The sequence below is a fragment of the Elgaria multicarinata genome, chromosome 1 (genome assembly GCF_023053635.1).
Source record: "Elgaria multicarinata webbii isolate HBS135686 ecotype San Diego chromosome 1, rElgMul1.1.pri, whole genome shotgun sequence".
In the NCBI taxonomy this organism is placed as follows: domain Eukaryota; kingdom Metazoa; phylum Chordata; class Lepidosauria; order Squamata; family Anguidae; genus Elgaria; species Elgaria multicarinata.
This window is the reverse complement of record NC_086171.1, coordinates 23,099,206-23,229,121: the sequence shown is the minus strand read 5'-3', so window position 1 is coordinate 23,229,121 and position 129,916 is coordinate 23,099,206. Positions and strand designations below refer to the sequence as shown.

The window sequence follows — 129,916 nt, the reverse complement described above, 5'->3', positions numbered from 1 at the left end:
ATGTTATGCATGCAAAATAAGTACAGTAACCATTCACAACGGCAATAATTGAGTATAATACAATCATCCTAACATTGCTAAATTAATACCTCTAGTGCGATAGAATAGATATTGACCATATAATAGCTTTCTGTCACTACAGATGTTAATTAACTTCCCAGTGCTGGCATTACTGCTGTTCTGAATGGTCACTGTGCTTATTTTGCATATATTTAAGCTTTAGCACAATTGTCATAGACCATATTTTTATGCATTTAATTTCCATCTGATCTCACCATTTGCTGTACTGAACAGAAGCTTGACTCAGGTCATCCCACTTGCAATCTTACATCTGTGGTGGAAACAGACCCTCAGTGCCATCAAGCTGAATTCTTCTGTATGGCAATAGGTACATGAATCCTCGCAGCCTAACCTAAAGCCATAGATCTGCCTTCTATGATGAGATAGCCACCTACTTCTCCCAAACAAAACATTTCAACTGCAGCATAACTTGGCAAACATTGGTTTTGAAGGTGCCCGCCAGATGTGTTGGACTACAATGCAGATCATGCGCAGCAGTATGGGCACAGTGACAGAGGGTGATGGAAATTTGTAGTCCAATGCAGCTAGGCCCTTTCCAGATCTTTAAAATAGGAGATGCTTCAGTAGTCATATCCAGCGATAGTACTGCCTCTGTGTAATGAAGGTGGGGCTAGTCTTGCTGCCAAAGGATAGTTTTACTCTGACTAGGATAGCTGCTTTAAAAAAAAATGTAGGGAGGATGTATTTTTGACCATTGGAGTGAATACATGTACTGCTTTTGAAGGGCAAAAAATGTAGTTGGCAAGAGAGGAACTTTTGATATTCCGTTAGTGACATTGGTGGCACTATCCAATATTTGCTCATAATAGTAACCCAGCTGCCATTCCATTAAAATACCTTCAATTGCCATCCTTGCTATAGTATGCGCTCCATTTCAGGTTGAGTTCTGATATGCATTTCCTCCACAGGGGAGGTACTTGCTGGGTGACATTATCTGGCTGGTTCAGTAATGGCTCTGCTGTCCTGATGGGTAAACTCCAGTTTTGTGGTGAGGAGGGGAGAGTATTCCCAGTACCAGTTCCCCAACTTTGGAACTCTCTACTTCAGCCAAAAAGCTGAACCCTAAAATCTACTTCACAGATTAAGATTTTCCTACAGGAGAATGATTTCTATGTAGAAACACATGCACTATCACATTTCACAAACACACATCATGTATCTATTTCAACCTACGTACATGCAATGGGATTCCATGGCCCATCACAGCTTCCTATTGGAGCCTGAAACAAGTACTGTGTTTGTTGTGCGATAGCGTATCAAATGTTTCCTATACAAAAGTGATAATGTGTATGAAGTTGTTCTTAGTACCTTCTGAAATAATCATTTTAATTTGGGCAGTATGGGGTTGAGCTGGTATTCTGTAGGAGCTAGTTTTGGCTTAAAAATATTTTAAAAGTATCTACGATTGAGCAGTGAGCTCATTATGAAAGTGCACCCACTGCATTTTGTTTAGAAGTACAATTTTCTCTCCCTGATCAAGCTCAGAGCTTCTCTACATTTATAGCAAACACCAGCTATGCACTGTGCTCATTAGCTGGAAACTGCTCAATTAATTAAATACATTTACTTAATAATTGAATACATTTAATTGATAATGCTGTTGCTTTTATTTAAACTGAGAACCCTGACTGAGAATGCTGGCACAAGTGGACCCTGAGATATTTTTCAGGACTATATTTTTTGTGAATCTCTAGCATTTATTATTTGCAGTATATAGGTTAGGTCTACATGCATGTTGCGTTTCTGAGAACATCATAAAAATGAGAAATGTATCTGACACTGCAAGAGGCAACTTTAAAAATAAATGAATAACTAATGTGGGGTGGAGGAGGAAGTATTGTGTAGTGGGGAATATAAAATGCATAGCTGCCTGAAGTAAACACATATAAATATACTCAGGAAGAACACATGATAATGATGATAAGAGAATCGCTATAGGAAAGAGCTGTGCAGAGATGCTGTTTCTAGACTCTCCAGTATCCTTATAGACTATTATTTTTTCCTGAAAATATATAGTTAGTGACAGACCTGCCAAATTTCATTCATTTTGCTGGAGGCACAGTTCATTTCCTTCCCTCCTATGCATTTATCGATGCTACATTTGTAAAGTTCTTTTTAATTGTTTTGCTCTTTTGCAATGGAAGATTTTGCTGGTGCTGTGGATACCACTGATTCCTCTTAGCTATTTATATATCCTGTCACAGTGTTGTTCAGATGGTCACTGTTTGCCATGAATGCATCAGCTTTCCACACACAATCTACTCCCACCAGAATGTGAAAGAGGAACTGCTTTGTCATTGTGCAGATTTAGGAACCAACTCACTCTCACAGGTTTAGTAAAAAAAGCAATCCCCATTGCACAATTTTGTTAGATCCAAAGGGGTGAAAAATACTCAAGTGTCTTATGTGTGATATAACCACTAGGGAAAAGCAAAGGCAGAGGAAGGCAGCCAGATTTAGAGAAAAGGCAGCTAGATACGCACACAATTTAATCCTTTGCCACAATGCTCCATCACACCAATTTGACTGGTATGTGGTTTTGCAGCCTGGTACTCACATGAAGTTGCCACATCCAGCACTCATTTTGCCTCTTCCCCTCCATGTTTCATTTCTTTTTGGAGTGGGGAAAGTCTGGATTATTTTCCCTCCATGCAAAATAAATGCGCTCCTCCCTCCCTTGTATTGCTGTCCTTGCGTTCTATCCAACCATGCCGTTCTTTGTTGGGCGTGTGTGTCTAAGGGTAGTCTCACTAAAAAAGAGGAGGGTGGATCAGTTCTCTGCTCAACTGTGAAGCAGGAGGGAGAGAGGTCCCATTTAAGTCCATGTTCTTAGGCATGACCAGGGGTAAATTTCCCCCTTAAAAGAAATGTGGAAAATGCACCCTCCTTGCCCACAGCTCCCTCATTTTTAAAGATAAAGAGATGAAACTTGGGACCACATGCATGCTTACCTTTGAGTAAACCCCATTGAACCAAGAGACTTACTTTGAAGTAAACACATAAAGAACTGACTTTTAATAGTGTAGATCACTCAGAAGCTTTTTTAAAAGTCTAAAACAGCAAACTGGAAAGAAGTGTTCTGTAACCCTATGCTTACTTCTGAGGTCTTACTTCTGTTTACTCAGAAGTAAGTCTCTCTCTGTTCAATGAGTTTTACTCAAAGGTAAGCATGCATGGTATTTTAGTATAACTTGGATGTAAATGAAGTTGAAATCAATGGAATTTACTCTTGAGTAAGGGAACCAGCAGATCTCTATGTTATGAACTTGGAGATGCACAGCTTTGCATGATCAAAATAAAGGAAAATTGATCCTTCACAAATATAAATACAATTTCACACTGGTGGACTTTCGCACTGGTGAACTATCAAGAAAAGGGTTTAAGGAGGGATTTAAAAATTCCTAAAAAATCAAGGAATGAACTGATCTGATTCAAACTTGGCATGACTAAAGCCCTCCTTAAGAGCTATCACTGGGAAAAGTTTGATCTCTTTAGCTTTAAAACGTACGCAGATGTAAGCATTTTGGTTACCTTGGAGCAAAGGAGGGGACCTGACCACCTATAGAAAAGAAATTAGTTAAAATGATTGTTCATCTGCCCACCCTTTGAAACTAGCAAAAAAAACCCTTTGCTCCTCCCCCCTATAAACCTTTCCCAAGACAAGGTGCAGCAACAGTATCAACCTAAGCACTCCCTCCTGCTTCCTACAAATGGCCTCCCTTTCTTGGAGTTTGTTTAATATGATCTTAGGGGAAAGTATAGTGTGTTGTTTTATTTGGCAGAAATAAATAAATGGTGTTTTTTGTTTTTGTTTTTTTTAAAAAAACAAATTAACTGCAGGGGAAAGGAGAATGTAGCGGGTAGGGCAGGAGATTTCACCAGCATAGAAGTGCTCCAGGTGAAACGATACATGAGCTGAAAGAGCACAACAACGCACAGACGTGAAAGTGTCTAGTGCACTATTCATTAAGGAAATGGAGGGCAAAATCACAGATGAAAACGGGATAAAAAAGTCAGTGTGATGGAGCTCACACTCAGCATATCTACTCCACAGACTTAAAAATGGGTTAGGATGGAATCTATGAGCACTTTCCTAGAAGTAACCCGACTGAACACATTAAGGCTTACTTTCAGTAAACATGCATAGGATTGGCTGGTTAATAGTAATTCCCTCTCCTATGGAAATTGTGGGAAATGTAGTTCTGTAGAAGGGGGTACTGCTAAGGATCTCAAAAATATTATTCCCACAACTCCATCTGCAGTTACAACAGATGCTCCAACCATCCCTACCTGCAATCTGTATGGTTGGCTTCTCACTTGGACACAGAGGTGTGTGCCTGTGTGTTTTCCAGAGAGGCTTCCGATGCTTCAAGGTGTACACTTCAATGCCCACCCTTAAGCGGAATTGCTGCCATTTAGATGTGGTCCTACACATGCACTGGACATTCTCCCAATGGAAATGCAACTCTTAATAGCACCATTGAATATGAAACTGATCAAAAAATAAAAATGTAGAAGGGGGTACTGCTAAGGATCTCAAAAATATTATTCCCACAACTCCATCTGCAGTTACAACAGATGCTCCAACCATCCCTACCTGCAATCTGTATGGTTGGCTTCTCACTTGGACACAGAGGTGTGTGCCTGTGTGTTTTCCAGAGAGGCTTCCGATGCTTCAAGGTGTACACTTCAATGCCCACCCTTAAGCGGAATTGCTGCCATTTAGATGTGGTCCTACACATGCACTGGACATTCTCCCAATGGAAATGCAACTCTTAATAGCACCATTGAATATGAAACTGATCAAAAAATAAAAATGTAGAACTATCAGTTTTCTTTTAGTTCAGGATTAACAATTACCATTGCCCTGGTTTATTTTCATGTCTCTCAGTCACAGTCCTTCGAGAGAATATGTTGGTGCTTCAGAGATGTCAGAGACAGAAACATCTTAGTGAACTGATGTTTCTTGGATCTTTTGATTTTTCTCCCCTCCACTTTAATTATAGAATCAAAGGGAAAGGTTTTTTTTTTACTTCATGCTATTCAAAGGCTCCTATAGATAGTGAAGTAAAAGCACAACCAAAGTTACATTATTTTACCTAAGGTGAATTGTAAATGTGTGTGGCTGAAAGCCTTATGTAGGACAAATCTATTACGTATGCCACAACCATTTTTACTAACACTGCAATATTTCCCAATACCTTCTAGAGTGGGTGACCCTCCTGATATTTGGTGGGCTACAACTCACATCAGCCCTAGCCATCTGAGCGCTCATTTACACCAAGCAGGATATTCCACTATGAAAGTGGTATGAAAGCGGTATATAAAAGGCAGGAGCCACACTACTGCTTTATAGTGGTACTGAAGTGCACTGGCAACTGGTGGGGCCCATGACACAACCACACCAAGCTGGATATAGCACTGTGAAAGTGGTATGTGTCATGGGCCCCAACAGTTGTCAGTGCACTTCAATACCACTATAAAGCAGTAGTGTGGCTCCTGCGTTTTATATACCGCTTTCATATCACTTTCATAGTGGAATATCTGCTTGGTGTAGATGATAAAGCAGGCATCCCTGCTTTATAACATCTAATCCACACCTATGGGGTGGGTGGGATATAAGCCTTCCTCTGGAGGAAGGAGGTTGGTGGTAAAGAAAAAGAAAGCCCTATAAACCCATGTATTGTGGTGAAAACGGGGAGTGCAGAAGCTATTGCGATGAATTCAGGAGAAGGTCATATACTACAGCTTACAACCCAATTATGTGGAGAGCTCACATGCTTGAGCAGTAAACTATGATAAAACACCAGAAGTTATAACATGATGCAGATTGGGGTGGGAGTTTTGTTGCTGGTCATCATTCACTGAGTAAGTCTTTTTTTTGGTTGCCACTCACCTAACCTCAGGAAGTGAGAATGCTTGGAGAAGTTAATGAGTTATAAGATATCAAAAGATGTACATGTATGTGTGAATCAACCCTTGTAATTCAGCAACTTATTTGCATAGATTAAGAGGTAAATTGATGACCAGATACTTAGAAATAATATAAACACGGGGGGAGGAGCCAGCGTGCCAATGGAGCAATAAGGAAAAAAAAGAACTGCCGATGGACCGGTAGGTTTTTAAGCCTTATCATCTAATTATCTGGGCTGGAAATAGTGAAGAACGGTGAAGATTGAATGGGAAACTTTGAGCTACAGAATGGGATTTAAAAGATTAAAGTATTTTGCTGCTTAACGAGTGTATTTGAAGTGGAAGGAAGGTGGCTAGTGGAGAAGTAGCCCCTCCTTGAACTGTTAAGAGCGGCTGTATAAGGAATCTCCCAGACGGAGAGCTTATCTTGAAAGGAATTTTAATTGCAGAGCCATCGTCAGGAGAGATTGATTGATAGCCACCTTTTCGGTAGCAAGTAATAAATCTCGTTAAGCACGGCAGTAAAACCCTTCTGAGCTCGCTGTTTGTTGGATTTGAAAGCGAAACTAATTAGCAACAGCAGTATTTACAAGCCTATGCCACCCAAAAAAACTGCCCCGGTGGTGAAGCCACGCTGGGTTCAATACGCGTCCAACAATATCATTAAAAGACCTCAAAGAGTTGTTGATCCAGAGCTGGAGACGGAAGAAAAACAAGAAGAATCTGTAATAACGACAAAGGAGTTGAAGATGGCTGCCGGAGCTGGCGTAGAGCCAGCAGGGCAAGAGGAAATGGTGGATCAAATTTCAGCTATGTTGAGAAGTCTTAAAGCTGAACTATTTATGAAAATTGAAATGGAAATTGACAAAAATAATAAGAGGGTGGATAAGCTGGCTGCAGAAATGGCTATAAGAGACAATCAACTAGGCTTTTTGAAGACAGAGGTTGATCAAGTGAAAAATCAAGTTAAAGAAATTAAGAAGACTCAAAATGATCAAGAGGTGAAATTTAAAGATCTAGATAAGAGACTGATTGTTATGGAAGATAACGCACGAAGAGTAAACGTTCGCGTTCGTTATATGGTGGAGAAGAAAGGGGAGGACCTCAGGAAGAATATTCTAAGCTGGTTTAAAGAACTAGTCCCAACCCTGCAATTAGCTGAAGAAGATGTGGAGCGTGCTCACAGGGTAGGGGGTTTCAGAAGTGGTGCACCCCCCAGAGATGTTTTGGTGAAATTTTTAAGCTATCACAAGAAAGAGCAATTGATGAAAGAATTAAGAGCATTGGGTGAGCTGAAGTTCCAAGGAGCATCAGTGCAGGTCTTTAATGATCTGTGCCAACAGACTTTGGAATGGAGACGCAGTGTCAAGATCATAACGGAGGAATTGAAAAAGAAGAAAATACTTTATGCATGGGGATATCCGATTTTCCTGCGTTTCTCATACAACGGGGAAAATCATAGGGTTTTCTCCGCCCAGCAAGGCATGGAGCTTCTTGAGAGCTTAGGTTTGGGTCCTCAAAGAGATGCTGGTGGCGGTGCAAAAAGCGGTGATGAAGAAGAAAGAGGAGCAGTTGGGGGGGTGGTGTAGATGGTTAATATAGCGATGATAAGAAATATATTAATTAGTTCCTGCTGGCTCTGGGTTCCTGGCTTCTTTCCCCCCCCCCCAAAGGGTAAAAAAAAAAATGGCGGAAGTATTAGACTTCCGGGTATATATTGGGGGGAAAAGTGATGGGAGGGAAGGGGGAAGTGGGGTGGGAGGGAAGGGTATGTTAGAGGTGTTGTATGTATATGTGTGTATGTTATGTTTTCAACACGATCGGGATCGAATAGAAGATCAGAGAGATGAATATGGATAAGAAGTTAAGGATCTCAACGCTCAATGTCAAAGGTCTGGGGGCAGTCGTAAAAAGGAGAAGGATTGAACAATTGTTAAACAAGGATGGTTCTGATATGATATTTCTGCAAGAGACTCATCAAATTAAGGAGAAAAAGAACGTTATTCGATTGAGATGGCCAGTCTATTATGAAGTATCGTTGGGGACATCAAAAAAAAAGGGAGTGGCCATTTTGATTTCAAAAAGAACTGGGTTTATGATGGAGGATATTAAAAAAGATGAGAATGGGAGATATCTCATGATTAAAGGTAAACTGGAGGGGGAAAAATATACTTTGATTAACATGTATGCACCAAATAATAAACAAAAAGAATTTTATGAGGAGGTATTAAGAGAGATGGAAGAATTCAAGGAGGGGTATGTAATTATGGCGGGAGATTTTAACATGGTTATGGACAATAGAGTAGATAGGTCAAATCCCTCTGAAGCAGAAAAGAGAAACAATGTTACTATTTTAAGCAAATTAATTAAAGAGAAGGATTTTGTTGATTCTTGGAGAGTTCTCAGAGGGGCAGACCCAGGATTCACGTTTTATTCTTCAGTCCATCATACATACTCCAGAATTGATCATATTTTTGTATCTAGAGATTTTGTAACTAAGACATGTAGAATGGAATTAGGGACAATCAAGGTATCGGATCATGCACTGGTAAGCTTAGTTTTTGCAGTTAGTAAGGAATATAAAGAAGCATTAAGGTGGAGATTGAATACTAAGATATTTAAGAATGATAAAGTAATTGAGAAAATGCAGAAGGAATTGTCAGAAACATGGGAAATAAATGAGAAAGGGGGAACAAGAATAGCAGTGGTTTGGGATACCATGAAGGCTGTGTTTAGGGGGAACTGTATTAGGGAAACGTGTAAATTAAAAAGACAACAAGAGGCAAGGCAGGCTACTTTAGAAAAAGAGATAATAAAGCTGGAAAAAGAATATTGGCAAACTAAGAACAAACATAAATTAATAGAATTAATGGCACAAAAAAAGGAATTAGAAAATATTAATTTAGAAGAGGTACAGAGGAATTTAATTTATATGAAAAGGGAATATTTTCAAAATAGTAACAGGAACTCTAAGATGCTTGCCAAACTCACACAGAAAGAAAAAGCCAAAAATGGGATAGGGTTAGTAAAAAATAAGCAGGGTAATGATTGTCATTTGATGAAGGATAAAATAAAAATTTTTCAGGATTTTTTTGAAGAGTTATACAAGAAAAGAGATATCCAAATGAAGAGGACGGAGGAATATGTGGATAAATTTTTGAAGAAAGGATTAGAAAAAGAACATAAGGAAATAATGGATAATAAAATATCGCAAAGTGAAATAGAGGAGGTTATAGACCAGCTTAAAGCAGGGAAATCACCAGGGGCAGATGGTTTAGGACCAGAGTTTTACAAAAAATTTAAAACCTTAATAGTGCCAAAGTTGTTGAAATTATATAATGCAATAATGGAGGGGGAGAGGATCCCAGAGTCATGGGAGCATTCTATAATAATTTTAATTCCGAAACCAGATAAGGATCTAACTCTCCCCGATTCATATAGACCAATTTCACTAATAAACCAAGATGCAAAAATTTTTTCAGGCATTTTGGCTAAAAGGTTAAATAAATGTATAGCTAAATATGTAGGGGAAGATCAATGTGGTTTTATAGCAGGTAGACAGATGCACACATTAATAGGTAGAGTTTTGAGTGTAATACAGGGGATAAAAAAATCAAGGATTAAGGCGGGTATTTTAGCGTTAGATATATTTAAGGCTTTTGATTGTGTGAGCTGGCAAACTTTAAAGTTGGTTATAAATAAAATGGGATTTGGTACTAAATTTAGAACAATAATAGAACAGTTATACTCTAAAAGCACAGCTGTAGTGGTAGTAAATGATGGAATAACGGACAAGATACGACTAGCTAGAGGGACAAGACAAGGATGCCCACTCTCGCCAGTCCTGTTTGTATTGGTGATGGAATTGTTGGCAAATGCAATAAGAGAGGATGAAGAGATAGAGGGGATAGGTAATAGTAATAAAATTAAACTGAACATGTTTGCAGATGATACATTGATGACTATCAGAGATCCTTTAGGTAAAATGGAAAGAATTAAACAGCAGTTGAATGATTTTGAGGAAGTTACGGGGTTAAGGATAAATTGGGCAAAATCGGATTTGATGTTATTCAACTATACTAAAAAGGAAGAAAGGGAGTGGGAAGGGAAGGCTTCAGTTTTGAAAAGCAAAGAGAAAATTAAATATTTGGGTGTTAAGATTACAAAAAATTTAGAAGATTTGGGAAGTGAGAATTTAAATGGATTGAAAAAAGAATTGGAGGAAGAGTTAAAGAGGTATAAGAAACTGAATCTTTCCTGGTTTGGAAGAATAGCTTTAATAAAGATGAAAATTTTACCTAAGATTAATTTTTTCTTTAGAATGTTACCGATAAGAATTTCAGTGATAGAATTAAAAAGATGGCAGAATCTTATAAATAATTACTGCAATGAAGGGAAGAGATCAAGGATTAATAAAAGTAAATGGTATTTAAGCCAAAAGAGAGGCGGACTGGGTCTCCCAAACCTTGAGTACTACTATCTAGCTAATAGGTTAAGACATGTTGTTGAAGCAATTATAGGGGTAGGGGATTTGAAATGGATGGAGGAAAATACGCTAGGGAATATTGAGTTGAAATTGCAAAATGTGTTTTTTAAGCAAAAAGGGAAGGGTAAATGGCTTAATGATTTAGATAACCAATTTCTGAAGTTCCATTGGGAACTTTGGGATAATTATAAAAAGGAATTGTTTTCAAGTAATTCCCCCTTAACACCGGTGATAATGTTAAAGAAATTTCCTGAAAATTTAAAGATGAGGTTAAGCAAAGTTTTAAAAGAAAGAAATAAAATGAAATTAGGAGAGTGGTTAAGGGGGATGAATACAAGAGAGAGGTTGGAAGAAGTTTTGAGAGATTTGGAATTAACGTGGTTAAATTATTTTCAATTAGAACAATGGACTAAAAATTGGATAAGAGAAAATGGAGAATGTAAAGAGAGGACGAAATTTGAGGAATTAATTGAACAAAAAGAAATAGATAAGGGACAAAACATAGGGATAAAGGGGTTAGTGAGTCAAATATATAATATATTAATTGAGAAAGGAGGGCTGGATAGTGCTGGGAAAATGGTTTGGGAGACTGATCTGAAGATACAAATAGGACAACAGAGGTGGGATGGACTATGGAGACAGAGAGTGTTGAGAAATATGTCAGTAAGAATAAAGGAGAATTATTATAAACTTGTATGGAGGTGGTACTTAACTCCGGTTAGATTAAATAAGATTAATAAACAGCTTTCAGCAGATTGTTGGAGGGGTTGTGGAGAAAAGGGAACGTATTTACATATGTGGTGGGATTGTATACATGTGCAAAAGTTATGGAAGATGGTGTTTTATGAGATTGAACAGATTGTGGGATTTAAAGTAGAAGTTACACCAAGGATTGCATTACTCTCACTGCATGATGATCCTAAATGTAATAAAGAAATGAAAGAATTGATAACGAACCTACTGACAGCTGCGAGGTTGATAGTAACTAGGAATTGGAAAATTACAGGAGATTATTGTATTGAAGAATGGTATAAAGAAGTGTGGGACATTGCTATAAATGATAAATTGACATGTAATATAAAAATGCAAAGAGGCATAGTAAAAACGAATGATTTTGAGAGTATATGGAAAAAGTTCCTGGAGTTTGTATTTTCTAAAGGAAGGGGGGTTCCACCAACAGATGAAACTATGAGTTTTTGGAAACAAGAATGAGATCCCGAGGTGGGGGGAGCACTGTTATGTTTATTATATTATGTTTAATAGGTTAATATTGAATATATGATAGTAAGGTATGATAATATCTTGTATTAAGTGATTTTGATTTGTGTTTGTTGTTTTAATAATAAAAATATTCAAAAAAAAAAAAAAAAAAAAAAAAGAAATAATATAAACACTTGATCTGTAGGTATGAGTATGAATATGAAAATGAGGGATGCCACTCCGAGTTAGAACACATACTGTGACCAGACTGAACAACTGGTAGCTTGACAAGTAGCTCTTTATAATTTTATATGGGTGTGTATCAGCACAATGAGTACTATGTGTACATGTAGCCCTTTGTGATGTCCTGGCTTTTCACAAGTAGGCACATTCAGACATCTTTTAGTCCATAACCTCTCTTACTCAAAGCAAGTTACTAACAAAGCCAGTAACAAAAGAAAGCAACAGTTAAGTCACTGTTAGAAAATCAAGCATATTCTCAGAATGTTGTTGATGTGTATACATACATGCACATATACATACTATATACCAGGGCCAGCCCTACCATAAGGCAGAATGGAACAGTGGTGGAGGCTGGGAGATAGAGAGTAGCAGTGAGGACAGCAGAGCTGTGTATACCACATAGCCTTTCCTGTGCCTGCTAGGTTGGCCTGCTGTCCTTAGGTGCAGTAGAGGATGTTGTCTCATTACCAGTGTTGAAATAAGATTTAAATGCCAGTCTGCTCAGGTTCTGTATGTAGAGGGATGCTGTTAGCATTTTATTCCTCACCTTGGACAGCAAAATGTTTGGGGCAGATCCTGCTATATAGGGATGAGTCATGAGCAACAGGTTTTCTGGCTGAATCAATGGTAGGGCAGCCCAAAAAAATTAAAAAAGGAAGTATGTGTATGTGTCAAGGGGGTGAGCTAATAAATTGTGAGCTGTGTTTGAAGGAAGAAGTAACTGAGAAATCTATGCCACAAAAAAGAAGCAAAAGAAGCTGTGGATATTAGTTTTTCCTCATTGCATTTTTCTCCTCTAGTTAGCCTTATGGCACTTGAAGCTGAACACGGTCAATTGTAATAAATTGCACACCAATGTAATGAAATATCATACACCTCCAACTAGGCACCAGCTGTAGATTTTGCACAAAATGAAGCCAGTGTTTTCCTGCTTCAGGCAGACTTTTTCTTTCATGACATCATCCCTCGAAATTAGTTTTCCTTACTCCACCCTAGAAAAAATAAAAACCTTTCATTCTATAGATATGTTTCTGCTTGTTAATATTCATTCTCTGGAAGTGCAGGACTGTTTGGGGATTCCAATAGCTAAATGTTGTGTTTGGGCCATTTTAAAAAAAATGCTGTCCTGCTGAGCAGCATTTGTACATTACACACACAAACGTGAGAGAAGTCTCAAATGTGCATCTAACCAGGTGCTTGGTCTTTTCTATTGTTCGGGGACTCTTGGTCCAAGAATTAATCTAAATGGAAAGGCATGCAGAAGCATTTTCAGCTTTTATCCAGATTGTCATGAAATCGGCTTTGGTCTGTCAGTGACAAAAGAAGCAAGAAAAGGAGAGTTCACACACCTCAAAATCCACTTTCACAAGTCACAGAGCACTTTAAATCACCATACTTTAGGTTTGGGTGGGTAAGTTCTGTCACCTACTCTCCTTCCCATGTGTATTCTTTATTGTGCACTACATATAAGCTAGCTACACTGTTGTGAATGAAACAGTGCTATTGTGAATGGGAAAAGGTGGCTACTTATTGTGAAAGCAACACTACTGTGAATGGGAAAAAGAAGGAATTGGGGGGGAGGGCAACCCCACCGCTTGACCCAGGTCTCAGCCAGGGTGCTGTCTACATGCAGGGAAAGCCCTGCGGTGGCTGTGGATTTGTGCCTCGTCGGTTAGACAATGCAGGCGCAGCTTCACGGCCACCACAGCGCTTTCCTGTGATGCTCTGATCTAAAAAAAAACCCAGGGATTAAACCCAGCTTTTTCAGAAGGAGTGATGTCAACATGGTGCTTCCACCATATAACGTCGCTCCATGGCCAGTCAAGGGTCAACCCTGGGGTGAAGCCTGGTGGAAGATGAATGGCAATAGGTTGCCTTCCACCAGGAAGAGGGCAGGGATGGCTCTGGGACCCAGATGGCTGCCCAGAAACCCCATGCTCCCTGTTCAGCATCGTGATTACCTAACACCACCCCAGGAGAGGGAAAGCACAGGGAGGAGGCGCCAACCCAGCACTGTGAAGACAGCCCCCAAGTCACAGAAATAGGCATGCCCAGAATTTAATGTGGGGGGATGTGGGATACTGCAGAGGAATTGCTCAGGATGCGCTTTTCCAGTGGGAAGTTGTGGGATTTCTGCAGATCGGCCACAGATTGGCCATCTGTCATGAGCAACCCCAATGTGCTCTCCCACCATATTAAATTGCCCATGTAGATTCGACCCTAGTGTTCTGTCAGGAGCTGCTGGGGCTCAAACCAGGAATCCAGATGCTGCTGCCTACTGGGATAAAATACAATATTTTGTATTGAGCTACTGGGACTATAAAGGTGAGTATTCCATTGGCAGTGTTCCTATGCTCTGTCAAGCTTCTGAGTAGCCATCGGCTCTCACTGACCTAGGAGGTCTATAACAAACTCCAGGTCAGGGCTGGGGTGGATCCTGTGACTGGATCCTGGCTTGTATCCTTGGGCTCCAGCTCCTAGCTGTTACTTCATCCATAGCTGCCCACAACCCAGCACTGTCACATTCAATGTGTAACAGCAGAAATATGCCTTCACATGCAATGCTGGGCTCCTGTTTCTCAAGTAATTTCTGTACATAAAGGGGAAACATTCTTCCACAGACAAAATTCAGGACTGCACACAGGAACATATTGGGACTAGAAAGAACACTTAGTACAGAAAGAGGCAACCTTTGGGGACTGAGGGCACATTTGGCAATTGGAGAAGCTATCCTGGGCACCACCACAAAATGGCTGCCATAGGAGATGTGGTAAAGGACAAGTAACCTGCCCAAAAGACTGAGTACAAGACAGAGGTGGGGCCTGAGTCCCAACATACTGAACAACTCCTTTGAACCCACAGTTTTCAGCACCAACAGAAACCTATTTCACAACAATCCCAGCTGCTTTCGGACAGATAGGGCACCTTAGTGGATGCCAAGAAAGGTGTCCAGGGACAGCATGTTGCCTACTCCTGCCCTAGTGTATCTTTTTATATTTCTGTTCGTATAATGAGATTACCACACACTCTTTTCACTTTACTTACCAATGAAACTTGGCATATCCAGTAGAATTTTAGGATACTTTTAGTATGCTTTTAGTATGCTTTTAGGATGTTTTTTTTAACAATGTATACTATGTTTTTAATTAGTATTTTATGTATTTTATGCTTGCTGTTGTTCCCCACCTCGATCCAATCAGAGAGGCGGGTAAGAAATATCATCATCATCATCATTAAAAAAAAAAATTACCCAAACTAGTCAAACTGTACTCACAGGCAAGTAATCACAAGTGGTAGGCTTAGCTGCAGATGCATCAAAAGACATATTATTCAGGCAGTTTTAGGGTGAACAGATGACCCGGAAAACCCTGGAGACCTTTGATGAGCATCACAATGCAGATGGGATGGGATGTGTATCCAAGAGAGCATTTGGAATGGGAACACACACAGGAAAAGGCTAATGATGCACATAGTTGTCTCTTGTTAGGTTTCTACTTCCCAGTGGATGGGAAGCTTTCAATGGTGTTTGCTTCTGCAGCATCTTTCTGGGAGTCATGAAAAAGATGTGGGAGGAATTTCTTGGTAAAAATTAAACAAAAACAATTAAAGCTTTAAAAATGTAGAGCAGGTTTATTTTAAAGTGTGTCAGTAGAATCAGTCTCTAGTTATTTTTAACAACCTCTGAAAGCTTATCAGGCAGATACAGTTAATCCGTTAAAGGATTTTCAGGTATCCAAGTGACCATAGGGGAATAGAAGCTTGCAGTTACTGGAAGGAAGTCTTTCTTCATGCAGTTTAAAATAAAAAAAATCTACATATAATTATAAATCCTTTAATAGCTTCTGACAATCAGACTCTGGGCATTAGGATAGGCTGAGATGTCATGGGTAAAAACTGAATACTAAGTCTTATTAAATAGATTTAGGGCACAATCCTTTGCATGTTTCGAAGAAAAAAGTTCTACAACTCCCGCATTCCCTAGTGAACAATGCTGTAGGGAGGCTGCAGGGAATTTTGGGATGCTTTTCTCCCTAAACATGCATAGGATTGTGCCCTTACTATTGTTAAACAGTATCTTTAACTGATAATATTGTCTGCTGTTCCGATACATCTTTTGAGAGTAAACTAAGGCCTTAGCTAGACCTAAGGTTTATCCCAGGGTCGTCCCTGCCTGCTCCCAGGACCCCCTGTGTGTCATTTACATGAACAGGGATGACCCCGGGATGATCCCAGAATAAACCTTAGGTCTAGCTAAGGCCTAAGATGCTGAATGAGTTCTTCCTAATGGGAGTGGGCATCTAGGAGCGGTGTGTCAACTTCCTGGGTCTGAACTTCTCTGAAGGACTCTACATCCAAAAGATGCCTTTGGAGGGCTGGGGCTGGAATACTCTTAAGAACAGATAGAATTTAGATGTGTCTTTTATTACTGCGAGATAAACATTAACACAATTATATCTGTTCTTAAGAGTATTCCAGCCCCAGCCCTCCAAAGGCATGTGACGTTAAATGTAAAACAAGTTTTACCAAATTAAAACATACAGAGACATAAATATTTCTGCAGGTAGGTGGTGGGGGAGTAACTCTGACCATATTGATAATGTTAATGAGATGCCAACCAAGTTGAGGAAACGTATGGAATATGGCCATAAAAAGTGCTATGTGTAGCTGAGTGAGTAGGTGGATATTTATCCTTATTTTCCTCCACTGCTTTGCTAGATTTGCCTCCTCTTTTCTTTTCTTTTCAGTATGTTCTCCTCCCCCAGTGGTCCTCTTTTAAGGACTCTGCTTCCTGTATCCCTTTCACTGGCCCCTTTCTATTGCCTAAGCCAAGAGTGGGGAACCTATGTCCTCATTTTTTTGGACTTCAAGTCCCATCAGCCCCAGTTAGGGTTGGTGGGAGTTGCAATTCAACAATATCTGGAGGGCCACAGAATTGCCACTCTTGGTAGTGCTGGTACTAACACTCAAAGCCCTAAATGGCTTGGGGCCGGGTTGTTTGAAGGAACACCTCCTCCCATATGTATCTGCCCGGACCTTAAGATCATCCTCAGGGGTCCCTCTCCATGAGCCCCTGCCAAAGGAAGGGGCTCATTTCTCGGCTGTGGCACCCCGGCTGTGGCACGAACTCCCCAGAGAGGTTCACCTGGCCCCTACACTGTATTCCTTCCGTTGCCAGCTGAAGACCTTTTGATTTTCTCTGTATTTTAACACCTAATTTAAATTTAATTTAATCTTGCTGTTTTAATTCCATACTTTAATCTATATCAACTTCTGCTGTGTGGTTTTATCCTGGTTGTGCTTTTTATATTGTATTTTGTATTTGTGCTTTTAGACTGTTGGTTGTTTTATTATACTTTTCATGGTTTTAATTTTTGTGAACTGCCCAGAGAGCTTCGGCAATTGGGCGGTAAAAAAATGTAATAAATAATTGGTCGCCTTCCACCAGGAAGAGGGCGGGAGTGGCTCCGGGACCTGGACGGCCTCCCAGAAACTCTGTGCTCCCTCCTCAGTGTCAGAATTACCCAACCCAGGAGATGGAAAGTAAGGGGTTGAAGAGGGAGGCAGTGCCAACCCAGCACCATGAAGATAGCCCCCATGCTGCATGCACTCTACCACTGAGCTAGGGCCCTTTAATAGCCTTGAACCCTTGGTAGACCAGGTTCTCTTGGGCCCTGTTGGATTGTACTAATAAAGGATAAATAGATTTGAAAAACAAAGATGGCTTTGTTGACCCACCCTGCTGTCTCATGACAGAAAATCAAGCCACTGCAGAACTGAGTGAGTCCTGGGGCAATTCTTGTTCTCCTCACATCTCTGTTAAACGAAAGCCTTGAGAAATAGCACCCGAAGTATTTGAGTAAGAATTTACATATCATCACATTATTCTTCAGCAAAATGGGATGTGCTGTCCTGGTACAGCCATGCTCGGATGTCAAAGCTGAAGTCCAGGGCAGACAAATGATTACCCAGAGAGTGGAAAAACAGGGCCAACCAGGGCTGATGCTGGTCATTACGGAATCCTGTCTCCTTATTTTAAAAACTTTTTTGGTGTCAGAGGGTGCCTGGCCAGGCATGTACATGGTCACAGATGCTCATGTTATTTATTTACTTTTAAAATATGCTAGCATTTTCTACAATAAAATGGGGCTTATTTCCAAGTAAATGAGTCGTATTGTATTTTTACTACCTTTAAAAACTTGTTTTATGATTGTATTTTATGTTTTTTTATTGTATATTATGGTTGTATGATCTTTTTTGGTTATATTTATTGTTCACCATCCTGATATCTGTTCAATGAAGAGTGGTTTATAAATGTTGTTGTTGATGATGATGATAATAATAATAATAATACATAGTGGGACTTACTTTGAACAAACCTGCATAGGATTACTCTGTAAGGAAATGAGAAGAGCATAAACTCTGGGAAACCAAAGTCATATCTACAATATCACCTGAAGAAAAATAATTTGAAGAGCAAATTGCTAAAGATTGGCCCCAACCAAAGGACCAAGTTAATCATAACTAACTCAGGTTTTATCTGTATATCCCCACTTACCTCATCTGCTCAGTACCACTGGAATTCAAATTTCTTGGTTAAGCCAGAACGTGAAAAAGAGATGGAACTGGCATTTTTCTGTATCAAAAATGGTGTATGATATTTGAGATCCTTGTAGCTGGAGATTTAAGAGTTCAAACACATGGGAGCTTCAGCATGTTAAAAGCATGTACTCTCCTTTAGAGCTATGGCTCCAGTCATAATGGTGTAACCAAAGCAGTGGACAAGTATGGTCTCATGATCCTGGTGCACACTTGTAATTTATAGAAGTTACTAGAAGGGGTGTGAGAGAGACCACACTTCTGCACCACTTTCCCCCGGTAACTTTGTAGACAGTGGTGCAGCTAGAGCTGGAACCTGGGGCCAAAGTCCAGGGCCCCATGGTCCAGAGGACCACCAAATTACCACCCTGAGAACAGCAGATGATGGAGGCATCAGGACAGTAGAAGCAAAAGCGATGTTGGTGCTATGATTTAAGTAAGCTTAAAATGCAAACATGCACATGCTCAGAGTATTATTTTTTTTAAATCAGGATTGCCAAACATTCGAACGTATCAAGAACGTAGAATCAATTTTAAAACATGGAATGGGAGAGGGAACAGAAATGTTAGTTATCTGCTTCACAATCAAAACAGCTGTCTAAAGGGTTTCCCCATCCATAAGACCATTAAGTCCAGGGTCTAAAAGAATCCAGCTCCACTGCTGTTTGCAGGGGATCTGGGTGCATTCTCAGTTGGGGGTCAGGGAGAACTCATTTCAGAATAACACTGAGTGAGTGCAGATGACACAATAGTTGATGGTTGCTTAAATAGTCAACAGTTGCTTAAATAGTCAACCGTTGACTATTGTGACATTTGTTGGGGAAAAACACACCACGGTTGGTTATTTCTTGGAAATAACCAATGCAAATAATCAACGCTGTGCAGAATTTACTATCTGTACAACTGTTGATTATTGTTTGTCTGTTGGGCTCCATTGACTATTTCACATGCCTACAGAGTCACGAGGCAAGAGCAGCGGAAACTCCTGTCGCTCTTGCCCAGTGGGGCTCTATAGGCATGTGTCATTCGTCCCAGGAAGCATGTGGGGAGCCTCCAATCAAGCTGTCCCTTGGTGGGGTGCCACGATTGGCGGCTTCCTACATGATGGCACATGCCATCCCTTCTGACAGCATCCCCCTCTCTGTCCCATAGCCCCAAATGGCAAACGGAGGCATGGCAAAACGCCCAGAGAGCTTCGGCTGTGGGGTGGTATATAAAAGTAATAAATAAATATCATCCCCTGACCAGGGCCGTCGCTACCATTAGGCCAACTAGGCTGCCGCTTGAGTGCAGACCTCAGAGGGGCGCAGTACTGCCCTTTAAGGGTCACAGTTTTATACAAATTAGCTGTTTTAAGGAAAAACATAATAAAAGGAAAATATAATAGTTCAGAAACTCTTCTTGAACAGCTGAATTGAAGTTGGTAATTTTTGGGGGGTGCAAGTAGCTCGCCTTGCCTAGGGTGCAAAATAGTCTGGCGCCGGCCCTGCCCCTGACAGCCAGAGGATGGTATCACTGTGTCACGGCTCCTTCGCCATTTGGGGCTAGGGAGAGGGTGGAGAAAGATGCCACTATCTCTGGGATGCCCAATTCCCTCCACTTCTAAAGATTGCATTGCAGAATCCTTTGCATTATGACAGGGAGTTCTAAGCAGGATTCGCATTCACATGGGGACACCTTTGCCCTGCTTTATGTACAGCAGCAAAGTATTTTGATGGCCCTTGCTATTTTCAGGATTTTCCGTTTTTTAAAAAACATTTACAATCCTGGATACTTTACATAACAGCCACACCATTTGACATGACAGCATTAGAACATTATAAAACTGTTTCTCGTTGCTGAAATAGAAGAAGCTTTATTTCTTGGTTTATTTTAACCTTAGGACAAAATACTATTACTTTGTACAATTTAGCAGCTGGTGATTTTATAATTAGTTTGACAATCACATGGGTATTTGTTTTTGTTGGTTTTGTAATGTACATGCAATGCAACAAGGAATTAAAACTTTACTTATCTGAATGCTTTTTGTTTGTTAATCTTTCAGTTTAGGTCACAGCATCCTATTTCTTTTCTGTCACAGTCCAGACCAAAAAAATTAAGATTTTTTTTTATCCTACAATATTTTTGGAAATAGTGCACATTAGCGAGAAAATAACACACTGAAATGTCTATTTTTTAAATGCTTGGTCAGTCCTTGTGTATCATGCTCTTATTAAAGTTTTCAGCTCTTTTATTTCGTATCAGGAGTTTGTTAGTTTAGTAATAACCACAGAGTTCCATAATTTAATTAAGTATTCGCCAGGAAAGGGCATTTTATCTTAGCATATGCAATAGAAATGGGGCACTTTGGCTGCGTGGCAAAAGGATATTTTCTTCTCTTGCTAGGTCTTGAACCTTTGTCCCAGGATCACGGTGTTTCCTTTCTGCAGGCTCTTGCCAAGAGAGCTGTAAGGTGTGGACTCCCCTTTCTTTTGTGTGTTGCACTCCAAAATAATGTTTGTGACCACCATGGGGGATTTGAACCCCTGCCTGTAGGGATGTCTGGTGACTGGCTGTACCTTGTTCATTGCTGGTTGTTCCTCTGGGTAGAGAATTGCAGGCAGTGGCACTGTGGCATTATTTTGCATGTTGTTGTGTCTTGTGATGTAGCTGTGTATTGAAGGGATGTCCCCGACATTGTAAATTCATTGGATCACTTTCTATGTGGGTGGCAGGTGGGCATCATCTTTGGCACAGTCCCTGATTGGTGGGCTTTAGTAGTATCTATAGGGACGCTGTGTGGGAATGTCTGCCCATTTTGGGATTTTCTGAGTGGTGTATTCTCACTACTCTGGCTGCACACATAAAGGATATGGCAGCCATTTCACCAACGGCAGTGCTCCTCCCACCACTGCTCTGGCATTATTGGTGCATAGGATTGCTCTGTAATTCTTCTATTAAAATCAATGGAATTTAAGAATGCTTAATTTTGCTGGTTTTATGCTGTATGTGCTTTACATTGGGTAGCAAATATATTTTAGTCATATAAATGTTTTATTTAAATAGCGCATTAGTTATAGTTGATGCACTTCTTTTAGTAATCTGAACTTTGTGGGGATATATTTATTTTTATGGGCAAGGTTAGGATACTTCCTTTAGACTTTTCTTTCTTGTTCTTTTCTGTTTATGTCAGGTGTTACTCCAACAATAAAACAGTCTGTTTTGACAGCTTGCTAACAGTGTGACTCTGAGTTGTATTTATATATTAAAAAGTGTTCCTGTACAAGATTTCTCCATTTATTTTTATTTGTTCTTGGGCAGATAAACCACTTATCTCATTGAGTAACTTGAACATGAATGCTTGTTTCCATGTAATAATTAACACCTTGCACTGACCTCAGGAAGAGCACTGACTTAATTTTCAGTCTGGATTAAATATGATTTAAAGGTCAAGGTCCAACCATAGAACTTTGAGAGTAATAAAAGATTACCACTGAGCATGGGCAGAGAGACCTTTGCTTTGTACTGATGATCAGTGTAAGACCAAGCACATCTGAGACGAAGCTTTCAACTCAGAGGGTTCGGCAGACTTGAGCCTCTTAGGGTTTCTCCACACGGGGCGTTTATCCTGTGATCAAGATTGGTTACTCACAGACATTTGCAGGTCCTTAACATGACGTTGTCACCCTCCAGGGCCTCTCCTGTATTTTGTGACCATTTCCGCAGCTTTATTTGTAGTGGAGATAATAAGCTATTATAAAAATGGTGGCTTGAAGCGATTTGATTCAAATGTGTAATGACGGAGTGGTGTCATTTAATGGCTGTGTAGTGAAACATATAGAACTTGCAAATAAAGGAACTCACCACCACCAAATAACAACAAAACCCACGGAGGAAGTGCATTTAAAGGACAGATCTTAATCCGACAAAGAATCTGGAAGCAGAAGCCCCGATAAAGTTGTGGAATAAAATACCGTGTGTGGAGAAGACTTTAGTCTAGATAAGTGAAAGCAGGGGGACAGGGGCCTTTAGACAGCCATGTATTACTTCAGTTTTGAAGCACACTATTAACATTTCTATTCCCTCCTGCCTCTGCCCCCTGTTCCATGTTTTACAACTGCTTCTACATTCCTGGTAAGTTAAGAGCTAAAAAAAATAACAGCCCCAGTTTGCCAACCCTAATTTAAAATAAATGTTAAAAGCACTCTGAGAGAGTACAGTTTCATATTTTAAACCATCATGGCTACAGGAATAAAAATGAGTTTGGTTCTGTTGCCCTTATGCTAAATAAATGTTACTTGGGAATGAACACTTCTGCAGTAGAAAAGGAAAATACATTTTAAAGTCAAAATAATAAAATGAGCATCTGTTACCATGTATATGTCCAGCCAGCTGCCTCCTGACTATTTTTTTTTTAGAATAAGAAAGGATGCTGTGATTAGCTGATGGGTCCCAGCATGCCCATGCCAGCCCAGGTGCTGATGCCAGCAAGCCTGTTTGCTGTTGTCCTCATCATGTGCTACTCTCTAGATGGTCATGGGAGTTCCAGAGCTGTGAGGCCCTAGATCTCAGCTCTGATGTCCAGCCCTAGCTGCAAGTTCAAGGGGAACCCAAATTACCAAAACAGTGAAGGTCCACAAGCGAAAACGCATAAGCATAAGATTTAATTCTCATGCAATGACATTTTCCATGCTACCAAACTAAACCCGAATATAATTCTACTGACATTCGCTGAGTCACGGAGGACTTACATATTAATAAATGTTACTAGGATGAGAGTTTTGACTCCCTCCATGCCCCAACTTGCAATGCTTTTAAAAATAATCGGAGAAAGTCATTTTATGATTCAGTTGCTTTGATTACTCAGTCCTAACAAAATACATCTTTGGGAAAGGAAAAGGAAAGCTTCTGGTTTTTTGAACCAGACATATGACCCAGGAGAATAGCCTTTTCAAAGGCTATTAGCTGAGTTTTGCTTATAGCTTCCTTTATATCTGAGCCGTCTCGTTATAGTTGGCTACTACTTGGATGTTAATTTTGCTTTCTGGCTCATTTGTAACCGGAGTGGATATTGGGGGCTTCTGTGGCTAGAATTTCTCTCCCATGTATGCTTAGAAACTGTTCTTAGAAACAGGTAAGAGGAGCCATATTAAGAACAGTAAACCAGCAATCTGGCGTTTCCCCCCTCCTTTGTCCAGCTGGTCTCCTGCAATCTCTAGTCAGATTCCAAATACAAAGCTGCTTTCAGAACAACATTGCTCTGTTGCATACTAGACTTTACTAGCCTTGTCACAGTTAATTGGATTTGTGACATAGTCAGATGTTTATTTCTTGACTCCTCTTTCCCCTCCCTTCCATACCACAGGACACATATATTCAGGAAGCACAAACGTGTGGAACAGCAATATAGGATTCCTAAGGTGTTTTACACACACACACACACACACACACACACACACACACACAGAGAGAGAGAGAGAGAGCGCCAGCAGTATACAAGTACCATTAACTCTAGTTTGGATATATCTGTTTAAGTATAATACTTAAAACTTCCTTTTATTGAGTGGTTTGGTCATTTAAATTGCATGATTGTTATACATTAGTTCAGGGTGGCAGGCCCAGCCCAGAGTATGTACTTGGCGGTCAGCTAACTCAGTTGGCTGCATCTGCCTGCCCACTCACTTACTTTTGGGGGGAGTGCGCATTTTCACACGCGCCTCACCATCATTCCCACCCATCAGCTGCTTCCACCTTGTGCATCAGCTGCAGGGCACCTGCAAGAAGTCAGGCAAGGTATCACAAGAGGTAGCCCTACCTCTATTGGTTTTCCCCCTCCCCCCATCTGTTACGGTGATTTTAGATTGTAAGCCAAATGGCAGATTGTCTTGTTTTGTTTTATTCTGTACAGCGCCATGAAAATTGATGGTGCTTTATAAATATTATTATTATTAATAATAATACTTTGGCTGACCTCTTTGCAGGTGTCCCACAGCTGCTACACAAGGTGGAAGCAGCTGATAGGTGTGAGTGATGGTGAAGTGGGCATGCATATGCATGCCGAAAAAAAGGAAGCTGGGGGAGCACAGCCAGCTGAGTTGGCTGTCCGGCCAGCTAGCTGCCCAAGCAGGTCGAGTGGATGAGAGATGAGCAAGCAGGAGGTGCAAGAAAGAGCGGCCACTTTTTGCTCATGCAGGCAGTATGCTGCTCTTCCCACATTTCACTGCCTGATGCGCCTGCATCCGACTGCTTCATGGTAGGGCCAACCCTACAGTGTTGGGCAAGTTGTAACCCTCCTCAACTTGTATACAGCTTGTTATGGGGTTTATAGACGTGAACACCTCCTTGACACCAGCAGCCAAATACCTTCTACCTTCTTCTACATCTCTCCACACCAATTTGCATGATTGGAAGCCCCTAAGAATGAGTTGTAGTCTAGACAGACTGAAGGAAAGAAAGATAATGATGCAATAGGGTCTGAATTAAGAGAACAAGGGAGACAATAGACATGGGCAATGGGAATGAAAGAACAAGGGATGGAGGAAAGACTAATCTGAAACTGTGGAGAGCCACAGCCAGTGTAGAAAATACTGAGCTAGAGGGATGGATTGTCTGACTCAGTAAAAAGCAGCTGCCCATGTTCCAAAAGGCATTTTCTTAACATAAGAAATAAAAGCAGAGAGACAGTTATCTGGTGCAAAGTACCAAGTATGCCTAGATGAATACAAAGCTCTACCTTGCACATGTTGCTAAGCCATGGTGGTAGTCACCATGGTTGGTTGCACAGTGGCTTAGTGTGATGTCCAAACCTGGTGCAGCTTTTCCATCGTTGGTTATTTTTCAACAAATAAGCCACCATGAAAACTCATTACTCGTAGTAGGGTTGTTTAGGGTGGCTTGTTATCATAACGTCTGAACCTGACAGAGTTGCTTCATCATGGATTGTTTAAAATATCAAGAGACGCCTAGCAAGAGCAACAAAAAACCCAGCCAGACACTCCTCGCAATCTTGCTAAAGATATTCCCTCTTTGTTGAAATAACACAAGTCAATTTACTCCTCCATTTCATTGCCTCCCAATATAGCAACACTTTTTTTTCACTTTCAGGCTGATTTGTGCAAATTTAACAGGCCTTTTCCCACCCTCAGTGAGATTTGTGCAAATTTAATGGGTTTTTCTTTCACCTTCCGGAAGATTGTGCAAACAGTGTCATTTTGTCACCTTTGGGGGAGATTTGTGCAAATTTAAAATTATCTTTTCACCTTCAGGATGATTTGTGCATATATAACATTACCTTTTTTTCACCTCTGGGGAGATTTGCATGAATGCAACTTTATTTATTTCAATTTGGGGAAGATTTTTATTTATTTATTGCATTTTTTCCTGCCTTTTTTCCTCCAAGGAACCCAAGGCAGCGTATATAATCCTCCTCTTCTCTATTTTTATTCTCACAACAACAACAACTGGTGAGGTAGGTTTGGCTAAGAGTCTGTGAGTGGTCCTAAGTCACCCAGTGAGTTTTCATGGCTGAGTGGGGACTAGAACTTGGATCTCCCGACTCCTAGTCCAACACTCCAGCCACCACACCACACTGTACTTTAGTGGATTTGTCTTGAAATCTGTGTATGTTTAGTGATCCTGCTCACAGCTCTGTAACCCTCCTGTACATCTGACAGCTAGCAACGGAGAACAGCAGAGAGAAGCGACAATCAGAAAGGGTGCTGATGTAGGGAATAAGGAAACAAGGATTTCTGCCGCAAAGGCTGCTTGGATACATGCCAGCAGCAACCGGGAGGACTGAGAAGGAGAAACAAGCCATGGCAAGACACTGACATCTGTTGAGATTGCATTTACAGTTTAAATAACAAAAGAAAAGATTTTATTAAACCATGTTAACATGCAACATAATGCCACCTAGTGGCAAAGCCCTTTAAACAAAACTATAATATAAATGTGCAGCTAAATGATCTATTTGTTTTATATGCCTGTTCTTTGGTGGAGACTTATTGGATAGGAATCCCCCCCCTCCCCCCCATTTCCCCTACATCTATTTTGGGACATAAAGGAACCTTGAAAACAAGCCTATTCACAAAGCCAGAATTTGCTCTGGCCACCTACCTTATATAGAGATGGTAATACCATGAAACCACCTTCAATTCCAGCCACAAACTATCCCCACAGTTTTTGCAGGTTTGCAGGATAATTAGGTAGTGGCAGTTTTGCCAAATGTATCTGTCTATACTTCCCAAGTGCTCCATTAAGAAATTGTCCTTTTAAAAATTGAGCTCAACATTATTCATTGGCAGTATATGTTCCTATATTTTAATATTACTTAGGATGCAATCCTATGTATGTTCAGACAGAAAAGAGACCTACAACTCCCAGCATGCCCCAGCCAGCCATCCAGCAACTCTCAGCGTTCCCACAGTGGTCAAGAAGATGCCTAGGGGAAGCCCACAAACAGGACATGAGGGCATTGCACCCTCTCATTCTTGATACCCAGCAACTGGTATTCAGCGGCATACTGCCTGATACTAGAGATCGCATATAGCCACCAGGACTAGTTCCCCCTGATAGACATATCCTTAGAGAATGGGTCTTTAGAGCCATGTGCATTGACAGCCATTACCACATCCTGTCCCAGACCTGATAAATCAGGCTATAGTGGTAACATCAGCACCTGGGCTTCCAGGAGCAGGAGAGGGCAGCTGCTGGGTCATACAGCATCCTTTCTTTCTTATTTTAAAAACATTATTGCCAGAGAGAAGCCAACCAGGCATGCACATGGTTTTAGATGCTCTTGTTCCAAAGTATGATTTGAGTGAATTTACAATGCAGAAGTGGATATGCTATATGTCTGTCATGGTTGGAAAACAGGTTTTTTGGGTGGAAGGTTTTAAACATGTCAGGAATGTAGAAGCAATTGTAAAGCATGGATTGGTGGTGTGTGTGAGTGAAGAGAATAGAAATGTTAGTTGTATGTTTCCCAAGAAAAAAAGACCTACAGCCCCCAGCATGCCCCGGCCAGCATGCTATGAGTTGTAGGCTTTTTTTCTGTCAAAACATGCATAGGATTGAACCTTTTTAACCATCTAAAGGGAAACTCCAATAAGACCATTAAGTCCAGCGTGCAAAATTACCCACATAAACTCGCATTCATTGTTTACCTCCTGTATTTTAGGGTTGAGCCTTGGCATATAATGATGATGATGATGGCCAGAGACCTAAAGTCCAGCTCGAATTAAACCATGACGACGGAGACAACCCCGCTTCATGCATGACAGCGGCATCACTTCTTGCACACCTGCTGTTACATCCGGGACTCCGCCCAGCCAGGCGACGCGCCGTCCCTCCCCCTTCGCAGCGCTCCCGCTCACTTACGCTTTGAAAGAGGCTGGCTCTTCCCACTGCGGGGGCTGCGCGCGCGACATCATCACGCTGCAGCCAGTGAGAGGACGTCCTCGGCCTAGAGGGGCACCCTCTTCCTCTGAACCCAACCCGGAAGCAAAGGACGGGGCTCCATCAAAAGCTGAGGGGGCGAAATTAGTCGTGTTTTACTGCCCTCCGGTCTTCCTCCGGCCGGCGCTTCTGAGGCGGGGCCGTTGCGGAGACGTCCGAGGACGTGCCACCTGGAGAGGTTTTAAAATATAACTCTGTCGCGCGCCCGCGAGAACTTCCGGCGACATCCATGGCCGCAGACAAAGGCGGAGGTGAGGACAAAGGGGCGCTGTCTGCCAGAGGCACGCAGTTGTTCGCGGGTCTACTTGTTCTCCCTCCGCGAGGGGGCGGGGGCGGGGAATAGCCCTCTTTGGTGGTCGCGGCGGAAGGATACCGCGGCTCGGTTCTCCATTGTATGCAGGATGCCTTCCTATGTATCCCTGCACATTGCTTAGGGCCGCCCGGGTGCCTCCTTGGCGGGCAGGTCGCCAAGAATTCTCTGAGTCGTGGTGATGATGATGATTGAAGGAGAGCCGGGAAATATGGGGGGGTGGGGAGAAGAGAGCAGAGACGGGGACCCCGCAACCCTTTAAAGCTACGCCGAGTGCGAAATGGAGTGGTTGCTGCTGCTTGAGAGTAAAAGGAGGCTAGAGTTGCAATTCCAAGGCTTCTCCCGCCATAGGAGAGTCTTGAGCAAAATAAATAAAAATGCGGACCTTGAGGCTTGGAGAAGAATTCCAAACCTGGCAGCACTCTGCAGACGGTTCCAAGCCAGCACCCCCACAGCATTGCCCGCTCTGAAGGAAAATTCCGCCGCCTTGTGAAGCAGGGCAGTCTTGCTCTCGAGGCAGGATTTTAAATGTATGCATTTGCTAGTTTTTATATCCCGCCTTTTCCCCATCATGGAAATAGAGGCCTTAGCTAGACCTAAGGATTATCCCAGGAAAATGGAGGGGTCGTCCCTGCCTGCTCCCGGGATCCCCTGTGTGTCATTTGGATGCACAGGGACGATCCTGGGATCTAGGCCTGGTCTAGCCATGGCCTAAGTGGCATACCTGAGGGTTCCCAAGCTGTTTCCTATCCAGGCAATGACTGAGCCCAGAAGTGCTTTGGCTTGAGCTCGGTTGCTGGATTATGTGTTTTTTAGGTTATGCTGTGAGAGTCTCTGCAGATCTCCACTGCAGTGTGGCTTCCTCATAGATGGCAGCCTACCTTGGGCACCATGATTTAAGAGGCAGAAGGAAGTGGTCACTCAGACTACTTCTTATGTGATGTAGTTCTCACAGAATCGAGAATGTGCCTGTTGATCCTACATGATAATGTGATGGGTTGTGTGGTCATTGACCCTTGAGGACATTGCCAATATAGTGTCCAAATGCAATAGAAAACAGGATTCTCCAGTATACCAAAGAGCTCTGTCTGGCAGAGGCGGTCTTCCAATTTCAGGATTATTATGCCATGATAAATTTCACCTGTCATCACCTTCTCACCATACAGAACCAATAACTGTACAGAAGCCCTGTTTTCTTTATTGTTTCTCCTCTTCTCTGTGTACGGTTGTCCCTGTGAATTCTGTAGTGAATAAATCACTAAACCCAAAGCATTTTCTCTGGGTGTTATTTTTTGGGTCCACTTAGACTACATATTTTCACACTCTTTAACCATATTGGGCCAATTCCTTTATTTGGCCAACTCAGAGGTCATAAAATAGCATGCAAGTTTTCCAGAATTCTTCATCTGAGTAGAACTTGACTTTGTTCTTACTTTCACACTGTTAGTTTTATTGCCCCCTGTGCCTATTTGGTGCATTATCTTCCCTTTTGTATTGTTTTATTATGGTTTTATTAGAATGTAAGCCTATGTGGCAGGGTGTTGCTGTTTTATTCTTTTACTATGTACAGCACTATGTACATTGATGGTATAATAATAATAATAATAATAATAATAATAATAATAGGAAACAAAGCAAAATGTGTGTGTTGGGGGGCAACATAGAGGGTGCTGTTTTGCTTATGTCCTGTTTGTGGACTTCCCAGAGATATCAGATTGGTCATTGTGGGATCAAAACGCTGGACTAGATAGGCCTTTGGTCTCATCTAGCAGAGCGCTTCTTGTATTTAGTAATCTAGATTTAACCAAGACATGTGTAACAAATGCCAGAATGGCCTTTAAAAGTACAGTCTAAGTTGGACAAAAGCATTCCTGGCTGCAGCTGCCACCTGCCACTGAATGAGCAGTACTAGATTCAGGAGCACTCCTAAGATTTGCACCTGATTTTTAAGGATTAAATCGAATTGTCTTGCGGCTCTAAGATGCCAAGCAAACTACTCTGGTAAATCAGACTTTTCAGTTGTTCCTTGAATTATTTGTTCCGTCTACAGCTCTTAATGTCATAAGTGTATGAGCAAGAGGAATTCAATATGAATGAAACTTTTTCTTAGAATAGTTTGAAAATATGATCAAAGTTAACTATTGCTTCTAATGCATAACTTGTCTTACAGATCAAGGAACAGAGAAACATGAAGGAGCAGGTACCTCTTCTGGAATCACTGATCAAGAAAAGGAGCTATCAAACAATGCACTGCAGGCTTTTATGGTAAGTTAGTTCTTAAGATACAAATAATTTTTAGTGTATTAGCTCAATGAAAGTTGCATGCATAGTAAGAGATTCTCAAGCCTATTTTAAGCTAAAGACCTAAATTGAAGTGTAGGTATACCATAATAATGTTTTTAATTTCACTAGATAATAACTTACAATGAATTTGTTGCATATGTTATGAATTTGTGCAAGTGGAGGAAGGATTCCATACTTCCCGTCCTCCCTTTTTCTCATGAAATTGCCAGGTCCACTTTAGTGATGAGCAATGTTAAAAATCACAATTCCACTACTTTCATATCCAGTTATCCCCTGAGGGTGGCTCCATATTTGGGAACACACAGTTGCTGCAGGTGCGCTGATGTTATATTGGTTTTCTGCAGCTCAGGAACTAAACATGGCTGGAACAGGATACGCTATGGCATGTACAGTGGTTTAAAATTATTATTATTATTATTATTATTATTATTATTATTATTATTATTATTAATTTATATAGCACCATCAATGTACATGGTGCTGTACAGAGTAAAACAGTAAATAGCAAGACCCTGCCGCATAGGCTTACATTCTAATAAAATCATAATAAAACAATAAGGAGGGGAAGAGAATGCAAACAGGCACAGGGTAGGGTAAACAGGCACTGGGTAGGGTAAAAGTAACAGTATAAAGTCAGAACAAAATCAAGTTTTAAAAGCTTTAGGAAAAAGAAAAGTTTTTAGCTGAGCTTTAAAAGCTGTGGTTGAACTTGTAGTTCTCAAATGTTCTGGAAGAGCGTTCCAGGCATAAGGGGCAGCAGAAGAAAATGGATGAAGCCGAACAAGGGAAGTAGAGACCCTTGGGCAGGCAAGAAACATGGCATCAGAGGAGCGAAGAGCACGAGCAGGGCAATAGTGTGAGATGAGAGAGGAGAGATAGGAAGACAGTGAAAAGCTTTGTAGGTCAACAGGAGAAGTTTATATTGGATTCTGAAGTGAATTGGAAGCCAATGAAGAGATTTCAGAAGTGGAGTTACATGGTCAGAGCGGCGAGCCAAAAAGATGATCTTAGCAGCAGAGTGGTGAACAGAAACCAACAGACTGATGTGAGAAGAAGGAAGGCCAGTGAGAAGAAGGTTGCAGTAGTCCAACTGAGAAATAACCAATGCATGAACAAGAGTCTTGGCAGAAGAGACAGACAAAAATGATCGAATCTTGGCAATATTATACAGGAAAAAACGACAGGATTTAGCTACTGTCTCAATATGAGGAATAAAGGAGAGCGAGGAATCAAATATAAAGCCAAGACTACGAGCTTCCATATATGTCCATTAAATATATGTCCATTAAATACTTTGTGGTATCTAAGATTACTGGAGGTTAGGGATGGGGGAGAAATTTATTTGGTTTGTATTTTAATCTAATTTTGCACTTTCAAACCAATGCATGAATTGAAACTCATTTATCCTTCAAAATTTGTACTTGGCTGAATTTTGCAATGGAGTTTTCCAGTCAAAATATGCATGCAACAATGTGTATACAGGTGAAAAGTGCACATGAAAATACATAATGCAAGTAAAAAATAACATTAAAATGCATTATATTAGAAAATTTGCTTGCAAAATATGTGTAAATTAGACAAAATTGCATACAAAAATCCATGCAAATGTTTGTTTAAGCTTTTTTTTTTTTAAACTCAAATCCTGATTTGAGTTTGGAAACATTGTCAAAGCTGAACTTAAGGTTAGAAAAAGGAGCAAAACCAAAATCGTCAGATTTGCTTGCTCATCCCCACAGATGGCACAGTGTTTTTTATAGCAAACAAAAGTATGGAGCTGCTATGGGCACTGCTTCTTAAGGTAGCGTACATAGCTTTCCTCCCCCCCCCCATTTTGTCATTGCAACAACCTTGTGTGGTAGGATAGGCTGAGAGATAGTCACTGGCCCAAAGTCACTTAGTGAACTTCATGGATTTGAACTTGGGTCTCTCTAGTCCAATTCCCACACCACGCTGGCTCTTATGGTTTGGAGGATCCAGAACAAGCTGTGCATTTTCTCTCCTCCCTTCATGTGTTTGGCTTAATGGAACACTTCCTGTCTGGCTGGTAAATGCTGCGAGTTGTAGGACTCTTTTTGTGTCTAAACATGCATAGGATTGTGCCCCAAGATAGCTTTATTGAAGTGAAGGAGGATGAGTGAGGTGATATGGGTGAGCACAGAGATAAAAGTTGTTCCAGGCTGATTCATCTTGGTTTATTGGATCAGTCTGAACTTGGGCCAGTGTTGGTTCTGATTTCATGGCATGCAGTCATTTAACAAGCCAAAAAACATAATATTAAGCATAATATGTTAAAGGGAAGAGAGATGCAAACATGGCTTGTTCCAGATTGGAAAATGTGGCATCAGACTCCCGTCTGGTGTATTTGCTAAATTAGTAGCACATTCTTTGGCATTACTTTTTGATTTTAAAATGTTTCGACTCAACCCTTTTATTTTTAACTGATACTTACAGGCTGGAAACTATGATGCTTGTCTGCAACACCTTAGCTGCTTGCAAGAAATAAACAAGGATGATTATAAAATAGTCTTGAATGTGGCAGTAGCAGAGTTCTGTAAAAGTAATCAGACAACAACAGATAATTTGAAGCAAACACTTAACCAGCTGAAAAACCAGGTATTGTTTTGTTTGTTTGCTTGTTGGGTAGATTTTTTCCCCAGTAGCTTTTCCCCTCTTTCTAGTTAAGAGTGCTTTGTAATATGCACAGATGTTTCTCAGCACCTGTAATCTTACAGAAATGATCATTTCCAGAAGGGAAGGGAATCTTAAGGTCATTGTATAGAGTTGTGTGATGTTTTCTTCTGCAGTTGTGCTTTTAAGACCAAAAACAGCTAGGCAGGCGGTTCTGCGGGACTTGCATATGGATGGTTTGATGCACCTTCCTCACTTCTTCCAAAGGGGCCCTTCAGCAAAACCCGTTGCTAACCTGAGCTTTAAGGTGAATAGTTAGAATGGACAAACAATAATTTGTTACATTTGTTTGAGGTTTTTTAAACAAGTGCGGGGAGGAGGGGAGACCAGAAAAAACAATGGTCACTACTGAGTACTATGCAATAATGTAATGGCCTTATATTTCTGCTACATAATTGCAATACTTATGTGAAAAATATGGTCATATGAATTCACTCCGTTAGAGCTTCCTTGCTGTTTACTTGTATAGTGTATGCTATTTTACAATTATCGTATTTCTTCGATTCTAAGACGCACTTTTTTCCCCATATAAACATCTCTAAAAACGGGGTGCATCTTAGAATCGCGGGTGCGTTTATTATTTCTTAGAATCAAAGCTTTTTTCTGTTGGTGGTACTGAAATTAGTGTGCGTCTTACAATTGAAGAAATACGGTACTAAAAACCAAAATAACAACTGCAGTAATTATCTTCTTGTATTGGTACATTCTTGGATGCTTTAGGAAGCCTTAGTAGCAAGTCATGTTTTCTTAGACTTGTAACTAAACTCTGTTTTCATGTTGGTGATCTTCAGTGTAGAAATGAGTTAAATAGGACTGTTTGTGTCATTCCCCGCCCCACCCTAACAGGTTCATTCAGCTGTTGAGGAAATGGATGGCTTAGATGACGTTGAAAACAGTATGCTGTACTACAATCAAGCTGTTATTTTGTATCATTTGCGGCAGTATACTGAAGCAATAATAGTAGGAGAGAAGCTTTACCAATTCATTGAACCTTTTGGTAGGTTTATAGAGGAGCAAAAGACTCCTGGTACTATTCTCATTGCGGGGAAATGTTGCTTGATACAGTTATATGTGTGCTTGATATAATTAGAATTAAGAAATGCATTTCAAGTAGAACTGTATAAAAGTGTACTTAGTCAAGGCAAATTGTTCAATCACATACAGAAGAGTTATGAGTAGCTTTTTCTCAGATGCATGTAAAGATGGCATAATCACAGGAGATAAACAGTTGGATTCACAGCTGTTTGTCTTCAGCTTTTGAACTTGGGCATATAAAGAGAAGTTTACAGAACCTAATGTATAAATTATATGCACTTGTATGAGTTCTGGCCAATTGCATTGGATGCATTGCAGGGTCAATATTTAAACCTGAAAAGAAATGTATGAGTGAGTTTGGTTTCGAAAATATGATCTGTATTTGTAACAGAGCATTAGCATCTGCTGGAAATGGTTTTATATTCCATATATTGAACCCTTTCAGATGGAAACACCAAATGTTTACTCTTTTATTTTCTAGAGGAAAGGTTTGCCCAGGCAGTGTGCTTTCTGCTTGTAGACTTATATCTGCTGACTTGCCAAGCTGAGAAAGCCTTGCATCTGCTTGCTGTACTGGAGAAAATGATTTTGCAAGGTGGCAACAACAAAAATGGGAAAAATGAGGTGGGTCTGGGAGAACACAGTAAAAATGTAATAATTCAAGTTTTGTCAAGCTTAACATTCAGCATCCATGTAAAACTATGATGAGATTTTAATGTAGTTTGGATTGGAACTGGTTACATAAGGAAAGAAACTAATTTTGAATGGTATAGAAATCCCGTCCTTCTTGTAGCCAAACTGTCTGCTTTCTGGTGGCAGCCTAACAGCTGACTTTGCATTTTTAACATGGGGGACAGTTCACACATCACTGTGCAAATTGTGGGTTAACTAATTAACCAGTTTGCTGGGATGTATGCTGCCTGCGAGCTGTTCCCAGTTTGCATAAACAACCTATAAATGCCCCAATTCGTAGGTGACATCTGAACCCAGGTGTTCTGGGTCATTTATGGATTAAACAATCCAGAGTTAACCTAATAAATCATAGATTAACTCTGGGTTGTTTAACTCCTAAACAACCCAAAGTGACTGGATTTGGACGTAACGCTAATGGGGTTATTGTAGGTTTTTTTATGCAAGCTGGAAACACAGTGCACATCCCTGCAAATCATGGGTTAATTCATGATTTGCCACTGTGGCATGTGAAATGTGCCAGAATATGTTGGGTTTGAAGGTGATAGTGCCCATTTCATGGGCCTATCTGTTAAGTGTTTGCTATCAAGCAAGAAGCAACTGTTTCTTTCACAATGCTTCTGTAACATGATTACAGTTGAAAAATACTACTGCATGAGAAGATGTTTTGGGAGCTATAGAGTCTATTTTATGTAACAAATACTCATTGGTTTCAAAAATTGACAATTGTTTCACCTCTCAATTTGTGATCAGACAGGTAATAACACTAGTAAGGACACTTCCAATCACAAAGCTGAAAGTGGAACACTGACAGAAGCTGCTAAGTCTAAAATACATCAGGTAAGACTAAATCTAGGGTTCTGCTCATCGATTCCTCTTACCTGCATATATTTAATGTCATATATATTTAGAGCTTCAGCTATGGGGCGGTACATAAATTAAATAAATAAATAAATATAAATAAATAAATAAATAAATTTGAGAAGACACTACATGCATTTTAAAATTGCACCAGAGCTAGGTAATATGTATCACCTAAGTGTTCATTTTCTCTTCATAGTCCTTCCTGTGTAAGTACTGCAGGAGTGGTGTTGGTGTAGACTGGGGTGTGTATATATATGCAGTTTGCAGCAGCCAGTCACGATTTCGGCAATTATGGCTGTGCTCTTTCCATTTGCTGTGATTGTAGAAATGGCTGCTCACCACTTAACTGTATCCATGTATAGCTCAGTTCACAACAGTGTTTCTTTACCTTATCCTGTTCACTGAAGGTATTGCATGGATAAAATATGCAGCTACCTTAGATGTGTGAACTACTTCTTGACTTTAATATTACAAATGTTCATATTTTGTAAGCATAATTTTAAATCTTTTGCTCTGCACTTCTCTATTCTGGAAAAAGATTAAAACGCTGTAATCCTATACACACTTATCTGAGAGTAAATCCTATTAAACTCGGTGACACTTCTGAGTAGACATGTATGGGATTGCACTTTAAGAAATGGTATGGATTCTTAGATGGCCCTTAATGTGCTAGTGCACTACTAACTGTAATTACTAGCATTGTTTAGGATATACTCTTTGAAATCTGTTCTTCAAACATTCTAATTTGATTTTACATATTCCATTGGTAATGCATGTGTTTAAAACTTTTTGTGGGGTAAATCGTAGTATTCATTTATGTCCCACTGTATTGTATCATATGCTTCCCAAAGCAGTGTAATTTTTGAAAGACTATGATAGTTTTAGTTTAGTAATAATAAAATTACTTATTACTTATTAACAGTATAAGGTGAGAGCCTATATTCAGATGAAGTCTCTAAAAGCATGCAAGAGGGAGATCAAATCTGTTATGAATACTGCTGGAAATGTAAGTACCCATGACAGCTGTCATAATAGTCAGATTTGTGTTTCTAAATGACTCTAAACTGCTCGTTTCATTATAGTATTTGATGGGCAGATCATGATGTTGAGGAAAGAATCTGAAACAAAAGATTTATCTCATTTTAGGATTTAAGAGAAAATGGATATGGTTAGGTCTTCTTTCCTATAAAATGAGGCGCTCTCCTTGACACCAATCCTGATTTTGAATTGTTATGCTATTGTTCATATTAATCTAGGCTATAAATCTGCTGTAGGACTTGGTACGTTAAGGTAGCTTACTAAGTGTGAATTGACTTTGTAGACTCTATTCTTACATAATGTTTCAATTAAACATTAGAAGAACTTGTACACTGTAGGGTTTTGGCAGTGGACTACGAACAGTTCCAAAAGCTCCCCTCTGATGAGCATCCCTAAAAAAGGGCCAGTACCCCAAATACCTTCCCTCCCAATTTTTCCATTATTTCCAGCTCAGCTTCTTCCCTACAGCTCTGAATTCCTTTTGAATTAGGGGTTTTCCTTTGATATTCTGTGTATGGCTCACTGCTGTGTCAGCAATCCTTCAAGCCACTATGGGACTCCTTGAAGATAGTGAATGGCTTTCTGGTTGTGGGATGTGCAGTCACTTCTGCACCTTCTACTTTTCCTATGTAGATACTTAATTATCTCTTTCAAAGTATGAGTAACTATGGCTTTTGTACTCTTCACAGTCTGCGCCTTCTCTCTTTCTAAAAAGCAACTTTGAGTATTTAAGAGGCAATTATCGGAAAGCAGTGAAGCTGTTGAATAGCTCAAACATTGCTGAACATCCAGGATTTATGAAAACAGGTAAAATAAATGTGTATGTTTGGAGAAATAAGACCTCATTTAACACTTTAATTTCCATTTCCTCAATTGGTGTAAAATGCTTGTGTAGACAGAAGTATCTCTAATAGGCTTTCTTCTATATTAACATTGGGTTCTATTTGAAAAAAACCACATTTGACTAATCTAATAGTACTGTTGACATCAGAATATTGAATTCCTCCTTATTGTATTTCCCTTGTAGTAGTGCTTTCCAATAAGAGTATATTGCATTTGTACAGCTTACAATTTTTTTTTAAACTGGGGTTGTTGTCTTTTAATAGACTGCTTATATTGGCTTACTGTGCAATTCTATAAATATTTACTTGGAATTAAGCCTCATTGTATTCAGTGTGTTTTCTCCTGTCTGCATATGGTTGTATCCGTAGTACTGGGGTCTCTAGTTTGGTGCCTGCGGGTGCCATTGTGCCCATGAGCACTTCCCTTGATGGCTGCTATGCACCCTGCTCCTAATTTTAAAAACTTTTAAAGTTTTTTAAAAAATAAAAATACTTAACTGGAAGGCCAGTATGCTGCAACGCAAAGAGCCAGTCTCCAGAGCCATACCATCTTTATTTCCAAGAATGCCTCTGAGCTCCATGAGCATCCCCAGTTTGCCTTCTGTGAAATGGGTACTTTCTGAGGCAAATGTGATTTGGTATTTGTGTCTCAGATCCTACCTCTGCCTTGTACTCAGTTTCTTGGCCGTGTTTCTGAGTCTCCTCAGTTTGTCTTCTGTAAAATGTGCAATGAAGCAGAAAACTGTGGTTTCAAAGGAGTAGTTACTGTGTTTTGGAACTCCGCCACCACCTACTTTGTATGTAGGTCTTGGGCAAGTTATTAGATTTTTTAGCCTCACCATTTTGCCTCCTGGGAAATTGGGAGTGTTATGACTGGCCATGCCCACCATGGTCGCCATTTTGTGAATGGGCAAGGCCCTCTCATTGCTGCCATTTTGCGAGAATGCCTACAACTTGTTTTCAAAATTCCAAATTGCCCACTGGCACAAAAATATTGGGCAGCCCTGTGTTAGTCCTATTGATGTTTGACGGATGTTGTGTCATTGCCCTAATTTTTGAGGACAGTGTTTCCCTGAATCTTGTTAGTATTTTAAGTAAATGTACTTCTTAAGAGGTCTTTGTAAATGCCCAAGCCCTCATCGTTTTCCAGTGGTAACAGCTGTTTTGGTTACAGAGTTGAACTTAGACATGTTCAAAAAATTTAAAATTATTTAACTTATACTGATGATGCACTATCACCTGTGGAAGCTAGTTAAACTCACAGTGTGGATTTGAATTTGCTTATATTTAGTACATAATGTTGGGTAGATAGTGTTTTGTAAGAGTTTTCTTCTTGCAAGAAATAACTGTCAGCTTTCTGCAAGTGTTTATATATGGAGTATTGAGAGCTTTCAGATGGGTGTGTTTTAACATGAGATAGGGCTGCTTTACATCCTGCTGTTCTAAAACATTCAATAGAGAGACTCTTCAAACCTCTTGTCTCTTTATTTAACTAGGGTGTTTAAGGAGAATGCTTAGGGAATGATATAATGTGTTCTGAAGATTGTTTATTCGTTCAGTCGTTTCCGACTCTTCGTGACTTCATGGACCAGCCCACGCCAGAGCTTTCTGTCGGCCGTTGCCACCCCTAGCTCCCCCAAGGTCAGGTCTGTCACCTCACCAATAACCACATCCAATTTGCCCTGGCTCATAGATCTTACATTCCAGGTTCCTATGGTGTGTTGATCTTTAGAACATCAGATTTGTCGTTCACCACCAGCACCGTCGGCCACTAGCTGTCCTTTCGGCTTTGAGCTAGCTGCGTCATCACATCTGGGGCTAGTTGAGCTTATCCTCTGTTCCTCCCCAGTAGCATTTTGACCATCTTCCGACCTGGGGGTCCCATCTTCCGATGGTATACCGACATATCTCTGGTTGTACTGATCCATTTAGTTTTCATGGCAAGAATACTGGGGTGGGTTGCCATTACCTTCCCCAGGGATCGTATTTAGTCTGACCTCTCTACCATGACCTTCCCATCTTGGGTGTCCCTTCACGGTTTAGCTCATGGCATCCTTGAGGTGCTCAAACTCCAGCACCACGACAAGGTAACGATCTCCTTTGCTGGAGGTTCTGAAGATAGGTGGCTTTATAATTGCTATATTAATACTGTGCAGGTATAGTGCATGTTATGTGGGAATCTGTGTGCCCACAGTTACACTGCAAACATGTATAATATAGCCTCTAAAGACAAATGAGTCTTGGCTTTTGTTTTAAGAAGCTATCATGTTTCTAGTTTTATTTGTGGCTGGAAGGAGAGATCTGAAAATGGACAAGAAGTTTCAGCTAAAGCTTGCAAACTAGACGATGAGAGTTATATCTAGAGGTGAGGGGGAGAGATTTTTACACTTGTGCTTTTTAGCTTTATTACTCCCAAACGGTAATTTGCTACTACTTCCTGATAGACAAAGTGAACAGAAGAAATATTAAACATTAAATGCATCCTTCCAATTTTGTTCATTTGAATTTAGGTTTCTTATTTAAGGAATATGGATGTGGGACACCACTTAATTACTGAATATGAGCAATCCAAAAAAGTAAACAAAATGTATGTTACAAAACCTCTTTTTAAAACCCAGAATTTAATTTCTCCCTTTAATTTATCTTAGGTGAATGTTTACGGTGCATGTTCTGGAATAATCTTGGATGCATCCATTTTGCCATGGGGAAACACAACTTAGGAATTTTCTATTTTAAGAAGGCATTGCAGGAAAATGATAATGCCTGTGCTCAGCTTGGAACAGGTGGCACAGATCCAGGTAAGGTTGATTGATAATAAAATGTGCCATCAGGACTAGCAAGTAGATCTATGGACTGCAAAATATAAAATTTCTCCCTCCCACAGTTTTTGAAACAGATAAGTGTTGGGTGGCAAAGTATTGTTTAGTGTTAACTTTTTCAGCATGTTACAGTTATGGAATGGAATACAAACAGTAGAGATCTGTTTCTCCAAAGCATTTGTGTGTAAAGTGATGCCTTAATTTCTTCCAACTATTGTTTAATTAAAAATTAAACCTACCTCACAGGAATGTTGTTGTGAGGATAACATGGAAAGGAGGATTATGTTCACTGCCTTGGGTTCCTTGGAGGAAAAAAGGCGGGATATAAATGTAATAAATAAATAAATAACAATCAAAGTGATGCAATGCTGATATACAGATAGCTAAAATTGATAGACTAATCTCAAGAGGCACTATTTGTATAATAGACTCCATTAGCTGTAGAACAGCCAAATACATACCAGAAATATTTTATTAGCTAAGGTAGACAGTCTATGACCATAAACTGGAGATTGAATAAGTAGTAAAAATACAAAGAATGTGAATTGGTGAGGTTGTGATGGATGCTCCATGTATACAGCATATCCTCTTACTTGAAATTAATTCATCCAGAATAACTGACAGCACTGGTACCATCAGAATCTTAAATCTGGGTTACATCTGAGTAGTGCATACCTTACTGCAATCAGCTAACCCCAATAGGTGAATGATCATGTGAATAATCTGCTTGAATTAGAAGTGTAGTGTCTGTTGTATGGACTTGGGGAAGATCACAGGAGCTATTTCTGTGGTTAAGAAGGTTATTGAAGTAAAGACCATGGACTGGCTAGTATGGCCATGGGCAAGTCATTATTTTGCATTCCAATTTCTCAATGTATAAAATATGAATGGTAGCCTACCTCACAAGGTTGTTGTTAGTCCAAACAAAGAGACCGATGTAAAGCAGTATATTAAATGGTGGTCTTAAAGGCCTGTCTTTGGGATACAGGTTCATTTAAACTGTTCTTTGTCTAGCAATGTGGTTTTGGTTCTTTCATCTTATACTGCACAGTTAATGTTAGATGGTTCTTTTTCACAGGTAAAAAATTCTCGGGACGACCAATGTGCACCTTATTGACTAACAAACGTTATGAATTGTTGTATAACTGTGGCATTCAGCTTTTACACATTGGGAGGCCGCTAGCTGCTTTTGAATGTCTGATAGAAGCTGTCCAAGTTTATCACTCAAATCCTCGCCTCTGGTTGAGAATAGCAGAATGCTGTATTGCTGCCAACAAAGGAGTAAGACTAACTTTCCAGTTCTTTCTAAACAGAAATATATGCAGTTCTGGGAATTAAATGTATTTAATCCTCCAATCCTTGCTCATATTCACAAAAACATCAGCTGCTTGGCTATTTAGTTGGACAACCTGACTTATAGTGAAGTATTGAATCTTTAAATGCATTGAGAAACTATTAAAATAATTATTGGTTGGGTTCACGCAACACACTAACCCACCCAGTGTGGGTTGTTGAACCACGGTTATCGCTTCATCTGAATGCAGAGCTTTTTGCGCAGAATGGGTTATCGTGTTGTTTGAACACAGCGCCTTTCCCACAGGGTGGTTTATCATGTCAGAATGCAGCATGTTTTCCACATGGTTATTTGTTAACTATGTAGTGTGGCTTGTTAACCGTCTTCCATGGGTTCTCAGGGGGGCTTGTTTAAGAAAAATAAAGCATACTGTATGCACGGTTAACAAACCACCCTGTGGAAAACGCACTGCGTTCAGAAACATAATAACCCATCCTGCGGAAAAACTCGCATTCAGACAATACGATAATCCATGATGGGTTAGCATGTTGTGTGAACCCAGCTATTGAATAATTAATTTTCTTCTGACTCTTAGAAAGAGCCATTTTTGCTAAAGGGCAAGTTCAGGTTTTCATCAATTTTCTTCCACCCTTTGCAGGTGATTTGCATTGTCTGCAGCTCCCAATTTCTGGTGTTAGGAATAGTTTCTGTTTAATATAAGTTAGGTTTGCCTTAGCCATAATGCTAGACTGTGGTTTAAAATTATATGCATGATCAGCAGCAAGTCTCAGGCTCATGCACTCCCCTCGCCTCTTCCTAGCGTGGCCTTCTTTTAAACTAACTGGAATGTTTTCTTATGTCCAAACTAGGGGAACTATCATTTGTTAAGAAACCAAGTTTATAAACCAGCATTAGATCCTGTCTAATTTAAACAATGTTTTGTTCATCCTACCCAGAGTTTCCCCAAGTTTGATGTAACATAGATCTTTGGTTATTTTAAAAGCAGAAGTGAATGCTTCTGATCTCCTCCTTGCAGCCATGCTGGAGGAGAGTAGGGAAGGGGGGAGTGTTTGAGGCTGAGGCTTGTTGCTGGTTATGCAAAACGGGCCATAGAGTTAATGGGGCAGGGGCTGAACTTGGCCAAATAGCTGACAAAACAGTTCTAGAATAATCCCTCACGTATTCAGGTGTAAATTCTGTGTCCACAGAACTTGCTTGGTAAAGAAAGCCTGAAGGGTTGCTTTATTTCAAGCACTGGTCTTGACTGGTGGATGGGAACCCTCTACTGGGTTGCATTAGCAGCACTATTGCCATACAAATATATTGTAAAACATTAAAAATGAGGGTTGTCACATTTTGAGTGGCGATGGCCAATCAAAACTTCCTTGTCACCAGGATTTGCCCCTACTCCAAGGGAGGGGGGTGAGATCTTATTGCATCTTTGAAATGCCACATCTTCAAAATGCAGCACACAAGGATTGGGCCAACAGAATTGCCTCTGCTGTCCCACTCCAGCTCAGAGCCAGTGAGGAGCAATGAAGGTGTCCTGCCCTTTTCTGCTTCTGTTTTGTGTGTCTACTTGTAGCCAGCAAGCACAGAGCTAAAACCACATTGCAGGCTTCTGCCCATGTTTGGGGTTAGGGAGGGGAAGGGAATCATGCCCCCCCCCTTCTGCAGCGCCTGTATTGTATTGTCATCTCACTTGCCAGAGCTTGGCTGGTGGGGGCAAGTGAGTGTCAAACTCGGATTAAAGCAGGTCCTCAAGTGCATTTTGGTGTTAAAGGTAGATGTCAAGTTTGAAAAGTTTGAAGACCACAAGTTTAGATGGTTATAAAATTTTATATTTTGGTTCATCGTGCGGAGAACAGTGAAGACTAACACAACAGGCACTTGTTATAATACTACTATGGAAATTCATTTAGTTTTACAAAGAGAGCCTGGTGAAATGATAGTGATATGGTAACACAGATATTACCTTTGAATCAAATCAGACTGGTGGTATATCTGCAAGTACGAGTTTTATGGGCAGTAGAGGCTTTTCTTTCTCTAAAAAAACCCCAACTTCTTAAAATTTCAGGGCAAGAAAGGCTGCCATGTTGAATGGTGTAGGAGCAGATAGCTTTTAATGCCTGTGGAGTTCCATGCAGTGAGCTCCAGAGCCTAGATTTGACCTTGGAATTTGCAGTCTTGTGGGTACTGTGCATGCTAGCCTGCTTGTAATAATGAATAGTTTGGAAACCCCAGAAAATATAGAACATAATGTAGGGTATAAACAGGCAGTAGATAGGACTGGGAATGGAAAGAAGGAATAGAATATCGAAAAGGAGTATATAAAAAGAACGCCAGCCTTTATCTAACAAACATGCCTTGAAGTCTTCAATATTTTTTCTCCTAGAGTTCAGAACAAGAAACGAAGGGCCTTCCAAGCAAGAAAGGCATTGTACAGTCCATTGTAGGTCAAGGCTATCATCGTAAAATAGTCCTGGCATCCCAGTCTGTCCAGAACGTTGTTTATAAGTAAGTACTTCTGCATAATTTTCTGTTGCTGTTATCTGAAAGCAAAGTTGGTACTTGGCTGGAGTCATTTCTAAACAAATCTTGGCTTGGTGCAATTTTCATATTTAAGCATATTGCAAACTATTGATTTAGAGGAAGTCATATGAATAAAAATGCTTTCTACTGTAATGTTTGTAAGGCTGAGTTTTAAATGAGAAAAAAATGCTTTACGTGTCCAGCAGAGGGCTTCTTTATGTTGAATGTATATCAAAATTTGGCCCCTCTTATTTACAGAATGCACTTTATACTTGGCGTTGGGTGTAGACTGCTACTTTCCTAACCTGCAACTTCCAAATTCTTGCATATAGTAATATTGTGCAAAGGATATTAATAGACTGCCTTGTTTTCTTTTTCTAGTGATGGTCAGTCTTCAGCTATTCCTGTAGCTAGTATGGAGTTTGCAGCAATTTGTCTAAGAAATGCATTGCTACTGCTTCCTGAAGACCAGCAGGAGCCAAAGCAGGAAAATGGATCTAAAGTTGGTAATCAGTTGGGAGGGAATGAGAGCAGTGACAACAATGAAGCATGCAGGTAAGCGTGGCAGTAGATTTTGTTGCTTGTTTCACTAACCTTCTTGCCCACAGCAACTATTGGAGAGAGATTCCATTGCTCCAAGCAGTGCTATGGTAGTTAAACAAGGGGGGAAATTGGGAGTAATGTAAAATTATTGAAAACAAATATGCTGGATGCAAATAAAATCTAGTAAGCAAAAGCGCTGTTGAAGGAAAGTGCTTAAACTGGTCTACTTGATGATGACCTACTCTTTAAAAATATATATATTCTTCTTTCACATTCTGTATTTTTATGTCTACTTACTGCTCAGTATTCTAGGTAGCTATAATATTTAGTATGCTTCTGGAGCTGTAACTAATGAATAGTAATCTAGCAGTTGTAAAATCTTTGCCTTGGGCATCTTACCACCTGTAATCAGGTGTGCAAATGTTTTTATCTGCACACTTGGAATGAAGATTTCAGCTAAACTTACCTAGTTCTGGAGGGGAGGGAACTAGAAGTTGCTGTAAATTACAAAAATACGTAATTAAAACAAAAAATTATGAAAAGCTGACTTGGAGTTTATAATTTTTTTTGACCAAGTTGTCAAAAGATGTTTGGGCCTAGTGGATGAAAGCATTATAAATTGGCATTCCTGGCACTAAAGAACTTGACTTGTTTGAATTTGTCATTTATCCCTCACTTCAGGAAGCTGTACTGATTATAGTGCAGTGCTCAAATTTTTAAAAGTTGTTTCAGTTTCATTGGGGGGGGGGAACCCTACAAATGGTTTAAAAGGTAAAAATGATATGAAAAATAGGCTTAAATATCACTGTCTTAGTAAAACCTTTTTCTTTTTGCAGGCAACTGCTTTCTCTCTTTCCTTCCTCTTCCCCCACCCCATATCACTAATAAGACATGCCCAGAGCCCTAAATTGCTTGCATATTAAAGTAGCCAATAGAGGTCTTATATGATCCAAAACTGTGTCTGGCTGGGATGAGGGAGAGTTCTTTTTACCCCTACTAATATGCATTTTAAAAATATTGCACTTTTTTCCTTTGCAGTTCTAAACATTTGATTCCTTTCCATCCCCTCTTCAACATGCTTAATTTGGTTGAGGTGGGTGGGTGAAGGGTGAGGGGTAACAAATGAGTCAATGTTGTGAACTTTCTTGATCTTGTTGCACCTTTTGCTTAATCTGTTAACATCACTACTCATGCTGTCTTCATTTCAGTAGTAAAAGTCACGATGGAGACAAATTTGTGCCTGCTCCACCATCTTCTCCATTGAAGAAGCAGGAATTAGAAAATTTAAGGTAGGTTTTCATGCTTTAGAAATGTGCTACCAATCATAACAGATTCAAATGAATCATCATTGCAGTATCTGGGGCTTTGTTTCAGAAGAAAGCAAAGTAAGTTTGCATTGCCAATTAAGATATGTCAGAACTTTCAGCCTATTTTAAACACTTATGATATGAATATATGCCATAGCTTAATTATATCTCAATGGAGACTGTGAATTAGGTATGGTTGATCCTTTAGATATCTGACTTCACGAAAAGGCTGCAATGAGGTTGCAGAAAGTCACACTGAGCAGCAAGAAAAGTCACCTCCTAGAAATTGAACATAACTGCCTTAAACTAACTATAATTAAATACATATTTTGTGTTGCTTTGCCACAGGCCAACTGGCTCCAGAAGAAAGTGTCCTTTTCCTAGTATATTCGTATAACACAATCCCCATATTACTGCAGCTGCAGAAACCCACCCTCTTATTTTGTAATGGGGGCTTGGCAGTATTGTTAAAAGGCATTAAACTTGAAACTGGGCTTTTTTCAGAGGACTTTCATTGTGTTGCAGGTGTGTTGCTTGTGGCATTTAGGTGGAATCTAGTTCTGTTGAGTTCTGTTTAGTGTTTTTGGATCCAGATATCCATTGAAACAAAACGTGTACTGCAGCAGGTTAAAAAGAGATTAACAGGAAAGCAAGCTGCATATAAAATGAAAAGATAATTAGGTTTTCACAGGTAGCCACAATGCAGTTATATGTTTGTCTGGAAAATGTAATTACCTGAGAAAAAAGTATGGATGTAGTACTCTTTTATCTAGTTTATAAGATACCCATACATTTAAATACAATGGCGGTTCTCTACCTGCCCCTGGAGGAATCCCTGCAGTTATCTCTGATCACTGATTGGTGATAACCATAGGGATTTGGATTCACAAGCTGCTTGTCCTACTTGGGACAGCGTGCAGGGCATGAAGCCAGTGACGTGGCCAGCACTTGAAGGAATTGCTCCTCCAAGTGCTTTCTTCCATGTAGAGAGAGGCATTTGGCTCCATTTAAACTTAAATGCTCATCTTAAACTATAATTCTTTAAATAGAAAGTTTTGGTGTAAAGTGGATGTGTAACTCTAAGGGTGAGAATAATCTCACATCTGACATGTCATGTGCTATTAAAAAAAGTATATAATCTTTCACGATCAGCTGTTGTTCTCTATTGATGAAACTTGACAGGCTGTCAAAAAAAATCTCATTACAACCATAACGATTATAGTCTCGCTAGGAAAAAAACCCACAGCGTGACAGGAGGGAAGAAAAACATTGGTTTTAGTTACTCTAGGACTTGCTCAGAGTAGTTAAAACTGTGGGAGCCTCTCTTTACTGCCCATTGTCTGTAACATTCTGCACAGAATGACTGCAAAAAGAAGTCTGTTAACAGCATCATGGAAAAGAATCATGACTCATCACTTCATTTCTTAATCTCCTTTTATAGCCTCTAATTAAATTGTGTTCTGCCACTGCATCCACAGGGAAGTTAGCTTTTCTGTGCAGAAGCAGTATGCTATGCTCCTGGAACAAGCTGTCCATGGAGGGACATGGACTTTACAGAAAGGATTTATATCTAAATGTAACTTACTGGATGTGAAACAAATGTTAGCTTAAGCCACCTTTCCCCATCCTGGTGCCCTCCAGATGTGTTGGATTACAACTCCCATTTTACCCAGCCACCTGGAGGACTGGCTTAAGAGTTACTGGTCTGTCAGCAGTATGTTTTACATACAGAGTGGTTATAGTGCTCATGCTTCAGAAGCCCGTGATGGAGGATGACTGTCTTAGTGATGATGGATTCTCTTCCATCATACCTCTTTCACTGAGCTAAATCAACTCTCATGATACGGGTCGTTTCTACACTTGCCTTTCCCCCCGGGATCGTTCCTGTGCATCCAAATGATGCAAAGGGGATCCCGGGAGCAGGCAGGGATGATCCCTCCATTTTCCTGGGATAACAGATGTAAGAAAGGGCCATAGTCTCTCTCCCTGGTTTCCATCCTCTGCAAGTGTGATGGCAAGTAGCGTTCTGTGAACTGCCTTGTGTTTGTCCTGTCTGAGATTTAGATCCTAAATGACAGGTGCCATCAAGGTTCCTGTATATGTCAAATGTTTTGAAAGTATTGTTCTCTATTTACCTAACATAAGCAGGATCATCTTTTAGCACTCCTCTGCTGTTGCAAACCTGAAGCTGGATGCCGAAAGACATTGAAGAATCCTCTTCAGCTAGGAAAGGCCTGGGGGCACTGCAGGTTTCCCCCCACCCCCTTTCCTTTTCTCTCCCAGTCCTTCTGGTGTGTGGCAGAGGAAGCAGCACCAGCAGGATGGAGGAGAGAAGACACAGTCTCTCTCTCTCTCTCTCTCTCTCTCTTTTTTCTTCAGGTTTCCTCCTGCTCCGCTGCTGCTCCTGCCTTGTGTTCCAACTATCATGAGAGGTCCAGCTAACTCTTGTAAGCTCCGTGTGTGGCTGGGGCACAAGGCAAGAACTGCTGGGCAGCAAGGGGGAGAGTGGCTGGTTGACTGAGCGAGCGGGCTGGCAGCAGCGGCTCTGGCTCCAGCCCTCTCTTGCAAATAGAATTATTGGCCTTCCTGGCAGGGACAGGGTGGGGAAAGTTGTACAATTCACCACTCTTCCTGTCCTCTTAAAAGCCCCAATTTGAGCGAGGGGTGAAGCAGAGGTGGACCCAAAAATTAGAGTATGCTTGGGCACACTTGGCACGTGCCTTGTGCATGCAAGTGGTTAGACTTTCACGTGTAAGCTTAATTCGTTATCCAGTTGTGTTTGAGAAAACTTTGTGGACTGACTAATCTTGCTGTCCAATTGTCTCAGCTGACAAGTTGATATGATATGGCAGTTAAAAAAAAATTCTGAGCAAAAGTACCCTAAGGAAAAAAAGTTCAAGAATACTCAGTATCTTAGTAGTTATTAAAGGTACCCTGTGGAGATATGTCAAAATTCTTATAGAGTGGGGAAATGGGGTTGTGACAATTTCTTTTCCCTTGGCATGCATTCATTTTGGTCTAGCTGCTAGATGTTTTGATTTGATTGGCTGGGATATATTTGACAGTGTTAGCAGTATTGCCAGTTAGAGGCAAGTTAACGTATCTTTTCAGGTTAGCCATTAGTGTTAGTTTCAGAAACATACACAACCAAACAGTTTGTGATAAACTTATTGAAAAGCAAAAAACAGCCTGCAGGACTTCCTGCTCTATGGTACGAAACTTGCTGGTATAAATCCTAGAATGGTTCTTCCTATGCTAAAAATCTTTAGGTATCTAGTCCTCATAGAGTGAGATAAGCAAAGAGCATTGCTCATCTTTCTGATAAGCGACGCTCAGTAAAAGCTAAGAAATGAGAAGAGGATGTTTGAGTTTGCAGGAGGATGTTTGCATTTCTGTCATTCTCCATGAGCCTTTAGTTCCTGCCATCTATTTTATACACTTTGCCCACGTGTATCCAGTGTCCACTTCCAGGCAGAGGGGGAGGAGGATTAGTAATATATATCCTGATTTGCATTTTCTATTCCTACAGAGTGTTTGGTAGTAGTAGCAGAAGGATTAATGCAGATAACTTCCTCTCAATAGAATATTTATTGATGCATGGTTGTCTTTGTTCGCAAATGTGGTTGCATATATGCATGGCCAATGTGGGCATGATTGTTTTTACATCAATTAGCTCCCAGGTCTTAGCAGCCAATTGTTAAGCAATGCTTTCCTACTACATAGCAGCAGTTTAACCCTTGATATGCAGAAAGACCTTGTTCCTCTCCGCAACTGCAGCCATTGATTTAAAGAAACCAAATATATTTGGGGCTTGAAAGGACGCCTGCTTTTCCTTGGCAAGCGTTCGAATGTGTTGAGATTTGATGTGACATCTGGGTATGGTACAGAGGAAATGGGGAGGGAGCGGTGGAGAGTTTTCTTACCCTGCTTGTGTATAATTAAAGTGTATGCCTCCTGGGACTCAGGAATAAAGGAACCCCGGGCCCCGCCATGAATTAACATGGCTTACAGCTGAACCAAAAGTGGGCTTGACAGTTGCCAGAAGGCTGGCGTAGTAATAGCCCACCTACTGGCTAGAGAGTTTAATGTACTCCTCTTGCAGCTCCCCCAACATCAGATCTGTCCAAGAGGATCCACTCACTCTCTTCCTCCTCCTCCTCCCATGCAAAAGAATTGAATCTGTTCCTGCAGCAAGGCGGGCAAAGGCTTATGCCCTGAAGTCAAGGCAGCCTGCCTTGAACTCTGCCTTGTGAAGTGGAAAATACCCCAAAGTGCTGTGTTAAGAGGCGAGTGGAGGGAGGGGGGGGGAATTACAAGCTGTAAAAGCCTGACCTAATACTGACATCCTGATGGGGGCCTTTTGTTTGAAGCTGTGGAATGTGTGGCTCAAATTTCAGGGCAAGAATTTCAGGACCAACTTGTGCTTTATTGAGAGGCTGTATGATAGCCATGTTCAAAAAGCAGTTTTGCTGAGGTGCCATAGGTGCTAATTGAGCAGAATCTGCTGAGACACACTTTCCGTTTTTCTTTAAATTTAGTAAGAATACTGAAATATTTTTAATTTTAGTGTTGGTAGCCTTTATGGTTTACTGTTCTCATGGTCAGTTTGAATAAATCTCCTTTTATTCAAACTAGTGAATGGAAATGTGTATTGTTCATATCTAGTAGTGATGGATTGGCATTGTAATATATCCTGTTTTTCTTGTCTGGGTTTTTAAAGGTAGGTCAGAATATGGTTCTGTGGCTTTTCTGTATGTATCAAGTGTCCTTTTTTCTCTCTTCTAGATGCTCCATACTTGCTTGCAGTGCTTATGTGGCTCTGGCCCTGGGGGACAACCTTATGGCTTTGAATCATGCAGATAAACTTCTTCAGCAGCCCAAACTGTCAGGTTCCCTTAAGTAAGTTTGATCTAGTCTTGCTCTTCAGATATTTACAGGGTATTTCACTTTTGTTTCTAGTGCATGCCTGTGACTTCCACTTAGCCATCAAGAAGTAGTGGATGATTTCTCTGTGAAGTGAGAAATTACCTCTATCCTTCTCCTCTCCTTTTCTTTTACTGGTAATTTACACTTGCACCAGGGTTTGAAAATGCCACATGAGGGCTTTTTAGCTTTTCAGTTTTAAAAATTGCATTAATGTTGTTTTAGATCTTTGCATTTTTGCTGGCTTTTATTCCTACTTTGGTTTTATTCTGTTTTAAACATATGGTTTTTATTATTAGATTTTCCTACGTTATTGTATTTTATTAAGTTTTGTTTTTTGAACTGCCCAGAGTGCTTTGGCCAATGGGTGATATAGAAATGTAATAAATACGTAATATACTATAATACCTAACATTATATTTAATGAAACTATCTCAGCAGGCCGTTTCAGCTTGTGCTAATCCTGGTCCTGTAGGCAAATAGGTATAAATGGCTTTTCAGGGGCAGGTGGAGAACTGGAATTATCTACCTCCACATCTAAATGGTCCAAATAGTTGCTGTTTTATACAAGTATTCCCTTCTACTGAATTTTTAATATGGGGGTTAAGTGTAGTGTAGTGTTAATGTGTACTGCTCTCCAGCAATAGCTTGCTTGATGTGACTTGTTGCCAGATTGACCTTTGTAACTGTATGCTCTTGCTGTTGTAGGTTCCTGGGCCATTTGTATGCTGCAGAGGCTCTCATCTCTCTAGACAGAATCTCTGATGCCATTACTCATTTGAACCCTGAGAATGTCACTGATGTGTCCCTGGGGATTTCTTCAAACGAGCAGGATCAAGGTTAATGAGTCCATACTTGATTAGAACCGGTCATGCTTTCAACTGCCTTCCTGCTGTAACTTGCAACAGCTCTACCTTTTTAATGCATTGTTATAAAGGGCATAGCTGAGGCTTGTATGCTTCCTAGAACCTATACATTTCATGGCAGTTAAGAGCCCTAGAATCTTTTTATCTAAATATCACTAACCTTTATAAATTCTAGCTATTTCTCTTAAAGATTGGAATCCACTGTTGTTGTTTTAATCTTTCTTGATTTCAGTGAAGTTCTAGCATTCTGTAACGTTTTAATATTGTACAGGAATGGGGGAAAAGCATTTACTTATATTTGGACAGGTAAATTAATTTCCAAATGCCTGTACCTGCTTCAGATCATATGAACTTCAATTACAGCTTTTAGTAGCACTTTAGCCAGCTAGTTGTATTTATGCTAAATGCTTCTGATGTACTGGGCGTATATTCAACATAACATAGCCAAAGCCACTGAAAACAAGGGCCATGAATGTCTCAAAGAATTGTAAGTTGTAAGTGTGACTCATACTGCATGCTTACTAATCTTTAACTTTCTCCTTGTTGAAATTTGTTATTGAAAATATAATCAGTTTTAATTGTTGCTTGTCAAAATTGTACATTTTGCTCATGTTACATTCTGTCTTGTTTTTCTCTGTAGGGTCTGATAAAGGAGAAAACGAAGCCATGGAATCCTGTAAGTATCCACCTCTCTGCAAACCAGCACTTGCCTATTTAATCTGTAGAATTATGGAATCAAGGAATGGAAAAGGAATCTCTTGGCTGCTCACCATTTCAGCTTTCCAAAGCAATCCAGGAATGCCCCATTCCTGGGTTGTTATTGTGATGTTTGAACCCAGAATTCTGGGTTGTTTAGGGGTTAAATACCCCAAAGTTAACTCAACAATCACCCATGACTTGTTTCCTGGGTTGTTGATTGAACGTAGAAGTAATGAGTACACAAGATGCAATGGTGTTTACTCACATCTTGAGAATTCCTGGGTTAAACAACCAAGGAATTATGATGTGTGAACAGTCTCTGTATGTATAGTTTCTGTATTTAGGATGGGCTATAAGGAATCCAGATATATCCTTCCTTCAATGAGTTGCATGAACCTGTCAAGTCCCTTATCTATCAACCCAATTACTTCATCAAAGAAGTATATTTTATAAGGAGCAGACAGTGTGTGTGTGTATGTTAAGATACTGCTGCTAGGAGTACCTTTTACATTTCTGCTGTTTCCTCTCATTTTTAAGGAGAGATCTCTAATTTGAATGAAAAAGTCACGTTTAAAAATAAAACCATGGCAATTTTCACTTGGGGCGTCACTTGTGAAAGAGCTTGTATAATGAGAAGGGGTCATTTATTCAACTTTCTGCCATAAACAAAGAACTATGCATCCATTAGTCCACCATAGAACTATTTACCTTCAGATTTTTTAATGTTTTCAGAGCAGATAATTCTTAAGTTTCTGAAAACAAAAGTGTTCAGAATCATAATATATTTAGCCTTGTTGTTGATGTTGTTTATACCACCAAGTTGCTTTACAGGGCACACAAGAGGGGAAAGTCCCTGTTCCAAGGAGCTTGCAATCTAAAATCAACATGGGGGAACAGAGGCAGGGGTGAGAAGTGGAGGCAAGGGTAAACAGAGAAAGGATATGTCATTGTTCTGCACTCTGGGTTCACTGGCAGCGAACATAAAGTATGAAGAGGAGAGTCACACCTGCAGACATACAGCATTGAGATGCATCAAGGTGCTGCAGCCAGTTGAGACTTCCCAACAAGTATCCTCAAGTATTTGGGGATGTGCCTCTCTTTCACATTGGGCCCATTCAGAAGATACCTTAAACCATGGCTTTAACCACAGAGGTTAAACCAGAAAACCAGGCTGTGTTCAGAAGACACCTTAAACCATGAATTTACTCATGGTGAATAAGGCTTTTTGCTTTATTCACCATGGTTTAAGGTGTCTTCTGAGTACAGCCCAGCTTTCTGGCTTAACCACTGTGGTTAAAGCCATGGTTTAAGGTGTCTTCTGAACAGGGCCATTTTGTGTTCACTGTGGTGAATGCTGGCTGCCAGCTCAAGTATAAAGCCGTTGTTGGTGTTGGTGTGTATGTTCTTGGGAAAACCACATTGTGTGCTAATAATTGTTATGACTAATATTTAACTGTCACTTTAACAAGTGAAGTGTTGTGACAATCTTTGATATGTTCATCCAGCAGGCAAGCAAACGCCCCAGTGTTACCCCAGTTCTGTCACATCTGCACGAACCATGATGCTGTTCAATCTCGGAAGTGCCTACTGCTTGAGAAGCGAGTACGACAAAGCTCGGAAGTGCCTGCACCAGGTAAAACAAAAAGGAAAACTGTGTACTATCACAGCACGATAAACCGCAACACCAAATCCAGGTCTTTGTGTGCGTTCTGTTTTCACTTCAGGTTTTCCACCCCATCCCTAACATTTTGTTGAAGCAGAGTGGTTTCTTCAACCAGGGAACTTAAGCATGTTGTGGTGACTGTTGGTCACTCTTTCCCCCACCCAGTTTTCATTGGTAAACATTGAGCACATCCCAGGATGAGGTTTTAGGAACCAATCGTCTTGGCCTTCCAAAGGGCAAAAACTTCTAATTCAGGGGATGAGCAGCCATTCCCTCTGACAAAGAGTTGTTCCTCTCAACATCCATTAAAAGTAATGGGAAATTGCAGTTCTTTTATTCACCACCTTGTGAGATTCACCTGGGTTTTTCTTGAGACAGTAGCCCTGATGGTTGTGTGCTATCTCCAGTATTCGAGGCAGTAAGCCTGTGTGCACCAGTTGCTGGGGAACATGGGTGGGAGGGTGCTGTTGCACCACGTCCTGCCTTGTTGGTCCCTGGCCGATGTGTGGTCGGCCGCTGTGTGAACAGAGTGCTGGACTAGATGGACCCTGGGTCTGATCCAGCATCAGGGCACTTCTTAGGTTCTTAGTCATCATGGCTTAATGCTTTTTGAATAGGCAAACATCACTCTGCTCTGGTAGGCGAACAAGTTTGAATAATTTCAATTCTACTCAGTGTTTTATGTTGACTATTTGAAAGATCCCATTAGGATGGTTAAACGACTTGCTTATACTTGTGTAGTCTCTTGTCAGTTGGTATTTTTGTCTTGTTAGAGTATACATATTACATGCATTCAACTCAAGTTTAATCTTTTTATTTTGATATAAGGCTGCCTCACTGATCCATCCAAAAGAGATCCCACCAGAGGCTATCTTACTGGCTGTATACCTTGAACTTCAGAATGGTAAACGTTAACATGATTGTAAATTCCAAGCCTATTTCAAATGTGCATTGCCAATCTTTGATGTAGTTTGATGTCAAAGCAGGTCTATTAATCAAACACAAGGTCCAGGTGACTTTTCCTACTACTACACTCCACACATTTGGTTGAACTAAGGTTTCTGTTAGGAACAATGCCCTTACTATGGCAAAAGGTTGTTACATGAGGCTCATGCCTTTGCATCAGTCTCTCCCTTGATTTCCTTTTAATTTTAACAGTACAGGTGTCAAAAAATGAAGAATGTGTATGAGAAAGAAATTGAGAGTACACTAAAGCAAAGAAGTGTGTGTAATCTGTAGGGTATCTATATGCAGCTGTTGGAAAAGAGTGGCCTGTTATGGTAGCCTCCCCAAATGCGCTGCTTTCCAGATGGTTTGGACTACAACTCAGCATTCCTTATATTGCCCATGCTGGCTGGGGATGATGGGAGTTTATGTCGAAACCTTCTGGACAGCACCAGATTGAAGAAGTCTGTGTTATATAGTGTGTACAGCATGAATGATTAGCTAAATTTTATGACTGTGTCCCTTCTTTTAAACAGCTACTTACTTAGTAATTTGGGTAGTATAGTTGTGGACTTGCTGAACTGGGGAAACCGGCACAACTAAATTTCTCCTGTCAGGAAAGGAATTGGCAATTTTAAATTAAACATTTACATGTCATTTATACTCCTCCCTGAAATGGTAATCCATTGTAGTTCCAGCAGAGAGCTTGTAAAGAGCTACTGTGAACATAGCTGGTATTTTCATGGCTATATATACAAAGTATTTCACATTTTGAAATTGTTTTTTTAGGCAATACTCAGCTGGCACTGCAAATCATCAAAAGAAACCAGCTTCTCCCTTCAGTGAAAATGCTCTCCGAGATGCGGAAAAAAACTGTATTCCAGTCTACCCAGTTGGTCCAGCCTATTCAAATGCCAGCATTCACCAGTGTTCAGAGAAAGTGATACTCTGATGAATTTAGTTCTCTGAGTAATCACTTGGGTTTTGGTTTTTTTTGTATTTTTTTTTTAAAAAAAAACATTATGGTATCTGCATATATGATGCATTAAAATGTGGTTTGAATTTTTCAATAAAAAGAAATTGCAAAAACGATTAAAGATTCACTCATCTTCTGTACAGTAACCCCCGAATTAGGTAGTGGAGGAGCCTGGATTGTTGCTTGTGATGGCATTCATTTGATGCTTGTCCTCTGAATGGAATACATGACAAGTATACAATTCTCCAGGATTATTTGGTTGTTTGTTAAAGTTCATGTAAACATACAGCACCTTCTAGGAGTTCATAGACACCTCTGTTCATATTTTGTATGTTTTTCTTTCATGTATTTAGCAAAGGTTCTAGGTCCTCCTTGGCTGGTATGACAACAAGAGTGTTATTCTTTTCCTTTCCTTTTTTTTCTTTTTGCATAGTTCTCCCCCAGTACTGTCAAGTATTGCACTTTTTAGTTGTGGGACAAAAGTGCCCCAATAGTATCTAGCTCTAGTATTCATACCAGAGCTAAGGTACATTGGAACATTATGGCCTCTTCGGCTAAAACACATTCCAACCAGAGGAGTGTTCGTTTGACTATATCCTGCTGTTTTACGGCATCTTCCATAGAACTAAAAATCCACAACAGTTATTCAGAGCTTTATGCAAGATTTGGCAGAAATGTGATGTCCTGTTTGAGAATTTCCTCAAGTTCATGTGCATTTTAACGTTTTTTCATTCATGGAAGCAGCCCTTGGGTATGTTAAGCTAAGCGCTTTGTAAGCAGGGCAGTGAGTCATGTCAACTGTATACATGACAGTCTAAAATGTGTGAAACCTGTGCATGTTTGCTTTATTTGCTCCACTTTGCAAAACCATGCCTCAGGGGCTTGCCAGCTAGATTTTTAACATGTCATCGTTCCACATGAACAGTGCATTCTTCTTGTGGACAGCGGGAAGAGTCATATGGCAACTATGTGCTAGATTATTTATAGCTGGTAAGTGAAGGTGTTATACAGGAACTGCAGGAGGAAAAGTAGCAATCAGTCCTAAACCTATTGTGTATCATATCCTCAAACTGAAGTGGCAGATTTGTGAAAACCTGTGCTAGCTTCCAGGCTTCCCCAGTAGATATTTGTATTAACATACAGTCGTGTGAAAAAGAAAGTACACCCTCTTGGAATTGTATGATTTTACATATCAGGACATAATAACAATAATCTGTTCCTTAGCAGGTCTAAAAATTAGGTAAATACAACCTCAGATGAACAACAACACATGACATATTACACAGTGTCATGATTTATTTAACAGAAATAAAGCCAAAACAGAGAAGCCATGTGTGAAAAAGTAAGTACACCCTTACTGCTTCCATAGGAATTAAGATGCTAAGTAGCAGACAGGTGCTGCTAATCAAATGCCCATGATTAATTGATCATCAACAAGTATGACCACCTCTATAAAAGCCAAAGTTTTTTCAGTTTGCTGGTCTGGAGCATTCAGGTGTTGAATTCAGCAACACAATGCAAAGGAGGAAAGACATCAGCAATGATCTTAGAGAAGCAATTGCTGCTGCCCATCAATCTGGGAAGGGTTATAAGGCCATTTCCAAACAATTTAAAGTCCATCATTCTACAGTGAGAAAGATGATTCAAAAGTGGAAAACATTCAAGACTGTTGCCAATCTTCCCAGGAGAGGGGGTCCCAGCAAAATCACCCCAAGGTCAGACCGTGCAATGCTCAGAGAAATTGCAAAAAACCCAAGAGTTACATCTCAGACTCTACAGGCCTCAGTGAGCATGTTAAATGTTAAAGTTCATGACAGTACAATTAGAAAAAGACTGAACAAGTATGGTTTGTTTGGAAGGGTTGCCAGGAGAAAGCCTCTTCTCTCTAAAAAGAACGTGGCAGCATGGCTTAGGTTTGCAAAGTTGCATCTGAACAAACCACAAGACTTCTGGAACGATGTCCTTTGGACAGACGAGACCAAAGTGGAGATGTTTGGCCATAATGCACAGCGCCACGTTTGGCGAAAACCAAACACAGCATATCAGCACAAACACCTTATACCAACTGTCAAGCACGGTGGTGGAGGGATGATGATTTGGGCTTGTTTTGCAGCCACAGGACCTGGGAATCTTGCAGTCATTGAGTCAACCATGAACTCCTCTGTATACCAAAGTATTCTAGAGTCAAATGTGAGGCCATCTGTCCGACAGCTAAAGCTTGGCCGAAATTGGGTCATGCAACAGGACAATGATCCCAAGCACACCAGCAAATCTACAACAGAATGGCTGAAAAAGAAAGAATCAAGGTGTTGCAATGGCTCAGTCAAAGTCCAGACCTCAACCCGATTGAAATACTGTGGCTGGACCTTAAGAGAGCTGTACATAAACAAATGCCCTCAAACCTCAATGAACTGAAGCAACGTTGTAAAGAAGAGTGGGCCAAAATTCCTCCACAACGATGTGAGAGACTGATAAAGTCATACAGAAAACGATTACTTCAAATTATTGCTGCTAAAGGTGGTTCTACAAGCTATTGAATCATAAGGTGTGATTCAAAAATAAATAATAAAAAAACTTACTTTTTCACACATGACTTTTCCATTTTGGCTTTATTTCTGTTAAATAAATCATGACATGGTGTAATATGTCATGTGTTGTTGTTCATCTGAGGTTGTATTTACCTAATTTTTAGACCTGCTAAGGAGCAGATGATTGTTATTATGTCCTGATATGTAAAATCATACAATTCCAAGAGGGTGTACTTTCTTTTTCACACGACTGTAGCTATGTGTGGAGTCTTTTTCTTCTATGCAGCTATGCTGGTTAATTTGAAGGGGATGGTTAATTTTTCTTCCCAAAGTGTAACCCCGATTGAAAATATGACCCCATTGAAGCTGTTAAGCCAACTTATACCTGTTTCCCCCCTGTAGAGTTACCTTTCTCTTTTCCCTACCCCACCTTAATAGCAATTGAAAAAGAGGGAGAGTTAATGTTGGGGAACTCCATAGGTGGGAAAGGTTTGACCCTGCCCCCTCCTCATTCTACTTTCCTGATCATGATGCCAGTTTTCCAAGAGGGGAAGAAAATAATAATAAAAACCTACCACAGACTTGAGTCTGTTCAGATGACATGCTAAGCCATGGTTAGGCCACTAACCCTTTTGCAGCAAATGGTTAGTGAACCTGGTTAGGAATGTTTCATACAACTTGCTATGTCATGGTTCACATGACAGGTTAAGCCATAATGTTTAGCTCAAAATGCTTAACCACCATGGCTCAGTGTGTTGTTTGAAGAGGGTCACTGCCTGTTTTAGTCCAGCCCTCAGGTTTATATGGCTGTCACAGCAAAGTTGATAGTGCTCTATATACTACTTCATACGATCGAAAGCCAGGAATAGTAGTAACCTTAAATAAAATGTCAATGCACTGAGCAGTTGCATTAAAACTTCAGCCCAATTAGAGTGTTCTCTTGCTGAATTAGTAGATGCTGAAACAGCTGAGGTATGTAAAAGACTAAATGGCTGTTCTGTGAGTACGCACTGCTTTAAGCACAAAGAGGCAAAAATATTCAATCTACTTTTTATAACCTTGCTAGGTAGCTTGCCATTGCAGCTTCACAGTAAAGAGATAAATGCTTCTAATTAGAGAGGCCCATACATTTGTCAAGCTGCATCAATATTAAAGTTACACATGAAAAGGATAAGATCTTTAAAAGAAAACACAGCTTCTCTCCTGCTTAATTTGTGTTTCTAGAGCTAATTTGCAACATGAATCCTCCACTCACAATGCACCTGTTGGAGGGCTTACCCTTCATTAATATTATCCAGAGGCTTCCATTAGCTCACTTCCAGATTTATCGAGCCATTGCACCTGGTTCAATATGAATCGCACCAAAGGTACCAAATTCCTGTTTCATGGCTTCGGCTAAGAACTCAGCAGATTTTTCCTGGTTTGCTTCAAAGCCATTTGCATTCCTCACTCCTCACTGTGAGGATGAATTTATAAAGGTGATAAAGATACTGTTGCTTTCTAAAGGTGAAGCCTTAGTGTTTGCAGTAGGTATACCAGTATTACCAGCAGAACACATACACAGGCTATTATTATTATTTGAAATCGTAGACATAAAGGGTTAAAAGGATATGGCTGTTCATGGTTCTTTTTAGTGATTCCACTATAATGCTTAACTTTCCTATAGTATTTTACATAACACTCAACATGCTTCGCATACAGGGCCAGTAATTTTTGCAATAGCCTTCTACTGCAGGCTGGTGTTTCTGCATATACAGGTTTCAAAGCGCTTTAAAAGCAGTAGTGTAGATCCCCCCTCTGTCACTGATCTTTTGAGTAAGGCTCCGTAGTCATGAATCCCAGGTGCTGGGTGGGGCTTTTTCCTAGCAGGAGTACAGGCTTTGCAAGCAACAAGAGACACACACATGCCTGTAGCTGGCTTTTGTTATAAACAATTAAATGATCTGCATGGCAAGGGCACAAATGGATTTGTAAAAAGGGCATGGCTTCTATGTTAATACACTTTTGGGATATACAAAAAAATAACTTATATGTGTTAGCTGCCCCCCTCACAGGCTGTTAAGATTTTTATTTTATTTTTATAGAGTACACTTGCTGGGGTAGACCCAGATTTAGGGATGTTCAACTGAGCTGGTGGAAGCAGACTTCCCTGTCACAGCTCACTGAAAATGCTACACATAGGGTTGGGGGACCCTGCTGAATACAGTGAGCTGTAATGTGGCAGGGGAGGTAGATCCCTGAAAATTGGGAGGCGGGGTACCTTCTGTGAGCAGAACCCTTCCATCTACAGAAGGCAGATCCTGGATCAAACCCACTGGGCCCGTTCAGAAGACACCTTAAACCATGGCTTTAACCATGGCTAAGGGTTTTGCTTTATTCCCCATGGTTAAAGCCGCGGTTTTAGATGTCTTCTGAATGCAGCCTGGCTTTCTGGCTTAAGCACTAGTTAATGCCATGGTTTAAGGTATCTTCTGAATGGGGCCACTGTGCAGGGCCAAAAGTTGCTCACTCATGATTTGTAGGATATGAACAAACATTTGAAGAGAAGAGACAAAACCACAGATGAAGTGAAACTCACATTTATTTGATTAAACAAAATAAAATAAACTGCATAGAAACATTTTAAAGTCCAGAGAGACCATGACTTTGTTTTAAGGCTGCCAGTAGCTGATACATCGTCTCCTTGCTACATCCTTCAGCCTTCTCCATGGACCACAAAGATACATTCAGAAGCCTCCATTAAAAACATACAAGTTCTAACATTTTTAGCTTGCTTAAACAAAGCTTGTGCCTCACCCATCCTGCTTTACTCTGCAGTCTGCCAAGTTTGGAGTTCAGAACACCAGTCGGCCAAATTTTAGAAGTTAAGGAGCGTCAATTTTAGGGGAATAATAAAAAACCTGGCTAAACCCAGCAATGATATGCACAATGCTTGTTCTGTGAGTTTTTTCCTAATAAATGTAAAACAGAAACAAGGTATATAGAGCAGAACAAAACTACTAAAAAGCAACCAGGTCAAGCGAAGTATGGTTTTTCAAGAAGAGGCAGAATCTTGAGTACTCCCTCAAGGAGATGCAGAATTATTTAAAAGAGTAAATTGCTTGCTTGAAAAATTTGGATTTTCAATATGTAATGGAGGAATTTAGTCTGCAGAGTTTTCCCATGCTGATTTTGGGACATTGTTTTCTTTCGGTCTTAGACCAATCACTTTGTGTTTAGGCACAGAAAAATGCAGGAAATGTTTGGGGTTTTGTGTGTTTTTTTAAAAAAACCAACCCACCAAGGCATGTTGCACGGGTTTATTTTTTTTAAAGTGTACCACCATCTAAGCAGATGCATAACAGGTGAGGCACAATACAAGCAATATCACATACTGTAAGAAAAGTCACCACCAGTCTGAATGACTGAGCACACATTACATTAACTACTTAAAAATTTCATAGAGGGGAGGGGCTAAAAACAAGGTCTCTCCCTGGGAAAGAAGCTACATAGACTGAGAAATATTCTACAATGCTACAAAGGAACTTATTGGTTTGGTGGCTTAAAGAACACCATCTACTCTACTACATACAGTTAACATTCAGTCACCAAAGCTCTAACAAAGGAGCTTCAAATAAAATAAAAAGGCAACCTGAGTTTGTAAGTTGATACAATCATTGAAGAGGTCTAAGACCATGTAGGTAATGCAAAGCTTTTTTTTAAAAAAAATCTTCCTGAAGAACCATTACTGTTCAAACAATGATGGGGAAAACACCAATGCCATCCAACCTTGGCTTGTTAACCCGTAAGATCACTTAAATAGACACAAAAGGTACATCTTCCACTGTAACATTTACCAAACTCAACATCGCATAATCAACTAGTAGTTTATTGTACCCATTTCTCCAACCTCACTTATAAGCAAGACTGAGGAAGAGGCAGTAATCCCTAGTGTGCCAGTAATCCCTAGTGTGCTTCTATTCTAGCTTTGCTGCAATATGGGAAATAGATGAAATAGTCTGGGGTCTAAGCTGCCTTTGGTATGAGTATCTTTGCACTGCCTAAACATCCCGTTGTGTCAAAACTTGCAAAAATCATCAGAATACACCACAATCTCATTCCCTTCCACCATATGCAATAGTTTATTTTAAACACAGGAAAATATTATTATATCTTTTCCTGGAATCTCAACTACTAAGGAGAGTTTAGACACCAGGCATCTCAGGTCTCCACAAGATTACTTCCTAAGAAGCATCCTGTAGATGTGAGAATACTTATTATTTCTCTCTCTCGTAGAGAGAGACCTGTTGTTTCATGAACTCTGTAAATAAGAACCTGTTCACTCTGCCAGCCAGTTGTGTCATAATACTGAAAAAGATGGGGGGAAACATGTAATCCCTAGAGAAGAGCAGTTCATGGAAGAAAGATTATCGATAGATTTGCCTGAGATATCCGAAGTGCCTCTTATTTACACTTTTAGTACAGACAACTGAACATTTCTAGGGAAAGGAGCCACATGCTCAGTTATCAACCTGGATAGCAAAATCAAATAGCCTCTTGTGGCTTATTTAAGCCTTGGTGGGCTGTGATGCATGCCAGGTAGAATTACCGTATTCAACACTTGGCTGTGGCAACCCCTGCTGCCCAAGTTCACACAACACCACGGCCTGGTGTTGAAGGAGGGCACACCTTATGTTTTATGCTACTTACAGGGCTGGTTCAGACAGCACGCTAAACCATGCTGCTTAACCACAAAATCATTAAGGGAATGCATGCATTCCCTTAACCATTTTGTGGTTAAGCAGCATGGTTTAGCGTGTTGTCTGCACCAAGCCACAGTGAATCTTCTTTCCCCTCATGTTGAAAGCCCACTTTTTTCTTTGACTTTTTGATGCTAAATTTGAGGTAGATGTACTTCCTTCCTCAAAACTGAGGTAGAACACTTATTCAGGTGTCATGTACCACAGCAAACTGGGTTCTGCTGGTTTCCTGAGGACTCATAGACCAGAAACAGTGTTTATCTAACACAAGTACCAGTGTTTATTTTTTACACACCTCCAAACTGTCTGTGTGTGTGTGTGTGTGTGTGTGTGTGTGTGTGTGTGTGTGTGTGTGTGTGTGTGTCTAAAAAACACATTTTTAAAAAAATACCCTATTACCTTTTGGCACCTTTTGGATATACTCATGTTAAAAACAACAACACACTCACTGCTTTGGCACGTCTTAATTTAAAGCAGAACTAAACAGGAATCTCCCAATCTTCAAAAGAAATCAGAGATATGGCTAAAATCAAGTAGAAAACTCTGTTCAATAAATTAAGTTTGGCTTAACTAACTAAAACAGCACAAATCTTGTGGAATGTCATAAGGAAGTACTTTCCTTGTTCCTAGATCTCATTAGGTTTGGCTGAGTACCATTTCGAAGTTATTTCGGGATCCCACTACATCCTATATTTTCGACAGGCCTTTGAAGGTTCCCCCAAATAAGTTACATTTAAGGTTACAGAGTTTATCACCTGAGGTACTGCTGTTTAGCACCTTGAATTCCTATTAAGCTTGCAACAAATAAGTATTATTAGGGTAGCAAAAGAGTTCTAAAAGCTACATCAGGAAGGTGGTGCTAATGTGATATAGAATATTTGGGGGAAGACCAACAAAAAATTAACAGTTTATAACTCAGCTTGAATCCAAGCATTTAGTATACAACTTTATTTAGAAAGTTTAGTCTTTTAAATTTAGAAAGTAGTGTTTTGAAATTACTCCAGCTTTCTCTTAATCCAGATTTACTAGTTTAGAAGAATAGTTTAAGAGCCAACAACACACATTTGTAGACTATTTTCAACCCATGCCTACACGCTTCTTAGTAGTACGGTTTTGTACTCAATCTCTGTGTATCTAGATGGCCCAATAAAGCCTATGAACATGCAAACAGATAGACTTGAAATCCTGTCAGTTATATAACCAATAAAAACTAAGCCCCTAAGGAGCATTTTACGTTGGCATTAAATGTTTCTGGTATTATTACACTACTTAGCTTCATAGCATTATAAACACTCCTATGTCAGGAACTACACTAATACTTTAAGTGGGATAACATGTGCTTTGCACTACCTACTGTGGTAACGATACAGGAGTCACTCTGGGTAGCCAAACAGCAGCATTTAAAAATTTAAAAAGCTTTTGATAAACAAGCAGAAAACATTTATGGAGATGCCTTTTTTTCCCTTTTTTCTTTGTGCCAAAACAGCAGATACAGAAGCTCCACCAAAATACGTAAATAGAATATTTATAGAAGGGAGAAGGAAGGGAAAAAAAACTTCCTCACAAGTAAAGAGATTTCTGGCTTCTCCAAGCTTGTGCAGCAAATACAGACAAAAGCCATGAAACTCAAAACAGAATTCCACTAGCCAGGAGCTTTTCACAGCAAAAAGGGATGGAACGGAACAAAGAATGTTTATTTGACAAAAGCATACTAGAAATAGCTTATTTCAAGAAAAGCCCGTCAGAAAACAAGAGTGACATCAACAGAAGATTAAAGAAATGCTTGCCTTACAAACACACACACACAGGATTCTGCCAACTCTAACATTAAAGCTTTTTAACCAATTATCTTTGGTAGCTATATAGGGAAATCTAACCTAATTTCTCAACTTGAGTCCCAAAGTAAAATGCTGTGAATTGAAATACCTTCATACGTTATATGCTGGTCTCCTATTAAGCATGGGATCAAGATGGGATCCCATGTTTGTCTCTCCAGCGATGTGTGGGCATTACATCAGACCAGCATAATTAGATGGGCACTTACATGGCAAGCCTCCTTCTAAAAGCTCACCAACTTCCTTTATCAGAAAGAAAAAGGCTATTTGGTGTTCAGAAAGCAGGGAGGGTAGACACCTTACAAACAGACTGCAACACACAAGAGCAGCCATGTAGCGAAGTGTTAGAGAAATGTTGCCCAATTTGATTTTAAACCATCTAAGTTTGAATTTATTTGCTTTAATGATTAGGGCTGTGCACCACTTCAGGCCAAGGCCCGGAATCCAAGGTGACGCGGGCTGATTCGGCCCACCTTGCCTCGGTTCCGAGGTGGTTCTGGCTCAGCCCAAGGCGCCCCGAAGCCAATCAGCTCCAAAGCTTCGGGGCGCCTCAGAGCGGCACTGGGTGGGCCTTACCTGCTGCCATCGCCACTGAGGCGAGGCGGGCAACCCCCGAAGCACCCCGAGGTGAATCGGGGCTGCTTCGGGGGTGCCAAACTGGCCTCGGAGGTGAATCGGGGTGTCCCTGCACAGCCCTATTAATGATGACTTATGTTTAACAAGTGCTTTATTAAGCATGTTAAAATGCATCTGGTCAGAGATGTTGGTTCTGGCTAAAAGGATACACAATGGTTCAGCCTGAACAAAAACATATTAGAAAAGCTAAGAGAGTTGAGAATCTCACCAATACTACATCCTTCCTGTACCATAGAGTTACAAGTTCTCTGCTTTCTATATGCTGCCGTCCAACTGAAGGACAGAACTTGGCCTCCTTCCATCTAAAATGTTAGTTCCTAGGAAAATATGGAAAGTGCAACTCACAACAACATCTTTGTTAGTACAGAGACCCCTTTGATATTTCTGGCCAGTAACAAGTATATAAGTGGGAAATTAGCATTCCTCTACATTAGCTGAAAGGCATTTCAACCTCAATGTGATATAATCACGGCTTATAGTTCCTTGCTGATGGTAACACAGGATAAATACCAAAAAGGACAAGTCTCTTTGGTACACTGAAAATATTCAGACCATCTTATCAACATTTTGGATCTCCAATCAGGATCCAAGAGGAAAGTCATAACACCACAGTACAACTGTGTCTCCTGAGACAACTTTAGCATGGGGACCAAACACCATAGCTACAATTCACCACTCATTTGCTCAGCAGCAGGTCCCTATATGTGATCAATAGGACTTACTCCCAAATATCTATAGATGAATGTAGGTTAAGGTGATAGGGTGCATACTGGAGAGTTTTAATGACACAACATGGAAGGAATCACATTCCTATGATTTGGTATGAAACTTGAAATCTGGAGCTTCTTGGAGAAGTATAAAGAATCCTCAACCTTTTCAGTGCTAAATTTTGCCACTGATTCAATTCAAGAAACTCACTAGTTTTGGTTTCAAATAATGCACCCCCATTTCACATGGCATTCTTTGGCGCTGGAGCAAATGAGGTAGAGTTTAGGGTGGTTTTCTTTCCACAATCTTTGCCCCAATACAGGGAATAACATGGGTCTCCTGCAAAGATGAATTTCCCATGTAGATGTTTTATTCAAAGGGGGTGGGGGTGGGGAGAAAGAGTCTGACTGAAAGAGGCAGGAAACAGTCAACTCAGAAGATTAGTTACTATAATCTGTTTTCCTTCATCTGGGAAACACACATGGAATTTCCAAATTTCTGCTTCCTGTTATTTATATCTGGAAAATTACACACTTCTATTGAAAGAGCTACACTTTAAAAAAATAAAGTCAATTCAACACAAGCTTTCCAAAACAGAAGAAATGGAACATTAAGCCCAAGCATTTGCCTGAAAGGCCACAGACAGCCATGTTAGAACCCCACACGGACAGTAAGGAAAATGAACATTTTTTTAAAAAAGAACTGGAACAAAGGCTATGAGAAAGATATAAGCTCAAAAGGAAAGCTTCATTCGCCTTTGACATCCAACAACACCAAAACTACAATCCAAAGATGTCCTTTTGACATCAAGAACAACCTTCCATTTGTGCATCAGAGTTTCTTAGGCTTCACACTCACCCAGGCAGCACCTCTTCACACTGCATCAGAGGTCACTTCTGAAGTCCCCGAGTTTGGAAAGCAGCTTTGTCCAGCAGTGAAGAGGGCTGCTTCCTGAGGTGGGCAGGCTCTCAAGGGCCCTCACGCATGAATGACATTCGCCACGTGACCCTTTAGACCAGAGTCCAAAGCCACCCACAATAAGAAATTAAAACATATTATAACGTTTTGTGCATTCTTAAACAGTTGCCTTTGCGTTGCGGAGTTACTGCATTTTTTCAAAATATACATGCAAACAACAAATAAAAAATAGAAAGAATTTTCTCCCTGGTGAATCTCATCCCACTTCAAAAAGACCAAAGCCTTTTGGAAACAAGACACTATGTTGAACAGTATGTCAAATGCACTGAGGTATAAAAAAAAGGAGAACAAGGAAAGAGTTCTCTGCTGCAGCAGCATCTAAAAACACAAATCCCTTCACCACCCTCCCAACCCGCCCCCACCCCACACACAGTATGATCAGAACACAATTTTTTAAAAAATATCTAAAACTACTGATTTTTTTCTTCTTTTTAAAGATGAGAGTGTGCCTTTTTGGCAGAGTCTACAGCATTTACCACACAAATCAGCTAATGTGCACAGAAACGTATTTTGTGCATCAACGTCCCATCCAGGGAAAAAGAGGTTTCACTTTTTACTGCACTGTGTATACTGTGGAGGTAAAGGAACACAAAGATAATGAGGTAGATAAGAGTTTATAACATCACAGGTCACTCCCTGCAGATAAAAAGGGAAAGTACATTCATCTATAAAAAAATTAAAGATGAGGTAGGTTTGAACTAACGTTGTAGTATTTTGTGTGTGTTTTCGTTTTCTTAAAAGGATTTTCCCTGAGACAGTTTCTTCCTAATACAGATAAACACAGATTAGAAGACGAGGATTCGATTGTTTCCAAAGTCAACCACAACAATCATGCCATCTGGGGTGACAGTAATACCTGAAGGACGGTCCATCTGACCAAAGCCACTTCCCTGAGTGCCAAATTTGCATAAAAAACTACCATTTGGCTCAAATATCTGCACCCGGTGGTTCCTGGAATCTGCCACAATGATACGACCTTCCTGGTCCACTGCCACACCTTGTGGGCGCAGAAACTGGCCGTTGCTTGTGCCTTCGGACCCAAGGAAGCGGGCCGACTGACAGTCGGGATGGATGACCAGGAGACGGTGATTGTTGAAATCGGTCACGACGAGATGGCCCTCGTGATTGAACGTCACGCCTCTCGGGGAATCAAAGTGCTTCCAGAGCGCCCCTTCAAACCCATATTTATTCAGGAACACTCCGTCAGGCCCAAACAGCTGAACCCGATGATTCCTCGTGTCGGACACCAGGATTTTCCCCTCGGAGTTTACTGCTACATCCCAGGGGTAATTGAACTGCCCGTTTTTGGTTCCTTTCTCCCCAAACTTCAGAATGAACTGGCCATCGAACGTGAAGATCTGGATGCGATGATTGTCCTTGTCGGCCACAACAATCCTCCGTGAGGAATCAGAGGCAACGCCGGCAGGCCTATCAAATTGGCCGGGCCTGGAGCCCAAAGTGCCAAACTTGTGGTGGAAAGCGCCACAGGGCTTGAAGACCTGGATGCGGTTGTTGCTGCGGTCAGCAACAATGATATAACCTTCCTTATCTACGCTAACACCCCAGGGGCGGCACAGCTTTCCATCACTATCCCCCTCACTAGCGAAGCAGAGTCCTGGTAGCCCAATACCAACGTAACTGCGCCCTGACTTGACCATGACTTTGAATGGGCTGTTTTCGATATGCTGGTTGCACATCATTACCGATATCAGATGCTCCCCTTCCATCTGTGGCCTGTAATTGACCAGGTACGTTCCATTCTGCTGATCGCCAATATCTGCTCCAAAGAGATTTCCATCAGGCCCCATGACCACAGCAGAGATCATGTCTCCCCCAGAGAGGCGAGGCTCTCCATCATGGTCATAGCCTATCACTGTGAAAGAGGCCACTTTGCCTTGCAGTGCACGTTTGAGACCTTCCCCTGTGGCTTTGGTCAGAGGAGCGAAGGCCCCACTGCTGACAAACCCCATGGACTTGATGGCCATATACAATGCCTGGTCAGGAGGAGTGAACATGACCCTGTCGTCCTCTTGAGGCTGCAGGAAGCCTCTGACATTCTTCAGCTCTTGCACCTGAGCAAGCATCCGGTCCCGAGCCAAGAGGATATCCATGTTCCGACCCTCCTCTAGGACCTGCTGGACCGCACTGATGGTGTTGTCTAGCTTGTTTAGGTTTTGACGCAACTTTTCAACCTGCAGGTAGAGTGACTTCGCTTTCACTTGGCGGATTTTTTCCACCTAAAATGGAGATAAACACACACATTTAAACCACCAAATGAATTGATCGTATAGTATAGAGGAGAGTAGAAGCATGGGTGGGAGAGAAAGAGAGAAAAATTGGAGATTAAGAATTTTGGCAAATGCACATCAGTTTTCAGAAATGATCTCTTTTACTCTGCAGCAATGTGCTTGTATGGGGGTGGACAGGGAGAGAACATTAGTTTGAGGTTTCTTATTGGATATTTGAAGCATTCTCTTTTTCTGTAAACGATGCGGTTATTTTTAAAATCCTTATCTTATCTCACTTAAACTACCCCCTTGTGAAGATATGAAGATCACATGCTAGGAAAAGTGGTGGTGGGTGGGGGAGAAGACCAGATGACATAGACTAATTTGCACAAGGCTGCTGAATTCTGGATTGCCATGCTGTGTAAATGCAGGCATGCTAACAAGCCATGCCTTGTTAACCATGAATAACCCAGAATGTTGGTTTCCGAATCATTCTAAGCCAGGGTGGATGAATTAAACCCCAGGCTTACGGGGAGCCATTTTATATATTCAAGCTGCAACAGCAGCTTGTTGTGTTGTGCGAATCTGCTGGGGGTGGTTGTTGGCATGGTTAATAAACCACCCACAACTCATGGGCTGTTTTACATTAGTGGATGGTTTGTTACCCATGCCAACCCACCCTTGAAGGGTTCGCACAATACGACAAGCAGCAATTGTGGCTTGAATATACAAGAGTCACCTGGCATGCTGTGTCATTGAAACCTTATTATTATTATTATTTATTTATATAGCACCATCAATGTACCTTGACAATCTGTGGTTAATCTTAACTATGGCTAGTGGAAATAAGCCAACTTCAAAGCATAGTTTATGAAAATGGCTCATTTCCACTAACCATGGTAAAGATTAGGGTTTGGGCAGCATGCTAAAACTATAGTTAATCTAGAATAGAAGCTTCTCATCACCTCACAGCAGTGCCCCAAAAAGGGGAAGGGAGCATGGAAACCTGGAGGAAGGCTGGGCTCATCTACCAAATGCTGACCTATAGTTTAGAGTTGCATCTGAATGCAGCGACCCTCACAGTTTGGACTTTTATCTTGTTCATTTTGTGGATGGCCCTTTTCTTACCTTCCATAGCAGCTCACACTCCCTTTCTTCTAGGGCCTTCTTGTGTCTAGACGTCACTGCTTTCACTTCAGATTGTACCATCTTTGCCTTCATCTCAACTTGTTCTGCAACTGCTTGGGCCTGCTCAATACTGAGCTAAAAGTGAGAGGAAGAAAAGACTGCTTGTCAAAGTAACTAAACAGCAGCATACAAGGTGTTTCTCATGCAACCCTCTGTTTCAAGAACTGGAAGTACAAAAAGATCAACTTTGAAAACGGGGCTAAATTTCAAGGAAGTTTGTTCAAGCTTTGACCAAGTTAATCATTGGGGTGGGGTTTCTAATGGGCAAACCAGGGGGGGGTGAGGGGGGTTTCTATGCAGAACCTGGTCAAAATAGCTCTATCCAACACCCATAACGTCCTGGCAGTTGCACGAAACACGAACAGCTGCAGACTGGATCCATCAGCAAGAGGCTGATAAGGAGGAGCTTGTCCCTTGGAACATCTGTGGATTCCCCCCCCCACCTTCTCAAACTTTTAAAAGGCAATATTATAAAACATTCTGAAAAGTATATAATGTAGACAGCTTCAGTGGTGTGTGTGTGTATCTTACATGTAATTACACTCAGTTTACACTCTAAGTGCCTATACATCCAGTCACTTATTTTTCCTGTTATCACTAATGCTCAACAGTTTAAATCCATGGGCTCAGATCCAAAGAAATTTGAAACGGGGTCTATCCACCCAAGAAGGTACTGGGCTTATATTTCTCAAACTGCACCCCCTGTTCCCCCCACCCACCGTGCCAAGCTGCTTTTGAAACGGAAAGGACTTTCAAAAGTCATTTGTAGCATGTCACAAAGAGCCGCTGCAGGTCTGAGCTCCTGGGCATTCCTAGAACAGCTGCAGTCAAACTTCCAAGAACTAGTGCTAGCTGGAGGCCATCTTCTCTCTCTCTTTCTCTCTCTCTCTCTCTTACACACACACACACACACACACACACACACACACACACACACACACACACGAAGGAATGCCTTTCCAGAACAAATAATGGTGTGTTTGGCATTTATCTTGTGCACCCTAGAGGAAGTTCCCAGAACAGAGTATTCCAAAATTCTATTAAGCCAGCCTTACATTTAAGCATTAGCCTGTTAACCTGTCCTTAGTTGTGTTATTTAACTTGCATCAGGCCCTATCATAACACAGCATTTTTGAGTTTCACATATATGGCCTGCTTTTCCAGTACAGAAAGCCAGTCATTCAATATTGGTTTGCTTCACCTGATCCTCATCTACTTTTTTAAAAAATTATTATTATTATCATCATCATCATCTCACTGTTATCTTTCAGGAACAAAGCTGCGGGTATTTTATTGGTCAGGCTTTTACTGCTGTCAACTCAAGGGATACCAACTCAAATGTAGCTAAAGCCCAAATTTGTATTCTTCCCTTATTCTACAATAAATACACGATCAGAAAAGTCTGCTCTGATCAGTTTTCGGCTGAGAGTTACCATATATTTTCATAATATTTATAGCAGGGGAATCTAAGTTACTAGCTATGGGTTCAATACAGTCCACCACAGGTGCAATGCCTGCATGTGCAGGAATCTCCATATGTATTGCACGACAGGCCAGTTTTCCTCCCCTCCCCATCAGGCATGGGCACCACACCTGGGATGTTATGGAGACCCTGTGCAACGCCTACTACATCTGCTCCAGCCCTCCCTGTTCCACTCAGCCAGTGCACTGTTACAGAGGCCTCCAGTGCTTCTAAAGCCTTGGCTGAGGTATCTGCATACAAACAACATTAAGAGAGAAAGAGAGCTCAGTAATGCTCTGTATGGGAATCACTCTACTTATGTGGGCACTGCATCTGCAGTGGACTGGATCGAACCCTTAACATTTTTGGCACATGCAGCTTCCCCAAGAGTTGCTCTTAACTCGCTCCTGCTGCAGTCATCTCCCTTATCTCTCACTCAGAAGCACAGCAAGGCTGTTGTAGTGAAAACTTCCTAAATCCCAACCAGCCCTTTGTAATTTCTGAATGCATCCGAAGTACAGTACTATATCTGCTTTAAAAACAACCAGCATTTTAAATCTCCTGAATATATTTTATTTAAAATTATTTTTAAAGGATGCTTTTATGGGTGGAATCCTCTCAAAGGGTTTCTCCCATTTTTAGTAGTAACTCAATATCCTCAGAAAGCCATCAGGCTAGCCAAGGCAGATTTTTAAAGCAAACTTCTAAAACATTTCCAAAGTCTCCCAAGTGATTTAGCTTTTCCTATTTCATAGCATTTTGCTGATAGCAACTTTCTGTGTATCTTTCCTGGTTTCTGCAGGAGGGGGAGGGGGGAATCTATCAAAGGTATCATGACATATCAACTAGGAAGTGAGCACAAGCTCATCAGGTTGCATCCAATGTTAGTCTAACTTAACTCATTTCAGTGGGTCTACTCTAAGTAGGATAAGCATTGGATATTACCATCATATGTCTCTTTCTCTGACACACACACACACACACACTAATAATCCCTGTGCACATACACTGCATTGTAAAGAGAGGCGGTTACAAATTAATTAAATGCTAACACTAATTTAAAAATTCACATTCATGATAAGCCTGATATCAAAAAGATAGTCACATCAGACAGATGGATGCAATACTTTTTTTGCAAGCATTGGCTAGCTCAGGACTGGAAAATTTGCACTAGCAGTTTCACCATTATCACCACTGAAGAAGACAGAAGAACGCCAACACTTGTACTTTAACATATTTTAAATTTAAGGTTTAGATTTATGAGCAAAACATGGTTAACACAGTTAGATAAGTAGAATTCCCCTGAGGGAAAGTGGGGTTGAAAACCTACAAGTTCATACCCTTGGGACTTCTATTGTTGATGGTGAGAGTTTTCTAAAAGAATGATTTATTGGGGCAGCAGCATATCTGTTTACATAGTGATAGCTGCAGTTTTGCAATGAAGAGAGTTAGATAAAATCTACAAGAGAGAGAAACTTAGCAGTTGCAGAAGAAGCAAGAGCTGATGCATGGCCTTCCAGCTTTCAGAGTTTGCTCCTCTCCTTGCAGATGTTCCTTTACAAAGATCGAAATTCCACATGTTCATTTAATATCTCTCATTCAGAGGGCCCATTGAGCAACTAAGCATGGGCCTTTGTCACTAAAGTCAAGCAGAGAGAGAGAGAGAGAGAGAGAGAGAGAGAGAGCTTCCCCTCCCCAAAGGATCAAGTCTTTCTTTAAGAAGGCTCCATCATGAGGAGAGTTACAAGGCATTCTAAGAAGCCTTTCTCAGACTGTTTCCCCTGAAGCTTCTTCATTGATATACTTCACTAGCAGCAATACTAGACATACAAAGGTTTGAGCATTGTGACTTAGTATGGCAGCTCTCTCTTCCTGCCCTCTTGTTCAATACCGGGGTGGGGGTGGGGGCATTTTATACAGATCGCAAAATGAAGAGTCCTGGACTGTACTATTTCAGGCTGAATGAAAGTGAGGAGAATGCTCCCCAGCAAACAAACAACAGAAAACTTCCTTGCATGTAGGAAACTGGGTGTCTCAGGAGAATTATTCCCTGTAATTGTCTCCCTTGCGTGCGGTTCTTCTGGAGGCAGAAGTTTTTTATAAGGTAGCATTCAAACGTGCAAAACTCCACCTGTAGCCTGAAATGGTACAAGTCTAGGAAAAGTTTTAACACTCAATTCTGCTGCATGTATAAAAACATATGTCACAGTAACTTGGAGAAGGGACATGAACATTTTATGTTTTGGTCAAAGAACTGCAGACCAACCCTAAGCTTTCTCTTTTGAGCTATTTTTTTTTAAAAAAACTATGAAGTCTGCAGTTATTGATGGTACGCAACTATCTGTGAGAAGCTAGGATCAAGGTATCTTCTCCCCTTAGGTTCTGCTGTTCTCTGGTGCTTTCTCCGCTGTGGCACCCCGGTTGTGGAATGAGCTCCCCAGAGAGGTCCACCCGGCGCCTACACTGTACTGCTTTCGTCGCCAGCTGAAGACCTTTTTATTCTCGCAATATTTTAACACTTAATTTTAACTTAAATTTAAATCTTACTGTTTTAACTCTGTATTTTAATCTTATATCAATTTTGCTGTGTGGTTTTATCCTGGTTGTGCTTTTATACTGTATTTTGTAATTGTGCTTTTAACCTGCTGGTTGTTTTATTGTGGTTTTAATTTTTGTGAACTGCCCAGAGAGCTTCGGCTGTTGGGCGGTATAAAAATGTAATAAATAAAATAAATAAATAAATAAATAAAATAAATAAATCCCATTGCAATCAGAGATACAGGTGGGAATCTGGTGCTAAAATCTGTGTATTCTACAGTTCAAATTCCTGTCTTTAGGTGGACACATAAGACAACCTGTTTCAACAGGCTTGCTGTTGCTATCAGTCACTGCTTCTAAAGTGTTTAACCCATTTAGTCTGATGCTGCTATGAATTTTGCATTTTGTATTTTATTACATTTGTTTTAAGTTGTGATTTTACTGATCTTAATGTTTGAGGACACATTAGGATATAGCTTAGGGTGGGCAACTTGTGGCCCTGCAGATGTTTTGACCTACAACTCCCATGATACTTCACCATTGGCTATGCTGAATATGGGTGATACAAGTTGTAGGCCAAACATCCGGAGGACCTCAAGTTGCCAACCCTTGGTTTAGAGGAAAGCAGGATAGAAATCCTTTAAATAAAAAGAGAGCAAGGGGCACCGTGCCCGTAAAGTAGAGCAAAAGAAATAATTGTCTTACATTTAATTATTAAATGCTTTATATATTTTTATCCTGGACTTCCTCCAAGGATCTTCCTTTTATCCCCTTTCTTTTAGCCTCACAATAACCTTGTAAAATAGGATAAGCTGAGGGGTGGTGACTGGCCCAAGGTCACCTAATGTGTTTCACTGCTGAGCAATGATTTGAACCCAGGTCTCCGTTGGTCTAAGACCAATACTCAATCCACTACTCCCCACTGGCTTTCTGTAGGTGAGCGGATAAGAGATCAGGCTATGAACCAGAAAAGCCTAAGTTTAAATCTCACCTCTGCCATGCAGTCACTGGGTGGGCCTCGGACAAGCCATTCTCTCTCAACCTCATCACTGCCCACTCCCCAATTTGTAGTGGGTAATAAGAATTATCTATTTTCCAGTGTTGTTTTAAAACAAGGGTGAGGCCCTCGCAGCCCTTGGCCTAATTTTATGTAGTTGTGCAGGGGGAGGGAGTCCGGAGGGAGAGGAAGAGGAGGTGTGGAGAGGAGGAAAATCCAAAACAGATGGGACAGGTGGGGAGAAGGAAGCCCTCTGCAGACCTCTAACAATAATGAACATGTTCCTCCCATAGCAGATTCCTGGGCACGGAGGAAGGGGGAAGAGATAGAAAAGGAGTCGGGAGAGGAAGAGGAAAGGGGTGGTCCCAGCCACTGCCAGCGTGCAGCTTCCTCCATCACAGATTACTCCTGAGGGAAACTGGACTTCAGCAGTGGGGGGGGGGAGTTTCCCCCCCACTGTTGTAAGGAATTACAACAAGATAATGTCCGGTTAAGCATTTTGAACAATAAAACAATACATAAATGCCATTAATGTTAACACCTTTGAGCCTGGTTTTGGGCCAGATAAGGCTATGCCCCCCTCCAGCTGACCCCCTTTTATTATTGTCTAAAGTGGGCTTCTCCGACCTGGTGCCCTCTGTATGTATGAAGTGGCAACTTCCATAATTCTGAGCCTGCATGGCCATTGGTCATGCTGGGTGGGAATTATGGATGTTGCTGTCCCACACGTTCAGAGGGCACCAGGTTGGAGAAGGCTGGTTTATGGGAAAACTCCTTTGTGACTGTCCACCCAGAATTTTTACTTATGCAAATTCTGACCAGATGTATCAGGCAGAAAGACCAAAGACTTAAGATCAGAGATGTGATTTATAGAAGTTGAGTGATCCAAATGTAACTTAGAAACATGAACTTTGCTACAAACATTAAGTTCTGCTCCAATTAGTCCAGCAATCATGTAAGCCAGTACTAGAAGGTTTTACTTTAAAAATAAAATAAAAAGTTAGATGATGAGGGAAGGATGTATGCCAATATAATGTTTTTAAAGCAGTTTACAATAAGGCTAGAACTAAAAAGATGGACTTGTTGGGTTTTCCAACAGAAAGCCATTTTTAATCTGTCACTACCAGCAGCCATTACAGCAGCCTGTGCTGATGAAGGTGAGATGGGTAAACAGGCCTGGCTATTCCACTAGGCATGCTGAAAGATTAAATTTTTCATCCTCTTCCGTCCTCATACCTTTTCCCTTATATGTTGGTTCTTTTTCGATTGTAAGCCTGTGAACAGGGACTGTCTTGTTAGCCACCCTGAATAACCCAACAACAAACCATGGGGTCTCAAGGTGGCTTGTTCAAAAAAATAAGCTACACTGCATAGCTAACAAGCCACCCTGACTGTGTTCAGGCAACACGCTAACCCCACTGTTCAACAAACAATTCATGGTTCAAAACATCCCACGCTTAACCAGTGACTGTGGGTTAGCATGTTGTGTGAACATCCCCACTCTCTCCTAGTTTGGGAATGTTCACATCATCTTTATATAATTCTATATACACTGGTCCAGTTTAGCATTGTGAGAATGAGCCTTGGGCTTGTGTATTTCCCCCACTCCCTCTGTACATGGAGACTGGAAACTTCTACTTTCAATTTTGTAAACCATTTTCCTCTTACATCCACATTTGGGCAACTGTTTATTCTAACTGTGATTGGTTCAAGCAAACCAAGACCAAACCATGATTTAGCAGTACATCCAAACTGAGTCAGTTAACTCTTCCAAAGTGATGTTGGGATAATTCTTAACTAGGCTGCTATGGGTTATGCGATGAATAGTTTTAAAACTTTCTTCTCTGAGAATCCAATTCTACAATTAAAGAAAGAGCCCACACTCCCTGATCTTCTAAATCTGCAAGAGCTTTTTTTTCTTTTTCTTTCTCAAAACTGACTTTTATGTATGAATTGTAGTGCCAGCAGATGGGGCTATTCAGTGAGAAAATAAAGTGTGCCTTTTCCCGTTCAAAATCATTTGAAGCATATAAAATTTCAGGTTGTAGATAGGATTGTCATGAGCTCTGCTGAATACTAATGATCCAGGAGGTAATGCCCCTCTCACATTCCAGGCCAAGAACCACACCAATAGGACCCCTGTGAGGTTAGAAACTGCTTCTGGCTGCAAGCTTTCCATTTCAGAATGAGCAAGACCTGTTTAACTAGTTTAGTGGCATCTTGTCTAAGACAATGATGAGTGCCCAAGGACAGTCGCTCCCACCCCCACCCTGTGAATACTTAAAAAGAAATGCTTTTGAGATATTTTCAGATTTTAAAAGGAAATAGTTGTAAAACCAAGGCTTACAAGAAATCACACTGAGCCTATTCACATGAGCAAGTAAGCCATGGTCGCTTGTTTAAATTGGCAACATATGGACTACTTTCCTGCCTGGGTATGGCTTGTCATATCATTTGAACCTGGGCAGCATGGCTTGTTTGTGGAGGAAACAACCCTCAAATAACCTAACAACAGGCTTATGGGTTATTTGAGAATTGTTTACCCTTCAAACAAGCCATGCCACCCAGTTTTGGACAACATGGTGGGTTGTTTTGTTCATCACTAAGAAAACACATTTGTAGTACTTTGTTTAGCCAGAATTGTAAACTCGTTGACTCAGTGACAGGAACAGTTTATAAAGACTTTAGGAGAGCATGCAAGAGGATGTAGAACAGTGGTTCCCAAAGTGGGCGGTACTGCCCCCTTGGGGGCGGTGGGATTGCATAGGGGGGTCTTAAATGGCAAGAGGGCAGCAGGGGGCGCTAAGAGGAGAAGGGGTGGCAGAGGGGCACTCAAGGTGGTCTTTTCTGAGAAGCACCTCTCCAGAAGGTCTTAAAACCCAGGGACATTTTTATGGGAGAAGGTAGTTTGGTCCCAAGCCATATAGGGGAAGAATCCACACATGTATTAATACCGTTTAAGAAGAGTCCTTTTAACGGTGAATTGAAATGTTCAATTGAATAAACTAAAAAAATGTAATTGGATTTTCAATAAATATTCAATTAATTGTTACTGTTTTGAATTTTATTGTTATTATCTTCCTTAGTGAGTCGTTGAAAACCGCTTTTCTGAATAATGATTTTTATAGGATAGGGTAGGGGGCACTGGGCATGAGTTTGTGGAACTGAGGGGGCGGTTACCTGAAAAAGTTTGGGAACCACTGATGTAGAAGAAAAAGAAAAGCTGACCCTTGACTTGCATGTACTAAACACTGAAATATGCAAGTTGTAACATTTCCCTGGTTTTATTTCTTGGAATCAGTAATACAGAGAAGAGGAATCAATAGTCTAACCTCTTGGGAGCAAAAATTTGGCTTATATGTACATGTAAACTTTCAGACAGTTTTATACAATGATGCATCAGAGGAAATGGCCTAGGGGAAAAACGCAGTCCTGAAAATCTCCTTGCGTAAATCTAGCAAGGTTGAAAGCAATTGGTATCTTTCCACGTAGGTTAGAGATTGACATATCTTCTCATGCTTTTTGCCAAGTGTTATTTATTCACCTTGTGCCCTTAGTAGTATGTTGGAATCTAAATGAATGGTGCATATATATACACACATACTACATAATGCTTTTAAAGCAGAGAACATCTTTCTTTGCAGCATACTCATCTCATGTCAAACACTGCCATGAGGAATCCACGCTATGAAGCCCAAATCACAAGACTAATTTAATTGTTTGGTAACTGTAGCTATCCCTTGATAACCCAAGTGAAAATGGTGTCACACAGCAGCTGCAGGAATGGGTGTGTTTGGATGACCATGAAGGGGGAAGAAGCCATTGTGGCTTGTTCCCCACCCCCCATCCTTGTTGCCCACTTTTGTGCCATTTACATAATCCCCTGTAATGCAACACAGTGGGGGTAGCTTCGTACCCACCATGCAACTTCTATTACACATTGTAGATTGTAGGGTGAGTTCACACCACCTCCGCTGGGCCCCATGCAGGGTTTGGATGACACGCCAACCCGTGCTGCACCACAAGGGATTAAGCAAATGGCAGTTGCATGTGTGCATCATACATAGGGGAAGGGGGAGGCACCACAATGGCTTCTTCTCCCTGTGTGATCGTCTGAACCCAGTCACTATGAGTGGTGTTGGGATTATAAAATGTTTAACTCAGCCTTCCCCAACCTGGTGCTCTGCAGATGTGTTGGACTGCAACTCCCATAATTCCCAGGAAGTAAAGTCAATGGCAATGCTGGCTCCAAATTATGGGAATTGCAGTCCAACATATCTGGAGGGCACCAGATTGGGGAAGGCCGGTTTAGCTTGTGAATGGATGACTATGACTTTGGTTAAATATATAAGTCAGCCACTGGGACTTCATCAAACACTCCCTGAGCTAATTGCAGATTTACCTGAATGGCCTGGCGTCCCTGTTGAGCATCAGCTAGTAGCTGAATGGTAAGGGTTCTTGAATCCTGCAGAGCATCTTGGAGGTAGATAAAGCTGTGACCCACATGTCGTCCCATGGTACATTCCCGGCATATGGGGACAGAGCAAGTGTCACAGTAGAAATGCAGCACCTGTAAGAGAGATATTTTAATAATATGTATGCAAACAGAGTCAACCCTTAAGAATTTAACAACAACAACAACAACAACAACAACAGAATCCCCACCTATGCATTTCATGGAGAAACAAGGATCAAAAAACTCACTGTGAACAATGAAGACAGAAGCTCCTCTTTGTAAAAACAAAACTACAAACCTGGGTATTAATCTAATGTTTAAAAACAGCCTTTTCTGTATCAGTTCTCTTATTATAATGAATATTCTCTCAACTGCCTTTACATTTATTGAAGGCGCTCCTGTCAAGTTCTCAATTTACTGGGGGAGTGGGGGTTAAAGCTAAAATGTTGTCATTAAAGAACCCTCAAGAAGTATACAGTGAACTTTCCCAAAACACTGTATCAAGGGATTAGTTGATTTATTTCACTTGTTTATCACAAAGCTATTTTCACATTCCAGCCAGCAGAGGGAAGTAACAGAAATCCTAGCAATGGCAACATCCATTAACAGCAATGGCGAAAGCAGAACTACCTCTTTAGGAACACCAAAAAATGCTAAGATTTATTTATTCAGAAGAACATCCTCTGCCTATGTGGCATCTTTGCATTGACCTCTGGAGAAATACAAGCAGATCAAAAAGGTATTAAAACAGAATTCAAACCGATCAACTCCAATGTATTGCCCTCTAAATATTTTGGACTACAATTCTCATTATCCCTGCCCACTGGTGATGCTGGCTGGGGCTGATGGGAATTATAGTCCAGAACCTCTGGAGGGCACATTGTTGCAGATGGCTGGGGAAAGGTAATGAAAGGATCGGACAATACTGAATGTCACTCAAAATTTAACTTCGTTTTTCTTTCAAACAAAACCAGCATATTACCTGGTAGATAGAAGAATTGACGGGATTTTATTAATTTAGGGAGTCATTCACCTTTATTACACTCTCATTGCAGCCTAATTCCGTGCTTTCCCTAAACATCTAACACACAGCCCAACCTTTTAAAATAAAATACTATGTATATACTTGAGGCAGAAATCTAAGTATTATATCTGAGCTTATGCCAATTTCAGCACTAATTTCCTAAAAGATGTAGTTGTACACTAGTCTGCAACACATTTTATTGTATAGTTTCGTTTTACTCCAGAATGCGAGGAGTGATTATTAAGAAAAATCCTCTTACTAAATTTAAAAGTGCTATAAGCAGAAAGAACCTTAAGGCAAACTAGTTATTGAGTCACATGAATATCACAATTCTCCTGGTTGTGAAAAAGTATCTCCCCTCCCCTCTAGTCAAAAGGGGCCATCTGAAGAGAAAATGGCGTCAATATGAGCAAGGGTTCAGCTTCAAGCTAAACCTACTATTAACCCTCTGAAACAGTTAATGCCAGAAGCAAAGCTAGGTCAAAGGGCAGAGAGCAGTCCTGTCATGCAGATCCAGATGCTACTTTCCGCAAGAATACAAGGCACAGTGTAGGAGCCATTCAGGCACACAAACCACAAAAGAGAGGGAAAAGTAATCAAAACAATTAACAGATTGTTAAAGAAAGACTCTAGGTCCACTGGCATATCAAGAAATGCTAGCTCAGTACCAGTGGTCCTCAAAGGTTTTATTCAATGCCAAATAAGTTTTTTTTTAAAGGGGCTTCATATGAAGAAAAACATTTTTTAAATCTTGAGTATAAAACTGGTTTTTCAAATTAGGTTCATGACTGCAAGGGACTCTTCCTAGGCTAACTGTAGGAAGTGTCTCCAACAACAATTGAGTTCTTTTCTTTCCTCTCATAACAGAAGGCGACATGAGATGTTGATCTTAAGCTACTGCTGGGTCAGTCTCACCATTTGGCACGCCTGCTTTCCCCATTTACCAAATTGGCTTGGACAATTTTCTAGCAGCATCTCTCATCCTGAACAAAGGCTAGAATACCACTAAACAGTTTGCGGTGTTGTTTTAAACTGACCTTTCTTACATATGCGCCTGCTTTTTCTGAGGAGAGGAACAACAACAAAGTATCTTTCTGCCTTTTCCAATGTGCCTAGAAGAGCTTGTGAATATCTGTGATTTTCTGCTTCTGATGCAAAATGCATAGCAACATCTACTGATCTATCTATACCACTAGGAGATAATTCACAAGCTTAATTACCTACCACCATCTCAAGCACCTTCAGAGAAAAGGAAAAGTGGGAGCATCTCTGTTCCCTAGTCTCTTCGGACTTCCCCATTTCTACAGCAAAAGAAGGCAAGACCAAGAAAAAGAGCTCACTTACATTCATGTCATTTCCAGAATGTCAAAGTGTATGCAAAATAGGCATGACCCTAAACAACTTATCAACATGTTTCCTGGTTCACACTTAACAGGAACCCACCATGGGTAAATTTCCCTGTAGGGCTTCTTGTTGCAGTGGTGGCTGCCATGTCGAATGTTCAAGATGTGCCATAGTTTCTCGTTATGTGCTAACTTGGCAAGGGTGGGTTGTTGGGGAGACTGACAAGCCATCAAGAACCCATGGACTGTTTTAGAGTTGTCAACAACCCCAACAAACAAACCTCACTGGGTTCGCACATAACAACCTATGGTGTGCCCCTGCCGCATCCCAAATATTTAAATTGGTGGCTCTTGCCACAACAAGACATCCTTGGGGGGAAGGGGATTCACCTACGGTGGCTTCTTGCTATTTGCAAACCAGGCATGTGTGTATGTGGGGGGGGGGGGGAATCAGATTAACCAATATACTCCCAATCAGTAATAACTTTCTTCAAATTTATTTATTTATTTATTTATTTATTTATTACATTTTTTGCCACCCAATAGCCGAAGCTCTCTGGGCGGTTCACAAAAATTAAAACCATAATAAAACAACCAACATTTCCATACATGAGTGTTGTATCCAATATTAGCCCTACTTCAATTAGGCCCATTGAAATGAGTGGGACCCAAATTATTTATTATTTATTTTATTTATTACATTTATATCCTGCCTTTTTTCCTCCAAGGAACCCAAGGAGGCGTACATAATCCTCCTTCTCTCCATGTTATCTTCACAACAACAACCCTGTGAAGTAGGTTGGGCTGACTGGCCCAAAGTCACCCAGTGGGTTTCCATGGCTGAGTGGGGACTAGAACTAGATCTCCTGACTCCCAGTCCAACACCTTAGCCACTACACCACACTGCTTTGACAAACATTTGTTGCAATCCTGAAAAAGAATTATTTTATCCCCCTTTTTCATACAGTATGTCACCTATTACAGACAGTAGGTAGGTTGGGATGGAGAATTTGTAGACCTCTGGATGTTGTTACAACTACAACTACCATCATTCTGACCACTGGCTGAGCTGGGATGGACAAATGGGAGCTGGAGTCCAATAATATCTGTGGTGGGCACGGGTTCCCCACCCCTGGGGTGTAGCAAGCTCACAAATGCAGCAGAAACATTGCACGAGTCTGGGAGCTGAGCCCAACAGAGGCAGAATTATTAAAAAGCCTCAGTCACGAAGTCGAGCCAGGACTCACCCAGAGACTCAATGCTTCCACTTTTCTATTACTAGGAAAGCTACCCTCATCCACCACTCTCCTCAGAATTCCCTGTTCCCTCTGAGTTTAGCTGCAATTCTCTCAGTAATTGAGAGGGAAATGAATTTTCCCAATAACAATATGGCCTGGTTCCGACAACACGCTAAACCATGCTGCTTAACCACAAAATGGTTAATGGAATTCCCTTAACCATTTTGTGGTTAAGCAGCATGGTTTAGCGTGTTGTCGGAACCAGGCCTATATAGGCTTGGCCTTGAATGGCAATTAAGGCCTATTGCAAAAGACCTGCTCCTGGTGGAGATAGAACTGCTAGAACTGGTTTGTTGGTATGAATTTTTGGACTCTCTTTGCAGGGTGACTATGGGGACCATCATGATAAGTGATTTATCACTACATCACTGAAAACTCTAGAATGATTTGCACTGTCTATTCTGCTGTGCAGCTCCAAGCTTGGACATATTTCAGACACCAACTATATTTAACTAAGAACTGCCACAAAGAGTGAGAACTTTGCTTCAGGACAAGAACTTTGGTAGCCCCCTACCTTCCATCTGTAGGCAAACTTAATAACATATACCATAACATCCAAAGGATAGCTTTAACAGTAGAATTTCACTTGACTATTAGAGGAGATTTGCAGAGATGCCAATCTTGTAAGCAGAGATACAAATAGAAAAATCTAGGTTCTTTAAGGATTGTGGTTACTTACTGAGGTATATACCAATCTTATATATGTTTTTGAATATGAAGGATTGATAAACTAGCAAGTAGCATAAAACACAAGTGAATCCCCACTTAAGGCATGGAAATGCAATTTCTTAGTTTCATTTATTCTTAAATTTTATAATTTGTCTTTCCTTCCTTACAGGTCAGCAAAGCAGCCAAGACATAAATTCACAAGTTTGTCAACAACATGAAATATAATGCATAACAAATACACACAATTTAAGGGGAAATAAACGAAGATGGCCTTTCTGAAAAAACCATTTCTGTTTAATACACAGGCAGCAGACAACTGTTCAAAGGGGGGGGGAGCCATGGCTAAAACAGCTCTTTGGATCCTGGTTTTAAGTCCTCCCTCCCAACAGCCAGTAATCCCATCCTATGATCTCAGTGGGCAGAGTTGGGAAGTTTAAATCTCTCTATTGCTGTGTGCTGAGATGTGGGTGGGGCTGAAGTGCACATGCATAGCCCCAACCTACCACCCAGTACTGCATGCAGTTTTTGGGGGCCAAAAGCGTTGCTAACCTCTGCTCTAGCAGGAAAAAAATAGCTGGCGAGAAATGTTGGGTGGGGGGCAAAAGGTTCACCTGCCCCTCCTGCCAACCTATGCTCATAGTAAACCAAAACATACGGAGGGCAACCTTCATATTAAACCTTCCCTGCCCCAACTGAGAAAAAAAATGAATTCAATGTGACCCAGATTCAGTTATGCTGTGGTCATGTCTAGCTGCACCCTCTCAGTCAAATGGTCACTCTCTGTGAGACATTTTTCTCCGTCTCTCATAATACTGGAACCTGGAGTCATCCCATGAAGCTGATTGAGGGGTGATTCAGGACAGATAAAAGGACTTCTTCACATAGTGCATAGCTGAACTATGGAATTCGCTACTACAAGTAGTGGTGATGGTCTCCAATTTGGATGGCTTTAAAAGGGGATTAGACAAATTCCTGGAGGAGAAGGCCATCAATGGCTACTAGTCCTGATGACTATATGCTACCCTCCTGTATCAAAGTCAGGATGACTAAGTTGCTGGGAAACATTTTGAAATATTTGATAAAGTTACCTAAGGTTAAATTTGCAACCACAAGAAGTTTAATAAGTTACCTAAAGTTAAGTTGCCCTGACTCTGCCGCCTCCCATCTACAGTTATTTCAACACCATATTGAAGTGAAATACATCTTCATTTGTTTACTTAAAAACATCGGCTTTGTTTGGGCAGCAAAATGAGAAAATTGCTAGGGACTGTAGAAGAATGTTGGGAATGATAGATGTGCATACAGGCAGGAGGAAGCAACACACACACACACACACACACACACACACACAACACACGAGAACCAAGAGCAGTGATGAGTCCACGAATCCCACCTGTTGGGTCACTGACAGGGTTGATTTTATTTAAATCATGAAAATCGCTTCTCTGAAGGACTCAATTCTAATGATTTAAATCACAGTTTTAATCACTAGTGAGGAAGGTTCTATTTAATCATCATTTTCAGTAGAAGTACATTGTTGTTTAATATAACCTTAAAATATATTCAAAGATGTAGCTTTCATTAGAAGGTACACAGTAAGCAATTCTGATTTTTTTAAGATTAATTTTCATTTAAAAAAATTATATATATATATATATATATATATATATATATATATATATATACACACACACACACACACACACACACACACACACGTATGTATCTCCCTTTAACGGTGAAGGAGACCTGCATTTCCTCAGGAGTCAGGACTGCATGAATATGGTTCCATTCACTTTTGGTTTCACTTTCTATTCCCCTCCCCTATCCCTTGCATTTATATCCAGACTCCTCCTCCTTATTCAGATCTCCTCAATCTCCCCAAATTCTCATTCTCTATTCATTGACTTCCTCTATCTTTGAACTTAAAGAGAGGCAAGGCCTTGGGAGAGACAGAGAGAATGCATATACTTTTGTACACCAGCTGCAGATCAGAATAAGAGTAATCAGTTGATCTTCTGTCTCCATAAATTTCTTCACAGAATGTAATTAGAAGTTGTATAATTAGTATTCATGATAATATCTTTAACATAAGCTTTTTTTTACTAATTGTTTTAAGAAAAATTCAAAATAAAATCTATTTTTTTTAAAAAAAATCAATTTTATTTAAAAACAACAGATTTTTTAATTGTTGATTTTTATCAACCTGGACACTGAAAGTTTGCTTTCTACAATCATTCATACTACAAGCCATCATTTACACTGGCAATTTGCAAATCAGTCATAGGATATTCTAGAATCTTAGCCCACAGATGACATTTCATGGATGGCACATATATAGCCAATAACCTAACGTATTCATATAGCTAACTAGCTTCTGCTTAATTCTTAGGTTGAGAACAAGAATTGCATGTTTTAATAAAGGTTTTTTGTTTTGTTTTTGCATCTAGAGCTACAAAAATCATTACTAGTCGTGATTGTTTAAAGTTCCTCCTGTCTTTCAGAGGAGAACCCAGCTATGTTTCACATCTGCTAATGTAGTTGTCAATTCAGTCTTTCCCAACTTGGTGCCCCTCCAAATGAATTGCAATGGCAATTCCTTCTTTTCTAGCCAGCATGGCCAAGCCAGCTCCAGCCATAAAGACACTGCGATTTAGAACACCTTTTGAAGAAGCAGTGAGGCATCCTGACAAAGGAAGAGCCAGAGCGAGGTGTAGCTGAAGTGGAAGTGCTTAAGAGATTATTAATAGCAATTTGCATTCCGGAGAAGCATTAACTGTAAGTTAATTGCTAATTTCCTAAACACAGGCTTTCCTGAATTGGTCATACACATTTTGAAACATGCAAAGTAAAACAAGAAAACAAAAACAAGAAACAAAACAAACAAACAGGAACCTACTTCATTTTCAGAAGCCAGTGAGGCATATCGCAGGGCTATTCATCTTTTATAGCCACAGCAGGCCGAGGGGTACCAGAGCAAGGCCATAAACCTGATTGCTCTAGGAAAGGGCTTTACAGTGCACTGTAAAAAAACATTTTACAACACCAAGAATTCCTGGGTGACATACCCTTTCCACCCCCCACCCCCCATCTGCTTTCAAAGAGCATTGTTGGGAGGGGGAGGGGCACGGATTCAGTTAAATGTCTCCTAGGATTCCATAGCAATCAACCAACATCTGATGAATGGCTGCTAGAGTTAAACTCTGACCTGACTGGACAATTCCTACACCAGCTCCCCTCCCCCTCAGTGTTGGTCAGCTTTCCAGGACGCCCCACCCACCTGCCTCCTCTCTCCAAAAGTTTCAAGTGCCAGGCACAGTTAACAAAAGCAATGGAATGTGGATTTCTCTCTGTTGCAACTCCCAGTGAATGCAGTGATGCAAAAGAGGCTTAGATTTTCTGTGAAGCCAATGGGCACTTGGCTTACAGCTTGCTTGTCATGCTTTCCCTAATTATTCATGTATGGATCCATGAGAGAGAAAGAGTTTCGACTTCCAGCTCTTAGGACTAGGACCAAGACCATGGAACATCGAGTGTGCAAACTGTTAATACCACCTGTAGGTGTGACCCTAAAATGGAATGTTTGATAAGGATGGATAGGCCTTCATAACATGCATGTTCAGATGATGATTACAAGATTTTATAATATAGTATGATGTACTCCGTTCCGACAAGATTTATGGGACGTGGAAACTTTAAGACTAAAAGATTCCAGGCCTCCTACTGAAATGCAGATTGCTTACCTGTAACCGTAGTTCTTTGAGTGGTCATCTGTGCAGTCACACAAAATGGGCTCTGCGCCTGCGCGGAGTCTCGATTGGGAAAAAACTTCTATAGCTGAGGCGTTTTTGGCGGGAACCCCTTCCCCACGCGCAGAGTGCGCATGCGCAAGCTGAGGAGTTCCCGCCCAGAAGCTCAGTTCATGGAGACCGACATTGTGGCCTCGAAACCGAGCAAAAATAAAAGCTGCCGGCATCGATGGAGACATCGATGCCGAACCCAATGTCCTTACAGTAGTATTAAATGTTAGTATCGATACCGAAATAAAGTTTTGTCAAAACAATGTTACTATATCCCTAGGGTAACTACCCGTATAAGAAAGACATAAGTTACTATACCTATTACACGGAAGTGGGGATGGTAGGGTGGGTTGTGTGACTGCACAGATGACCACTCGAAGAACTACGGTTACAGGTAAGCAACCTGCATTTCTTCTTCGTGGTCTCTGTGCATCACACAAAATGGGAAATTAGCGAGCTGACTTACAGGAGGTGGGTCGGTGTCCTTATGTCAATATCGATGAAAGAACAGCCCTTCCGAAAGAGCAGTCGGCTCTCGCTCTCGTGTCCAAGCGATAGTGCTTCACGAAAGTCTATGGCTTCGACCAAGTTGCAGCGCGGCAAAGTTCAGGGATGGAGATGCCCTTGCCAAAGGCTGTCGAGGTGGCCATCGCCCTTGTAGAATGAGCTTGGACATTTGTGTCCAGAGGGAGTTTGGCAAGTTGGTATGCCAGCTTGATAGTCTCAACGATCCATTGTGCAAGTCTTTGAGATGAAATAGGCATACCCTTATGTTGTCCTGAGTAGGTGACAAACAAACGGGGTGACTTGCGAAAAGGTTCTGTACGCTGCTTATAAAAAGCTAACGTCCTTCGTACGTCCAGTGTATGGAGGGTAATTTCCATCTGTGATGATGGAGAAGGAAAAAACACAGGAAGAACAATGTCCTGATTCAGATGGAATTCTGAAACCACCTTGGGCAGAAAGGCTATGTCAGGCCTTAATATGGCTTTATCCCTATGGGAAGTTAGATGAGGGGGATCTATACGGAGAGCTGCAAGCTCACTCGATCTCCGAGCCGTAGTAATGGCTATTAAAAAGGCCGTTTTAAAGGAGAGTAACCTGAGGTCTGTTGCGGTTAGTGGTTCGAACGGTTTTGAAGTTAATGAATTTAGTACAACTGAGATGCTCCAGGATGGTATACGTGCACGGATTGGTGGAGTTAAATTATTGAGTCCCTTCAAAAAGCATTTTGACAGAGGATGTGAAAACACAGTTGAATTTTCTATATTGGACCGGATTGATGATATTGCTGATAGATATACGCGTATGGAAGACGTTGATAAGCCCTTTTCTGAGAGGGATAACAGAAATGTGAGAATTTGGTCCATGGTGAAAGAGAAAGGGTTGAAATTGTTATCTTTGGCAAATTTCTCAAAGGTAGTCCACTTTTGTGTATACGACTTCCGAGTGGATGGTTTCCTAGCTGCTTCTAGGATGTCTTGTAATCGAGTGGAAGTTACATCAGATTGGAGAACTGAATGTTCCATGCTGTTAACCTCAGGGTTTGTAGATTGGGGTGTCTGATTATGCCTTGTTGTTGTGTCAGCAGTGTTGGTAACAGTGGAAGCTGTCTGTATCGACTGTTCGACAACCGTAGAAGTGCGGCAAACCACGTTTGCCTCGGCCACCAGGGAGTGACCAAGATACAATTGGTCTTGTTGGCTATTATCTTGGCAATCACTCTGGGTATGATGAGAAAAGGAGGAAACGCGTAAAAGAGGGCGTTCGTCCATTGCAGGGTGAAGGCGTCGCCCAAGGAGTTCTTGCCTAGACCTGCTCGGCTGCAAAAATTGCAAATGATTTTGTTTGTCTCTGTGGCAAAAAGGTCGATGTCTGGTGTGTTCCATGTTTGGAATATTGATTTGGCTACAGTCTTGCTGAGTTGCCACTCGTGTGCCAGATGATGGGAACGACTTAAGAAATCGGCTAGTGTGTTTTCGGTGCTGGCAATATGGATGGCAGTGAAAGTGACATGTCTTGGGATGCACCAGTCGAAGATTTTCATTGTCAACTTTAGAAGACATTCCGATTTGGTGCCACCCTCCTTGTTCAGATACGAAAACACTGTGGTATTGTCTGTGGCTATCTGTATAAAAAGTCCTGTAATCTGGGATTTGAACGCAACGAGAGCTCTTTGAACTGCTCGCAGTTCGAGAAGATTTATATGCTGTCTGGCTTCCTTCTTGGACCATAAGCCCTGGACAGTTAGGGAGCTTAAATGTGCGCCCCAACCATTCATTGACGCATCCGTTGTCAGTATCTTTGTTGGTTGTTCTTGACTGAACGGGATTCCCTGTGTTAGATGGTCGATTACCGTCCACCATACAAGAGAGTCTTTTACTCTTGTCGGAGGGTACAGTAAGAGATTTTTTGAGTCTTTTTGAGGATTGAAGTGTTTCAGAAACCAAGATTGAAGTGGTCGCATCTTTAGGCGGGCATATTGAACCACTGCCGTGGTGGTGGCCATAAGGCCTAATAACTGCTGTACTTTGAACGCCGATATGTGGGTTCGACGTCGAAAAGTTTGAGCGAGATGGATGATGCGTGTGCATCGAGAGGCCGGTAGGAAGGCTTGGGCGGATACGGAATCGAGAATCCCCCCGATGAACTGAATGACCTGTGAGGGGTTTAATTGGGATTTTTCATAGTTGATATAGAGGCCTAATTTACATAATAGACTGCAAGTTATTTGTATCGAATTTTGAAGTTGTTGTTTTGTTGGTGCTACAATAAGCCAATCATCAAGATAGGGAAAAACTTCTACACCCTTGAGACGAAGGTGGGCACAGACGGTAGACATACATTTTGAAAAGACCCTTGGGGCTGTGGATAAGCCGAAAGGGAGAGTTCTTTATTGAAAGATGTTATGGCCAATTATAAAACGTAAATATCTTCGGTATGTGCCCTCCATCGCGATGTGGAAGTAGGCATCGCGAAGATCAATGGATGCAAACCATTGCCCTTTAAGTAATAGTGGGATAATGGAAGCCAAAGAAACCATTCTAAACTTTTTGGTTGTGATATGTAAATTTAACCCTTTTTAAGGTGACTCCATGGAACGGGTTCGATGGCGCCTTTGCTAAGGAGCATGTCGACCTCCTGGAGTAGAGGTACCGTAGGCGGTGTAACCCTTACATTACCGAGAAGAGGGAGGGTTTAAAATTCTATGCGGTATCCTCTTTGTATTATAGAGAGGACCCATGTGTCGGTAGTGATAGTCTCCCATTGATGGTAATAGTGGGAGAGTCTATCATTAAAGAAAGTAATGGGATTATTTACAGGTGTAGGCAGGGAATCAAAGACGCCGTTTAAAACCTGCGTCACTCCTGCGAGAGGTTGCCTATTAGGGTAATATGAAGAACGTGGTCGGACCCAGCGTCGTTGGAATTGTTGTTGGGGTTGGTTGAACCCCATACGGCGGGCTGTTGTTCTCGCCTTTTGTACGGTATCGAGGGAATTGTCGGTGTCGGCATTGAAAAGCCCGATACCGTCGAATGGTAAGTCCTCTATTCTAGAGCGAGCCTCTTGAGAAAGGCCCGCCAAGCGGAGCCAAGCATGTCGACGGAGTGCTATGGTTCCTGTCAGAGTCTTTGCGATACAATCAACCTGGTGTTTGGAGGTATGTATCTGCTGACGGGATAGCTGTGAAGCTTCGGAATAGAAGAGTCTAGCCAAATGCTTCTTGTCGTCAGGTAAGTGTTCCATCAATTTCTCCATCTTGTCCCATAGCAGTAATTGGTAACCCGACATTGCTGCTTGGTAACTTGTAATTTTTAAGCCTAAGGTTGAGGAAGCGTATAACCTGCGTGCTAGGAGGTCTAAACGACGTCCCTCTTTATCGACAGGTGATGAATGCTGATGCCTGCTTTTTCCCTGAGCGGCCTCGACGACGATGGAGTTCGGAGGCGGATGCTCAAACCGGAACGGGACATCAGCGTTCTGGACCTTGTACATCCCTTCTAGTCTCTTAGATGTTGGCGGGGCAGTTGAAGGTGACTTCCAAGATTGTTTAATAGTTTCCAGTAAGGCTGGTAACATAGGGATGGCCACTGGTTTTGAGGTATCAGAGGGGATGGAGTCGAAGACCGGATCCTGTATCGAGGATGTGGATTGTTCGACTTGTAGACCTAATGCTTGAGCCATTCTAATAATCTGGTCGGAAAAATGACCCAAATCCTCTGATGGAGAGGTGCCCCCTTGTGGAGCGACCTCTATATTTGGGGACGCAATGGATGGTCGTGCCGACAACGAAGATGAAGAATCAGACTCATAATCGTCGTGAGGAGACGATGGAGAATTGACTCTAGGAACCGGCATGTGAATGAGTGGTTCCGGTTGTTGTTGTATACTGGGAGGTAGAGTTGAAGGCGGTTGCATTGGCTGTGTACTGGCATCGATGAGACTGGATTGAGGGTTAGGCATTGTAGCGGACGGTCTAGCTACAGGTTCAGCCCGTGGATGTCCCCTATAGTATGGTAGTCGGGCGTGATAGGCTTGGGGAGAATATCCCCACTGTCCTTCATAAGGTCTTTGATAATACATGTCTCCACCGTAATATTGGTCACTGCAAGGATACCATTCCCATCTCTCATGGTGTGGTGAACGGGACCTGTCTCTCGACCTGTCTGTCATAGTAATAGTAGCCTCTCCCTGAGTGACCCGAAAGCATGGACTCTGGGGAGTCGTGTCTATAGCGCCTGTCCTCAGGTCGCGTCTGACCAGGGGGTATAGGAGTGGGAGAAATGTCTCTGATTTCCCCTTCAGACATTGAAGTCAATCTCGGACCGTGTGCCGACTGCGGTCTTAGTGTCGGTATAGGCGACAACAGAAGCGGCGGTGGAGGTGGCAGAGGTTGTGCCGGTATCGGCATCGATGCCGAAGCCTCGGCCGCCGAAGTTTGCGGCAAAGGATTATTCCTTGATGTCGATGGGGATTGTACGGTATCGACCGTCGACATCGGTATATTAGTCATCAGAGGAGGAGAAGACGGCCGAGTAGGGTTCGGCACACTCTTTTTAAGAGATTTTTTATTTCTCTTTTTCCTGCACTCCTCTGGTTTTCATCAGAGGAGGAGAAGACGGCCGAGTAGGGTTCGGCACACTCTTTTTAAGAGATTTTTTATTTCTCTTTTTCCTGCGCTCCTCTGGTTTTCATCAGAGGAGGAAAAGACGGCCGAGTAGGGTTCGGCACACTCTTTTTAAGAGATTTTTTATTTCTCTTTTTCCTGCACTCCTCTGGTTATGAGGCAGTATGCTTTGCCCTTTTTTGCTTTCTTTGCTAATCGTTTGGCAATGGAAAGTGTAACACTTCTCCCAGGCATCACAGGTATCTCCGGCTGTTGTTCCTGAGCCAATAAAGGAGATTTTGGGGGAGGTTCAACAGGCTCCATAATGCTGGAAGTCGATGTCGAGGGTTTTTCGACTGATTGTAAGGCTTTGCTCCAAAGCAGGGCTTTCAGCCTATCTGACCTGTGTTGTCGTGTTTGCTTGGAAAAAGCTTGGCAAAAACGACAGGTCTCGACAATATGGGCTTCACTCAAACACAAAAGGCACAAGAAGTGTCCGTCTGAGGGGGGAAGTTTACTTCCACACTTCGTACACTTCCTGAAGGCCATGCGCCCTTTTGGGCGTTTTCGCCTTTCGTGAAAAAATAGGAAAAGAAAATTGTAAAATAACAATAATAATAATAAAGTAGAAATATGAGAAGGATGGAAAGAAGAAGAAGAAGAAGAAGAATAAAACGCCTCTTACAATTTTATTTTCTACAGAGAATTTTCCCAACGAGGTCACCACAATGGCGGTTGAAAGAGAACTGAGCTTCTGGGCGGGAACCCCTCAGCTTGCTCATGCGCACTCCGAGCATGGGGGAGGGGTTCCCGCCAAAAACGCCTCAGCTATAGAAGTTTTTTCCCGATTGAGACTCCACGCAGGCGCAGAGCCCATTTTGTGTGATGCACAGAGACCACGAAGAAGAACTACAATACTGATATTTAGATCATCATAAAGCTTCCCCATCAATATAAGACCTCTCCTGACTAGTTCCTACCATTGAAGTTGCTGGCATGCAGGCAAGAAATATTAACATTTTGACCAGAAAGTAGAATTATAGTTAGTTGTTTTTTTAACCAGCTTATAAAGTTTACTGGACCATTTTAAAAATCATTTCCTTTCACCCCCATGGAATTGGGAACACCAGAAGACTACTAATTACCTCTTTGATATGATGGAAACAAAAATGTAGAAGAATCAGTAGGTGGAAAGTAATCAAGCAATACCCAAAAGTTGCTGACTTTCATATTCTCATTGGAAGTGCTATTTCATTCAAAAGTACTACTTGGCTGGTAAGTTATAAGATACAAGTTGAAAGAACCTCAAACTTTATTTCTTTAATAGATACACAAACCCCTTGAAGTAAAAACAACAACAACAACAACAACAAACATCTCAATCAACTGACCTCATTGTTTATTGCATGTCTTTCCCACTGTAAGTATTTCAACTGTTATGTTAAAGAACAGTTACTAATGTTTTCTCCACACAATCCTATCGTATTGCCACTCACTAGATGAAAGGCTTCAATCTTGGAGGTTTCTCAGTATCCTGGGAGGTTTCTGAGTACCCTATGCCCTGTCAGGCTTCTGCCAACACGGCGGGAGGAGCCCTGCTTCTACATCCTCCTTTATTAATTTTTCCTGTAGATGGGCCTCTAAGCCCATCTAGAGGAATTATGCAGCGAAGGGCATGGCTGGAGAAAGCACAGAATAGAGCAGATCGTGGCATCTTCTCATCCGCCCATCAGAACAGCCTGTTTTTGATCTTCTTGGGGTCATCTGAGATCATTTTGCAATCTCAGAAAGCAGGCCACAGAGGCGGCAAGGGGGCAGGGGAGGGACTGGATCTCAGAGTCCCCCTCCCAAAGTCAAAAGAGTGTCTGCTGCGAAGGCAGGCAACCATTTGGACCCATTGGCCCATTTGTAAATTTGAGAAACTGTCCTGGGTCCAACCATAAAAGGTCTGCCAAAAGTGGGCATGGCTAGTCATAAAAGACAAGTAACCTAGTCAGAAGCATTTGTGGGAAATTAAAGTGGTAGCAACTACAGGCTTCCACTTCACTTTGAAGCAATCCCACCTGCCATTAAGAAGATACAGGAATATTTTAAAATAAAAATTGGAATGAGTAGGATGTCTTGGTGGGCACCAAGGAAGGTATCTGTAGGCACCACATCGGCTACCTTGATCTACAATATGAGGAGGAAAATCCAAGAAAAACCTGAAAAACCTTTAATTCATCAGTCCATATCTCAGTGGTAAGCCCCATTTTCAACTGTTAAGGTTAATATTCTGAGGGAACACTTTTCTCTAGTGAATTGTTTTCAGTGATACATTCTATTACTCTAATAATAGGTCTGCTGATCTATACATAATTATCATTTGAGATCCAACCTCCTGTTGGAGCTACAGGGGGTGGGAGAGAGATGCTTATATGCAGGGACAGCATCAATTTTCATTCTGCAGATTCACCATATAAGTATGGAATATCAGACATGATAGCCCACAAGTGTCAACTTTCATTTTACAAACCTTTACCTATTATAAAGCATGCAGGGAGTGCCCGGAGAAGTTGCAGAAGGTAATAGAAGTTGCAGAAGTTGCAGAACGAGCTCCCCAGAGAGGTCCGCCTGGCGCCTACACTGTACTCCTTTCGTCGCCAGCTGAAGACCTTTTTATTAACTCAGTATTTTAACACTTAATTTTAACTTAAATTTAAATTTTACTGTTTTAACTCTGTATTTTAATCTTATATCAACTTTGCTGTGTGGTTTTATCCTGGTTGCGCTTTTTATACTGTATTTCGTAATTGTGTTTTAACCTGTTGGGTGTTTTACTGTGGTTTTAATTTTTGTGAACCGCTCAGAGAGCTTTGGCTATTGGGCAGTATAAAAATGTAATAAATAAATAAATAAATAAATAATAGTCTGCAGATGGGAGATGAGCAACTAACCCCGCCCCCCACCATGTGCAAGAAACAGCCATTTTCTGCTTTCTCCCCTCCAGGTCTTATAGTATACTTGTGAGGCAGTACATGGCCTTCAACCATGAAGACGCTGGATGCTGATATGCCATAACACACTATTTATTTATCCATCCCTTTCTTATAGCTAAAACAGTCTTATGGTAACTTAAAGACTTAACACATTTGTGCTGGCATAATCCTTGTTGGGCACTGACCACTGTACTGCATCTGATGAAGTGCAGTGTCCACAAAAGCTTAGGCCAGAATAAACAGTTTAATCCTTAAAGTGCCGCAAAATTCTTCGTTGGAATTTCCTATGGCTGCTTCCTGGCCCCTTCCAACATCCTATCCACCCCTTCCCGCCTTCCCATTGCCAGAAAGTTTTAAGTCCTTTGAAGCAAATTAGAACTTGTGAAGCAAGATAAGGTTAATTGCTTTGAACCACCCAGCAAGCTTTGACTATTGGGCAGTATAGAAATATAATACATAAAATAAATAACGTTATTCAAAATAAGCAAATGTTTGCGCATTCACTTTCTGGAGGACACAGTTCGTTTTAGGCTAGCAAAATACACGCTTTTCTGCTTCCATATTGTCTAGAGTTACAAATATACAAGATCAAGCTAAAGTATGATCAATATTTTTATTAATAGGATTAGCAGTTATAATTAAATTCCCATTCAACTTAGAAATCCTTTTAATATATATATTTAGCTTTTAGGTAAAATATCTTCCTCCTTAGTTATTTCTCCTTGTATACATGAAAGAAAGATTAAGATTTCTTGGTCCCATATCTAGTTATATTTTTAAAACAATGATCCTCAACTTATTGGCAAGTCCTCTGCTGTTCAAATCTATTTGGAGATGTGATTAACTTCAAATGTTCTCCCACTATGTTTCATCAACCCTTGGCAACAGTGTGATGTTATGTTGCCACTACCTTAACCATGACTAAGGGCATGTCTACACCACACAGAGTTGTGGGAGGGAGGATCTCGTGGTATTATGCTCACAAGATCCTCTCCCTCAGTCTACACGTGGTGCGCAACATCCTGGGAGGACGGAGGATGTCATGCCCGCCTTTTTTTTTTTAATGAAGATGAGCACTAGAGCGAAAAAGTTTTTTTAAAAAATTCCGCTCCCCCCACCCCACCCCACCCCTAATGGGCACGGAGCTCCTGAACAGCTCTGTGCCCAGGTCCCTGGTCCTCACGAGGAGCCAGGACGAAACCGCGATGGCAGTCCACACCTCCCACAGTCTCAGGATCATCCCAAGACCACGGGAAAAACTGTGATTAAAGGGTAGGGCGATATATCCCGGGGAAAGGGAGGAATCATGTGGATGCACAGGGACGATCCCTGGGATATCACCCCATGTAGACATGCCCTAAGAGACTGAGAGCAGGCCGCAAGCTCATGGGTTCCCTTCCCTCCGCCTCCTGTGCAAATCTTCCCATTATCTTCCTTGACAGTATCAGTATTTGGTTAGTACCAAAGCTAGTCATGATTAATATCAAAGGGAGAAGTGGGGCAAATTTACACTGGAGAGGAGAAGGGAGAATGCAAGTTTGTAGCCCACTCTCAGTATTTTAACCAAGGGCAACAGTAGAGATGTAAAATTTCCGGAAATTTTGAAGCCATGGAAAAAAACCAGTTTTTTTCGGGGGGAAACAGAAATTTTCGGAAAAATTGAAATAATGCCATATTAGCACTTTTTACAGATTGAAAGTCACTTTGTTACTTTAGTAACATAAAATGTAATTATGTCCAAGTTGGTTTTACATAAAACTATTACATTTAGTGTATTAAAAGTACAGTGTATTCAAACAATTATTACAAATTTAATTTTTTTACTTTTTTTGGTAACAAATGCAGCTACAAGCTCCTGAACTGTTAGGAATACCTGAACTGTAAGGATATTGATATTTTGCATTGCTGCTGTTTTTATCTGGCTGAGCTTTTATATTGTATTTTGTACTATGGTTTTATACTGTTGTTTTATACTTCGAATGTTTTTAATTTTTGTGAACCGCCCAGACAGGTCCGGCTATTGGGCGGTATAGAAATGTAATAAATAAATAAATAAATAAACTTCTTTGGTTCTGCCAGTAAAAATCAATTTAAAACAACAACAACAGAAGAAACCACCAACATTAGTAACAAAGAAAATTATTTATGTTTCCGCTTGTCAAGTGTCAAGACATAAAGCACCCATTTCCCATAAAAAGAACTGAGAAAAAAAGGGGAACCAAGATTCAATGAATATGCATGAAATTTAATCAGACTCATTTCCTGAACTATAGCTATCACTATTAGTTTCAGTCTCTGCTTCAATGGTAGTGCCCCCTAGAGTCAGAAATGCATCTTGTTCTTGCATTTGAGAGTTGTAGTCTCAGTTTGCAACCTAGGACTTGCTTGTCCTTGGTGCACAGATATAGTAATAATCTGATACTGTACAGTTTTTAGAAATAATTTGGAGAAGTAAATATCTGAGCACCATGTCTTATCATTTCATTCATCATGCTAAAATAAAACATCCCATAATCCATTTTTTCTTCATTTATTTCAATTTCCCCAATTTTTCAGAAAAAAACAAAAGAGGCTTCGGAAAAAACTGGAAAACCCCCGTTTCCCCCCAAATTTTTCTGTTTTTTCCCCACAGGCCTTCACATCTCTAGGCAACAGCAGTAGCATTTACTGCCCTGGGCCTTCTTCACCCTAACTATGGGGATCTTAGCCTGCAGCCCTTTTCTTTGCTTAATTAGCCAAATCTAGAGTCTAGTGGCATGGAAATGTGTTTCATAAAGTTATTTAGCAGCATAATAAATGGATATAATATCAGTTGATTTTAAAATCAATGTTGTAATTATTTTCAGTTATAAGCAAGCAAAATGTGACTAGCAGGAATCAAGGAGAGAAGGGATTAATTCCCAATAGTTCTCACTCAAAGATATATTACCTCTTTCATTACACTTGGGCTCTCAACTAGGCAAGTTTTCACACTTAGCAATACTACTAACATTTCCAGTAATTTCCCTTTCAGATAAACAAGCCAATTCCTGATGCACCTTAGCAATGAGATAACAGCTATTAACAGAATATAACTACATGCCATAAAAAGGCCAACACTGAATTGCTAAGGCCTTATATTTTAAAAGATGGTAGTGATAATGTCGCTCACTGTTGTCATTAACTAGTACAACATTATACACAAACTGCTTAGGTACTTGGAGTAACTGTGTATTAGATACAATCTTCATTTAATAAAGTTAGTAAGAGTACAATCCTAGACATTGGCTGGGGAATGTTAGGAGTTGTAGGACTTTTTTCTACCTAAAAATACATCAGATTCTGCCCCACGTGCATTTTTCCTCCTCTTTGCACTGACTCAGCACCACATTCTGGAGGACTGTAGGAAAGGTTCTCTCTCTCTCTCTCTCTCTCTCTCTCTCTCTCTCTCTCTCTCTCTCTCTCACACACACACACACACACACACACCAAGCTAATTTCAAATCTCAGAATTATTTTGCCATACAGCATAGGCAGCTGTTGAAGACTAATTTAAATACAGTAGAGTTGTAGAGGACAGGGCAGGAGTAGGAAGAAGGTAGATCTAATGGTAGATGTTTGGTTGGTCTGCACTAGATCAACAAAGATTTCTGACTCCCAATGGTTAACAGCAGCAGGAACAAAATAACCAACCAACACCCCACCAAAGCATACTATTATTAAGGAAGCTTGGGGTAACCTGGAGTGGATTTGTGTGTGGAAAGACTGTGAGGTCCATTTAGTTGTAGTATTCAAAATAAAGTCCTGGTCTTAGAATTTTAATTTTAAGTGTATTTCTTTTGTGCCAGGCTCCAATTAAGTATTGGGGTTCTAGTAAAAAAAAGTAGATCCTGCTAGCTTAACATCTGCGCACCCCGGTGTAGGTGTTAAAATGTGCAATTACACTGTAGTCAGTATACTTCTACAGTATACTGTAACATTCTGTACATGCACTTATACTCTAAGATGTGCAATTTGTAATGTAGTCAGACTGTATTAGAGCTTCCTTAAAATATAAAGGCTAGCCTGCATCAGGTTAAAGTATATTAACATTGTGATCTAGGCCAGTCTTTCCCAAAGTAGTGTCTTCCAGCTGTTGCTGGGCTACAGCTCCCATCAGGTTACCCCAAGCTTCCTAGCTAGTATGGCCAATGGTCAGGAATGATGAGATGTAATCCAAAGCATCTAGAGCCAACTTGGGAGTTCTAGCATTGAAGCAAAACAGCTCTGTCCTTGTAAATTGAATAGCAAGTGTTGGCAACTAGGGGCCCTCCAGATGTTTTGGCCTACCACTTCCAGGATCCCTCACCATTGGCTATGCCAATGTGAGTTGTAGGTCAAAAGTTGCCCAGCCCTGCTGCACAGCACAGTTGCCTTTTGAATACCTATAGAATGAGCACCCTACTGTATTTAGGTCGAGGGATTACCTAAGAGCAAAGTACACTGTAGTGCAATCAGAGCATTTCCTTTGTGAAGGGCATGCTTCCTGGCCTATCCAGAGTCTATGGAATCTGGTGTTCTATACCTCACCATCAACCTTGCACTCATGTTGCAGTGGAACCCATAGGGACTGCCAGAGAAGAGGCAGGAAGTGATTCAGTTGAGGGAAGAGAAGCTCAAATTCTACTTTGGGCTGGCTGAGTCATTGGCATGATGGTATCTGGGCATCCAATATACACAAACACACAATGTGCCACAAACTGAAAGCAGGAACTAGATGTGCATACAGGTAATGGCTAAAGTCAACGAAAGTGGTAAGGCAAGCCATAGACTATATGGCAAGTCAAATAATACACATGCACTATATTGCATTTATACAATTTAGCGGACATGAGTCCCATTTTACAGATAAGGTACAACATAAAGCAATAAGTGTGAAGCCCAAGATCCATCAATGGCTCAATAGCAGAGGAAAAACAAAAACAAAGACTGGTCCAGGCGAAGAAAAAATTCACAGTTGGCCAATATCTTTATTAGGATCAACCAAAATGTCACAGAAGAATATGCAAGTTTTCATGTTCTCCAGAACTCTTCATTGGGCTATGTGGTTCAAAAGGAGGGGGTGGGGGAAGAAATAAGTAAGTCAAACTGTTAGGCCTGGTGTTGGGGATTTAGCCCAGGTATCAAGATGAAGATTGGAGATAGAATGAATTAAGAATGAATTAATCACTGCTAGATTATGCCCGTTGCGTCTAGAATTCTGCAACAAATAAGCAATGGCTGACACTCGTTCCTGAAAATATAAAGGCCAGCTGTTAACTAGACCGGTCTCTTGCCTTGGGTGAAATACAGAGGTTCCTGAGTAGGCAGAGAGCAGAAATAAAGAGAAACATGACAGTCTATATATTAGCAAAGCCAAAGGCTAACTTTCGATGGTGCACAAGGTCACATTCCCTCAACCTGGTGCCCTCCAGATGTATTGGACTACAGTTACCATCATGGCTGGCTAGGGCTTGCTGGGAGTTGTAGTCCAACACATCTGCTAGGCAGCAGGTTGGAGAAAGCTGAACTATATAAAGTAAGCAGAGTGCCTCTGGGCTACACAAAGTGCTTTCTCCTTCCCACTGTGCAACTGCAGCTTCCCTCCCTTTTGTAGAATTAAGTAGCAGGCCTTGCAGAGTGATTACATATCTCTCAGAGGTTAAACCCCAATGCCTCATTTCATTTTAATCAACCACAAAAATTTGCCCACTTCCATTTGCCCAAACTATGACCAGAACACGTGTACATTCTGTTCCTCTCCACACAACAATCCAAACACATTTCCCCTTTCACTTTCTTTCTAGCAACTGTAAACAGGTTACTGAGTCATAATTCTCTACCATTGTTATAGAAAAAAAATCTCCCCAGAATGAACATGTGCAAACTAGGGATGTCCAAATTTTCATCCCAAGTGTGCTTTGTGATTGTGCAGTGTCATTTGTTGCGGTATCCATTCACAGACAGATTCGATTCCCCCCACCCCGGTTATGAGTAAAAATATGCAAACAATTCCATAAGAAAGTCCACAACAATTTACATAACTTATGTTAGCACTTAACATTTAGTGTATTGTCCCCCGTTCCATTTGAAATTGCTCTGCATATATTTTCCAGTTTGGCTTATGTCTCAGCAGAAACTTGCGTATTTTCCTGTGAATGAATTTACATACATTTCAGGAAAGTGAAATAATAATCCAGAAGTCCACGGACACTGCACAGCCTGAAGAGAAGCCAGTCTGCAGCGGATTCCACAGGTCGGATTCTTAAAAATCCAAACTCATTTTAGTCCATCTTGAATTTCTCAAGCATCCCTCATACAGAGTGCCTTTCCCTCTGAACAACTGCAGTTTCCTGCCTCCCCAAACACTTCGAACTCAAGAGCTGGCACACTCTAAGCACACATGTTCAAAGTAATCTTGTTATAAAGAGTATATACCCATTAAGTTTGGCATGGGAAGAAGTCAGAAGTCCATATTCAACAGAAATCCATGCCAAATTATAACCAATCCCTCCTGCTGAACTTATTCAAATGACATAGTCCTGCTCTGCTCTTGAACAAACAGGATGATCCATTGTGTCAGTGAAATCCCATATGTTTAGATTGTTCCAAAGATGTTTTGAAATAAGTTAACATACATTAATATCATGTTTCACATCTCCTATTTGGCAGGTGGCCTTGTTTCCAATAAAATCTTGCCTGTAATGAACAAACTAATAACTCCATGTTCAGATTGAATGTAGGGTTGCATATACCCAAGGCAAGCAATTATGGATTTCACTGAAGCCTAACGCACCGGTTTAGCTCAAGTTTTCATTCTTGTAATGACCCAGTTCACACATAACAACCAGCCATGGATTGTTTAACCCATGGATTGTTTAACCCATGGGTTGTTAGGACCTCCCGCTAGCTCACTGCTTCTGCTTTGCATCCAGTTTTCCAAACAACCCAGGAATGCTCCATTCTTGGGGTGTTTCCTGCAGTGTCTGAACCTGGCATTCTGGGTTGTTTTTCTGTGAACTACCCAGAATTTTAACCCAACCACAAGCTCCCCCTCAACCCGGAGTGCCAGGTTCACATGTCATACCTAAACAACCCAGGAACAAGGCAAGCCACAAGTATGTGGGAAGCAGGAAGCACCAACCAGAAATGGATTAATGATCTCATGGCCTGTCATTACACGCAAACCGGATCAATGTCTGAACTATTTGTTTTTTGCTTTGTTTTAATCCCTAGAGAGTCCTTCTTCCTGAATTCCTGTTCCTGCAGAACAGCTAGAGAGGGCTATTGCCCTTGAGTCCTGCTTGTGGACTTCCCAGAAGCTGGACTCAATCGACCTTCCATCTGACCTGGCAGAGCAATTCTAATATTAGTAGTCCACATACAGAAGATGTCAACAGTGAGGAAATGTTCAGTAGAAGTCAGACTAATATGTGGTTGATATCAGAAACTCTCTGGAGAGACTTCTAGGAAAGGAGATGCTACCGCTATAAAGGTGTCTATGTGACCCTGAATTCAGTAGGACTCAGAAGCAAGGGGCCTTCATTCTGACATTTCTATCAAATAATCCACGATACAATGAAAAGTAGGCTGTCAGTTACACAAGGACATTGATTTATTGAAAATGTTTGACAGTGGACAAATAGGAGGTCCATATTTAACCATTAACTGACCACTATCATGACCCTACTTCTGAGAGCAACACTGTTGTGACTTCTTCAGAGCATTGTGGAGCACCACGACAAAAGCACATAATAATAGCCTTCATGTAGTGCTTTTGTAGTGAAATTGGGCTCTGTGATGTTGTGGTTAGCATGTAGGACTAGGATCTGGGAGACCCAAGTTCAAATCCCCACCCAGCCATAGTAATACTGTATTATTTATATCTCACTCTTCTACAGTTGTAATCAACACAGCTGCAAAAACATACATAAAAAACATCAAAAGGCATCAACTCAAAATGCAAGATACAATCAAGAATTAAGATCATTGAATGGCCTTGGGCCAGTCACCCTAACGACAAACCTACCTTATAGGGTTGTTGTGAAAGATAAAGGCAGTGTTCATACGTCACTTTAGTCCACGATGGCTTAACAAATTAAACACAGTGCCTTATTTTAGAAAGTCCATGATGCCTCACCACACAGCCAAGCAAATAAGATACCATTCCTAATCTGATCCATCCACCGCCCCCTGCAGTCCTCCTGCCTGTGCAGTGGTGCTGTTTCACCCATTTATCAAGTCAGAGTGGGGACGACAAGGAGCAAAATTCTGGGTGCATCAATCCAGGGTGGCACAAATAATCCCTTGGAAGTTTGCAGGATAGGGACCAGACTTCACAGGCTGCTTCTCCTAGTCAGGGGGCACCCAATGTCCCCTCCAAATCCTGTGCACTTTGGAGGGATTAGGCTGGCGGCAGTAAAGAAACTATTTCTTTCTTTTTTAACTGTATAAATATACTGAATTAGAGCTATGTCGTTGTGCCACTTCTTCTCCGTTTCCATTAGAGAGAGTCACCCAGAATCAATCTGAATACTTGTGGGTCCCTGGTTGACAGCTGGCTGGCTACTGTGTGAACAGAACGCTGGACCCTTGGTCTGATCCAGCATGGCTCTTCTTATGTTCTTATGAAATGCTCTTGCCATGTGATTCTCTATGATAGCAGTCAACCCACGGTGGGTTAATAACCCACTCTGCAGACTGTGGGTTGTCACAGTAGGTTATTTCAGGGAAATCAGCCCCATGGATTAAAAAAAATTCCGCTAGATGACACAATAACCAATAATAGGTTAAATAATCCACAATGGGTTATTAAAACCATTGTGGGTTATCATGTCATCCGAACCTAGTCTACAAGAAGTCTTGTATGCCACCCTGAACTCCTTGGAGGATGCAAGGGACAATAAAGTGTAATAAATAATACATTTTCTTCAGTTGAAAACCTCTCCCTAATCTTTCTTGTAGAGCTTCTGTTTCAACATCAGGTTTTTGATCACATTATTTTAAAATGCAAAACATTAATGTTTTGGTTTCATAATTAGTATAAGAACATTTAAATCCCAAACCTGAATTCAAAACTAACTATCTAGAACTATCCAGGTTCTGTGATCGTTAGCCTAGACACAATGTGAATTCTGTATATTGGCTGGTATTAGTATGATTATATTTATTGTTCCTAGCAATCAAGACTCTCTGAACAAAAGAACAAAACCCCAGTCAGTGTGTTCTTTCTCCTTTTCAAGATTAGATTGTAGTAACATGGGACAGGGCATCTTTAATTTAGTAACAAGCCGCCACATACATCTGGAAAGAGACAAAAGCCCAAAGCCCGGCAGTACTTGGAAATTAAAACATTGGGTCAGATTCAAACAGACTAGGAAGTCAAAGGTCAAAGTAGCATTAAATCATTAGTTTCCCAGCTGCCACCAAGGCGTGGTGTTGACCTTTGATTTTTCAAGAAGTGGCCCATGCAATTTTCTGGTGGCAATCTGGCTGAGTTGAATGTTCCACTTGCACCAAACAATTTCCCACTGTGGCATTATAGTTAAAGCACCTAGGCACCAAATTTCCAAGAGGATTAAATGAAATCTGTTGTCATTTTCTCATCACAAGTTTAAAGTTAACAACACAAATGGGAACCGTGGCTAGATCAATGAAATATAGTGGAAAAGTGGAATATCAAATCTAGTTCCAGCAACCAAAGACATTAAGAACTAACATTACGAACCTTTTAGTTTTGGCTCTACTCTGCGCAATACGCAAACTACAAGAACGTTTGCTGAAGTACATGCAGCAGATTGTCACAATAGATCGCAATAAAAGTGGAATATCAAATCTAGTTCCAGCAACCCAAGACATTAAGAGATAAATGCTATGACGAACCTTTTAGCTTTGGCTCTACCTTGCGTAATAAGCAAACTAAGTACATGCAGCAGATTGTCAGAACGTATCTCAAAATAGATCAAGCAGCGCATTGTGTTCAAAATGCCTTCAGGCCACTTCACACATCCCTTCCCCCCCCCCCACAAAATAAAACTTCATGTAGGAAAAATAATCATGCGTGTAGTGTAGTAGTCTTAACCCAGCTGGACTGCAGCAATTTCCACTGAATAATGTAACTCTTCGGTGCCCTTACTGCATTTGTCAACTTTGCTTATATTGCTGGCAACAGACAGCATATATACTGCTGTCAACCAGTCAGAATTTAAGAAATTTTAAAATACTGAGATGTTTAAGATGGAGCTCTTCCCAGCAGAGAAAGTTGAAAGTTAATGGAAGAATCCTTTGAGAAACAAATAAAACATTTTGGATGCAAAAAATAATGGGCCAAGAAGAGTTCTGCCACAAAAATATTGAGGCAGACAATGCAGCTTCTTAAAGAAACTAACAGCTAGCAGGGGTTCTAAACAATAATGATCAATGCAATATGTTAGAAAGAGAGCAGAAGGTCAAAGGAAGTGATTAATTCTGTGTAGATAACTAATACGGTGGATCCTGAACTGGCTCACACCTCCCTCACCGCTTTTGACCTTGTAGGGAACACAAAACTTTGCGATGCTGAGCACTTAGAGGATTCTCCCCCTGTGCACCACTGCTACACTCAATCATGACCTCCAATTCCCTTTTTGACTCGACTAGAAGTACTATATAGAACAGATATCTTATGATTTAAAGATCACAGCTGAACCATTTTCAGAACTCATTTTGAACATATATATCTTACTATCACTGATCAACAGTTGTCATAAATGCCGTTTCAGAGATAGAGGCAAAGATACTGAAATTTAGTACTTGTATGGCTCTGCAACTGAACTGATTTGAGCCTTGACCATTCCTAGTTCACAATGATTTGCCTAGTTTTATGCCAAGCAACCTTGCAAGTTAGAATGTTTAATGAGGGTCAGCTCATGTGTCTCTATGCAAGTGGGCCAAGAACTTGTTAAGGTCTTCAACTGTATGCATGGGTATACAGCATTCCAGTAGTGGCAGACACACGAGGATGTGGGTTATGGAAGAAGGCCTTGTCTATGCCCAAACATTAGAATTCCCTTCTCCTGAAAGTTCATTTGGGCCCCATCTGTCTTGACCTTTAATTAACTGGTCAAGATATTTTTGTTCTGTTGGACTGAGAAGGCTGATCTCCTATTTAGGTTTTTAGCTGTTCTTCTGTTTTAAGGTTTGATGGCATTCTATTAATTTCCATCCTTTTCACAAATGTTTTTTAAATTGTTGTAAAGCGCCCCCCCCCCCGAGCACTGTGATTGCAAACAAAAGGCTGAGTGTACATAAATAAATAAATAGCCATGTGGAGAAACAGTGTTAATTGAAGAGGTACCCTAAAACACAGACAAGCATTTCTGCAATCATGACTGTACATCTTTTATTTGTTTACCCTTATAATTCATGTGGCCTTGTATCCATGTATACAATAATTCTGTTGTTTGATGTAGTCGTTCTGGTCTCTGTTTGTTTTTCTCCTGTTCCTAATTTTGCAGTGGGTGATGTTTTAAATTTCCAAATTGTTTCTAAAAATTTAAGTTGTACGCTGCTTTGGGGGCTCTTTCTGGGCTTTTTGAGTATATAAAGAAGCTTGATATACCCTTTAACTTAGTCCCAAACATCTTTTTAATGATTCAATGAATCATCAATGTGGTTGTGGTACTTCCACACCAAGAAAGCTGAAATTTGGTACACATGTGGTCCAATTTACTAGAAGAGTCTGTTTAAAAGTAGAAATTGTGATCACTCCAGCCTTTCATAACCTCATCCTCTTCAAATGTGTTGGATTTCAACTACCATCATTCTGGGAGTTGCAATCCCAAACATCTGGAGGGCACCAAGTTGGGGAAGACTGAATTAGAATGCCAGCAGAGAGCAGGTTAAACTACAATTGGAATTCCTTTACACACACACACACTCCAGATGAGTCTTGAATTTGAGATGATGGTGGGTCAGGGTGGGGGGCGGGAAAGAAGGGATATATAATACCAACCAGAAACAAACATCTACATTTACAGAATGAAGCTGTATTTGCTAGAATATAGTGAAACCAGGTTTATAAGCTGCTATTACCACATGATACAGTACACAATCCTCAAAGTGTGTGCTGAAGTATGGCATATATATTTTATATGTTTTCTAAATAAATATAAACACAGGCTAATGCTAAAAAAGTATAACTTTCTGTTCCAGAAAACAGCACTAAAGACATTTAAAACAAAATAAAGGTAGTGGTGTTGACCTGAAATCAATTATTAGTGTAATACCTTAAGTCAACTGAAAGATGACAAAAAATTTGCAACTTTTTGAGATCTCTTGATCTCTTCATTAAGCAATTCATTGCAGTCATGGCCTTTTGTGGGTTTCTCATGGGCAGATGGATGGCCACTGTGTGAACAGAATGTTGGACTAGATGGACCCTTGGTCTCATCCAGCATGACATTTCTTACATTCTTAGGCCAGATGTTACAAAAACAGGTTTGGAAACACATCTGAGTAACCATGGAATTTTATCTTTCCAAAATGGCAAATACTACATTATCCCTTCCCCCTTTCTAACTCCCAGCAATCCTTGAGGCACCTCCAGGTCCAACCCTGTGGCCATCACATGACCTGCAGAGCCTAATTTGATTAACTGCAGGCCCGTACTACTCCACTTCAGCTTGGACTTTGAACATGCAGACACTCCACATCACCATCAAGTCAATTCCCCCCCCCTTTCTCCCTGGCATGCTGCCTGATAAAATGGTTGCACGTCTTTTGTGATCTTCTGGTTGGTGTTATGCTATTATGGATTTTGGAAATTTAAAAAAAGAATCCTCTTTTATTCAGGCACCAGCAAACTGCAGGCATCCAAGATGAGGTTTATTTCATTTTCACAGACATAATATGATGAGGAAGCATGTTGCATTCCAAATCGGGAATTTTATCCAGAATAATAGCTGATAAATGCCTGAACTTAACCAACCTGAGTTAGCACTAATCTTTACAGTACATACAAAAAAGAAGAAGAGAGAGAATCTTGCAGGCTGCTGAGTCACCACCCAAGCATGCCAACAGAACTTTAGTCTATAGGCTACAAACTGTCAATAATTATTGTTAACGCTATCAATTTGTTTCCTTTTTTTAAAGGGGTGGGCAGGGGCAGAAATATCAGCCTGTGCATTTATAAAAGGATAATTATCTTTTAAATCTAATGTAAGCAACATCAACATTGACTTCAAAGGAACATCAGAGAAAATGCAGGGTGTCCTTCAGAAACTACTTGAAAGAAAAGGTGGTATCTCTCCCAAAGCCTATTCAAGGGCTTTCTCCTCCAGGTATTTACATTTTGATGATTTCCCATTTGTACTATGGCGATAAAAATTGAAAGCTGTGGTTTAGGAAGGGAAGGGAAATGGCAGATCCTGCTTTACACCTCTATAAAAGGCACAAGAGCCATTGTGTCGAAGTGCTAGAATTTCAAGTTACCTCTTATTTAAATTAGCTTCCTCTGTCTTACCATACGAAAGTGTCATAAATGCAATTTCTCATTTTAGAACAAGTTATGTCCATAACATCTGGACAAAGATCTCATTGTGCATTGGACAACCAGAAGAGCATTTGCTATCCCCAGTATGTACACACCTAATAAGAGCAGGAGTAAGGTAGAAAGAGCAAAAGGCAGTGAGGTCAAGAAGTCATTTAACTAGCACACGAAAGCTCACTTTTATGATACATCTCCATTCCCAAGATAAGGTTGGAGATCAGAGCAGCTCTTCAAGTTAATCTACAATCCTCTTGTAGAGTAGAAAGCCCAAACCAGAGGTTCCAACCCAGGAGGTGCTCCCATTCATCCTTGCTCTCCAATACAGAGTTCATTAGTGGAGCTGTGTCAGTCTCAGTGGCAACACAATCTTTATTGAAAGATCAGCCTCTTTCCTCCTGCTTTACTATGGACAAACTTTGATAACAGACAGGAAATGCACCCCTAAGTATCAGGCTTGATTTTTTTTATAGAGAGTCCATGGACGGAAAGACAAATGAAGTCCCCTCCCTTCTCTAGTAAACTGTATGATACTAACTCACCAGTCAACACTTATTGTTAATATTGGATGTCATTTCATCAGCCATTTCTGCCTAACAAAGGAGGCCTCCATAATGACACTATTCATGGAAAAAGGCCTTCTCTCTTCTGCAATTCCTGCTTTTTTAAACCCAGCAAGCAAGTTGTCGACTGACTTTCAAGCTTCCATCTCTAGGGTGTCAGATATTTTAAAGATACATGGAGCTGCTGCTACATGTCTCTTCTTCCTCGCAGTGGATGTCATTCCTATCATTCTCCTCAACAGACAACGAATTGGGATGGTGAGATTGACAGGCGACGGCATTTGTGTTAGATGTTAAAGGAGAGACATGGAGGAACAGCTCCAAGTCTTAAATGTCTGGTTTAGGCCCAAGTATCCAAATGTGAGTTACCTAGACTCAAGAGACAGACATTGGCCAAAGTCAGTATAATCTGACACAGAATATGATTTGTTAACTTTCTGACTGAATTGCTTGTACACTGCTGGACAGCTGGGTGGTAGCGGCTGACGCACAACTGTTAATAGATTTCATTTTAACTCAATAGCTACAGACATGCCACTCTTTAGAAATACAATATTCCAGAAAGATAGTTTTGAACTCAGTTACATTCTGCCACTCTCTTCACACCAAGTTATTATGAAAAGCATTGGTATTTTTATTCCACATCCTTTGTTAAAAGATTGCAAGGGTTTTCTGACTGACCCATTTCCAAAGTGAAATGACAAACCCATGAAAAGAATGGAAGAAGTTCTAACCAACACATAAGCCACATTCAGAAGTGGATGTGGTCAGAATCCATTCCTCTTCTGCACTCTTCCCACTGTAAACTTGTTGATCTCTTCACCCCACCCCCACCTCAATGTTCAGAGGGCAACATAATGGGTTGCATTTGACAACTACTGGTATTCATCACTGCCACTACTTGGTTTCTAAGGAAATGCAACTTCCTGGTTTTCATTTAATATGCAGTTAAGATGGGCAGACTTTTAGATACAGATGTATACACAAGATACGAAGGTGACATTACAGCACAATTTTTCACAATTCCAATTTTTTTATATATTGCTTAAGAGCTATATTTAAGGTTTATCATTCCATTGGTAAAGGATGTTAGTACAAGGCAATATTAAAGCTAGGTAAAAGTTAAGTTGGGAACCAAACCATCACAAGACTTGTTTTAGTACAATTAGTGTACATTAAAGAGGCACAATTTTACTTAAGATGCTCAAGTCAGCCCATTCATAAATTTAAAAGGCCTCACAGGAATATACACATTCTGGGAAGTACTACATTGTTTAAACAAACACACACACACACACACACACACACACCTACTTCTCAAATTTGTTTCTCATTTTTAGGGAAAAGCTGCAACACAAATCCACATCACCTTGAGAGCCAGTACAAATTTATCTAATTGAAGTCTTCTAGAATTTCTTTTTATTCTACTTTTCAAGGATCAGAATGCATCATCACACAACCAAGGCTCTTAGCAACCAATTTAATGAAGTGGCTTGAAAACAACTGGAAGAATGTCTCAGATGAAATTTAAACAGGTTTTAAATCTAAGCAACACCCACTCATATGCCCCAATCCCAACAGCCATCAGGACTTTCATACATTTTGTACTGATAGCTCCTTATACTGCAGGAGACATAACAGTCTCTTCCCATGGAGAGCAGTGAGTACAGCTAAAGCTTACATGGAACAGAAATGACTCTGGCCATCTGAAAATGACTGGGGTTCACATCTTTAACACACCCAGGAGAGTGGAAAGAGTGAGAAAACCAGTGTGGGGTTAAGAATGCTACAGTTAAAAGGTACTAACTCACTTCTAAGATTTAACAAAATTGGTCCTACTCAAAACAAGGTTCCATTTTTTTTACAAAGCTAGAAAGCAATATATGATAGTGCACACCCCTGAAAATAACCCCTCTGTCTTTAAATACCCCATTTCTCTCACAAACTTGTGGTATTGCTGCCTCTTCCCTAGCACTTTAAAACCTAAAGAGGCAGCAGGGATGGTGACCCTTCTTTCTGCCCCATAAGCAACACTGTGCAAGACCCCACCTCTTTCACTCTAAAAACAGCATGTGCCAAATGTTCCACTAGCAATAAAAGATTTGGCATCTTCTCTTTCACAGTACAATCGACTTTTCTCCACAGGTGAGCTCTGTATAAAATATTGTATAGTCTTCACCATACCAGAAAAAGCTTATATTTGAGGGGACAAAAAGCATCAAAGTATCATAACCTTTGTGGATTCCAACCCCACACATTCCTTTCAGAAGGGTTAAAATCAACTATAAGAGAAATATAAGAAAGACAGATACAGTCTTACAGCAGTCAGAGTAAAATATCTTCTTAATTTATGGTGGGTATTAAATTCACAAAGTGGAGATCCTACCCCAGCAAGTTATCTAAAAGATGGCAAGGTCCAGTGAAAGACCACTCCACAATGCAACTTTATTATAAACTATTCTAATGATGCATTTGAAGGCAGGGTATAAATCCAAATTAAAAAATAAAATGGTCAGGAGAGGGGAACTTAGCAGGGGCAATCATAATGTACAGAAACCTAGCTTGGCATACACATTTAAAAAAAGAACAACAAAATATCTGGCCTTGTGCATTGAAGAACTCCAATATCTGGTTTGCAAATACTGATATGAGCTTACTCTAAAAACTGTTTTGGGGGTATTGTCCCTCCCCAATTGCAAATTCTACTTCTTTTCCTTGTGATCAAAAACATTTGAGCCCAAGGAAAATGTTTAACTCTCTCATTTTACAGTGTGTAGTGCGAGATAGTTACTTTTTCACTAGCTGTGCTTTGATATGACTATAGGGGTCACTTGTTATGATAGCTGGCACCATGCAGTCTGTTGTTCAAAGTTTTCCCCTGAGATAGCAAAGCCTTTTTGGTAAACAATTCTGGCTATTTAAGGGTGTTGATCAAGAAGGCAATAGTGCAGTTACATTAACCAAAATTAAAATGGTAGCACCAACATTACAGGACCCATTGTTTACACCAAAATGTAAAAGTAAAGGAAGCAGCAAAAACCTTAATGCTTTCAAGATTTCAACAAATGTATACAAGCAACACCTCCACCTCTCCCCACCTCCACTTTTCCCACAATGCCTGTACATGTAATCTGACTCTAGAAACTATACACAGCAATGTTGGCATACTGCGGGTTCAGGCACCTTTGAGATATTTAACACCAGTTTAATGTGAAAACTTTGATTCACAACTGGAATACAAACTGCTCCATCATGCAACACTTCAGTGAGAAAATAAGGTGTAGGGTGTGTGTGTGTGTAGAGACAGACAGAGAGAAAGAAAGAGCAGGCCAGGAAGACTGTCTTCCTTCCTCCTCCCTTGCCCCCCTCACCTCAAGAGAGAAAGACAGAATCTTTCTAGGGAGGATCTCAGATCTTTGTTTTAGACAGAAGCACTGTTCTGTGTAACTCTACCAAATCTGGATAAAAAGCTTTTGAAGACCACAACTAGAACACGTCTGCATTCTGAGAAAGCTAAGCCACCATGCAAAAACACTGCTTAAGTAAACAACATTCCCTTCTCTCCTTAGCTCCCACTTTTGAAGCTCCCATTTAACTTTTCCATGGCAATCTGTACAACTAACTAGAGATAAATATGTTTGTCTCTTGCCTTAAAGGTATCCTGTTCAAGGATACTTCTTGGTACCCACTCAAGATGCACAAAAATAGATCAGAAATAGAAGCACTGAGAACAGTCACGTATACAGAGAGAAGCCCTAGCAGACTAGCCACATGAAAGACCCCTAACAAAGTATCGCAGAGACGTGACAAATGGTTGAAAATTTAAAGGCAACCTGCATTTGTTCAAATAAAGAAAAGAAAAAGACCAACCAACAGGATAAAACCACCATGGAAAATACATCTAGTTCTTAAGTACCAGCACTAGGTTTTTGGTGCCTGGATGATTAGGCACCTCAGAATGCTCACAAGTAAGACCTGCTTAAGACTAACGCTGCAATCCTGAATAAACATATTAGGGAAGACAGCTTCATGAGTACAATGGGATTTCCTTCTGAGTAAACACACGCAGGATTGCAGCATTAAGCAAGGAGCCTTCTTAACTCAGGCATGATATTTTAAAGAATTGCCCCAGCTTGCTTGGGGCTTTCATCTCTTGCAGACCTGCTGGCAGATCACTGCAACAAAATTCTCCAGTCCCCCATTACAAGCATATCCTGATCATGTTTAACCCTCATCAAAGCTCCCTCTCCAATAATTTTCCATTTGGTACAATTAAACAAGTGTGCATTTATTACAATGACTGAATACCATTCTCTGGGCCCTTTACTTTTCTTTTAACCTCACCAATTTGCCTTCTGGGGAAGGGATGATTTGTGATGGGCCATGTTCCTCATGACAGCCATTATTTGAATTGGGGGGGGGGGACACCATGGCTGCCATTTTGTGAGACCCCTCAACATTTCAAATGCACCCACTGGCCCAAAATGTTGGAGGTGGCTGCTTTAGGTTTCGCTCATGGTATTCAATGTCATATCTCAAACAAAAAAACAAACAGTGGATGTATTTCTGGTGTATTTGTGCAACAAGTTCATTCATCCTTCCTTTCATATTGCTGTTTTGATGAAGGATTCTTCAAGTATTTCAGGTTTTAACTCATATGAACTACTACTCTTTTAAAATTACCCAGGGTAAGTAAAAGGCCATAGAGACAAGTGAGGGCTGTTTTAAATTGTTCCACACAGCAGCTGTCTCCATCTTGGCTCGCCACATATCAGTGTAGTTTTTTTCTTTTTCTTTATGCCACTCTAGTCATCCCAACCAAATGTCTGCAGTCAGTGGCAGGAAAAAGTTCTCCAATCCATGTCATGAGCAGCTGCCCCAAGGATCAGATAGCCAGGAACTGGCCAACACATGGCACTGAGCAGCAGATAGACCAGCAATAGGGCTGTACACAATTCTGGCTTTGCACTAGTGGAAAGCATTTCTACTTGCACAAGGTGAGGCACCCACATTTCGCCAATTTCCCTAACTACTGCAGCCACCTATGCCATCCCCCCATAATGTTCCAGAGAATATCACAACTCTCAAGAGTAGCGATTCAGAATATATGCAGCGAGTATGGAGAAAAATAGTACTCTGCCTTGTGCAAACAGAAATGTTTTCCACTAAGCTACCATTGGATAAAACCCATGATCTCCTTCACCAAGAGATCCTTAAATAAATGGAAGAATCTTATACCAAATGTAAGTTTCCCAAATATACAACATACACAGGGTGACCACATGGAAAAGAGGACAGGGCTTCTGTATCTTTAACAGTTGTATAGAAAAGGGAATTTCAGCTGGTGTCATTTGTATATATGCAGAACCTGTTAAAATTCTCTCTTCATCACAACAGTTAAAGCTGCAAGAGCCCTATCCTCTTTTGTATCTGGTCAAGAGGGCATGGCTCCTGCAGCTTTAAATGTTGCGATGGAGGGAATTTCACCAGGTTCTGCTGAAATTCCCTTTTCTATGCAATTGTTAAAGATACAGGAGCCCTGTCCTCCTTTTCATATGGTCATCCTTACATACACAGCCTTCCCCAATCTGGTGCTCTCCAGATGTCTTGGACTTCCATCAGCCCCAGCCAGTGCAACCAACAGTGTACAGGGTGCTGTAATCCAAAAAAATCTAGACGCATCAGGTTTGTGGAAGGCTGCCATGATGCATTTAAGTACTTCTGCTCAAAACTCTCTTTTAACAATTTTAAACAATTCTATGCGTTTTTACACAGAAGTAACTCCCATTATGTTTACTCCTAAGTAACCATGTTTTACTCTCAAGTAACCACATTTAGGACTGCACCCTAAAAAAAAATTAATGGGATTTTGTAGCAGAAGGGTTCCCAAACATTTACTATTGATTCAAAAATAATTATTAACTATTAGACAAAATATGTGTGTGCGCATGCACACACACTCCTGAAGATTCATGAATTATTTATTTATTTTTTACAGGCAGCATGTTCAGGTACAAGATACAAGGCATTTTACAAAAACAGGTACTGAAAGCCTGAACACAATGCAAAGCATAACACAGAATTTCTCAGCCTGGACAAGACCTCACTATTATTTGGAATCTAAGCTATGTGTTAAAGATTTAATTACAACTATTTTATAAAAGAGACATGCACCATGAAGCCATGGTGAGGGGGGGGGGGGGTGGAGAAAGTATTTCTAGTTTTTTACAGAACCATTTTTAAGGCAAGTCAATTTACTGTAACAAGAACAGAAAAACTACTGAAATTAGTGGGAAGGCCTTGATTGGAAATAAAGAGTGATATTGGCTTCAAGAGAAATATCCTCACATGTGCCGTGCATCAGCAGTATAATATGTATGATACAAAATTTGAAGTTCCAAATGTCCTTCAGATGTCCACAAATAGGCAGGAGTATTTGTCAAACACTAGAAAGCTCAGTGGGAGAGCCAAGTGCTAATGAGGAGATTTTTGCATTTCCTCAAACCCTTCCTGAAAAGCCTTTCTAAACATTCCTTTTATTTACCACATTCAGGCACTTTTTTTTCTTTTTCTTTTTTCTTCTTCTAAATAACCATACAGAGAAACTGCAAAAGGTTACTAGTTTTCTTGGCACTGTATTTGATTACTATAATGATCTGCTAAGAACCAGCCCTTCCTAAAATACATTCAGGATTGTTTTTTAAAAACAAAACAAAACCCAACAACTACTAAACTGAGTATTTACATAGCAGTAATCAGGGAATCCTTCACCCATTCTGTCCTCAGACATGGATCTTATCTCAAAAGTAGTCAGAACTAAGAACTTTAGTAGAGAGTAAGGTATCCTCTAACAATGAAGCTAATGGAAAATTCCACTGTGGCACTGTGCAAACCGCCCAAGAGGAATGTCGGCTCATAAATTGAACTTCCAGTCCATGCAGTTGCTACTAGATGTTATTCTTTGGGATGAGAATCCCTAGTAATTATTATATGTTAAGTGTTACTAATTATATAAATGCCAAGTATCTTTCTTTTTCTGTGCCAGTAATTTCAGGAAATAGATGGCTTTAAAGATTGCACTAAATTGAGACTTTCAGTGTACTGCAGCCTTTGATTTAACTATTAATATAACGTGATCAATGTCTCCTAATCTATAACACACATAATATTAAAGTAGTATAAACACAAGGGTTATACATTCTTTCCATATAACAACTCCATCTGCTTTCTGCTCTAACTATACCTTAGGCTGCTATGGACCTCTATAGCAGCATAAGAAGACTTATCTCCATCAATTTAGAAACTTTCAGAACAGTACTTAAGTCTATGCATCATCTTTGTGGAGGCTTTCCAACATTAGGAGTGAGAACTCATATACCCTACCCTGCATCCATATTTTTTTAGAATAGGTATATTTAATGTGCAAAACTACTCAAAGTCAAAGAGAAAGCAAGCCTGACTACCTCTCTCATTTTTGTGTTTCCTTCCTATGCCATTTTCACTATTATCAACATTGGTCATTTAATTATTTTTGGTCAACTATTTTTCCTGCCTGAAACCACCTCAAAAAAAATTGTGGCAAGAATGTTTAGCAGGGGCCTTTAAAGTATAGCCTTTAACACACAAAGAAAAACAATTTACATAAGCTGTATTTCCCCTTCAACTAGAGAGCAAGTTCCAATAGTCCTTTTAAAAAAAAAGAAAAAGAAATTAGGCATCAAAACTATTTTACAGCCATATCCTTGGAACCTTAAAGCCTTTGTCTACAAATCCCACATGGGAGAGATTGGGCTGTTAGTAAGTGGCGAGAGATACTCTGTACATGCTCAGAGACCCCTTACATCACAAATTCCAGAGCTCAACCCTGGTACAAATTAAGTCCTAGTAAGCTTCTAGAAGTTACATTTGTAAATTACTTGTTTGTCACATCTTCACAAAAGGGAGTGGTCCTGTTTCTTCCATAATGGACCATATAGCATTTCTACTGTAAGAACCAGCAGTACCAAGAAAAGTGGCAATTGTCAGCAATCTGCTCATTGTAAGCCACCAAATTCAGGGGAGGGGAGGGGGGAAACCCTTACTAAGCAGCCTATCCCATCTCGGGGATGCTTCTGCAATGCCTTGGGACAGGAACTTGCAGCAAAGAGAAAAAAGATGTTCAAACTGTGAGGTTCCCTATGGTTGCGATCGCCACTTCTCACACTTAAGACTCTAATTTCAGTATGCTTCTACCCCAGGGAACACAGTGAATGCTCCAGCATCCCAAGGCACTGCCAAATGGAACATACATCACTGTTCAACAGCATCCCCCACCCACCCGCTCGCCTGCCACAGATGCGGTTTAACAGCTCCAACCATCCTCTCACCCCTGCAGCACATGCAGAGGCACTGCTGCTTTGTACACCGTTATGGAGATTTCCTCCAGTTAAGCATGGACAGCTCCACGTGAACAAAGCATGGAAGGAAGAGGGAAGTTAAGGACCCAGAGCAGCCAGCACACCATTTAGGCAAACCAGAAGAATGAAAGAGAGAGAAGTTATTTAAAAGGGAATTAAGGTTGCCAGATGTTTGGGAAATGAAAAGTGGGGGGGGGGAGAACATGACAGTTCAGCAGGAAAAAAAATGATGTGTGCCCATTTCAAAAGACTTAGCAACGCTTGGTGAAAGAACCACCACAGCTCCAAGATAAGGAAGTCTTATGTAAGAGAAACGAACTATGTAGGCCATGGGTTGGAAGAACTGCCAGAACCTTCTCACTCACTCACCCTTTACACAAGAGGAGTCCCCTGTTTTGTGGCACACATCTTTTAAAAACCCTTATGGGCATCCGCTCCAAAAAGAATCACTTGATACAGACAAGTTGCCTCAAGCATCTTTTATCCATCTTTCCAAAGTCAACACATGGATTATAGAGTAACGCAAAGGCTGTTTTCCACTCCATGTTTCTCAATGCACATGTGTGAACAACATCCAGGCTAGTAACTACAAATACAGAAACATATAATTCTAGATTTAAACTCGCACAAACTGATCTTGAGCTAATCCAACAACAACAAAAACACACAACTCAAAAAAAAAATGTAGTTGCCCCTTAATCCAAATCATCGCATCAGGGATGCAGAACATGGCCCCATAGAAGGCATGCAAAGGAGAAGTTCCTTATTTTAGGAAAAGCTGATCTAAGCAGGATGTTTGTGCCTACAGGAAGGAGCAACACGCCTCTACACTCCATTTTTATAATACTCCCCTTTAAGAGAGAGAGAGAGAGAGAGAGAAGAAAGGGAAACCATCCAAACCGTTTTAATGTTGATTTAGACCAGGACTTTTGAGGGGTCTCAGCCCCTGAACCTGTCTGCACGTGTTCAGAGCTTTATGGCTTCACTCCTCCAAACTGGAGTGTTCTCTTTATTGAGCAACCACAACCGCCCCCCCCCCAAATATCAGGGAGTAAGAAAAGGCAGATTTCCAGGGATCCTTGCACCCCGACACTTCTCCCTACATAGACACAAGTTAAAGGGAGGCTCCCCGACGCCTCCCATCCGGTTAGTTCTATAACACGCAATGCAATTCGAATTAAAAGGGGGGATGGGCCCTGGCGACTCACCTCGTCGTCGTGGTGTTGGCAGTAGTTGACCCTGTCTGGGAAGACGGAGAGGATGTTGTAAGGCGCGGCGGAGTAGGGCTGGCTGAGGGAGAGCTGGGCGGCCGCCGAGGCGGAGCCGGGCCCGGCCGCGGCGGGCGGCCCCGGGCCGAAGCGCTCGATGAAGTGGTCCTTGGTGAGGCGGACGCGCTGGTGGGCGCGCACGCAGTTGTCACACAGGTGTTCCTGGCAGTCGAGGCAGCGGGAGCTGGCGGCGTTGCCTTCGTCGCACGAGCTGCAGCGGGGCTCGCCTTGCCGGCTGTGGGGCCGCCGGAGCAGCAGCGAGGAGGAGCCGCCGCCGCCGCCGCCACCCGAAGGCGCCGAGCCGGCGGCAGAACCCGGCGAGGAGCCGCCCGCCGAGGCGCGGTGTTGCTGCTGCGCTTGCTGCTGCCGGGAATGGTGGTGCCTGTTGTTGGTGCTGCTGTTACTTCCCCCGCCGCCGCCGCCGCCTCCCCCCGGGCCTCCTCCTCCTCCGCCTCCCCCCGGGCCGCTCGGCCGGCCGTTGTTCTTTTGGTCCTCGGCGGCCGCGGCCACGACGACCACGTCGAGCAGGTTGCTGAGGAGGAAGTTGGAGGAGGACAGCGCGTCCATGCCCGACGGCTCCGAGATCACCACCTTCTGGTCGCAGATGGGGCAACGCAGCTTGAGAGACTCCCCCGCGGCTGGGTGGCGCTGCGCTTCCAGGCACTGGCGGCAGAAAGCGTGCAAGCAGGGCAGGGCGTGCAGGCGCCTCGACGGGGTGCACGAGGAGGAGGAAGACGACGACGAGCCGCCGCCGCCGCCGCCGGACGAGTTGGACGTTTGGGAAGACGACGACGAGGTAGAGGAGTTGGACGAGACGGGAGCCGGCGAGCCACACATCTCCTTGCACAGCAGGCAGATCTGGAAATCCGACTCGGGGAAAGAAGCCATTGGGAGGGAGAGGGGGAGGGGGAGGGCAAAGGGGGAGGGAGCAGCCAAGCGCGCGCTTGGCTAGCAAGGAGGCAGCATGAACTGAGGCGAGCGGCGACGGCCCGCTTTGCAAGCCCTGGTGGGTGGCATCAATTAGGCGCTGTGTGGGGGCCTCTTCTTCACGGCTTGGGCGAGCCGGGAGCGGTTTGAGCTGCTCGCCCTCTTAGTTTCCTTTCGCTTCTGCTCCTCCTTGCTTCCTGGTCCACCGCTCTCTTAAGCCGCTTCAGGCGCAAGGTCCTTCGAGTGGCGGCGGCCGCCGCCTTCTCCTCCACGCTGGGTTTTAAGCCGGTGGCTCCCCACGGCAATACTTTCCTCCTCCTTTTCTCTCCGTCCCGGCTCAGCGGTTCTTGGACGGCGTGATGGGAGACTTGGGCTTCCCTGAACAAAAAAGTGCATCGGACACTTCTCCTTGGAAACCCAGGGTGAACTGGATCGGATCGGGCGGCTCTTCTTCGATTCCTTCTACAGGAACATGTGGGGGAGAAAAGGGAAGGGGAGTGGGGTGAAGTCCCTGAATCCAGCTCTTCTTTTAGTTGGTATCAGAAGAAGTCGATGGGAAGTGGGGTGGCGGGCAGTGGGAGGACTTTTTTTGCCGATGGAGAAGGGGGGAGGGGAGACGGATCTTTGGGTTCACTTCTTCCTTCTTAGGGACTCCCAGAGGCTCCGGGAGAGACACAAGTTGCCCAGGCAGATTCCTCCGGCACCGATCCGCCCACGCCGGCTCCAACACCGCATGTCTAAGCAGCGGGAAGACGGAGATCGCGATTTCCACCAGCGCACCAGCTTCTGGGCAGGCGGGCTTCCAAAAGAGAAAGGGGTGGGTGGTGTGTATGAATGAATGAATGAATGGAAGGCGCGATCTTACGCTAAAGCGGTTTTCGTTTCCGACGCTCCACGCCTCTCCCTAGTCTCCGACCGGATCCTCCGGGGAGATCGAGCGATTCCTCGCCCGGGACCTCCCGAGCCAGGGCGGCGGCGGCAGCAGCAGCAGCAGCGTGCACGCGGTCTTCTGGCGTCCTCGCCTCTCGCTTGGGCGCACACGCGCTTAGACGGGCGAAAGTCGCCGCCTGGGAGAAGAGCAGCATCGGCAGGTCCCGGCCGGCCGGCCTGAATTATTCATGGGGGGCGTATTATATTCGCTTGCACAAATTGGAACTGCGGTGCAATGCTATCCGAGCGGCCCACGCTCCGACACCCACCCCTTTGCCGCCGCCTCTCTCTCTCTCTCTCTCTCTCCTCGGTTCTTCCACCCGCCTGAGCCTCCGCAATGACTCGGATCACGTTTCCTTTGTCATTTCGCCTCTTCGCGTGGTGTTCTAGGAGGGGAAATGTTCAAAATTATCTTCTTTAAAAGGAATCCCGACGTTAGGAGCATCAAAATCCCAGCCTCACACGAAAGGGAAAGAGCCGGCAGTGGGGGAGGGGAGGGGAGGGCGAATTAGCAGCGGTTACGCAGCAGCAGCATGGAGATCCCATTCGACTCCCAGCAGAGCCATCGCGCTGGAGAAAGGGTGGGTTTCTCCGCCCTATGTTGCTCGGGGTTTCGCTTTTTCAAATTTCCTCCGGGCCTGCCTGCCCGCCTGCCCACCCCCTTTCCCGTCGATTTAGGTGAGGATGGTTTTTGCAGGGCGCCGACGTGCTCGCATTCCTAGTACGCCTCTTTCAGAACGCCTGTTATTGAGACGGATCCAGAGTTCGGAATCCTTTTAATCTCCAAAGGAGCGAACTCACTTCCGCCTGAGCGCTGAGGGGGCGGTTAGAGGGAAGGGGGGGGGGGTCTGAAAAGCAAACAGGAAACATTAACCCTCCTGCTACTGCTGCCTATTGTGTGTTCCTGCCTCTTTCCATGGCCAGCTTGAAGCTTCTAGCAGTCAGACGTGCTTGCTCAACGAAAGGGGAAGAAAATGGGGGAGTGTTTGAATTAAAAAAAAAAAAAGGAAGAAAAACATTTAAGTATGATGGACTGGCTGGCTTAGGAGTTAGTGTCAAGGAAATTTGGTTAGTTTAACGTTTCTTTAAATAACTTCAAATGTGATGTTTGTTCTTCGTCTCACACACAGACTTATTTAATAGCAATTGGAATCTATCCCAATCCACCCTAAACAGATTAACTCAGAAGTAAATCCCAATGATTTCCAATAGACTTGCTCCTAAGTAACAGCTAGAGTGGTGGGGTAAGGTAATGAGGAACCCGGTTTATATTTCATTTTGAATCTAAAAACAACAACGTTAACGTGTGTCATGGGTGTCTTAAATCTCACAATAAAAAAGCACACATGTATGGCTGGAACAGATACACTTGCTTTAGAAAGGAAGAATGAATGAGGAATGGCTCCTTAGCAGAGAGCATAACCTAGTTAATAAGTTGTTTTGAGGAGCCTTAATAGCTACACAATAACCAGCAGTAAGAGCTGGCATTTTGAAACAAGTGTTCCTAATTCAAGCCATTCCGTTCTGTAAGACTTCTACAACCTTGTTATGAAAATTAGGACAGACCCTTAATGAAAGAAATTTTACTTAAATCTTATGAATGTGTTGAATGCATCAAATATGCATGAATTTGCGTATGAATAAAATAATCATTCTGAAGGGAAAAAGGATTCTGGTTTTAGATGATGTACATCCATGTCAATGCAGCCACCATCTTAAAAGAGGCATTCCATTTCACTGGAAACCAAAGGAGGAAAACTTCTCCTAAGGTGATTTTAAAAGGTCTGCTTGAAGTATGACTAAATCTGTATCTAGCCCTCTTTTTAAAGTGCTTATGTTTAAAAATAACTAACTTTTTAAAAGTTGCCTGATTAATTAAGGGCACCTGTTAATTTTCAGTTAATTACACTGATTAAATATTACAGCCCCACTTAATTTGCTAAAAATATTTAGGAATGAAGTATGTTTTCCCAAACAGAAACTACATACACTATTTACAGGAAATAACATTGTTTATTGAAGGGAATTACAAAAATTATTTTCTTTTTTAAAATATATAAGGTAAAGAATAAATATGCCTACAAATGAAGAAAGACCAAGATGTTAAAAAGAAAACTGTATTAGGTTGCAATCTTGAACACAATTATATGGGAGTAAGCCCCACTGAGGACAGTGAGACTTACTGCTGAGTAAACTTGCCTAGGACTGGATAGTGCTGTTATTTAGGTCCCTAACCTGAAAGAAGTCACGTTTCAAAAGTATACACACATTTATCCTTCATGGCATATGTCTTGTAAACTGAAGTTTTAGTGCTCTGTGGTACAAAATATCGGCTACTTGAGCAAAGTAGGATTGATACTGTGCCCAGAGAGATTTCCATGGTGGTAAAAATGAAAATATCCCATTGGTTTTAGGGGAAGGGCTCAGAGTTAGAACACCTGCTTTGTAGGCAAAACTAGGTTCAGTCTCTATCCTTTGCATTTAGTCTGAAACCCTGGAATGTTGCTGCTAGTTACTGAGCTACATGGAGCAACAATCTGACTGTATAAGGCAGATTCTGAGGTTCCTGTTTTCAGTACAAAAATGCAGAGGCATAAAACAAGTTGTAGAAACCTTTTGTTTCAAATAAAAAATCAAGAATTTTTATTTTTATTTATTTATTTCCAATGTAGAAATATGTGCTTCCAGGCTGCTCGTAGACAACCACAGATTTGGCATTAACTTTTATTTCAAAGTTCCTCTTTGATGACACTTGTCCATATGCAGAGTTGAATTTACACATCTGGGTTGCTCATGCATTTAACATACAGGCTGTTCGGAATTGCAGTTAGGGGCCTGTAATCTTGAATACTTGTGCCAGGAAGGGTTTGTGTAAACTGCTTAGTATCCACAGGTTCCCTACTATTTTGCTCCAAACTAAGAATTCCTCAAACTCACTACTTTCATTGACTGGAGATCTTATGAATAACTGGTGTATTTAGAGATCCATGCTCTGGTCACCTTGCATTTGTACTATTGTAATGTGCTGTATAGGGAATAGCTTTTGAACACAGTCCAGAAACCTCAGCTGGTGCAGAATATGTCAGCAAAAGTTCTAGCAAGGGGCAGGCATTATGAAAAGATAGTGCCAGTCCTTTCATGCCTTCACTGGCTTCCAAATCATCTCCATGCCCAATTCAAAATGATGCTCCTGATTTTTACGAGGCTTCAGACCTGAAGGAACACCCCTTCCCTTTCCCTAAGATATTCTATGGAGGTCCTTGATCAGGTAGTCCCTCAAGCTGAAGTACAGAGGATGACAATGAGGGAGAGGCCTTTTTGAGTTTAGGCCTCTGCTAGACCTACGGCTCTAGCATGATGGAGTGGTGAGGATCTTGCAATATTTTTATTGTGAGATCTCCCCCTCTGTTTACACGTGGCATGTGATGGCCTTGGACGAACAGGACTTTGTGCCCGCCATTTTGTTTTTGTGCTCAAAGGTAAGGTGTATTTTTTTAAAAAATAATAATTCCCTGCTCCACCCCACCCCACCCTCGATGGGCACAGAGCTTTGGTTTCCTTGAAGGAAAAAAAGGCAGAATATAAATGTAATCAATAATTTAAAAAACCAATTCTACCAGCTCTCTTATTTAATTTCTCATTTCATTTCTAACCCACCCAATAGCCAAAACTCTCTGGGTGATTCACAACAGTTTGTAGATAAAATACTGCATAAACATTTTAAATACACAAAACAATTTAAACGGCTAAAAAAAAAGTTCAATAAAATACTAGACCTGCTCAGACAGCTGGCATAAATGCCCCATAATATGCCATTAAGTGCCTGGGAGTAGAGGACAGCCTTAACCTGTTGCCAGAAAGATGAAAGTGTTGGTGCCTTGGCTTCTGCTTGAGAATGGAACTGTCATGATCATACCACAGACATGTTGCTTTATTATTATGAAAATACTGTTAGGAAATGGAATCGCTAGTTAAGATTTTCTGCTGGCTGAAGAGGATCTGAATCCTATGGACCACTATGGTTAATTTGTCTACATTTAGAATATACATGTATTTTTGTGTGTCCTTGTAGTTTGAGAATAAGCCAGTGGAAGTGCACATTTGTTTTGGATGGCATTCTTTAATGTGTTAGAAAATTCTGGATTGTTCTTCACCTTCTGTAAATGCATGGCACAGTTTGGAGTTAATGGAATAGGAATCATGTCTATTGATGGCGGATGTAATATAGTATTTTTTTAAAATCTATTTTCGGCTGCCTTTAAGGATAACGCCTTCTCAAGCAAAATTCCCATCAAAAGGCCATACATCTTTGAAATAAAAGTTAGGTTGAAATCATCAATGAAAGCTTTGCTGCTGTTGTGATTGAACTATCCGCTGATACGGATTTGATACGGTTCATCCGTAATTAATAGAAGTGAAGTTCAATTACTACAGTCTGGTCTCAAGCCTGTTTTCTTAATTGTCAGAATTGCAGTCATGCAGACCAATCCTATGCTATTTACTTCTTGGAAGCAAACTCTGACTTCAGAGCAACTCCCATTTATAGGATCATAGCCTTATAATTATATTAGAGGCAACAACCAGAGACACACAGAATTCTGCTTTTTGTTTCCATCAAGCAATGTAGTAAATAGATCCAAAGCTTACAAATTTTCACACATCACTAGGACAGCCTATGGAATTAATATTTTAAAACCTGTGAATAATTAAAACCATAGCTATGTTGTTGCTAGAACATGATGAACTGACCATGTAAACCCACTTCTGTTTGTGTTTATTAGTCTTCTCATTATTTCAATATCCACAATGGTAGAAGTAATTCCCTGAAAATGGGAATTTAAATAGCCTACATAAATGGAGACTTAAATTGTAACTTAATAGCAATATGCCCTTCTGACAGCAAGATTACTAAAAACACATATCTTGCCTTTTCATCTCATTTTTATATTGAACCTTTATCAGTTTAACTCAGCTTCTATGTCTAATGTGATCATCAGCTAAGCATAAGCTTTTAATTATTGCCTTCAATGCTGCTCCCAAGACAATAAATCAGAATAATTTGGGGAACAGCAAGAATTTTTAAAATGACCTCTTTTAAATATTAACATTTAAAGTGTTATTTTTATATTAAGATCTCAAATAATTAAATTCTTAGAATGAATGCTGGGTATAAATACCAGACCAGCATATAATTAGAAGGTATGTATTGGGGGGGGGGGGGTCACAAGAGGGCTATACCAAGTACAAGGAAGTAAAACAAAACCATCAAGCCAAAGAGTGTACAAAACATTGTTTTAATACTGCTAAGTAGTTCCCACTGTTATAGAATAGTCTTCAATGCATTTCAGAATTATCTTTGTAAGGGAAAATGTCTCATGCACTATTGACTCCGACAAATCCACCATTTGGCAAAAGGACCTAGTCTGCAAGCAAATTCACACATAATACTTGTTCACTTCCTTTCTCTTAATTACATTATGTGCATCAATTGGTTTGCCTTTTTTATTCTGTTTCTGCAGGTAATTAGGCCATTCTGGCTATACAGTTCTCCTTAAAGTTAAGTGCACCCATGGATTTCAATCAACTCTGGTTTATCTTGTGGTCTTTCTTTTTAGTTCTAAAGACTGGGTTGGATGAGATTCAGGGCACAATCCTACACATGGTGGCTGGGGCCTGCTGGGAGTTGTAGGGTTTTTTTCTGTTTAAACATGCATAGGATTGTGCCTTCAGTCATGTCTAGAACAAGCCAATTAAAATCAATGAGACTTAAGTTAGTAATGACTAACTTGTCCCACTGATTTAGGTGGGTCTTCTCTAAGTTAAGACTAAGGCTGGATCAAACTCTGTTTGGCAAAACCAGTTTTAAAATGAGCTCATTCTTCTTTTCAACACTGCTGACACCTACCACATTTTTGTGAGATTCTATAAGCTGACCAAAATTCCCAGCTTATTGCATTAGCAGAGTGTACAATTTCCTCCTCCTACATGGTAAAATGGATAGCCACACACCTGTTATTTAACTAGATAACACCCCAAGTGTCTTTCTATTTCTTTCTATTTCTATTTCTTCTAGTTCTTTACCCTTTAGTTACATTTACATTGTGGTTCCCTTATTGTTCACCCATAACTACTACTACTAGTTTTTCTCCAGGAAATGGAGAAAAACAATCCCAGAAAGAGCATAGCTTTTTGTGCAGATAATCTTTATGATTAAATGAGGATGCTATTGGGAGACCACAGAATTTCTCTGGAGATTACCATGATTGTTGTGGTTATAAATATAACGTGAACATGCACCATCTCTCACAAGACATAGAGCAGACTGGTGTTAGCAGAACTCAGGCTACAGGTCACTGAACCTGAAGCTAAAGAGTTAATGTGTACCTGAACACGGTGGGAGGGGATTGCTGGGATGTTTGTTTTTCCCTTTCCTGTCTCCTCCCCTCTACTTCCTCCTCCTTGTTGTTCCCTGCCTTATGGGTTGCTGACCACATGGCTGAACTGAGCCATCCTACCCTAGGATGGAAAGTTACTTATTCCTAAAGTTTCTTTCAAACTGCTACTGGAGTGTTTCTTTTGTTGACACACGTTGCTACTCACAGGGAGCTGATTCAGATGACAATAACTTGTTCTCTGTTCCTCCAGAAAGCAGGGCTAGAACCAATTGGTGAAAATTGCAGGGAAGCCGGTTTTGGCTTAACACTATGAAAAAAACCCTAATGGTAAGAGCTGTTCAATGCACACCTCCTCCCCATTACATTCCTGCTCCTCGATCACCAGCCTGTGAGACAGGCTTCAGGGGAAGTGGTGATGGTGGAATTCAGGATCTAATTTTGACCACTGTTGAAGTTAATACAAACATTGGCTGGGTTTGGACAACACAATAAACTATGGATGATTAATTGTGCAGTCGTCTGTTGTGCTGCTTATTGTGTCTTTATTTTCTGGAATTAAACAACGGGGGTGGGGGGGAATGGGCTGCTTCATTGCTTCTCCGGAGGCTTGTTGCTTAACATGTCATGTAGAGGCCTCCACTGCGTGTTCCATGCGTTATTTCGGTAGGCCATAGAGTTCTCCGGCAGGAGTGGCCAAAAAGACCCCTGGCTGCTCCTCTACAGCTGGCAGAAATTGCAGTGGCAGATGGGATAGTCCTGGGAGGAGGAAGGAGCAACGGCTGGTCTGAAGCATACTGGTAGCTTCAGCTGGTCAATGGAACATGTCATGTGGGGAGTACCTCTGAAATAATATACTGTGCGTTGCCTCTTCCCATCTCCATTGCTGAAAGTGTTGGAACTCTCCCATTGTGGCATTAGTGAGTTAATACCTGTAGTGCGATAAAAACCCATTATCTCAATGTCGCTCTCTTGCTTCTAAGGCCCCTGTCATCCAGGACTTGTTTATCTCTAGGTCTCTCCACCTCCTTGCTCTTACTGAAACCTGGCTTCCTGCCCATGATACTGCCATCTCTGCTGCCCTCTCTCTTGGAGGACTCTCTTTCTCTCACA

The 129,916-nt window shown here is 41.1% G+C and overlaps 2 protein-coding genes across 4 annotated transcripts; one reads left to right on the top strand and one right to left on the bottom strand.

Moving 5' to 3' along the window:
• The first annotated feature begins 28,014 nt into the window (after positions 1-28,014).
• On the top strand, positions 28,015-56,414 carry CNOT10 (CCR4-NOT transcription complex subunit 10). 3 transcript variants are annotated; one of them, XM_063124904.1, is made up of 19 exons: positions 28,015-28,206; positions 30,436-30,530; positions 33,021-33,182; positions 34,104-34,254; positions 34,774-34,916; positions 35,736-35,822; positions 36,769-36,852; positions 37,574-37,691; positions 40,375-40,524; positions 41,624-41,826; positions 44,235-44,356; positions 44,753-44,926; positions 46,126-46,203; positions 51,007-51,120; positions 51,853-51,983; positions 52,651-52,686; positions 54,215-54,342; positions 55,201-55,276; positions 56,107-56,414. In XM_063124904.1, the coding sequence occupies exons 1-19, from the start codon at positions 28,185-28,187 to the stop codon at positions 56,259-56,261; spliced, it is 2,229 nt and encodes a 742-aa protein (XP_062980974.1). In that variant the 5' UTR covers positions 28,015-28,184; the 3' UTR covers positions 56,262-56,414. The 3 variants fall into 3 exon arrangements, with proteins under 3 accessions (XP_062980974.1, XP_062980983.1, XP_062980965.1); XM_063124913.1 differs by having other exon boundaries at positions 46,123-46,203; positions 54,218-54,342; XM_063124895.1 differs by having other exon boundaries at positions 46,123-46,203.
• A 12,060-nt stretch (positions 56,415-68,474) lies between these two features.
• TRIM71 (tripartite motif containing 71) lies at positions 68,475-121,442 on the bottom strand. Its single transcript, XM_063123320.1, has 4 exons — positions 120,495-121,442; positions 80,533-80,700; positions 71,074-71,208; positions 68,475-69,954 (listed from the first exon to the last, which is right to left on the bottom strand). The coding sequence occupies exons 1-4, from the start codon at positions 121,440-121,442 to the stop codon at positions 68,503-68,505; spliced, it is 2,703 nt and encodes a 900-aa protein (XP_062979390.1). The 3' UTR covers positions 68,475-68,502.
• Between the last annotated feature and the right edge of the window lie 8,474 nt (positions 121,443-129,916).

Excerpts from the sequence above, each read along its gene's own strand:
- TRIM71 (XM_063123320.1), bottom strand. The coding sequence starts at position 121,442 with ATGGCTTCTTTCCCCGAGTCGGATTTCCAGATCTGCCTGCTGTGCAAG. Across the intron at positions 71,209-80,532 it reads AGGGACGCCAGGCCATTCAG|CTCAGTATTGAGCAGGCCCA; the intron begins GTAAATCTGCAA and ends TCTCACTTTTAG. Across the intron at positions 69,955-71,073 it reads AGTGTGAGCTGCTATGGAAG|GTGGAAAAAATCCGCCAAGT; the intron begins GTAAGAAAAGGG and ends TCTCCATTTTAG.
- CNOT10 (XM_063124895.1), top strand. The coding sequence starts at position 28,185 with ATGGCCGCAGACAAAGGCGGAG. Across the intron at positions 35,823-36,768 it reads CTAAGTCTAAAATACATCAG|TATAAGGTGAGAGCCTATAT; the intron begins GTAAGACTAAAT and ends ACTTATTAACAG. Across the intron at positions 51,121-51,852 it reads AAACTGTCAGGTTCCCTTAA|GTTCCTGGGCCATTTGTATG; the intron begins GTAAGTTTGATC and ends TTGCTGTTGTAG.